The sequence below is a fragment of the Canis lupus genome, chromosome 12 (assembly GCF_011100685.1).
Source record: "Canis lupus familiaris isolate Mischka breed German Shepherd chromosome 12, alternate assembly UU_Cfam_GSD_1.0, whole genome shotgun sequence".
NCBI lineage: Eukaryota > Metazoa > Chordata > Mammalia > Carnivora > Canidae > Canis > Canis lupus.
In genome coordinates, this window is record NC_049233.1 from 15,069,133 (window position 1) to 15,213,311 (window position 144,179).

A 144,179-nucleotide genomic window follows, 5' to 3' on the forward strand; every position below is an offset into this window, starting at 1 on the left:
GCGGCCAATCAGAGAACGGCGCCCAAGAGGCGCGCGGCCCGGCGGACTACATTTCCCAGAAGCCCCTGGGCCTCGCGTTGTTGTTCTGCTCTCGGTCCGGGGGCACCTCTCCATCCCGGGGCTGCTAGGAAGGCTGTAGGTTTCGCGGAGCCGCCTGGCTGAGCCGAGCGAGGGAAATGGTCCCCGCTCCGCCACTCGCGGGTTGAGAACGGGCCGCCCTGGCAGAGTGGCAGGCCGGTCGTAAGGGGGTGTATTGTCGTCCCGTCTTGCTGCTGAATGTCGGTTCCAGAGGAGGAGGAGAGGCTTTTGCCGCTCGCCCAGAGATGGCCCCGAGCGAGCAAGTTCCTTCTGTCGGGCTGCGCGGCTACCGTGGCCGAGCTAGGTACCCGGCCGCCCCTCCCGGACCTCCCCCGCGACTCGCCGTCGAGGTGCCGCGCTGGGGGGGCGGGGGGGGGCGGGGGGGGCGGGCGGCTCCGGCCCCCGGGGAGTGTGGCCCGCTGCGTCGCGCCCTCCTCTCGCAACATGCCCGGCGGAGGTGGCAGGGTGGGGACAGGCCGGCTTTGCGAGGAGGAGGCGCGGGAGGTCACTAAGGTCTTCTCCTTCCAATTTCGTCTCCCTCAGAGGTGTGCTCTTGCGCCCGAAGGTCCGCGCTTGGGGGCTTCAGGAGCTGTCATTCCTCCCTAGGCATCCTTTCCCCTTCCGTGAGGATGACCTTCTAAGAAACACAACCCACCCTTCGTCCTTATTGAGATAATCTCTCTGATTTATATTCCCACGTAGCCGCGCCGTATCATTGTCTTTTGTAGACTTGCGGGACTTGACGTTATTAACCTGTCACTTACGGAGCATCCACTCAACATCTGCCAGTTGTCCTCCTTGAGCGTAACTCATCTATACCGTGTCTACCTTGCAGGATTCTGAGAAGTAGGAAATATATAAATGCGAACTCCAAGGCGGGGCACCCATTAATTGCAACATTATTATAATTACTATGATATTAGGCTGTGATGATAGTGCTTAAGAGACTCGGCCCTGACCTTGCTTACAGCTAGGTGGGCAGACATGCAGAGACAGGCAGGTGCATTGTGCGCTTATGATGAAGGTATTAAGGATCATAAGAACACAGAGGACGGACGGTTACATATGCCGAGCAAATCGGAAAACGGAGGCCACCTAGGGAAGATTATGATGCCCTTGCATGAGCAGCTGGCGTTCCTTCAGTGATTTTGTGAGCAGAGTGCCTGTGTGTTCCCTGTGAAGCCTTCACTGTGCATTTTAAGATTAGCCTTTCATTTTCTTGCCTGTTGGAAAACAAAACAAGCAACAGCTTTGCTGTGTTATCATTAGGAAATGCTAGTTTGTCCTCATCTAAAATGAATTTATTTTCTATTTCCAGCAGAGCCAGCACGCGATCTGTTACTTTGCTCCTTGTGCTCCTCCACTCTTGTGCTTTGGACCCTCTGTCTTCTCTTTCTCTTCTCCACAAGCTGATGGGAAATTTTTGTTTTACTTAAATATAGTTCACCAACTTTTTAAAAAAAATTAAAATCAGATTGCAGAATTAGATATTTCCAATTTCTTTCTTTCTTTCTTCTTTCTTTCTTCTTTCTTTCTTTCTTTCTTTCTTTCTTTCTTTCTTCTTTCCTTCCTTCCTTCCTTCCTTCCTTCCTTCCTTCCTTCCTTCCTTCCTTCCTTCCTTCCTTTTTTTTGGATCCTGATTGTTTCCTCCCGTGACCAATGGCAAAGAAACATTCCTTCTCTTCAAAGTTTGTGGAGAATGGTGTGGGGGCTGGGGATGGGAAGCAAGGAAATAAAAATTTGAGATGATTTTGATTACAAAACAATTTAGGATCAGAACCTGAAGCATTATTTAAGTAACCAGCAAGTAAACCAGACTTATTTTGAAAGGCATAAACCATGTTAATATAGAGGCACCTTTATCTTAAGACTTTTCAGGGCTCATATGTTAATAAAGCATTGTTTAAATTCTCTACGTGCAAACTACTTCCATTTTAGGGGGACTATCAGCAAGATATTTTTTCCCAAAGACCAGTGGTAAGATTTAATATTTTCTTCCCCCTACTCTGTTTTCTCTTGGAAAAAAGCGTAAGTACGATTTTGTATCAGGCGGTGGTCATTGAAAAGACTCATGTAATGTCAGTAGTGTTCATGAATTTCTCTGAATCTGGTTACTTTTCACTTATTTGGGACATACGAGTATAAAGTTATGAGCTTGATCTTCCTAATGTGGCCAGTTAGCTTCACCGTTTCAGAGTAAAATGTCTACTTTGAATTCAAAATATAATCATTAGAAAAGATTTTCAAGTACAATTGGTACTTGTATAAAAAGACATTATAAACTCAATATTGCATCTCCTATATCTCAAACCTCAGGTCAGTGAACATCACCCATGAAATTACAGAATTCATCTTCACCTGCATTTAATATGAACCTGTCAGAAATAATACAGTATTCTAAAAGTCACACTGGGTCTCAATCATGGTTACAGTCAAGGGGGCATCATAGAATATGGATATCTGAAATTATTCCCATTGGAACCCAAAAATTAAGGACTAAAGTAGATTTTAGGCTGAAATTTCTGAGTAAAAAGAACCCAAGTCTTGTGACTTTTTTTTTCCTGATTGCGGGGGTTGGGGAGGGATGGTGCTCTGGAACAGTGATTCTTAAATTTGGGAGTGCATAAGAATCAACCAATTTCTAAACCCCCATCAACCTATTCAGAATCCATAGGCATGGGGCTAGGAAATAAACCATTTTAACAATTTCCCTAGCTGTTTCTGATGTATTCTAAAATTTGAGAAACACTGATCCTGTGGCGACTAAAGTATTGTCCTGTGACTTTAGAATTTTATAATTTTGTTTTGTTTCTCTGAATGTTATGGGTTTTCCCCCTCATTTTGTTTTTTTGTTAGCAACCTTTCCCCTGGATCTCACAAAAACTCGACTCCAAATGCAAGGAGAAGCTGCCCTTGCTCGGTTGGGAGACCAGTGCAAGAGAATCTGCTCCCTATAGGGGCATGGTGCGCACAGCCCTAGGGATTGTTCAAGAAGAAGGCTTTCTAAAGCTTTGGCAAGGAGTGACACCTGCCATTTACAGACACATAGGTATTTATCTTGATTCTAGCTGGAAGTTTGTTATGAGTTCTATGTTTGTGTTCTTCTGCTTTTGTGTTTAGCTGTGCCAAAACCAGTTGTTTTTTCCTACTAATGTGATAAATGAATATGTATTCTCTTAAGAAAATTAATCACCAATCATTATTAAGGAATGATTGCCTTAAATTTTTAGAACTGCATATAGAAGTATTTAGGGATGAACTGTCATGATGTCTGTAATGTACTTCAAAATAATAAGCAAAAAAAAAATCAAATATGGCAAAAATGTTAGCAATTGATAAATCTCAAGGATATAGAGGGAGTTATTTTCTCTGTTTCTCTGCATGTTTGAAGATTTTTAAGATAAAAAGTCATTGATATTTTTCTCTATTTTAGAGACTTTAAAACAAAATTTAAATTTTTCATGTTCTTTGAAAATTAAAACATATTTGACTAACATGCTAAATCTCACTAGTCTCTGTCCCATACACTATAGGCTAGGCAACTCTGAAGGAGAACAGGGACGACTGATCCAATTCTGGCAATTGAGTGATTGTAGTGATTTTTGCCCCCGTTCCTAAGGCTACCTAATTACCTATGTGGGCCTTTAGTCACTGTTGATTTTTGCCTCAGTCCCAAGGCTACCTAAACTACCTTTGTAGGCCTTTAGTCACTGTTAAAGGGAAATAGTTTTGTAACTGTGCCTTAGCCAGTGAGAATACTTTTCTGCTCTGCTTCTAAAATGGCATTCACGAAGATAGTCGTTGGGTTTTCAGTTTGTGGAGAGGAGAAGATAAACTTGGCTTCAATAGGAGGTAGGGCCAGGTGCAGCATTCTTCTCTACATTTCTACATTCATGCTCTTTCCCCAAGTGCGTAGGAACCTTTGACCAGAAAGGCGTTCAGTTCTAATACCAGCTTATTATTTTTAAAGCTTCTGTTCTTTAGATATGTAAGTTAGAGTGTATTCATGAAGAGCAATCCAGAAGTGTGTATAGAGACTGTTGTTGTTTTGGTGCTTTGTGTATTTTTGAATATGTTAACATATTTTATCAAGCTTACTGAAATAGCAAGAAAAGGACCTCTAGGAATACCGTGTACTGATTTTAATGACTTTTATTTTCCAATCTTTTTTAAAATGTGTTCTCCTTTGCTCCCCATTATTGAGTTTCACTTTTCATTTGCATTTTATGACCATCATCTATGGCTTCACAATTAAGATTTATATCATATGTTTGACAACTGATTAAAAGATTACCTGAATATAATAAAGTATCCAGTGAAGTTATGCATGTTTATTAAATAGAAATGCCTGCTGTGTACCAAGCTCTGTAGGGTGATGGTACAAAAGACCCATACAGTAGTGAAAAACACACAAAGCCTGCCCTGAAAGCTCGTAGTTGAAGGAAAGATGAGCAACAAAGTAAAGTTAATCTCCAATTAATGTGATAAATGTCATATTAATGTACACCTGGGTAGTTCTGGGGGAACAGAGAAGCATGGCAGGTTATAGTGCAGTCTAGAACACTGGAGGTCCGAGAGCACTTTTTAGAAAACACATTCTTTGAATTGAGTCTGGGAGGACAAGGAGGAGTCGGTTAAAACAGAAAAAGGTTGAATCCATTCCGAAAGATCAGATAGCATGTGAGAAGGCCTGAGGCTTAAAAAGACCTGGCATATTTAGAGAAACATCAAGCAAAGCCTGCATGTTGGAAGCATAGGCCACATGAGAGAACAGCACAGAGAGCTGACTGGCCCAGGTCAAAATATCCTCTTGTTTTATTAAACATATATAGCTGAATTTACCTTTTAAATGATCCATTCTACACAGTGTACTCTGGATGGTCGCATGGTCACATATGAGCATCTTCGTGAAGTTGTATTTGGCAAAGTGAAGATAAGCATTATCCCCTTTGGTAAGTTTTCTTTTGAAAATAATACATACTTTTGACCCTAATACTCTATTGTTTATCTATTTAGATTTGTATAAAATTGTGTATTTGTGCCAAAATTGCCTCAAGCTAAAGGCTTAAAATAATAAATAATTACAATGTAAATCCAAATAAGGGAGCATTTACTGCACAGTGTACATAAACATACATGTGCATATGTATAAAATTTTGTATATATATTATGTAACATTTTAATATTAAAATAATTCTTACAGAGCACCTTCTTTATGCCAAAGAACTTTGAGTCACACAGAGATAGGCTCAAATTCTTGTTCTACTAGTATGTATATAATCTGGGTAAACTACTTTACCATTTTGATCTTCAGTTTTCTTAGCTGTGGAAGTAATATCTACCATTAGGCTTTTGTTTTTGTAGGATTAGATGAGATAATGAATGTGCATGTATATCACAATATTTATAACAGAAAAAGAAAACTAGGTTATAAATAATATACAAAGAAATCTTACAAATAAATTAAAAATATATTTTAAAAACACAAAGAAAAATAGGGAAAGGATATCAACAGACAAAATTCACAAAAGAAAAAATATAATGTTCATTAAATATATAAAAATGTTCAATTTCACCAATAGTCAGGGAAATTTAATTAAAGCTATCTTTTAGCCAGTAAACTATCAACAGGAATGTAAGTTATTCTATATAGCCTTTTGAAGAATAGAGTATCTGTTAAAATGTTTAAATGTGTACTCTTTTGACCCAGAAATTCTTCCTTTATGAAATAATCATATTCAAAAATACTTGTACCTATGCATAAACACAGAGACACACAGATATTGACTGTAGTGGTGTTAATTGTAATTTTTAAAAAAAAAAAATTAAATAACTGGGATCCCTGGGTGGCTCAGCAGTTTAGCTCCTGCCTTTGGCCCAGGGTGTGATCCTGGAGTCCTGGGATCAAGTCCCACGTTGGGCTCCCTGCATGAGCCTGCTTCTCCCTCTGCCCATGTCTCTGTCTCTCTCTCTCTCTGTCTCTTATGAATAAATAAATAAAATCTTTAAAAAAAATTAAATAACTAACAATTTAGAAATAGATAAGTTTTGATATATTTATACAGGGAAGCATAATACACAGCTTTGAAAGGATGAGGTAGGTTTTATATGACTAACCTATAAGGATGTCTATAATATCTTTTCTGGACTAAAAAAATACCTAAGTCACTACTATAAGAAAATGACAAAAAGCAGAATTTTATCTTTCAGGCAAAATTCCTTGGCTCTGTTTTTTAAAAAAATTATAATGTATGAAGCTATACTAATTGCTTTCCCAGAATTAGTGATGAAATATGTTAATAATCTTTGCATTCTGTAATCCTCCCCAGAAAAGAAAGGTATAGATAGATAAGGGGTTCAAAGGAAATATTTCACTATGAGGTCAACTCTCAGGATAGATCGGCTTGGTGTCTTTTGACCCAGTCAGGTCAATTCAGTCATTCAGTTCAGGTATTTATTGAATTATCATGGTGTACCAGTCCTGTACTTAACACTGAAGCTATAGTAATGGAAGATAGTCCCTGCCGTCACTGAGCAAGAGTAATAGAGACAGATGCCAAACAATTAGAATTATGTCACAATTGCCAAAGAGGCAGTGGTTATAAAATTCTCAAAGAGAAAAAACAGTGCTAATGTTCATCATTGTGAGAACCAGGCACTCTCCTAGGCTGCTGGTGGCAGTGGAGACTGATACAAGTTCTATGAAAAACAATTTGCAGGGCCTATCAAATGTCATGTAAATGTTCAGTTAGTTAAAAGTTAAGCTATCTAAATAAATTGTGATGTGTCCATAAAATGGAATGCTGTGAAACCATTTTTTCAAATGAGGCAGCTGTATATTAATTGATAACATTTGAGATACATTACTAGGAGAAATATAACTTAAAGGATATTATTAGGGAAAAATTAAGGTATACAACCTGGCATTCTACATTTGTGCTTTTTAAAAATATTTATTTATTTGAGAGAGAGAGAGAGTGAGCAAGTGGGTGGAACGGGAAGGCAGGGGGCCAGAGAAAGAAGTCCAAACAGACCCTGAGTTGAGCATGGAGCCGGACATGGGTCTCGATCCCACAACCCTGAGATCATGACTGGAGCAGAAATCAAGAGCCGACAGCTCAGCCAACTGAGCTACCCAGGCACCCCTTACATTTATGCTTTTAAAAAGGAGTATTTATACCTGTATGTTTATTTGTACACAAACTATCAATTGTAACTTAGTGCTTAAGACTGTGTGGTCCCCACTGAGACTTCCTGGTGTTATATCTTGGCTGTACCGCTCACTAGTTATGTGATTTGAGCTGTCATTTAACTGCCTTTATGCCTTGGTTTCCTTATCTGTAAAGAGGATATAACAGTAGTACTAATGTCATAGGGTTGATATAAAAATTAAATGGTGTTTTAAAAATGCTTAAACAGCGCCTGACATAATAAGCATTCAATGGATGCATTATTATTATGTGCAGGAAATCATAAGAAACTAGTAATTATGATTGCTTCAGAGGAAGGGAACTAATAACAAGGACCTTTTTACTCTATACCCACATATACCTCTTCAAATATTGTTTTAGAGTAAAAGGAAAGAAAATACCTCTTTTCTTCTAAGAAAAGGTAAAAGATGATCAGAGCCTGGTTTGAGACAGAAGTAGCTGGAATGGAGAGGAGGGGATGGATTCAAGCATGTTTAAGTATAGTAGTCTAGACTTGATCACTATTGGCTTCGGAAGGTGAGGAGAAGGAAGAGACTAGGGATTGACAGAGTTTCTTCAAAGAGAGAAAAGTTCTCAAACCCCTTTTACTTTGCAAAACTACTAAGATAATAGTTTACAAAATCCGACTTACCAGCTTTCCTCTGTTAGACTGATTACATCTATGCTGTATTTATTCCCCTGTGGTTGGAACTAAACTACAATTAAATGATCAGCTCAGGTATTTATAACTTTGAAGCAACTACCCTTCCTTTGAATTTCAGGCCACAGAAGGCCCGTGAAACCAGATTTGATTTTTAACTCCTCATAGTCCTTTAACCCTCCCTTCAATAAACAGATGAAGCATTTACTTTCCTCTGTGATTTGCTCGGGTCCATCCTTTCCTTTGCTTTGTCTTAAATCCCCTGCGCTGGGGCTGGACCAGCCTGGTACTGTTCACTACAAAATTTGTAAAATTAACAGGAACTATTAAAAAATGTATCTCCTTTTATAATTAGGAAATCAGTAATTGGAGGTATGATGGCTGGTGTTGTTGGCCAATTTTTAGCCAACCCAACTGATCTAGTGAAGGTTCAGATGCAGATGGAAGGAAAAAGGAAACTTGAAGGAAAACCTTTGCGGTAAGTTCTCCAGTTAACTGATATGTTCCTTTTCCCCATCATACTTTGAACACGTACCTAATAAGTTAATGCATTTTTGTGATCCAACATTCAATAAAGACATTAAATCTGACTCTTTCAACTTAAAAGATGTATTCATTAAGAGGAGGGCTAATATGGATCTTTTCTTTGCATGATAAAGTACATGTGTTCTCTACTAGAAAAAAAATATATGTGTGTGTAGCTGTCTGCTGCTAGACTTGTCCTCTTACAGCTTGATATAAAGAGTTTAATCACTAAAATTTGCCCTAGTTTGAATCCCAGTTTTGCCGCTGTAGCTTAGTGTTGTGGAAGTCACTTAGTACTCTTAGTCTCTGTTTATTCATCTTTAAAAGGGACCATTCAAAAGGTTTGCATGATATTAGACTGCCTGGCTCATCTGGCTAAAAGCTAGATTCCTTTCCCTTTATCCCTCAAAGAAGGGAAATGGCAAGATTGACCTTGCAAGTTCTTCCCACTTTCCTGTCTAATCCCACTCTTCCTCTTTTCCCCAAGTTTAAGGAAGGTTTTTATTATGCCTTTGTGACTTAAAATTGTCCTATTGCATTACTCTACATTATTTGAAGTCTACCTTTCTTCAAAGGACTTCATGTTCAATAATTTATTAAAATACCACTTAGCCTGTTTCTCTGGGAAAGGAGCAACATCTTAAGAGATTGATAGACATCTCCCAGAAAAGAGGATGCAGAATGCCTTGGGCTGAGTAGGAAGAGGTCTGCTCCTCTGAACACTGCAGGTTTGTGGCTGGGCCAGAGGTGAAGGAGGGTTTGGGACCTCCTTTGGGAACCCACCACTGACACTGACCACTGCTCTTCATTGTGCTGCTCCTCTAGTTGGCCCAGTAGAAGATGGGGTTGGGCTTAGCAGTGCAGGCCCCTCTTGAGGTCTCCAAACAGAGCACACCCACCACAGAGGAGAAAAGGGTACCACTGACTTACCCAAGTAGTTTACAGAATCTCAGGGCCCATTTTGTCATATTGTAACAACTTCTAATTAACTACTAAGTAGCAGGAAGAAGTGAGGTCATCGTTGCCTATATGGAGGAAAACTATTGGGATCTAGAAAATCTGAGTTTATAACTAATCTTGTCAATTTTTTCCCGTTCCTTTGTCTCCACTGTTGGAAATTTTGGTTTGATATAGGAGTAAAAATATTTCCTGTTGTTTTAAAGAACATCAGCTTTGGGAACAGACAACCTGGGATTTGTATCCACCCTTTAGCACATTTTAGCTATGACCCTAGTCAAGCTCCTTAACCTCTCTAAGATTCAGTCTCCTCAGATGGACATTGGAATGTAAATTTACACTTCTTAGAGTTTTGGGGGATAAAATTTATCTTATGTATATAAAAAGTCTTGAGCTTAATAAGTGCACAACAGATTTTCACTACAATGACCATCATTTGTGAGTATAACTTCCCCTGTAGCTTTACATGCCCAATAAATATGTCGTATTATCTTTTTGTTAAGACTCAGGGAATATAATGGCTAAGTAAAAGCCACTCAGCTAGTAAGTGGTAAAGGCGGCATTGGACTTCAGGTATTTCTGACTACATAAAAAAGACTATTATTTTATAACAGGGTTTCCAGATTTGATCATGGTACAGCAGCATTTTTAACTTGAGTACAGAAAGCTTACAATCAAGATAGGATAGTAAATTTTTATAAAACCAAAAATATTCAATCTTAAGAACTTCTATTATGAGATTGCTCTCCCTATTCTTTGGACTAAGAATGTCATTTCTCTTATGAGAATATGTGAGGATTGATTTTTTAAAAAATTTCTCACAATTCTGGATAATTAAATGTTATTTTATTCCAAATTATAACAGCTATAGGTGAAGTTTATCCAGCCACATTCCATACACAGAAATGCATAAAATTTTCACATTTCTTTATTATTTTTCCTTTAGATTTCGTGGTGTGCATCATGCATTTGCAAAAATCTTATCTGAAGGAGGAATACGTGGGCTTTGGGCAGGCTGGGTACCCAATATACAAAGAGCAGCACTGGTGAATATGGGAGGTAATGGAAACTTTATTGAACTCTGAGAAGTCCTAACTGCCTTCATCATTGTAATGATAAGCACTGACTTTAGGGAAAATGAAAAATTTTATTTTATTATTTTTAGTAATATACTTGGCAACAGTCTTCTTTCATGTTGTAACACCTTAATTGAACATTTTCTCTAGAAAATTTTCGCTTTTCTCCATGGATCTGTGAAAAGGATTGCATAAAACAAGCAAATGTGATAGTAAAGAGTTAGGACTAAACTATTTGTAAGATCTCCTGTCTACCCACACCCTCCTCTAAGATCCAAACTGGCATACGTAACCATGTGACAATCATTATATCCAGAATCTACAAATCCTATTGCTTTATAATCCAGCTTGTATAGCAGGCATCCCAGGCTGGAGATATGAACGTACCCAAACTCATCCTGTCCCTCACGTCCCATAGTCAGTCACTTATTGCTTCTGTCTTATAAATATTTCTTAAAAGTGTACCCCCTCCAATACCTAACACCTTGGTGTCCTTAAAATGGCCATTTTTATAATTCTCACCATCAAAGCCACACAGCAAGGGCACTGCCACAGGCCATCAGGTAGTCTCATCCTCTGTCCTCAAATGTATACCCAGTATCCAGAGGGATTTTTCTTAAACACAGATCTGAGCATGTTAGACCCTTAAAACCTTTTACTGGCTTCTCATCACTTACAGAAGAAAGTGGAAATTTTATAACATAACATATAAGGTCTGCACAATCCAACTAGTGCCCTCAGGGAATTAAGCAATTCATTGATTCAGGAGTAAAGAGTGAAGCATAGTCATAGCTAGAAGGTTCCACTGCCTCCACATACCAGGCTGCTCCTCCCCTCATACTTTCTGTCCTCATTCCTCTTCTGCTATTTAGTTTCCTTCTGCAGGTCTTTTTGTACTCAGCTGAAGTGTCTCTCCACCATGTATTTTTCCTGAACCCTATAACCACCCTTCCCTGGCCATGCTAGTTAGATGCCCTTTTATGTGTTTCTCTAGTTCCTGGTGCTTGTACCTCATTCCATTGCGTTTTTCTGTGTGTCTATCTCCTCCACTAGATTGAGTCCCCTGAGGCAGTTTTTATTTATCATTATTATCCTAGTCCCTTATGTAGTCAGTAAACATTTGATGCACGAGTTAATGAATGAAAGGATGTTTCTAAGACCAAAATTATATGGTTCTAGGAAATGTATAGCCTTTTTGAGGGTTATAGTAACATATCACTTAAATGTCAAAGGAAGTAAATCTATTTTTTTGTTTTGCTATTCAGTCCATCCATAGCTATGTATCATATTAGTGGATATTTTAGTTACCAGGAATCTTTATTGATGATAGTTTCTCAATTTGATGCTTCAAAATCTGTTGTAGTTCAGATTTCTTTTCCAGCTTCCAGCTGTCTACTTGGCACACTCATTTGGGTTATCTTGAATAGAACACTTTGTGTCCAAACCAAACTGATTTATCAAACTACTTCCTTCTCCTCCATTTTCCCAATCTCAAAATATGATATCATCTCACTTGAATAATGCAGAAACCTAGACATGAGTTTTGTCTCTTTCCTTTCACTCAGTCGTTATAGCCAATCAGTTAACAAGTCCAGCCACTTCTGTGTCCTAGCTGTGTCTCATATCCATCCACTTCTTTTCATTCCTGAAGCTACTCCAAGTATTATCCATCTCCTACTGAATCACTACCAAAGCCTCCAAACCAGTCTACCCCAGAGCCATTTTATCCCACCATGCATCAGAAACTGCTCTATTTACCACTCCATCATCTTATTTAAACATCTTAAATGAGTCAATCCTCATTTTCACTATCTCCAAAAGTGGCAGCTCTGCCCTTCAAACTGTTTAAGCTCAAAATCTTATAGTCATCTCTGACTCCTTTCTTTCCCTGTCTATTCAGTTTGTTAATTCTGCCTTCAAAATATATCTAGAATCTGACCAGTGTTCCACAGCTTCTTTATCCAAACCATCGTCTATTATCAGAATAAATGCAATAGTCTCATGTCTAATCTATCTTGTGTCCCTGTAGTCTAGTCACAGCCGAACAGCGAGAGTGTCCGTGTAAATAGTAACCCAGAGTAGTCACTGCTCTGCTCAAAATCCTCCCTTGGCTTCTGTTGTTCTCTATCTTCCGGACTCTGCTACTTCTCTGACCTTTGCTTACTCTGCTCCTGTTAGACCAGCATTTTTGCTGTTCCTCTAACATACTGAGCTAACATTTGCCTCGGGGGATAAAATACGTACTATTGTTTTTCCTGGGATAGGTTCTCATAGATAGCTACAAGGTTTTATTTCTCGTGTTTCCTTTAGGTCTCTATTTAGAGGTTATTAAGAAACCTTTCCTGATCACCCTCTTTAAAATTCATGTACATCATTCTTCTTTACCTTCTGATATTCTTACCCCTCTTTCTTTGCCTTATTATCTGTCTTCAGAGCAATTACAACTATCTGAAATGCTGTAGTTTGCTTGTTTGCTTATTGTCTCATCCTTTAACAAAGAATAAGGATTTTGTTCAATTTGTCCATGGCTCTTTCCTTAGCACCTAGAATAATGCCTACTACCTCATGTTAGATACTCATGTACTTGGTGAATGACCAAATGTATCTATCCATTCTTGCCTTTTTATAATTCACCTCCTGTACTTCACTGTAGGTAGCCTTTATAATAAACTCCAGTTGTAATATATCACTGTTTAAAACTCTTCAACAGCTCTTCATTGTCATTAGGAAAAAATACAGAAAGCTTAATGTAGAATAACAGTCAGGACCTTTTACTTATAAGTGACAAGAGTTTCAACTCAATCTAACAAGAGTGAAAAAGGAATTTATCATCTCAAATAGTAAGAATTCCAGGGGTTGAGCTGACTTTAGGCATAGCTGGATTCTGATGTTCAAATGATATAATTGAGTATCTGTCTCTCTTCCTCTTTTCTTCCCCCTCCTTCTGTAGGTCATTTTCCTGGGCTCGATAATGATAGTGGTATCTTTCATTCTTGTACACATTCCTGTCCCAAGTCTAACATTTTTTTTTTTTTCTGAGAGAGAGAGAGTGGGAGCAAGCACGAGGATGGGAGGGGCAGAGGGAGAGGGAGAGAAAGAATCTTAAGCCAGCTCCATGCTCAGCAAGGAGCCTGACATAGGGCTTGATCTCAGGGCCCTGAGATCATGACCTGAGCCAAAATCAAGAGTCTGAGCCTAAATCGACTGAGCTACCCAGGCATCCTAAGTCTAACATATTTTTAACATAAAAGACATTCATTATCAGATTAATGAATATTTCACCCTTCTTTTTCTTTTTATTGCCAGATTTAACCACTTATGATACAGTAAAACACTATTTGGTACTGAATACACCACTCGAAGACAATATCATGACTCATGGTTTATCAAGGTAAGTGATTGTTTTAGTTTAATTTTTTTCTGTATCACTTTTCTTCCATATTTGGCATAAATTTTAACCTTTTGTTTCTTGATTGAGAATCTAGTGATATCATCCTTAGAGAAATGTAATAGTACATTTACTAAGAAAATTTTCTTAAAATTTTTTGCAGTTAAAATGAGGAAGAGAGAGACAAAGTTGTAGAGTGTTTCATATTAAACCATCCCAAATATTTTCACTTTAATGGGACCCTCCTGGGGTCAAATTCTATTGATCAGTTCTCCAATTCCACAGATATGTTTGAGCATCTTGTATGATAAAGGCACCTGTAAGGTGTTGCAGTGGGTACAAAGGCTAACCCAGGTTCCTTCGCAGGGAGTTGACCAAGGGGAAAATAAGACAAATATAAAAACAATGTACAAGGGCACCTGGATGGCTCAGTCAGTTAAGCATCTGCCTTTGGCTGAGGTCATGATCCCAGGGTCCTGGGATGGAGCCCTGCATTCTCAGGCACCCTGCTCAGTGGGAAGTCTGCTTCTCCCTCTCCCTCTGCCCTTCCTCTACTAGTGCATTTTCTCTCTCTCTCTCTCTCTCTCTCTTTCTCTCACTCTCTCACTGTCTCTCTCTCTCAAATACATAAATAAATAGAATTTTTAAAAAACAAAAACTATGTGTGGTAAATGTAAAAGGTGACTAGCTACTGTAATTTTCAGAAGAGGGAGAAAAAAATGACCACTTGGAGGGGCCTACAAAGGTGTTTTCAAGGGCTGTAGCTGTTAAGCATGATTATTTAGTTCATCCTTAAGAGGCTGGCTTTCTCTGAAACAGTGCTGATGGGATATCTGAAACTGGTCTTACAGATAGCCATGTGGCCTCCTGGGAAGATCAGAAGCTCATCCAGTCACTTTCTGTCCATTATTACTTCAGCTGTGTCCTTGGCTTCATCTGGGGGTGTTGCTAGCAAGGAGTGAGTGATAAAGGCCAATAGCAAAAAGAAGCAATGTCCATTTCAGTGCAAGTAGCTTGGGCGAAATTGATGTTCCTTTTATTGCTCTATCTTTTCCCTTTGACTCCAGATACCATATTACTTGAGGCTCCTTAATACATTATTCTCTGTCATTTAATACTTATTTTTTTAAAGTCTAGCCAGGTCACACTATATCCTTAGGTGTTGGTTAAGATGTTTCTGTGTGAAAATATGAAGGTATATTAAAATCAATAGTATTAAACCTTCAAAGAACCTGACCTAATAGGAAAGAGTATAAAAAGAGCAGTAGTGATGTACATGGTGAAAAAAGAGCTCTTTTCACATAGACAATCCCTGTTATGTGGACAGAGACCTAAGAATGTGATATGCACAGCTGGGTCATTTGCTGTAATATGAAATAGATTGTATGGGATCCTTCCCTTGAATTCAAGTACTGCTAAAGTAATTTTCTGCTTTGAATTCTAAATCCTGGCCTGAAAGAGGTAGACAAGATTCTCAGTACTTTTTGCTACAGCAGTTGAAAATAAGAGAGAGTATAAAGATTCCTAAGGCAGCTTCAACTTTCCTGCCACAGAGCCTTCAGAGACTTCAAAAGCCTTGGCACAGAAGTTGGTGGTCCTTATTTTTGTGAGGTATTTGATGTCCTGGAATGACCTAAAAGTTTTCCACAATTTTCCTTTCCAGCTTTCCATTAGCCAAACATAAGCTGTTATTCAGACTGCCTTGATCCTAGTCTGCAGACTCAGCTTCTGGGATGTGGGACTTCATTCTCTTTGACTTGGGTTGACCACCCCTTGTCTCGTCTCCACTTTCTTGTGGAAAAGTTTAAACCAGTTTGTGGGTTTTCGGTTTATGGAAATTTATGCTCCATATTGCCTCTCATGCCCACATTTATAATGAACTGCTAGTGATTTCTTAACATTTTCGTCACTCATTTACAGAATATCGATTTACTCTCCAGTAGGTTGACCACATCCATTTTTGTCTGTTCTGAGTAACTGATAACCTTTTTCAAGAAAGAGTGCTTAACCTTTTTGGACAAAGGGAGAAGGGATAAATAAAATCATTAGCCCTTAGGCCTGAGCATCAATTGAAGGAAAAACAGGAATTTTCCAATTAGATGGGGGTGCAGGCATGGAGGTGTTGCATAGTATGGTAAGCACAGAGAGCTACCATAGTTATATTGTTAGAGCATAGTGGGCGAAGAGAGAGGTGATCTTGGAGTAATATGTGTGACAGTCAGCATATGAGCTAAATCAGGTAACAGGAAATGAGTCTTAGATAGCTTTAAGTACGGAAAAATGACACAGTTGGACTTGTATCTTAGATCCCTTAGGATAGAAAAAAGAAGGTAAGATTATTTTCAAATGGAATAGCTTAGTGAAGTGATGCGCACACAGTGGTCAGAGTAAATTTTTTGTTTCTTAAATATTAACCAAAGTAGGTGATTCCCCAGCTTAACATCCTTTCGGTGACTTCTATTTGCATCTAAAATACAATCAGACTCCTTCAATAGCCTTCACTGGTCTCTGCCTGCTTCTTCAGTCTCTCATCTGGCTGGACTCAGTCCTTCAGGCATCACGGCCACGTTGGCTGCTTTGTCTCTTCACCACACCAAGGGCATTTCTGACCCAGGGCTTTCACTGGGCTGATTGTCTTGCCTGCAGCATTCTTCCTCCATGTCTTTAGACAGTTGCCCCTCCACCATTCAGGTCTCAGTTCTGCTGCTACTCAAGAGCCTTTCCACAACCATCTGTCACCCAGTTATGCCCCATCACACTATCCCATTCTGTTTTGTTCTTGGTACTTACCAGCATCTGAAATTATTCCTTTCTTCTCTGCCTCTTCCCAAGTAAGTGCCTCAGGGGCAGGATCGTCGGTATCCTCTTCAGTACCTGGAAGAGTGCCTGCCACCAGTAGGTGTTCAATGCATATTTGTTGACTGGACATTCTTTTTAGTTTTTATTTTTTCTACCTCTTTAATGACTTCATTAAGCATTGATTTTAAACTAAAATAAGATTATTATGGAGAATAATATATTTAGTATTCCATTCTTTCTAAATATATAAATTTCCTTTTCTTACAATTTAGAAATTTTATATTTATTATCTTTCAAATTCATTATAGTTTATGTTCTGGACTGGTAGCTTCTATTCTGGGAACACCTGCTGATGTCATCAAAAGCCGAATAATGAATCAACCACGAGATAAACAAGGAAGGTAAGTCTACACTCTCCATGTGTTCAAATGTCTGTAATAATAAGCTTCCTTAAAAATGTTTCCTTGTGTTTATTCTTGATAGAAGTGTATCTGTGTGTCCATGTGTTCAGCCAGCAAACTACTTTTATGTCATTACCTGCTCTTTGTCTGATGGAAAAGTACTGTGCATTTGGGGATATAAGCTAATTTAATGATCATATTATTTAGACACAAGGTATTTATTGTGATTTTATTGTTTTCAAAGAGTTTATGAAAATATACTCTGCTGAGAATTTACAGAGCACTTTCTTCAGAAGCTTATGACTTACAGGTAATATGGAGAATTTGATTTGATATAAAACAGTATGTTCTCTCTGGAAGAGACCAGGTGGAGTGAATTCTAAGTATAAGACTAAGGGTGGGATGAATCCGAAGCGTCAACCTTAGACACCTAAAGAAATTATCTTTAAGCTCAAAAAAAATAATAATTTATTTATACTGAACCACAAATATTATTTGTTCTAAACTAGCAGAAAATGCTTACGTCTCCTTATTATAGTAAGTTTCCTTAGATTATTTTTTAATTTATGTTTTATTTCTACATCTGTTTATACACAAGAAATTTAGCAAAACTGTCTTCTTTCCTCTTTAGGGGACTTTTGTATAAATCATCAACTGACTGCTTGGTTCAGGCTGTTCAAGGAGAAGGATTCATGAGTCTATATAAAGGCTTTTTACCATCTTGGCTGAGAATGGTAACGTTAGGTTTTTCCTTCCTTTGTTTTTGTTTTCTTTGTACTTAAATTGCTTTTAATCTACAGATATTTTCCCCCTTTCTCTTTTGGTTTTTAGCATAGCTCTGCCCCCCAAACCACAATTCTTTATCTCTTTTTTATATCTCTTTTTGTTTTCTTTTTACCTCTCTTCAAAGTCCTATTACCTTTCTTGCTGGATTAAAGTAAAATAATTCAGTTACATCTAGAAATGAATAGGTGGATATCCTGTTGTTGTAAAGCCAGTGGATAGGGTTTTCTGCAATGTAAAACTTTTAGTAGTCCATTTAGCCGAAGTATTACAAGTTTGGTACAGGTATAAAGGTTTTATATTAGATACTATTCCTATGAAAATGTTACTGTTTCAAACAAAATTTGTTACCTTGCTAGAAAATGTTGCATTATCCATTAATACCTATTACCATAAAGCTTGGCTTAGTAAGAAAACATTATGTAATTTTTATTTGATCTATATATTACTTTTTACTGAGGTAAATGAAGATACAGAATTAGATAGATTTATTCAAGTAGCATAACATATATAGTAAAAACAAGGTACTCAATTATTTTGGAAGTTAAAACATATTTGAACTGAATGAATGAGTCATGGATTTAGAGATTCAAACAATCAACACTTTACACAATTTAATAATATTAATTGAGCATCTACTCCATGCAAAGCCCTATACTCAGTGCCTGGCTTTGGGATGAACAGGAGAGTCTCAGCCCCTACTCTAGTGCTGAAGCTTCTAGTTTAGGTAAGACCAAACATTGAATAAAAAAACTAAAAGTGATGAGTGGTTGAGGAAATGTACATGGTGCTATGAAAATATATAGCAAGGACATATAGCTTAGGCTTGGAAATTAGGAGTACCTCCTTGGAGAATGGTCTTTAAAATTGAATTCTGAAGAATGAATAGGACTTAGCTGGGTAAAAAGACCAAAAAAAAAAAAAAAAAAACATTCCAGGTAGAGGGAATAGTTGGAGTGGACAGAGACAGGATGAATTCAGGGAACTGAAAGAAACCCAGCAGGCCAAGGCATGGAGACAGGGAGGAGAGAGGCACGAATTGAGGCCAGAGAGAGGCAGAGATCAGTTTGGCAAGGGCTATAGGACCCATAAGAGTTAGGGACACCAGCTTGATGACCTGTGTAATTTTAAGATCATTCCGGCTGCCATGTGGGTTGGGGAAAGGCCAGGAGTAGTGGTAGATGAGACATAATGATAGCTTACATGAGTAGTGGTAGATGAGACATAATGATAGCTTGCACAAGAGTAGTGGTAGATGAGCCATAATGATAGTTTGCATGAGAGATGGAAATGGGAACAAAAAAATGATTGAAAAATAATTTAGGAGAAAGAAAGGAGCTAGAAGCATGACTGGATAGGGAAGGTAAAAATGGTCAGAGAAGACAAGGAAAGTGGGGCTTTATTCCCAGATTCCCAACCTGAGTAACAGATGATGTAATCTCCTAACATGGGGATCATTTGCAGGGAAGATTCTATGGTAGAATAGCAAGCTTAGGCCTAGATTTGTTAAGTTTGGGATATTCATAGGACATTTAAGAGCAGATGTATAGATGGCTCCTTAATATATCGATCTGGATCTTACAGAGCATATGGGGATGGAGCTTTAGAGGTGAGCACTGTCTACATATAGATGGAAATTGAAGTTCTGGGAATAATTGACATCACCAAGCAATAGTAGATATTTATTAACATGGAGTTAATAGCCAAGCCCTTAGCAGTAGCTGATATAAAAGTGTACCCAAGTGTAAAACATTATTTTGATTGTCTTGATTATACCTTGAAATTATCTCAAATCTGTGGATATTTCTTAATGGAAAGGAAGATTTTGATTTGGCCTGCATGAATCAGGCACTATCCTAAGTGCTGGTGGCACTAAGGAATAAGAGGTTTATTTTTTTCATGAGAGCAGCTTATGATGTGATGGAGAAGACAGACATGTAAGTAGTTAATACTACAGAAATAATAAAGCCAATATTATTAAATCACTTGGTATTAGCACCAACACTATGCTAATCATTTTAATGGCTTAACTCACTGAATTCTCCCCACAATGTCTTCAGGAGGTTATTATCCCATCTCTTTTTATAAGAGGAGGAACAAAAGCTTAAAGAGTCTAAATAACCTGCCAGGTTAAGTAGTTATTACTTAATGGAGTCAGGGCATCAAACCTAGGAATTTTGACTCCTGAGGACATGGTGTTACTAAGCAGGTTGTACTAGTGCTCTACTTGTGGTATGAACAGAATGTGATGGGAACATGGATAGTAAAGTAAAAATGGCTTTAACTGTTTAGGAAGTCACAAAGTCTTTCACAGAGACAGTATTTGATGTGAGCTTTAAAAGATCAGTAGACATATAACAACAAGAAAGACATGAAGGAGCAACATGAGCATAGGCCCCCAAGTTCATGTATGGACCTAGTAGGTTTGGACAACTGCAGAAAATACAGGGGAGCTGGAGAATAGGTCCTCAGAGGGGAAGTGGTAGGGCAGATTCCAGAAAAGTTCTTAAGGACCAGGGGAATATGAACCTTGGGGTCACTGGTTTAGGTGGAACCCTGTAGTAAGAAAGCAGCTATTTAATCATGGGAGCAAAGTACTAAGGTTTGTTTAGAGACAGGATTACTTTGGCAGCAATAGAGAGGATACATGGAAAGCTAGGACCCAAGGAAAGGAGGTTTGGCAGTGGTCTAGCCTGGAGATGACTGTAAAAATGGAGAGAAGGTAGATTCTAGGGACATTTATGGTAACTTCACAATTAAGTCACAGGACTTAATAATTGATTATATGTAGAAGGTGGGGAAAGGAATGAAGGAAATGGGGCTTTTATGTTTCTAGTGTGGGAGACTATAAGGATGGTGAGACCATTGATGAAAACACAAAATCAGGGTCAGGAGGTATGAGGGTAGTGAGAATATCCAAGTACAAAGGAATACTGAAACGATTTAATCTAACCTGTTCTCTATATGCGTGAGACTTGAAGTATAAGTGAGAAAAGGTACTTCACAGCTGACAGACATTGTGCTAAGCTCTTTACACACATTATTTTTTTAAGTCTTATAAGAACCTAATAAAAGAGGTAGTGTTATCCTCATTTTTCAGATGAGAAAAACATGGCTCCAAGTATAAGATACTGGCTCAGGTTCATATACCTAGTATATGGCAGAGCTGGAAACTGACTGTAGTTCTATTTAGTTCTAAACCCATGCTCCTAAGTAATACAATATACTGAGTGTGCCTGCATCCTGCAGCTAGGTAAAGAAGTGAGGGTAAAGAGACAATGTCTGGTGACAGGGAGATGTTACTAGAGAAAGGCCTGGTTCACCAGGGTGCCACTGCCTTGTTGATCTGCCACAGTGCATGACCCTAAGCTTAGAAGACTGACTCATGACCACTTCCAAGTAAACTGGCCTGCAAATAGATTCACCTTCAACTGAACTCACTGAAATGGATGATCAGACCACAGTATTGGCTCATTCACATTGGGAAAAACACTTGGCAAGTGATCCAGATGCTGAAGTCCTCTGAACAGTGTGCTTCCTCCTAAATTCAAGTTATACGTGAAGGCAAGTTATAATCAGAAGGTTGCTTGCTGAACACACAATAATAACAGGAAGAGCTTATTTGTAATCTTAGTATTTCAGAATACCCAAGAGCCCTTATATTTAGCCCCATAATAAAAGGCACGAATAAGGCCTCTGTTTTTCCAGCAGTTATGGCAACAGGCAAACCAGAGTAGACAACAGAGGTTCATATACACTTGAATTATTTACAGATGCTAGTGAAGAAAACACAAGTAACCATGTACTACTCCTGCACAGAGGCTCATTATATGCCATTTGTATACTACCCCTGTTATTGGCTATATGATCTACCGGTTTAACTTCTATTGATAACCCAGGTAAACTCAACACCAGTCCCTTCTGCTAGCTGAAGGTACTATGACCTGGCTTTGCTCAATCCCTGATTAATATTTATTTTATTTGCATAGTCTAATTACTAAAGCAGTTAGGAACGATTACATAGTCCACCCGTAACTAAGACCTCTATCCCCTGATCTGATTGCAGTTCTATCATGGCTCACTTAATTTTTGTTGTCATAAGAATATGATATTGTCATTTCATATTCTTTATTTTGTCCATGTCTCCATGGACATGTAACTAACCAAGATGTGTTCTTCCAAATTCTCTGGTAAAGTCTCAGTCTCCCAGTATTACCTACTCAATATTTCCAAGCACAAGACATTAATATTGCTTTACAAACTCTCTAACCAAATACATTTTATATTCTAATTGCTCAGGCTTCTTTTTTGCCCTAGTATGATAGTTTTTCTCTGACCAATATTACCTATCACCTACGAACCAAACCAGCCAGGAACTGGATCTGAGCCACCCTTTCTCTGATGATTACTTCCAGTGTTTCCTCTGCAGTCTACTTCCATGTCTTTGATATTTTTATCTTCTGTTGTTAAAGAACCCTCATCCCTTTATAATTCCTATTGATGCGGTTACACCTTCATTCAAGTTAGGCAAGTCTTTCTGAGCTGGAAACTCTTTTCTCTCTTTAATGTGAATTTTTATATCCATTTTGTGATATATCAGGTGTTGAGTTTATGATCTAACTCTCAAAGGATAATCTTTCATCTTCACTTTCAAGTTCTTAAATGTCCTTGTCACACTCCACAGACAAACTAAACATAGAGGAGCCCAGCCTAGAATTCAGGCATGCTAAGTCCTAGCTTTTTAGCCAGTAATGGTTCAGTAGAAAGAACCCTAGAGTGGAAGCTAGAAGCCTGTACTCTAGCTCCACATGTTAACAGCTTATTGATTGCTAAGCCTCAGTGTCCTCATCTGTAAAATAGGGGTATCATTACCTTTCTTTTCTATTGTAAATTGTTCAGAGAAATCTATGAGAAATAAGACATGAAAATACTTTAGTTATAAAGTGCTCTATAAAAGTGAAATACCACAATATTTGTTTTCAGCCTAAGTGGATTCAAAATGACTTTGCCATTCAAAGATGTATATGCATAAATGTAGAATATTCATAATCACTTTGAAATATGCACTAACTTCTTTGGTTAATCTTTCAGACCCCTTGGTCAATGGTGTTCTGGCTTACTTATGAAAAAATCAGAGAGATGAGTGGAGTCAGTCCATTTTAAGCCCTTAAAGATGCAGCCCTTAAAGATACAATGTTCAGTATCATTGAAATATGGGCATCTACAACACACACCCCTATTATTTCTACCTCTTTAGGAAGACACCTTACTCCACAGAGACTGTGATTTATAGGGGGCAGCACTTTATTTTTCTCTGGAAACCCAAGTTCTCTTTGACTCCTCTTTTTGTTCAAAAGCAATCTGGTTGGATTACACAAGGCTACCCGATGAGACCCGGCACAGAATTTTCAAGAAGATTTGAATCCTGAGCACTTACCTTGGGCGAGAAGACCTTTGAGATGCTGCTCTGTGCTGAAGAGCCTACTTAGTGCCAAAAGGGAGACAGCATCTCAGACCTGAAGTAGACAATAGGAATGTGGAATAATATATATATATGTATGTATATATATATATATACACACACACATAGTGATTCAGAAATATATTCAAACTGTTGTCAGTATTTTCAATTGAAATTTGATGATTCTTTTTTTGCTGTTGTTAAAGCGCACCTACTGTAAATTAAAGAGAGGTGAATGAAAATTCATGAATAAACATTTTGAATTTCCGTAGTGGTGAAGGAAGTTGATGTACCTTTTCTTACCAAGAGGACAAAAAACATCAAGCTGAGATGATGTTTGGATTTCAAGGAATGCAGTTTATTTCTGTCAGTGTCCTATATTTTTAGTTAGATCTGTATTGTTGGCTGGCATCCACTGTACATGCTAAGGATTTCCTGACAGCCATGGACTGAGTCCTGATGAACACGGAGAAAAATGTCTGCTTTGTTACATATGCCATTTTAACTAGAGTTTGCTGCTAGTTCCCAAGAATCTTGATATATAAACAAATGCAGCTTATTTGATTAAAGCTTAGGTTGGGTAGGTCTTTTTCATAAAGCAACTTCTGTTACTATTAGCCTTTCAGTGGCATTTCAAAAGCAAGGCTGCTTACTTGCTGCTGTAATGAAGCCAGCCAATTCGGACAGGCATCCTTTCTCATCTCTCCTTCCCTAAACTAAGGGCCATAGAGAAAACTCAGAAATCACTAAAGCTATCTCTAGCCTGAATCTTACTCAGTTCTGACAAAGCTTCCTGCGTAAATAGTGATAAGTATAAAATGCCTATGGTATACATTTATGTCTCCAAACATCAAGTCAAATCCCTTTTCTTATTTTAGAAAGGTGAGAGATTTCTTCAGACTGACCTATATACCACCTGCTCTCCCAACCTCAGACAGTGGGCATTTCTGCATGGATGGATACAGTTGTGGGTAGAAGCTGTACCTGTCTCCATAGGAAAACTGAAAAAGCTTAGACCCAAGAAAGACCTTGGAGTTAACCAAACAATTTATTATGGACATAGATGATGTTGAACAACAAAAAGTTTACAAGTGCTCTGTGGTTGCACTAATGTATAATCACTGCCATATAAAAGGGGAAGTATACTTTAAAATATATTTTAATGTGATGTACTAATATGCAGCAGCTTATTGTTTTTATATGAAATTTTAGAATGTGGAGTTTAATCAAAATCTGTTGGTGATCTACTTTTCCATTGCATCTGTCAATCTGTATGAATTGAGTTGTTAAATATATTTAAAATAATATTATGTACTTAAATTCCCAGATGTCTGCATTGGGACCACTTTTGGGAACTCTTTGGGTTTTCATGTTTTATAACTTTTAAAATTATGTAAAGACTGGATAAAATATACAAACTGGACCATGAAAAAAATTATTTAGCTTTATTCTTCCAGGGGTATGGGGTGAAAATACTATGTTAAGCACTGAGATGTTCCTTGATATCTGGATTCAACATGAATAATTGGAATTTTTTTAACTTGAAGTGACTCCTCGGGATCATTTAGTTTAACCCTCTCATTTTACATGTTATGAAACAGAGGCCCAGAGAAGTAGAGCTGCTTATGCTCATGGTTTACTTCATATCAGAGCCTGGATAAAAATACAGATTTCCTAATTATTATTAAAATTGGCAGTTATTATATATTAATTAGGTACATAGTCAATGCCTTATGTTATCTTCACAACCCAGTCCAGTGCTCTTGAATCTTCCAAAACCAGATTTTTCTTTATGGCATTTTTTCTGTCTTATACATTTTAAATAAATTTAAATTGTCTTTAACACAAATTTTAGAATGGAGTCACCATACCTTAGCTTGAATATTTAGACCCTCCATCATCTGACCAAATCCTTTATATCCAACACATATGTCTCTTCACAGTTCATATTTTTTCCAGTGAAGTTATATTTATTAATGTATCTTGTAATTTTGCTTTATTTTTACCAACTTGAAATCATCTTGATCCTCTTGTGGATCCAAATAATCCACAATAGATAAGAAGCATAAAAAAGTGTAAAAATTTCAGTAATTTTGTGTCCATACTAGAAGATTTAGCCATTGCTGATTAGAAGATTACTGTATGTGGTATTTATCCTTAGTATTGAATACCTAACATTTAAGTTTGTTTTGCATAGCTTCCACATTTTTCTCTTCCCAATTTTTTCTCATTGAGAAATAGTTACTTTTAGTTATATACAATTGTTTTATTATAAGTGAATTAACATATCTAAATAGAGATAGCATTTCTTAAATTCGCTTTTAGTAAGAAATAAAGTGTCTTTATCAAGTGCTCCAAATTCTATTTCATTATAAGCCACTAGTGGTAGGACCATGTCTTACTTTTATATAAATATTTACTTGTTAGTAGCATTTCTTTGCTGTTAGGTATGCAACAAAAATTGATTACAATTATATATACATAAATCAATTAATTGTGTGTTCATTATTTTAAGAAGCTATCATAGACTAGTCTGAAATTTCTTTCACTTTGCTAAGAAAAAACACAAGGAAATAATTCATGGAGGTTTTAAATGTTAAAAAAATGCTGTTCTGTCATCTTCACCTTTTTAAGCACAACCATTTATTTAAAAGTGAAATAGTTTATACGTTCTCATTAATGAAAACAGATTCCCTCTGGGAAAAAAATGTGTATTTTACCACATGCTGGTTAAAAAATTGGAGAGGAGGTAATCAATTCTCTTCTCCCCAATTAAACCAGGAATCTTTAAAAATGATTACCAAACAAAATACATATTATTACTAAATGCCAGGTAATGTGGAGGGCAGACTGAGCATGAATCCTAAAGACCTATATCCAATTCAGGTTCTACTTATGACAAAGTAGCATAACTCTGAGCAAGTCCTTTCATTTCTCCTGATTTCCATTTCCTTATAAGATGAAGTGACTGAATTCTAGAATTTTCTAGAATCTTAACTTGCACATACTTGAAGGTGGGCATTATATTGATGCCCTGGGGAAAAAAACAGGATTTTTAAACATTTCTTGGGATTTGCTTTTTCCTGCATTTGATTAACTTCTCATATTTCAAACTAGGTTAAGGTTTATTTGGGATACAATACAAACTTTTCATATGGATTTTCTCATGAGAAAATCCTCCCTCACAGAGTAGCAAAATCCTCTTCTTTCAGGAAACTCCAGACATGTTAGCCCTACATTCTTACCTTCAACTGCTCCTCATATACACACAGTAAAAGTAAAAATCTTCAATACCATGCCCAAGACCCTCTCATTCTGACTCCAAGCCATCTTCCTATAACCTTTGCATTTCACTGCATACTTGCCCGAGACCTCCTGGCAAGTGCATTGCTCCACTTATTTCTCTGGAGATGCTCTTCACTTGGCTGCTTCTTACGCAGTGTTCTTGCTGTGCTCTCCACCTAACTCTCCTCCCATCACTACTACTCATTCACACTCATTTTGGGGTTAAAGCCTACTTGAATATCTAGAATGATCTCGGAAGACTTCCACATTTTCAGCACCTCTGTGCTCCTACTGCTTCCCCTACTGAGGATATGTGTCTGTATATATGGATTTATGCCTGCTTCTCCCATACAAAATGAACTGCTTGCAAGCATGGACCTTGTAATACACCTCTGTTTCCCTTAAAACTTCAAATAGAAGCCACTCAGAAGGTATTTGTTGCTATAGAGATTTTTCGGGGGTGAGGGGGTGGAGAGAGAAAAAACATTTATGCACACATGATAAAGTCATATGCTGTTTTTCTCCTACCTTCAAAATAATTACGTTGGGTCAGTAACACTTGATTTCATGAGATCCTTTACCATACTAACTGGTTAAGTGCATTTTCAAAAGTTTGTGTGTGTTTAAACATATGGGATTACTGTAACGTTTAAGAAGTATTCAACAGTTTAATAGCTGTTCCATAAAAAAATCTAGGATAGGTTAATACAAAATATTTGGTTAGTTAATAATGTGACAAGTTTATCCTTCATTTTACAGTGTGTATGGAAATCACATCACTATTTTGGCCTTCACTGGTAGCATACAAATGCACATTTACCCACTCAAGTGTTTTATTATTTCTGAATTTTGAAGAATACATGATTATTTTTCTCTCCTCATACTTTACCCCCAACAGGCTGCTGTGATTGTCAACAGCAGCAGGAGCCACTTTGAAGGTTTGATAAAAGCAGATGAAGATGCTTAAAGATGTCTGTTTGCTGAAAATATCTGGTAACAAACAGGAATATATGTGAGTAAATATAGTGCATTATTCTGATTTTTAAAATAAATGTTTTAAAATGCCTGATTTTGTTTTGTCCTGGTATGCTTTTGTCCTGATGTATTTTTAGGGTAAAATGGTAATAACAAATTTAGAAATAATTTTTAAACTTTCATCTTTACTTTTCACAATTGAAATAAAACCTATCTTAATTTAAATGTCAGATTTGAAAGACTTACATTAGCAAAAAGAGTGTTCATGCCTTGTCACTATAGTAAGTCCAGATCTGCTATTGATCCAATTCCCCTGTTTATACAGTTCTGCTGTGACTAAAAAGGATTGACAACTAATAATTACAATGATGGACATGCTCACTGATTGAGGACAGAAGAAGAAAAGAACACTGGAATTCCTTGAAACACAAGAGAATCATTTTCTTCTTTTTTAATACCATATTCTACCTTGATTTCCAGAATACTACTCCCTCCTATTGCTTACTGTTTTTCAGTCTCTATTGGCTATTTCTTTGGTGCTTAGCACTTAAATTTTGGTTCTTTGAGGTTCTGTTCTTGGCCTTCATATCGATTTTCACTCTCTTTCTCTCTCTAGGAAGAGTCATGTAGCTCTATGACTTCAGCTACTAATATTAGGCTATTAATTCTCAAACATTCACCACTGCTCAATAAATGGTAGATGTTGCCATTATCTGTGTTTCTGGCCCTTACTCTGTTCTCAGGCTTTAGTCATGTTTTCTCAGTTGCCAACTATATACCTCTACCAAGATGGCCACAGTCCTTGTGAGGTGACATTTCCTTTACATCAGTATTTTTTGTACAGATCCCTCCTCCTTGCCCTTTAAAATCTAGTCCTGCTTCAGGATTCTCTGTTGCACTACAAACTCACTAATGCAGCCAAGAAACTTCAGGGACATGCATGACTTCTAATTGGTGTGTCTTTGTTTGTTTATTTATTGTTCAAAATACTTAAATCTATTTATACAAAAATATGACTACAGATCAATGTTTCTTAGGAGCATAGATGCAAAAATTCATGAATGCTACTTCATACCCATTAGGATGGCTATTAACAACAACAACAATAACAACAGAAAACAAGTGTTGGTGAGAATGTGGAGAAATGGAACCCTTGGGTATTGCTGGTAAGAACGTAAAATTTTGCAGCTACCATACAAAAAAGTATAGGGGTTCCTCAAAAAATTAAACATGGCATCATCACATGACCCAGCAGTCCACTTCAAGGTCCATAGGCAAGGAGCTGAAAGCAGAGAGTTGGACAGATTGTTGTAATACCAACGTCCACAGCAGCATTTTTCACAAAGCCAACAGATAGAAACCCAAATGTCTACAGACAGATGAATGTTAAATGGATAAGCAAAATGTATAGATACACAATGAAATATTATTCTGCCTTAAAAAGCAACAGAATTCTGAGACATGCTACAATGTGGATAAATTTTAAAAACAACAGGCTTAGTGAAATAAGACAAACGCCAATGGACACATAGGGTCCCACTTATATAAGACAACTAGAATAAATTCACAGAAACCAAAAGTAGAATAGTGGTTATTATGGGCTAGAATAGGGAAGAATGAGAAGTCCATGTTTAATGAGTATAGAGTTTGGGATGATGGAAAAGTTCTAGAGATGGGTGGTGTGTGGTAGCAGGAGCTTAATTTCCATGTGCAGTGGTCTGATTTTTTTCAGTTCCCCGTCCAGCAGCAGAGCAATGTAGAGCAAGTAAAGCTACTTACCCCAGACACAGAAAAAGTAGGATATTGAAAGTATCTGGGAGAATGGGAGGAATGGGCTCTCAGCCCATCATGGCCAAGTGATATGCCCCTATTATCCAGGAGTTTAGGCCCTGGGGCATGGAAGGAGGCTGGGGAACAAGTTCAATAGAAAACAAGTCATTTGCTCTATCTACAACCTTCTGGTCTCCATAAGAGTCTGGTTATACCGCTTGAACCGAAATAGAGAACTGAAATCTCCATTATTCCAGGGGATGATCAAACAATTCCAGATGACAATAAGACCATTTTATAATGAACAGAATAGCTTCCTACCACCATAAATGACACAGTGCCAGATAATATAGTTACTCTCTTGTTAAACATTTATTGCATGCTGACCAAAAGTCCAGCACTCTGCTAGGCACTGAGAATATTATAGGAAAGGAGTTCTTGCCTTTGGGAAGTTCATACTCTGGTATAAAAGAGAAATAGTAAACAATTGCATGACATGATAGATAAATGTCACACACACTAAATATAACAGGTATGTAAAAGGGAAGGGATAATCAGCTCCACCTGAGTGCATAGTAGAGTTATGAGGAAGAGATATTTAAGCTAGATCTTGCTAGATGTTTTTAAGTTAAATGTTTATCATTCTTCCATCATGAATATAAAGCATTAATTAAAGAACATTTGGAAAATGAAACTGAATTTTCAAGGATAAGCTTATCAGGTAGAAATCCAACTTTTTAAAGAAATCAAATGATTCTTTTATTCACTCATTCAGCGAGTATTTATTGCTTCAGCCTGTTAGGTTTCAGGAATGCTCAAAGACAACTATCATTAAAAAGTGAGCAAAGGAAGGGCTCCTGGATGTCTCAATCCATAGGGCATGTGCCTCTTGATCTGAGGGTCCTGAGTTCAAGCCCCATGACCTAGAGATTACTTTAATGATAATAATAATAAACCTTAAACAAGGGGGAAAAAGCACAGGAGCGCCTTTGGCAGCATGAAACTGGGATAGATTAAAAATGTCGAGATTTACATTGTTAGGCCAGGATTATATTGAGCACTGTCTTGATGTTATCGACATTGCATTTGATGATATTTCAAAATGTGAAGGAGCGACATGGGAAACTCCCACAAATGCGTCTGACCTTGCAAATGAACAAAGATCTACTCTAGACCTATCTCTGCGAGCTACTCTCACGGTTTGCCTGCACTTTCCCATTCCGCTCCCTCTCACCTGGAGTCTTCTGAGGGTTACCTTAGTAAGATTCAGATGGGGAAACAGAACAAGAGTCCAGCCAAGAAGTCCTCTGCCATAGCAGATACAGCAAGAGTAGCAAGTCCTGTTTCTTCCATTCCTCTAGACCTTTTCTAAGTCCGGCTCTGTGCAAGCTCTGAGAGTAAAAGAATAAATGCCTGCAAGGTTGGGAAGCCAGCATTAGGTAAGCAAGCCAAAAAGCGGAGAAACTCAGACAGGTAATTGCAGAGATTTAACAGTCTCCATGTACACTCATACTTTATTGTAACACAACAGCTCTCCATTCAAGTAAGCTCACGGGGACACGGAAGAGGGTCCGGAACTGCTGGTGGGGGAGGTGGGAGGGGTCACAACCCCTCCCCCCACGCCCCGGGGGGTGCAAAGGGCACCCACAGGGCGCCTCTGAGAGTTTGGGCCCCAACACCCGGGCACGTGCAGCCGGCGCGTCAAGATCTCCTCCGCGGGTCTCCCAAGCCTCGCAGCGCACGGGGCACGCGGGGCTCGGTGGGGACTAGGGGGTTTGGCCCCCGGCGCCCCGCCCTCCAGAGAGGAAGGCCCTCGGAGAAGCAGGCGGGCCCCGCCCCGGCCCCGCCCCAACCACACCCCGGCCCCGCCCCCAACCACACCCGGGCCCCTCCCCCAACCGCACCCGGGCCCCGCCCCCGCCCCGCCCCCAAACACACCCGGGCCCCTCCCCCAACCGCGCCCGGGCCCCGCCCCCGCCCCGCCCCAACCACACGCGGGTCCCCGGCCCCGCCCCGCCCCAACCACGCCCGGGCCCCGCCCCCGCCCCGCCCCCAACCACACCCGGGTTCCCCCGCCCCGCCCCCAACCACGCCCGGGCCCCGCCCCCGCCCCTCCCCCGCGTGGCTCTCCGAACGGCCCTCGGAGGACCTCCCGCCAACCGGCAGGCGTCGCCACCGCCCCGCGGCCCGGATGCCCCCGGATGCCCCCGATGCCCCCCGGAAGCGGCGCCCCGCGCGCTGCAAGTTCCTGCGCGGCGCGGCCGAGGGCGGTTGGTCCTGCCGCGGGTCGGAGGAGTCGGCGCGAGTCCCCGAGGCGAGGCCCGGCGTCGAGCACATCGCCGGGGGGGCCGCCCGGCCCGGCGTGTTTCGCGGCCGCCTGCGCCTGGAGCCCGGGGCCTGCGGGGGCGCCTCGGAGATGTGCTCCACGCCCGGGCTGCCCACGCCGGGGGCCTCGCTGGCCCTGCGGGTGTCGTTCGTGGACGTGCACCCCGAGGTGGTCCCGGTGCAGCTCTGGGGGCTGGTGGGCGAGCGGCGGGAGGAGTACGTGCGGCTGAGCCGGGAGATTCAGGAGGCGGCGGCCACGCGCGGCCCGGGGGCGCTGGGCGGCGCCTCGGCCGCGCCGGGCGAGCTGTGCCTGGTGCAGGTGGGGCTCCTGTGGCACCGCTGCCGCGTGGTGAGCCAGCACTCGCTGGAGAGCCGCGTCTTCCTGCTGGACGAGGGCCGCACCGTGACGGCGGGCGCGGGCTCGCTGGCGCCGGGGCGCAGTGAGTTCTTCCACCTGCCCTCCGAGGTGCTGGGCTGCGTGCTGGCCGGCCTGGTGCCCGCCGGCGGGGGCGGGGGCGGGGGCGGGGGCGAGCCCCAGCACTGGCCGTCCAGGGCCGTGGACTTCCTCCGGAGGCTGCAGGGCAAGCAGGTGCACGGGCGGGTGCTGGACGTGCTGCTGCTCCATCGCCTGGTCCTTGTAGAAGTGCCCGCGCTGTTCCAGCAGATGCAGGAGCTCGGCCTGGCCCGGCAGGTGCCGCACAGCCTCTTCCGCTCGCTGCTCAAGCGCTACCTAACGGCGGCCTCTGCTGGCCTGGGCTGCGGGGCCCCCGTCCTGTCGCGAGCCCCTCCCAAGCAGGAGCAGCCCGGCCTGGATTACTTCTACCCGCAGCTGCAGCTGGGCGTCACGGAGCCCGTGGTGGTAACCCAGGTGTGCCACCCCCACCGCATCCACTGCCAGCTCCGGAGCCTCTCGCAGGAGATCCACCGCGTGTCCGAGAGCATGGCCCAGATATACCGGGGTTCCACGGGGACGGGGGATGACAACTGGACCAGTGCCACCCGGGAGGAGAGCCCAGACAAGCCTGGTTCTCCGTGTGCGTCCTGTGGGTTGGACGGACATTGGTACAGAGCGCTCTTGCTTGAGACTTTTCGGCCCCAGCGCTGTGCCCAGGTGCTCCATGTAGACTACGGAAGGAAGGAGCTGGTGAGTTGTAGCAGCCTCCGCTACTTGCTGCCTGAGTATTTTCGCATGCCCGTGGTGACCTACCCTTGTGCTTTGTATGGACTCTGGGACGGTGGGAGAGGCTGGTCTCGGTCACAGGTCGGTGACCTGAAGGCACTGATCCTGGGCCAGGCAGTGAACGCAAAGATTGAATTTTTCTGTTCCTTCGAGCATGTTTATTATGTCACCCTGTACGGAGAAGATGGGATCAACCTGAATTGTGTATTCGGAGTCCAGTCCTGTTGCTTGGCTGACCGATTTCTTCAGAGCCAGGGAGTGGAGGAGGAGGGGGAGGAGGAAGAACAAGAAACGGCTCTTCAGTCGCCGTCGCCTGCGCAAAAAGCGGGTGAAGAGATTTCCCTCCCAGCCTTGCAATCAGTCAGGTTAAAGATAAACGCCTTCTATGACGCCCAGGTAGAGTTTGTTAAAAACCCTTCCGAGTTTTGGGTTAGGTTGAGGAAACACAAAGGCACCTTCAGCAAGTTGATGAGAAGAATGTGCAGTTTCTATTCCTCAGCCAGTAAGCTGGATGGGGTAGTTTTGAAACCCGAGCCCGACGACCTTTGCTGTGTCAAATGGAAAGAAAACGGCTATTATCGGGCTATGGTCTCCAGGTTAGATGACAGGAGTGTCGATGTGTTCCTAGTTGACCGTGGCAGTTTGGAAAATGTGGGTTGGTATGACGTGAGGATGCTGCTTCCTCAGTTTAGGCGACTACCCGTATTGGCTCTAAAGTGCACACTGGCAGATATTTGGCCTTTGGGGAAAACTTGGAGCCAGGAGGCAGTTTCCTTTTTTAAAAAGACTGTGCTCCACAAAGAAATAGTTATCCATGTCCTTGACAGGCAGGATAATCAATATGTTATTGAGATTCTTGATGAATCAAGAACAGGGGAAGAAAACATTAGTAAGGTAATGGCCCAAGCTGGGTATGCCAAGTATCAGGAATTTGAAACAAAGGAAACCATTTCCGTAAGTGCCCCTTCTCCAGGGCATGTTTCAAACCATTTTATCTCTGCGGATAACAAAATATCTCTGGCCAAGAAGATAGAAGTAAAACAGAAAGCCAAGAGAGACCATAAAACTGCACCTGTTTCAGAAATTGTGACTGATACGGCAGTCATCACAGATACTCCAACGGGACTCGTTGTGCAGGATAAAGAGGAAAGACTATCTGTTCATTCTCCTCCTATACAGAATTTCTTGGACATGAAGCCAGGCTCCTCCTGTAAAGGAGAGCTGAAAGTTGGAAGTACCGTAGAAGTCAAAGTGTCTTATGTCGAAAACCCTGGCTACTTCTGGTGCCAACTGACCAAGAACATTCAAGGCTTTAAAACTCTGATGTGCAACATCCAGGACTACTGCAAGAGTACAGCTACTCCTTACCAGGGGACCACCCCCGCTTGTTTGGCAAAACGAACAGTAAATGGAAAATGGTCGAGAGCCGTGATTAGCGGGTCACAATCTGCTGAGCATGTCAAAGTAATGTTTGTAGATTATGGAGACAAAGATATGGTATCTGTGAAGAGTATTTACTCAATTAGTGAAGAGTTTCTCAAGGTTAAGGCTCAGGCTTTTCGGTGTAGTCTTTATAATTTAATTCAGCCAACTGGTCAGAATCCTTTTGTGTGGGATGAAAAGGCCATACGAGCTTTTAGTGAATTTGTAGACAATGCATGGGAAGACAATCTCGAATTAAAGTGCACGATATTTGCTTTGGCTTCAGTACATGATGAAGAACTGTTTAATGTTGTGGATTTGCTAACACCCTTTCAGAGTGCATGCCATTTTTTGGTAGAAAAGCAACTTGCAAGAGCAGTTAAACTTCAGAAGCCTCTGGAGTCCTCTGTTCAGCTACATTCTTACTACTATTCCACACATGATATGAAAATTGGAACTGAAGAATTGGTGTATGTAACACATATTGATGACCCTTGGACATTTTATTGCCAGCTGGGAAGAAATGCAAGTATTTTAGAACAGTTGTCCTATAATATCACACAATTAAGTAAAGTTTTGCTGAATTTAAAAACATCTCCCTTGATCCCTGGAACCTTGTGCCTTGCCAAGTATACTGATGGAAACTGGTATAGGGGGATAATAACAGAAAAAGAACCAAATAAAGTCTTTTTTGTTGATTTTGGAAACATTTATGTGGTAACAAGCGATGATCTGCTTCCAATACCTGATGATGCATATGATGTCTTACTTTTGCCCATGCAAGCTGTTAAATGTTCATTGTCTGATATTCCTGATAGTATACCAGAAGAAATTACAACATGGTTTCAAGAGACTGTTTTAGATAAGTCATTGAAGGCTCTGGTTGTAGCAAAAGATCCAGATGGAAGACTAATTATAGAACTGTATGATGACAGTATTCAAATTAATGCTAATATTAATGAGAAGTTAGGACTACTTGGCTACAAAGGTGAGACAAGAAAAAAAGAAACTGAAGCACTCCTCACTGTCACTGAAACCCTTGAGGTAAAAAAGGAAAATATGAGATCGTCACCTAAAGAGTATTTAAGTAAATCAGCAGAGAACAAATTGTGCAGTATGGAGATCTTGGGAGAATCCTACAAATCTAAGGTCAGCTCAGCATGTAAGGAAACCAAGCTTTTACGAAGTTCCACCAAGACAAACTTAATCACTCAATATCAGGACTCTAGGGAAAATAAGGGTCATCAAGTGTGTCCACTAACAACAGCAAAGAAAGGAGAAAGCTTTGCTGAGCCACCTTTGAAAGCCACAAAACTAGAAGCCACTCTTTCAGAGAGAAACATAGAAGATTCATTTAACAAGGATTTGCCTCTAAAATTTTCAGAGTTCCCTCAGAAAGTTATAATGCCTGGCTTTAAAACAGCTGTGTATGTTTCTCATATAAATGACCTTTCAGACTTCTATGTTCAACTAACAGAAGATGAGGCTGAAATCACTCATCTTTCAGAGAGATTAAATGATGTTAGAGCAAGGCCAGAATATTATTCAGGTCCACCTTTGCAGAGAGAAGATGTAATATGTGCCATTTTTCCAGAAGACAATTTATGGTATCGTGCTGTGGTCAGAGAACAACAACCCAATGACCTTCTCTCTGTGCAATTTATAGATTATGGCAATGTTTCTGTGGTTCATGCTAGTAACGTAGGTAAACTTGACCTTATTAATGCACTGTTACCAGGATTGTGCATTCACTGCTCCTTGAGGGGACTTCGGGTACCTGAGATTTTAAAATGTAAGGAAATGATGCAGTACTTTTCCCAGAGGACAGATGAGGTTCAGATAAGATGTGAATTTGTGAAATTTCAAGACAAATGGGAAGTTATTCTTGCTGATGAACATGGGATCATAGCAGAAGATATGATTAGCAGATATGCTTTCTGTGAAAAATCTCAAGTGGGACTTTCTGATCAAATAATTAAAAGTACCTGTTCAAAGTCTGTCAAAAAAACCAACATTGATACTTCACTCTTTCTTAACTGGTATAAGCCAAAGATGAAGATGATAAGAGCTTATGCCACTGTGATAGATGGGCCTGAATATTTTTGGTGTCAGTTTGCCGATACTGAGAAACTTCAGTATTTAGAAGTAGAAGTACAAACTGCTGGAGAGCAGGTAACAGATTGGAGAAGTTGTGTCCCATGCCCTCATATTGGAGATCCTTGCATAGTGAGATATAGAGAAGATGGGCATTATTATCGGGCACTTATCACCAGTATTTGTGACGATTATCTCGTATCCGTCAGACTTGTAGACTTTGGAAACGTCGAAGACTGTGTGGACCCCAAAGCACTCTGGAACATCCCTTCTGAACTTTTGGTGGTTCCCATGCAAGCCTTTCCATGTTGCCTCTCAGGATTCAATATTTCAGAAGGTGTGTGCCCTCAAGAGGGAAATGACTACTTTTATGAAATAGTGACAGAAGATGTGTTGGAGATAACAATATTAGAGATCAAAAGGGATGTTTGTAACATCCCTTTAGCAATTGTTGACTTGAAAAGCAAAGGCAAAAGTATTAATGAGAAAATGAAGAAATATTCTAAGATTGGTGTTAGTGATCTGCCCTATGAAAAGAAATGCCCAGAGATAAAGGGAGCCCTTGGCTCCCTCAGTCCTGAGGTTGGACTTAAGAAACCAAGTAGTAAAGCTGGACAAGAGAAAACTCTCTCTGTGGAACCACAGACAGATGATGAAAGAGTTGAAAAAGACTTCAACATTATTGAAACCAAACCAAGTAAATTCTATAACCCTGACATTGATGACATTTTTGAAGCTTTTGAAAACCCATGCAAAGATAATATTGGTCCTGAGGTACTAGAAAGAAAAATAGAGTGCCATTTGGTTGACAAAGCAAAGTTTGATGATAAATACCTCATGGCAGGATTTAATGCGTTATTACCGCAGGCTAGTGAAACAAAGGAGATATTAGAACTAAACTCACTTGAGGTGCCCCTTTATCCTGATGAGGAATCAAAAGAGTTCCTGGAACTGGAATCCATTGAGTTGCAGCATTCTCTTGTCGGGGATGAAGAGAAAGAAGAGCTAGGCCTGGTGCCTCCAATTGTGCCGCTCCCCCAGGGCTGTGACACCGAAGCCACCCTGCAGCCATTCCCAGTGCAGCTTCCCCTCAGCTGTGAATCTGAGAAACAGCCAGAACTAGAATTACCCACAGCCCAGCTGTGTCTAGATGACAAAATAAACCCTTTGTCTCTAAGAGTTGGTCAGAAAGCCCAAGAATCCACGTGTGCTGAAGACACAGGAAAGTCAAGTTGTGTAGAATGTTTCGAGGACCAGCATAGGTTATCATTGCATCTACATGGAAAGAATCATGATCCCAACCTGCAGATTGAGATGAATATATACAAAGAAGAATTTACAGATTATAAAAACAGAGATGCCATTTCATCATTGACTCTGTTCTCTGAAGAAGAATCCAGAGATGGGAAGAACCATGATGCTTTACAACTTCATATCTCAGGTATGTGATTTCTTTTACTTTATTTAACTCAGTGACTGAAAAGTATGTATTTGTCTTAAAGATAATGATTTTTTTGTCCTATTTGTTTTTTTAAATTAATTTTTTTTGGGAAAAGATTAGAAACTGATACGAGAATCAGATTTGGATTTTGTGAAGGGCATCTTAGAAGTGGGGAGATTAAGGTGTGAAGTCAGTGTAGAATCATGGTGGATGAAATGCTGAATTGTTAATATCATGTTAAGAAGTAGAATGCTTAAAATCAGTATCTCCAAAAAGTAATTATGTTTAAAATGTAAACACATAATCCTTAAAATCAAGAGGTTATGTTTTTTGGTAAGTATTAAAAAAAACAGTGTTCCTTTGCAAAGCACTACTTTGGCATGAATTGATGATAGGAATCACTTTTGCTGTTTTCAAATTTAACTTTTTTTATGAAGATACCTTGCTATTGATTTAGAAACCCCTAAACAAACACTAGATTTAGGGAGCTTGTGTTAACCAAACAGGGGAACAGCCGTGAGTAGATACTGGAGAATATTTATTGTCATTTACTTTTTTATAAATTATATTCACTGTTATTTTCTTGGCTTAATAAGATGTAAAAGTTACATGAAATGGCTAACATTTAGGGTTTCTTAACTACTCAGTGTTAGACTTTTTATAAGTCAGTTTTTATGTTGTTCAATTTGAGCCATCATACAAAAGAGAGAAAACAATAGGGAGAATGAAAATCACCATAATCCTACTACTGGTAAAGCTGCAGTGCACTTGCTTCTATTGTCTTTCACCCTGTGTATGTCTATACATACAGTTTTAAAAACTAAATAGAAATCATAGTGTTGAATCTTGCATTTTAATCCCTTAAATATGACTTTCACAATATTTAAATTCTGTGGATATACTGTATTTATTTAAGCATTACCCTAGATTTTTAGTCCTCATTGCCACATTTTTAATAATGAGTAATAGCTTTGTGATACAAATGCTTGCTAGGGTGCCTGGGTGGCTCAGTCAGTTAAGCATCTGCCTTCTGCTCAGGTCATGATCCCAAGACATTAGGATCCCTTCCGTATCAGGCTCCCTGCTCAGTGAGGAGTCTGCCTCTCCTTCTCCCTCTGTTCCCCCCACCCCTGCTTTCTCACTCTCTCTCTCTCAAATAAATAAATAAAATATTTAGAAAAAAGAAAAGAATGTTTGATAACTTGTAATATGTTGCTTTGCTAAAGAAATGGCTGTTGTAACCGTTGACTATACCACCTGTGCAACAATCACCTGCTTTTAAGAGTAAGTTTCAAAGTCAGGAATCAGATTTATATCCTTAAAAAAGAGATCACATCATGGTGGTATTTTTTTGAAGAAAGCAGTAAAAGATTTTATTGGGAAGGGGCACTGGAAGAATTTAAAATAAAATCCAGGAAAAGGGATAGACTCAGACCATACATCATGTTGATTATATAGAAATAGTTAAGTGCAGATTAAGAAAATGCTTTGCTTGAGTGTTTAACATTAAGGGACTAAGAGGTATGCATTGAGTCTTTATTCAATTTGGCAGCTCAACCAGAGAACACCTACACTCTGAAAGGATTTACTGTTGGATCCAAATGTGTTGTGTGGTCAAGTCTAAGAAACACATGGTCCAAATGTGAGATTCTGGAAATTGCTGAAGAAGGCACAAGGGTAAGTGAAGTGGAAGCACTTTATCTCAAAATGTACTTAAAGACTGTTAAGGAAACTTTACCAAACTCTGCCAGACTAGAAAATGCAATTGAATAGACGTTTACTGGATCATTCCCCCTGATAATCTGGTATACTGCAAAAATAATTTCAGAGTTCATGCATCAGCGTCCTAGCAAAAAGCCATCTTAGGCTCTTTCATCTCCCTTGCCTCTGAAATCTGATCAGTCACCAAATTCTACACTTTCCACTTCTTAACTCTTACTTAAACCTTTTTATACTCAATGCCACTGCTTGGTTTTACAAGCAGTTTTACAAGCAGATTTACAAGTAGATTACTCTATTACCCTTCTATTTGATTTACTTCTAGTCTTCCTTCAATCGATTCTCTATACCACCAGTGTGAAGTTTGTCAAATACAAATCTAACTAGGACATGCCTGTATGTAAAACTCCCTGGGGATTTCCAGCTGATTTTGTTTCTCCTGTGATCTGAAAACCACCTGTATCAGACTCACCTGGTGTGTTTCTTAAATTGTAGATCCCTAGACCTTGCCCTCGCTGGCTGATTCAGAGTTTCTTGGGGTAGGACCAGGAATGTGCATTCTTATACCACTAAAATTTGAGAACCACTAGTCTAGGATAGAAGAATGTTAAGCTCATTAACAGGGCATAGTCCTCTAGAGGACCTGAGAGTCCTCTAGGGTTGAGTGTCCATATTCTTCTCCAGCTTTATGTTTTGTACCTTGTATTAGATGGACATCAGACTGCTTGATTTCTCCTGTGTATTCCATTCCACTTGGCTCCTTCGGTATATTTAATAATGCAGTTCTATTCACTTGTATTTTATCCCCCTCCCACACTGGTTAGTTTTCACTTATTTTTGAAAGATTTTCATTGCAACTTCATTTTCATTTTGTGCTGCCTCTTCCCGGAAGCATACACTAGCCTTATTTTCTAAATCTCTGCATCTCTTCACCTTCCCCCTCCCACCAAAACAAACAAACAAACAAACAAACAAAACAAAAGCCAACAAACCTTGGCTTGATCTCTATTTATATTGCTATTTCTCTTGCTGCAGAAGTCTGTACATTGTACTGTAATGATCTGCTCATGGGCCTGTTTCTCCACAAAATTTGGAACTTCTTGAGATACCATTTTTAACTAACTTTGCTCTCTAGGCATAGGCATACAATATGTTGAGTGGAAATTCTGTTGAGTTGAAACATAAAATTGAAGTTTAATAAAATTATTTTCATTGCCTTTGAGGTATTTTATTTGAAAATTGCTATGGTCCATAAATCAGTTACAGGTTTTGGAAACTACCATTTTTTATTAACTTTTTTTTTCTCATGCAGGTTTTAAACTTTTCAAATGGTATGGAGGAGATAGTGAAGCCTGAGAATGTCTGGAATGGTATACCCAAATTGGATAAGAGTCCATCTGAGGTATGGAATTATGTATACTAACTAATGAGAGCACTGTCTTTCACTTTGAAAGGTGACTTAAACCATTTCCAAAGCCCTTGTGTTTCAGAATATTAAAGAAAAAAAATACTAATATTGGGATAACAATAATGAAAAACAGAACAAAATCAGTGATTCTGGACTTTATGCCAAGTATCCGTTTGGGCGAACTAGTTATTAATGTTTTACTCTTCGATTTTTTGGAGAGATTTCAAAAAGAAGAGAAAGAAATTGGTGTCTGAGACCTTTATATAATATGTTTGATGTAGAAAATCTGGAAAAATGGCAAAGAAGGAGAAAGTATCACCTGTAATACATCCATCCAAGACAAAGAGATTGATCAGTTTTGTTTTCTTTCATATTTTTTTCTGTTTATATGGAATATAAGTATACCGTCTATGTATTTTGAGCATAATTGATTTCATTCTGCATATAGTTTTATATTCTGTGTTCTTCACTTAAAATTATAGGATGGGCAATTGCCTATGCCATTAAAATGGGCATTTGAGTTTATTCTGTTTGGAGTTTGTTGAACTTCTTTAAAATCTCTAATAGTTCTAATACCTGGTCATCTCAAGGCTTGCCATTGAATGATTGCCTTGAAAAATAACGAACTTTTCCTGGTTCTTTGTATGTTGAGTAATTTTGGATTCTGTCCTGAATGTTTTGAATATTATGTTTTAAAACTTTTGATCCTGTTAAAATCTAGAAAATGTTGAAGTTTTTGTTTCAGCAGGTTATCAATTGCTAGGTTCAGACCACAAGTTCTGTCTCCTTTTATGTTTGTTAGTTCCGGTGTCAATTTACTTTTTTTTTTTTTTTTTTAAGATTTTTATTTATTTAAGAGAGAGAGAGAGAGACAGCACATGAGCTGGTGGGGAGGGGCAGCGGGAGAAGCAGACCCCATGCTAAGCAAGGAGCCTGACACGGGGCTGGATCCCAGGACCCTAAGGTCAGGACCTGAGCTGAAGGCAGCCGCTTAACCAACTGAGCCACCCAGGCATCCCTCAGTTTACTTTTTGGAGCCATTGCTATGGTGTTTGGTGCCCAGAGCATAAGCCACTCAGGGACTTAGGTAGCAGTTTATACAGCAGTTCAGGTATTAAAGACTTTGCTTTGCTTAGTTGGTTCTCTTCTGCATATGCATAGCTCAGGGCTGACCTTGGGATTTCTGTCAGTTCATATATAGTATTAGGGGTTCACATCATCCAATTCCTTTTCTCTCTGAGATTGCCTCCACACTTTCTAGCCTCAAGAGTCCTCTTTATTTGCTTCTCTAGACTCATCATGTCTCTCCTCCCAAGGTTTCTCTGGGCCTGCCTCTGGAGTGCAGCAGACAAAGAAACAAGAGAGAAAATAATAACCACCCCCCAAACCTGCTCTTTCAGGTATCAGAGGGCCCTTTTCCCAGTTGCACTGGCCAGAGTCATCTCTCAGATTTTCATACGCCTGTCCTACGACGGCTGTCCCCAGGCAGCAAGTGGGGCTGCTCTCGGGACAGAGCCAGAAGGGAAAAACAAAAGACAGTGAAGAGATTTCCCACCGATTCCACTCTCTAAGTATTCAGGGGCTTTTCCCCCCAATCTGTTGGCTAGAAAAAGGTATTTCTCTAAGACTTTTGCTGTTTTCCCCAGCTGGGCAGCTGTGACTTGGTCTAGGCTCAGGACAAAACTAGGAGATGAAGAAAGAAAAAATAAGAAAGAAAAAAAAAAACCAAACCTGTGAATCTCATCACTGTTATATGAGTCATTATTCCGTTTTTGTTATTGTTGTTGTTTTGTTTTGTTTTGTTTTTTACTTCGGCCCTCAATCTGCTTGTACCTATTTACTTTTCAGGGTCCACAGATAGTTGCTTTTTGTATTCTTTCCAGAATTTTTAGTTGTAATCGGTGTCACAAAGAGGCCATAGTTGTCTTACCCTGCCTTGGCTGCAACCAGAAGGCCATAGTTGCATAATATTATATGACAGGAATGGTCAGTCACTTGTTGAACCATTTCTTCTAGTGGTGCACATTGAGGCCATTTGAAATATTCCACTATGAATCATTGGACATCTCTCTCTGCCTTCTTATATTCCATGTTTTTGTTTACTTGTCAAAAATAACAACTTGCTTCATTTATGTTGCAGTAGTATTTACTAAAACTTTCTTTTATATTCTCATCTTTTCCATTCATTGATTTTCAAGAATCCACAGCCAAATGCATAGATACAGATAAGATTCTATTTGGATAAACTACCCTATACCTGCAAAGTAGAAGAGAACCGTTCAAGACAACTTAAAGTGTTCATGAAAGAGTAGACATATCTCTGGCTTTACATCAGTTAGCAAATAGAGACTGCTTATGAGTGAGTAAGGCTTTTCTTTTTAAAATTCAGTCATTGAAGAGACGGAAATTGATGATTGAAATGATGCTTTCCTCAAATTCAAAGAAACTCTTACATATGAGTCTACAAATGAGCTGGTTTTGCTTAAAGAGTGGATATTGTAAGGTATGAGGTTAGACATAACTTCTTTGGTGATATGTCAAGGCATTGTGATCTGGAAGTCTTTCTGATTACATTCTTTTAAGATTTTTTTTTCATTGGAGCGATTTCATTTCACTGTAAGAATGTGTCTCATGAATTCATTTATGTATAGACCTCATGCATCCACACAATGCTATTACTTGCTGAAAGAAATATAGGAGAAATATCCTTCTTCATTAAGTCTTTAATAAAGGGTCTGTGGCTCACCATGGATAATGTTTTCAGATAGTGGCCCTTTGAAAAAGGTACCAGACACCAGAGTTGTGGGGTTTGGGAGCTAAAAATTAGAAGAGGGTACTTTATTCTGTGTGGGATACTCCAGTAGAGATATTCTGGAGAAATGAGTATTAGAAGGATTAGAAAATATACTCGAGTGATTCTTCATGATAAAATCAGATTGTCATACTTTTTAAAAGGAGACGTTTTTCATTTTTACCATCTTTCTGGTTTATCTCTGGTTCGCTTTCTGATTTTTATCATTTTGTGTCTATAACAAAGAATTGGTAGTAATCCAAAGGTTCCTTTTGTTAGAATATATTTCAAACAGTGGGAAAAGATCTTTACTTCATGTCATTAGATGATACTACAACTGAAGGTAACTTGTGTTTTTAAAAGAAAATAACTTTATCACCAGTTTGCTAAGTCTTAAAAACACCATTATCCTGAATCCGCAAAAAAAATTGTTTATCAGTTTCCTTGGATGTTAGAAGTAGGAAAAAAATAAACAAAACATCTCTTTGTTAAAAGTGTTAAATATGCTTCTAGAGATATAACTAAGAAGAGGATTTCTTGAAATATCATAAGAAAGCTTATTTGTTGACTGAAATCATCTTGAAAATTACATTGTGAATTCGATAAATTTATATTTTCAAAGGACTTTAAAGAATTTTCTCAGTGTTGATTAGCTCATATATTCAAATGATCTTTGTATATATTAAAAATGATCTCTTGGACTTTCTGGATTTTTAGTTTTATCTCATGATAGGATTCAATTTATTTGAAGTTAACTGGTTATTGTGTGATCTTGTTCATAAGTAGAACACTGGTTCTTAGCACTGAGGTACATTGAGAATGAAATCAGCTCAGGGTAGCTATCATATTTGAAAAATACATGCTAATGAAAGAGAACAAAGGATTTACTTGGTTATCAGCTTGGCTAACATCATTCTAACAAAATATAAAATATGCCAATTTTATACTGTGCCAAATTTATACTATTTTAGATTTGATATTTGATAATAGGTAGAGTGTGAGAACCAAAATACTAAATGAAAGAAAAAACAATCTCTGAAGGACTATTTCTCCAAAGAATAATTCTCACCATTTTGAGAGGACCTTAGATTTGTTGTGGTAGTACTTATCAAGTGAATAACTTTCTCATTTTTCTTTCTTTCTCAACTCGAGGTTTCTCTCTCTCTCTCTCTCTGTTTGTTTTCCAGAAAAAGGGTCTGGAAGTGATATAGATTTAACGCTGGATCCATAGATGTGGCCATTCAGAAGCTGCTCTTAAACTAGTGGCATTTCACCCAGGCCGACAGAGCATTTGAGCAAATTGAGAGCATGTGATCAGAAGAAGCTGTCATTTTTGAAAACTTTGATATGTGTTCAAAACAAAATAGATCTCAGGGTGACCAGGCAGTGTATTTAGTGGTGTTGCTGTATATATGGACCTAGGATCCTTTTTCTCCCTTTAAATATGTTATATTCCTAATCAGTTAGGAGGATTTTGCTAGACAGTTTGCTAACACATTACTCAAATTTCAAAAAAAACAAAAACAAAAACAAACAAAACCTTGTTTTTGTTTCTTTTGAATATAGTGTTTAAATTAAAATTATAGGTTTATTATATTTAATATAAATATATTAATATATATATTAATATATATGATCCTACTTTATTAAGCAGAAACTCCTTCAGATTTTTGTTTTGTTTTGGAAGCTTTGCCTTGTCTGTCTAGTTAAACATTTGATTAATATTCTGTTTGATTTGGGAAGTATTTCATATGACACAAGATTATAATAAAGTTTCTCCTGAAAGGTGTGGTGGTTTCATTTTATTAAAAAGGAAATGTGATTCTGGAACATCTGTGGTTCTGGGTTATCTGTAGTAATGGAATCACAGTTTTAGAAATGGGGGAAACAGTAATCGTCAGTATTAGCCCTTATATATCAGTTCCTCAACTGATGCTTTAAATGCATTTCTCATTTAATTCTCAACCCCAAGGGGGCGTATCAATATTAGCCATATTGTATAGGTGAGAAAAGTGAAGCTGTTTAGAGAAGTTACCTAACTTCTTTAGGTCAAAGAGCTGGAGAGGCTGAGAAACCTGATCAAACCCAGACCTGTCTAACTTCAAAGTGCATGCTGTTAAAACATGGTTTTGCATAAGTGGCGGTACAGATCCTAGCTGCGGGACACCTCCTAGCTGTACGTTGCTAACAGGACATGTGACCTGGACAGGTTAATCAGGGTCTCTGAGACTTGATCTTCCTCATCTGTCAAATGGGGATAATAAAACCTTTCTCAAAGTGCTTTGAAGATTGGAAGTAGTATTCCCCTCCCCGAAAGACACTCAATGTGTGCACTGGGCCCACATTTTAAAATCTTTAACTCATTGGGTCTTTTCAGTGGATATTTTCTCCTTTAGCATCTGCATGTACCACCGACAAAGGATTTTAAAAAGATATACTGAATGGGACATCAAGTACAATTGGAAAGGTTATCCTTTTTTTTTTTTTTTTTTTTTCATGAGAGAGAGGCAGAGACACAGGCAGAGGGAGAAGCAGGCTCCATGCAGGGAGCCTGACATGGGACTCGATCCCGGATCTCCAGGATCAGGCCCTGGGCTGAAGGCGGCACTAAACTGCTGAGCCACCCAGGGATCCCCAGGGTTACCATTTCTAAAACAAGTGAGGAGGTTTGCTACGTGAAGGCAGGGGAAAGATGTATGTCTATGAAACATCAGCCCCCAAAGCCTGATGGGGCAAAAGAACTAAAGACATTGAAAGGTGGGTCTAATTTCAATAAGTAGAAAGGAGAGGGTTTTGCAGTAAACAGAGTTGAGGTGGAAAGCACATTGCTTGTTCCTGGAATAAGAATAAAAAAAGAATAGATAAGTTTGGTTCATCCCTGTAGGTGATACAGTTGTGGATTAGTGGCAGAAAAGGTCAGAGAAGATGCAGTAGGGCCAGATTATAGAAAGCCTTCAGTTCATGCTAAGAAACATAACTCCTTAAAAACTTAAACAATCAGAATACTATAGGATAGAAGCCACATTTTTCAAAATGAGCCATTTTGCACCATAAAACATTGATAGCCTGATGTGCCAAATCAAAATACACAGTTACTTATTAACTGAGCAAAGAGGTTAGGGATATATTTAACCAGGCTTACTTACAATGTCCTGATTACCCCTGTTCACACAGGCTTAGAACAATTATGAAGAATTCATAGGACCCAGACCATAATTAAGCCAAAATATACTTAACTGATGAGTGGCATACATTTTTATATTCCTCGGGAAACAAGAACCCTTTTCTGTGACTCCCAGACATTTAAGTGCATAAAGTTTTAAGCTTTTCACCTCCAACTACAGACATCCCTCAGAGATATGTGGGTTCAGTTTCTGACCACTACAAATACCACAAATGAAGTGAGTCAAATGGATTTTTTTGGTTTCCCAGTGCATATAAAAGTTATGTTTACCCCATAGTGTAGCGTATTAAATGTGCAATAGCATTTTCTAAACAAAGCAATATACATACCTTAATAAAAACTCTTGCTTAAAAATGCTAACCATCATCTGAGCTTTCAATGAGTTGTGATCTTTTTTGCTGGCAGAGGGTCCTGCTTCCATGTTGATGGTCACTGACTGATCAGGGTGGCAGCTGCTGAGGGTTGGGGTGGCTGTGGTAATTTTTATTTTTTTTTTTATTTATTTTTTTTGTGGTAATTTTTAAAAATAAGGCAACAATGAAGCTTGCCACATAGATGGACTCTTCCTTTTGTGAACGATGTCTCTTGCAAGACGTTTGACAGTGTTTTACAGAAACTTTCCAATTGGAAAGTCTTTCCAATTGGAGTGGGTCCTCTCACACTCTGCTGCTGCTTTATCAACTAAATGTGTTCCAAATCCTTTGTGGTCATTTCAACAATCTTCACAGCATCTTCCACCAGGAGTAGATCCCAGCTCAAGAAACCACGTTCTTTGTTCATCCATAAAAAGCGACTCCTCAGCCATTCATGTTTGATCATGAGACTGCAGCAATGAGGTCCCATCTTCAGGATCCCATTTCAAATTCTAATTCTCTTGCAATTTCTACCCCACCTGCTGTTACTTCCTCCACTGACGTCTTGAACCTCCCAATTGTAAGAAACTCAATAAACTGCAATACTCAGTAAAGCAACATATGCCTCTATTGTGCTAATCCACTCCCAATACTCATACAGAATTAAAGAACATGAAATTGGAAAGATAAAACAGTTAAAAGTCTGAATGTTTCCTTGGTTATTTCTCACAGCCTTTGGGTGAATAATGTGTTATAACTGGAATCCCTGGCCTGTCCTACGCACCTTTCTTGACTCATGAATCCATGAGATAAACCATCAAGTAAATGCAAACAAATTATAAACTCTCTTTAATCCATTCTAATCTGCTGCCTTTGCCTTGGCTTTAATATTTTTACCCTTGGTCACTCCCCATTCAGTTACCATAGTGAAATTGTTCAGTATCCCTAATCCTTGGTAAAACACTGCTTTTATCATTTGCTTGATCTAATTTTTCTTATCATGACCAAAAGTCAAAGGGAAGTGCTTCCAAATTCTACCTAGCATAACATGTTGCTAAAACTCAATTATAATAGAAAAAAGAGGCAAGAACATCTGTATTTTTAGGGATTGTTATGTCATTGCAACACGTTTTCATTAGCCTTGTGCCTGTTATACTTGTCCATTAAAGAATGTAAAAGTAGTTATTAATTTTGACACAGCATCATTTTAGTAAAATTAAAATTTAGGCTGGCATGATTTCGATAGACACCAATCTTTCTTTAAAGAAAAAAACCTCCTAGTCCAAGCTTCAATCACTTTTATGGGATAGCCTACATTTTCCAATATGAGTTATTTGAGAAAATATATTAAAAGTCATACACACATTTTTTGACAGTTTTTAAACAAGATCTTTAAAAAAGTGCTTTTAATCTAAATTCGATTTCTCTGCTTCTGGAGAGTTCTGTAGAGTGTCATGTTCGTTGGTGATGTTAATGTTGGTCCCTGGCATAAGATTTTCGTCTTTTCCTTCAATCAAAGAATCCCACTGATCAAAATCTTTCCGCAGTCCTGAAAAATAGAAATGTCCATAAGCTTAGTAAAACTTTTTGAGAGCATTTTCATGCTTTCAGTTCAGTACCGCCAGGTGGCAGCACAGCCCCACAAATTACGGATGATGGGGGGGGAGTGGGGGGGGCGGGGGGAGGCAGGTTGGCTCCCTGGGAGCTGCTCCTGGCTGCTGCATCTCAATGAGAGATGGGCACTTGATGGGATGAGCACTGGCTGTTACACTATATGTTGGCAAATTGAATTTAAATAAATTTTAAAGAGAGAGAGAGAGAGAGAGAGAGAGAGAGAGAGAGAAAGAGAGAGAAAGATGGGATTAGGCGCTGCCGGGACCTCTCAGCACAGGAGTTTGCAAGTCTACACAGAAAGACTATTACTTTTAACAGGTAGACTAGCTGTCTCCGATATACATAGCATACAAAGCAGCAAAAGTACATCTCTCAAGTTTTTGTTTTCAAATTGATTTGCGGCTACGTTACATTGTAAACCAACCGCAGATAGTTAAAATAGGACTGTATTAAGACAGTTCTATCCTAAGCATCACCTGGTTTATGTCATGAAATACTCTTAGTTTCTTACCTAAATGCTTTTGTAAAAATGCCAATGAAGCTTTGTTGCAAAGATCAATTGCTACATTTGAATCTATATCTCCTTTTAATGTGAATATGTATCCAACTATTTTGCCAGTTGTAAAAGTGAAATCAGCAAAGTTCTGATGGACTGAACCCCTGAAAGAGAAATGAGACATTTAATAAATCACATTGTTTGACAAAATTAATTACGTTTGTAGTTAGGGTGCAGTTAGGATACTGGCCTGGCTGGCTTCTACTGAAAACTAAGAAAATAAAACTTGTACATTTGATCTCTTTAGATGTATTTGTGGATCACAGGTTGTGCATACAGGGGTCTTAGAGTATTTATTCACTTTCTCCCTTACATAAAGATTCTACTCTTCCTTGGTATCTTGGCTTTAGAAGAAATGATTCCAGCTTTTTTGTTGTTGTTGTTGAGTTCATACAATGTGCTACATATTGCAGGGACTGTGTACTCAGAGCCAGAAGCCTATTATATTTGCTTACCAACAGGACTAACTTCATACCTATTTGATGCTGGTCAAAACTCACTGTCCGTAAGCCTTGGATTAAGTTGATTTAAGGAAAAAGCCCCTTTCCATGTACCATCAAAACTCTAAGTACCTTGTAGGTATCATTTATGCTGCTCTTTAAAGTCACCAATGGGGACACTTGGGTGGCTCAGTGGCTGAGCGTCTGCCTTCAGCTCAGGTTGTGATCCCAGGGTCCTGGAATCGAGTCCCTTATCAGGCTCCTTACAGGGAACCTGCTTCTCCCTCTGCCTGTGTCTCTGCCTCTCTCTCTGTGTCTCTCATGAATAAATAAAGTCTTTTAAAAAATAAAAAAAAAAATTAATCCACCAACAGCCTAACATCAAGTATAGTAGCTTTTTTTTTTTTTTTAGTGCTTATTTTCTACTGCCTCTAAGACATTTGGTACTTTCTTGGAATTTTATTCCCCTTTGTTTCTTTGATCTTCTCTTCCCTTGTGTATGTGTACCTTCCCTTTTCCCCCTAACTACTCTGTTCTCCACTGGCTCTTCATATACATATAGATATTCCTCAAGGTTCTGTCTTCAGACCAGTTCTCATCCCACTTGATAGTCTTCTCTACTCTAAGGATTCCATGTATAAGACACAAATTCTATACTCTCCCAGTGTGTGGCCAGACATCTCTACCCAGATTTCTCTGGCTCAAGCTAGGAGATTCCAAGGTTAAAATACATCTTTCCAGCCCTGCCTAGTATACCTCTTCCTCTTCACTTCGCTGCTGCTTATAAGCTGCCCACCACTCTTTAAGTTATCTCTACTCAAACCAGAGCCACCTGCCTCGCCTCCTGCTCCATCTTGCCTGCTTCCAATCACAACATGAGTGTCAGAGGCACAAAGAAGGTGGAAACAGAGTTGTAACCAGACACCCAGATGCTACCAGCAGTGGAGGAATGGCCTCAGGAGGAGATGGTAGGGGAGAAAAAGGGGGGGCAGTCTAAATGGGAGGAGCAGGAAAGAGTAGGGTTGTGGGATCCTGGAGAGGAAGAAATAGGGAAAGTCCACAAAGTTGAATGGATGCAGGGAGCAAGGTCCAGGCAGCAGACAGGCTGCTTGACCTTTTATGTCCTTGGTAGGGCCAGTTTCAGTACACTGGTGGGGGTCTGGGAAGCTAGCCCACAGGAGTCAAAGTGTAAAGGGAAGGAAGGATGAACTGTGGAATATGAGCTGTTCTTTCCAGGTTCCTCACAGAGAAAGGAAAAAAAAAAAAGGTAAAGTAAGAGCCTAGTAAGGAAGCGGGGTTGAGGGAGGCTATGTGTTCTGCATTGTTTCTGTTTTAGAATTAAATAGACTTGCATGTATGAGTATTGAAGTCCTTAACTCGAAACTAAACTGAGGTCCTTAACTAAACTACCCAGACCCTCCTCACTATCTTTCTTGATCTTTCAAGACTGATTCTACTCCCATGTCTTCCAAGCAGCCTCTCCTGAACTCCTCAGGTAGAAAACACTCTAGTCTCTGGCCCTGTAGTGTTGACTGCCTTCACAATTCATATTTCCTTCCTACCACCTCTTCTTTACTTCTTTGAAATAAATCAGGTTTCTAACAGAAGAGGGATGAGCCCTGCCTTGTAACACCACATTGCTGAGTTCAAAGCTTCTACTGGGGTTTCTTTTTCACATCCATGATATCAGCGTATCGCTAATGCTCAAGGGTACCCCATGATAGCTTTGGGGAATTTATAAATCCATATTCTTTTAAAAAGGTACACACTGCAGATCTCAACAGATGCTCCGACTTTTTTCCAGAGTTCCTACTCTAGCCTGATGATGGAATACTTCTCCTTACCCCAGCCCCCAAATGCATAAGCCTGCTCTTGTGTTTACATAAAAATAGCATGCATCCTAATGCAAATTTTAATTATCAGTATATGAAGGACATATGTTAACACTACTCAAAACAACAGTATTTTTAAAAAGAACAAGTATAAATGCATTTAGGGCCCTGAAATTATCCAATATTCTCCCTTGTTCAAAGTCTAGACAATGAATTTAACAATGCTATCATGCCTACCAAATGGTATTTTTTGACGTTTATCCAAGTTTCAAGTTTCTGCTTCAGATGATGAAATAAATCACTAATACTTACCTGATTGTAATCATTTTTCTTTCTTTGTCAGGTGAGTAGCATTTTTTCATTTTTTTGATATTCTCAGGAAATTGGAACCGTTCCGAGTTAATAAAAAAGAGGGGCTGAGGGATTCTGGAATATATTGCATCATCCAGTGGAAGCATCCATGCATCCAAGGCAATCCCGCACCTAGTTTGGTGACAATGACAAAAGAAGGCTGGTTACATGCTGGCTGATGTACAGAATTTCTAATGATGTTAGGATTGATGAGCATACACTATCCTAGTTTATTACAGGTATTTCACTGGTATTATACTTCAGTGTGAGAAGAGGATATGATTAGCTTTATAAGGTAGCAGACTTAGAATTATATAATTATTTTCTATAAGAGACACTTAGGAATTGTGACCTTTAAAAAGATACAGTATCTTTGAAATGTTTTATTCATTTTTGTTACATTGCTTTCAAAATAGATTCTTTTTTTGCTAAAGATTTTATTTATTCAGGAGAGACACAGAGAGATGCAGAGGCATAGGCCCAGGGAGAAGCAGGCTTCCTGTGGGGAGCCCAATGCGGGACTCGATCCTAGGACCCCAGGATCATGACCTGAGCCAAAGGCAGATGCTCAACCACTGAGCCACCCAGGCACCCCAAAATAGATTCTTAAACAAGTAATAATTTCTCCAACACTGTGGAGTGTCTGAAAAGATACAATATATGTACTATTGCTCCTATGTATCCAGACTTTCAGGACACTCTACAGTGGATTTATGATGCCTTTTTCAGAGTAACTGTTGGACCTGTTACTTAATATTTAGAGGTACTTTACCTGGAAAAGTGTCTGGAGGTTGAAGAGAAACATATGGGGTATATTCATTTGGAAATGTAACTTGCTTTTTAAAGGTAAGTTTATCCTGTTCCTGGACCTTTTGGACACTCCATTTTATATGATAAATAGGCAAAAGAAAAGAATTCCCTTGTGGAAACTGATTTTAAAAATCTATAAGCTGAAGTTTTACAAAGGGTCCTATTTTCTATACGGTTGGCTCTTCGTGACCTCATCAAGTCTGTGACTGCCGTGGTTCAAGAAAGAAAATATTTTTTCAAATTACAAGACTGGGTTCTGGTCCTGACTCTCACTCAACTGTAATTTAAGACCTCCATCCATCTTTGTATATTATTATTAAGATTTTATTTATTTATTTGAGAGAGAGAGAGAGAGAGAGCCAGTGGAGGGAGAAGCAGGGCAGGGGGAAGAATCTCAAGCAGCCTCCATGCTGAGTGTGGAGCCCAACCTGAGAGTTGATCTCATGACTCTGGGATCATGACCTGAGCTGAAACCAAGAGTCAGACACTTAACTGACTGAGCCACCCAGGCGCCCCAAGATCTCTATCCATCTTAAAGATGGAAAAAAATAATTTAAAAATGCCTTGCATATTGGGGAAATCTAGAAATACTCTAAGATATACTATTGATATCACAACCATCATGTCATAGATAAAGTATATATGTAAAGATAAATTTCCAAGTGAAACTATTAAGCCCTTAAGCAGATAAGAATGCTGAGGGTGGGCAGCCTGGGTGGCTCAGAGGTTTAGTGCCGCCTTCAGCCTGGGGTGTGATCCTGGAGATCCAGGATTGAGTCCCACATCGGGCTCCCCGCATGGAGCCTGCTTCTCCCTCTGCCTGTGTCTCTGCCTCTCTCTCTCTCTCCCTCTCTATCTCTCTGTGTGTCTCTCATGAATAAATAAATCTTAAAAAAAAAAAAAAAGAACGTTGAGGGAAAATAAATAGGAATGGGGAGAACTTTTAACAGCAAGAGAAGTAGATGGCTTCTGTCTGGGAAAATTCATATAGAGTACTTTAAGGAGGCAGAAGAACAGACTTCTAAACCCTGAAGGATCCCTTCCTCATTAGGAATTTGATAAGTATTCTATCTCATATGGATTATCAGTTGCCCTCTTCCAATAACTCACTGTTTTCTCTCTTTGCCTCCTTCTCTTACCTAAATCTCTGGTCTTCACTAAGAGCCTGAAGAACTGTGGCTCCACCAAAAGAATGTCCAATTACTGCTATTTTATCCCTGTCAATAGAGTCCTATAGGAAAAAGCACGATATATATTCATCACTATCTCATAGGTTGTTAGAACAGAATGGTTTTTTAAAATTATAAAATTATTATTCATTTCACAGGCATGTCCGGGAAGTACCTTGATTTCTTGTAAACAAAATACATACACACATACACTCACATGAACTCACACACACATACATATGCACACATATAATTACACACATACACACCACATATGTATGTATATATATATATATATATGCACACAAATACACATGTTGAGCATTTGTAGTTAAGAAGTGAACTTAATGATCTTTGTAGACACTCACACTTGAAACACCAACATCATTGCGGACCTCAGCCTCTCCTCACTCCATGTTTAATTAGTGTGTTCATTCCGTGAGTATCTATTGAGCACCTGCTCTGTGCCAGGCACCGTCGTTCATTTTCAATAAGCTCCCAGCCCACCAGTGATGAAAGAGATACAGATGCATGATGCAAATACAACAGGATGGTGCCAAGGAGCACATGTGATAGACAGCTCACCAGTCCAGGGGTGGCAGTGGGGTCCGAGAAAGCTTCTTGGAAGAGGTGAAGCCTGATTCGAGTTGAAGATTAAGCAAGACTCAGGGAGAAGAATGTGTCAGGCCAAGGGGACAAGGTGTACGAAAGCATGGAGACCGGAGAGGGAGTGGCTGGCCAAGGGACAACAAACTTTTCACTGTGTTAGGAGAACAGACCATCATCTTCTGCCCAAACTAAAATATGTCTTGTCCCATCTGTCCTCTGTACTCCATCCTCCACACACAACTTTGGGTCTTTGTTCATGCTGTCTGCTTTGCTAGTCTTCCACCCCATCTGAATATTCTGTTTAAAACCTCTGACCACCATTTCAGAATCAAGCTCAAAAATATGCAAGGGCCGTCCAAGAAATTACAATACTTCCACTGGAGGTATTGTGTTGAACCAGAGAAATTGCTATTTGTGTAGCTCAAAGCTGGCTGTTGGCAATTCCATATCTGGTGCAATCTAATGCACTCCTCATTGCTGGAACACTTCACACAGACTTTTTTTTTTTTTTTTTTTTAATTTGCAGCCCTTTGTCATGTCATACCTCACATTACAGCAGAAAAGCAGATGATATGGAGATGATAAAGAACTGCAGGACAAGGGAAATGGCTTTTTCTTTTCTTTTCTTTTTTTTAAAGATTTTATTTATTTATTTGAGAAAACACGAGTAGCAGGTAGAGAGAGAAGTAGGCTCCCTGCTGAGCAAAGAGCCCAATGTGGGGCTCGATCCTAAGACCCTAGGATCATGACCTGAGCCAAAGGCAGACACTCAACCACTCAGCCACTCAAATGACTGAGCCACCCAGGTGCCCGGGAAATGGCTTTTTCTTAAGCTCACCTTCAGTTGTTCCACATCAAACTCTAAGTCTAGTACATTCTTAATTGGCCTTCCATGATCAATGTCCAGAATCAAGTTGAGAGCTTGGGAGCACTCCTTTGCCCTTTTCTGTACCTAAAATGATGATCAGAAAAAAGAAATGGCAACATAAAAAGCAGTGACACTTATTTTGGAGTTTGTGTAGGAGTTGCATGTGGGAAAAATGGTTGAGTGCTTCTAAACTGGAAATGTCTAAGTGATTAGTGACTGGAAACAACTCAATGTAACGACACAGGCTCCAGCTTTGCAGGTAGTTATAGCTTAGTTCAAATCCTAAGCTCATTGCTTATCTGCTGTGTGACCTCAGATGATGTACTTAACCTCTCTGAGCTTCCATTTATTGTGTAACAAAGCCTACCTCAGTGAAATGTGGGTGGGATTAAATGCAAGGACATATAAAATACCCACTGTAAAACATGGCACAGAGGTGAAAGCCAGTGTGCTTTATCTCAATCTTCCAGACACCCCTGTGAGAAATATACTTTTATTATTCATTATTTTGTAACAGATAAAACATAGAGGCACAACAGAGTAATTTGTCCAAGATCACCCCACCATGAAATGATGACACCAGGATTCAAACATAGGAAAGGAGGGTATTTGTGAATTTCCTTTCTAGCACTTCTGAGATTCTAAAGTGGGAGGTTCTAATGCAAAAGATTTCTGAAGATGTACTGTCTTCTCACAGGATTTTTATGTTTGTCCTTGTTTTTACTATGGTCCAGACTTTTCATTAAGGGAAGTGTGTCACTCCAAGGGTCTTCTGACAGGTCTTTGGGCTATGGGAAGTAGAAGAGCTAGGAGGACACCTTACAGCATGTAAATTAAATTGGCAAGTGTCATCATTTTGCACATGCTTTTTAGTCACCCCATCTCCTCTCCTCCTGCTGCAACATACCTGCTCATTTCGAACATGTATCTCCTCATCCCCTGGTTTTAGTTCTTGAAGATAAGACCAAGATTTGTTCCCTATTTCTGCAGCAGACTGGTCCTTGAAATAGTAAGTCGCAGAGGCGGATCCATCTCTACAATACAGAGTCAATGACTTCCACTCACTCTTCCTCTTCTTCATCTCCTCCCCTCATCCCCACCCCCAAGTTCACACTGGTCTGACTTCCCTGTCTTCTTCCATTCTACATTTGTTTTAAAATCAAAGAGGCCCCCAAGGGAGTTCTAAGAAGAAGTCATTGCTGTGGGTCAAGTCCACCCACTCTATCTTCACAATTCTAGGAGGCCCCATTGGAAACTCATGCCTGGAACCACATCCCAGCGGTGCCACTTCCTCACCGTGGGGTTTGGGGCAAATTACTTGCCCTTTTCCAGCTCTATTTCTCTTCTCCTTAAGACAGTGATAATAGTAACCATTTCAAAGTGTTCTTCCGAAGATTAAATGATGATGTATGAACATGGCACACAATAAACACCAGAAACGTTAGCTGGTTTTTAACTCTTGGCCATTTAACTCAGTCTCCTTTATTCCCCCTCATCATTTAACCACGGATGACAATTTCATCGATGTTTTTTATAAATCTTTTGAAAGTTAGAGCCCAGATGACATACCTGTGTTCTATAGCAGCAACGATGAACCCATGTGATGCTAGATCAATGCCAATAGCAGAATAAATTGTCCTTCAAAACAAAACAGGAAAGCATTGAGTACCATGCTTAGGGAGCGGGGGCGTTCACTAATGAACCTGGAAAGAGGAAGGCCATTATACCCCTGTTGTAGTGCCTGGGGGAAAACTGGATAGCTGTGTTTCTTGAAGGGGCAGCTCTGCCTCTCAGGGGAATATGTGACAATGTCTAGAGATATCTTCATTATCATGACTGGGCAGAGGGTGCTACTGGCATCTAATTGGTAGACAGAGGGATGCTGCTAAACATCCTACAGCACACAGGACCACCATCCATGATAAGGAATGATTTCCTGCAAAATGTCGGTGGTCCCAAGGTTGAGACACCCTGATGCAGTGATTCTAAATATCACCTTTGAGAGTTCTGAGCTTTAATCTTGGCCCTACTACATATCAGCTATATGACTTTAGATTATTACATTGCTGAATCTTTGTCTGCACCTCTAAAGTGAGACTAATGATGCCTTTGCTTTAGAACAGTTGTAAGGTTTGAATAAGACAGCATATGTAGGAAGGCAGTGCAGTGTGGTGCTTAGGAGAATGGGACCTGCAGTCTGACCACTACATTTGAATCCACCACTGATTAGTTGTCTGCCTTGGAGAAGTCACTGATCTTTCCTCTGTAACAGTACGGTACCTGGTGGGACTACTGGAAGGAGCAAGTAAGTTCATAATTTTCAGTGCTTATAACTATGTCTAAAAACAGAGCAAAGACTGAACACATGCCAACTGTTACTTAAATGATTGGACACATGAATCACGTGCTAAGCAACTACATTCATACCCCCTTTCCATTCATTCTGCACAATGTATTCAATCATATCATGTATTCAATAGAATAGAAATTTCAATAGAAAATGGCAATAGAGAACCAAAGGGTAGTAGGAACTCTGCCTTCTACTGTTGAAGATGCACAACCTACTCAGACAAGGATCAGCACATCTCTGTAGAAGGACAGAATGTAAATACTTCCAGCTTAGCAGGCAATACAGCAGCTGTCACAGCTGCGCAACTCTGCTGTCCTAGCACAAAAGTACCCATAGACAATGGGAAAGGTGGAGTGAATGTGGCTGTGTTTCAGTAAAGCTTTACTTATAGAAACAGGCAGCTGGCAGGATTTGGTCCTCAGATTCTAACTTGCCAACCACTGGTCAAGTAGAAATCAAATACCTAGCTAAACCACAATTAAGGTACTGAAGATCTTATTGGTTGACTGATTGATTGAGAGAGAAAGAGAGAGGGAAGGAGGGAGAGCATGAGCAGGGGGAGGGGGCAGAGGGTGAGGGAGAGAAAGAGAATTTTAAGCAGACTCCCCGCTGAGTGCAGAGCTTCCTACAGGACTCAATCTCACAACCCTGAGATCATGACCTGAGCCGAAATCAAGAGTTGGACACTTAACCCACTGAGCTACCCAGGTACTGCCTGAAGATAATTTCTTATTGCAGATGATACCAAATTTCTTGCCAACTAAAAGCCACCTATTTCCAAAAGTCTTTTAATCCTCTGAGGTAGGAAGGTAGAAAGAAGGGTAGGCAGCTGAGAGGATGGGAGAGGAGAGGGTGTGGAGGTCATGAAAATGTGTCACTCCAAGATCATGCCACAGAGAGCATAATTGACTAAAGATCCCATCCAGCCCCTGCCCCTGTAGATCCACCACCACCAGCTAAGCATCCCGTGGACTACACCCAGTAACTGGGCCACAGCATAGGTACTAATGTAGGCCCATTCTAGTGAGATGTAGGACTCCTTTGATAAGAAACTTCTGGTCAAACACCACCTCTTTTGGCCTGGTCACATCTCTCCCTGAAGTGTCCTTTAATCTGAGACTCTTCGTACCCAATCTCTCCAGTTCCCGTCTCGTTCCCACATGTCTAGCCTGTTTCACTCAAAAATGTCTTTTATGACTAATCCAGTCTTGGTGTCAATTTCTCAGAAGACCTAAACTAACCCAGGGGATGGTTTTGAGAATGTATTATAATATAGAAGGGTGACAGTCAAAAATGCAAACCCTTCTCTTCTTATCGTGAGGCTAGTCCCTATGAACTGGAAGAAAGGCATAGACTACTTGACCAGATAGGGCTCGACCGATCAATAGATCACAGCCAACACTCGAGGAACCGCAATTCCTCCAACACAGTGGCCATAATGATAGTCCAAAATCTGCTCTTCTTTTTTAGGGGGGTATATAGGCATTTGGTCATTGGTCCTTAGGAGTTAAAAGTGTTTAGCCTCTTAAACATTACCGGAATGCTCCAAGACCATGAGAAAAAACAATCAGTGGATATTTTTCACCAGTCCTCAGAGGGGAATTCCAGTTCGCAGGAGTTGTCACTGAACCTAGACAATGAGAGACGATAATTAGTGTTTTCTATGTCTCCAATGTTGCTGGTTAATTTAACTTACATCTTCTTAGTGTAAATCCTGACCATGGAATTGATATCTATGTTTTTATGCGCTAATAGGAAATTCATTAAAAAGTCTGCTACTGGCTACCTACAAACCAAGGACCTGAAGCATGCAGTTTCCCCCAAGACCATAAAATCATTAATTATCAGTTCTCACTGCCAGCTCTGAGATTAAGGTGAAACACTTTCCTACTTACAGGTGTATTCAGGAAGGCTATTCCTTAGTACCAATCCCAGGTGTTGGCAAAACTTCCAAGGGAATATTCTGAAACTGAATTAAACCTCAGGAACATCACACTGAGAACCAGGATCTTCAAATCAGGGACTCCTTTCATTCCCATTTAGTTATGATCAAGAGAAACAGACCACTGATTCATCAACACTCAGATGGTGTTTTGGATGCTGCTCTGCCACTTACTACTGACCCTGAACAAGTTACAAGAACTCTCTGAGTTTCAGTTTCCTCTTTTTATAAAACAAAGCAGATGATATTTTAGAGGGCTGTTGTGAGAATGTTATCTAAGTAGGGAGTATATGCATAACACTCATCTCGTGACATGGTAAGGGTCCCAGAACATGGAAGATATTGTCTTCTCTTCCTTCACCTCTCCATTGCTAATGTCATTACTATTCTCAGTTACTTGGGTTCCTTTTTCTTATTTATAAAACAGAGATGCAGTCATGAAGATTGGATGTGATGACTGCCATGGAAGTGTTTTATAATTTAATCAGCACCATAAAGAAGTGTAGTTATATTTCCATCATTTCTGTTATAGAGTGGTTTTTAAAGAAAACTACAGGGAGACCTTTAAAATGAATGCCCAAAGTTGTAGGCAGGTTTGAGAAGGAAATTTGAAGACCGAGTTAACACTGGCCCAACAGAGGTGTCTGATCAAACAGAGAAGGAAGGAACTGTCTATGTTAGTGTGATGTAGACAAATTAAGTGATGAATGCATAGCAGATTGTCTTGGTGAGAGAAGCTAGTTCCTTGGGGGTGGACAATGGAAATGAGAGTAAGTCTCCCCGTTTATTATGGGTGAGAAATTAGCTTTCACTTTCCTACAGAGCACACAGAGCAGTGAGCACCTCAGCCAGCCTGCTACTTACTCACCAGATTACTGCTCCCCCACAGTATGTAAAGCAGAAAAATTAAGGACCAGTCATAGACAGATTAATTGTAAATTCCGACACTTTCACTCTCTCCATCTACCCCAATGTATGCAGAACAAACAAAATGAGAACCCTTGATTCTCTGATAGTTACCTGGGCTTTTAAGAAATAATTTGTCATTTTAAGAAAAGTTTGGTCTCAAGAAATCTACTTTGATCTTTGCCTGAAACTTTTGCTGTTTTCAAGGTTTTCTTATATTCTAGCACCTAAGAGGCAGGATCAATGGAAATCTTACCAAAAAAGAAGCTCAATATTTTGCCCATAAGCCAGGGTGTTCCAAGATATTTACTAAGACCAAAAAAATATTCTTTGTTTGGGATCCAAAGCGTGTCAGAGTGGTCATCCTCTTGCGATGGATAATACAAACGCAAAAAGGTGCCCTGTAGAGGAAAGAAATTAATGTACTCTTAATAACGTTGCTTCTCCACTATGTTCCAATAGCCACTTTGCATATTTGATTAGTTGAGACCCAAATACCTCTGTTGTTCACAGAGAGGTCCAGAGAAAACTTTTTAAGCTGCTGCGGTGACTGAATACAGAAGAAAGAGAAGCAAAATAAAGCAATATACTTTCTGAGTGGAAAGAAAGGATGAGCAAGCTGGTTTCAACCATTAAGGAAGGGGAAAATAGAGTTTATAGATAAATTAATCAGATGACAACAACACATTGAAGAATGATTTAACTAGCAAAATGCTTCCCATGGAACAAGGCAAATGGCAAAATGAGTCATTGTCGGGGGAGAGCAAGAGCAAGTTTCAAAACCTACCAGTGGGCAACAGTAAGAGTCACTATTAGAATATAAAGATAAGTGGTATTAATCAAAGCCTTACCTTATTAGTATAATCAAACATCAAATCTGTACAACCGACAGAATAAGATCCATTTCCTTTGGGAATTCTACTTTGCCTAATACTTGCAGCAGCCATCAGAGCTTGTATTTTATTGGCCCATGCTGAAAAAAAAGGTAAATATTGTCTCACTGTCATTCATTACACCTCAGACTTTATTCTGCAAAAGGAAATTCCAAGGGAATCAAGTTATACCCCTTAGTTTCTGGCCTCCTTCATTTCTTTAACTAGTCAAACACACACATGATTACAGAGTGTCTGATGTAGTCAAACTATTATGTGGGAATAAACACAGAGGTGGACACAGCCCTTCTCCTGAGATACGACTATCACCTCCTAATACCTGCAGCCTTGCCTTTAGCTTCTACTCTGATCCAGATCATGTTGAAGACTACTTGCCCGGGGATCCCTGGGTGGCTCAGTGGTTTAGCGCCTGCCTTCGGCCCAGGGCATGATCCTGGAGTCCCGGGATCAAGCCCCACGTCGGGCTCCCTGCATGGAGCCTGCTTCTCCCTCTGCCTGTGTGTCTCCCATGAATAAATAAATAAAATCTTAAAAAAAAAAAAAAAAAAAAAGACTACTTGCCCAATCTGTTGTTCTCAAACACAGACCTTATCTCACATTTCAGATTTGGTCTTAAAACTTCCTGTTAGGTGCCTCCACCTGCTGTCCTTCCCACTAGGAACAACAGGCCAATGGTCCAAAATAAGACTGAATGGCCATCTCCCAACTCTCCCTCCTTATCCTCCCACCACACAGCCCTGCAACTCCAGCATTCCCTATCTTGTGTATCCAGAAATCCAGAATCATCTTCCTACCTCCTTCTCATTAACCCCCTACATCCAACTAGGTCTCAATTTCTAACATTTGTCTTTAGCTTAGAATTCTCTCTTCAGGATAGCCCTGATCCCCTAGCTCAGCTATTATACATTCACAGTCTCTTGACCAGACAGGTGTCATCTCTCCTAGCTGCAATATTCATCTTCTGTCCTAGATTTATCAAGATCTATTTGATCTTGACCCCTTCAGATGCATTTTTCACACAACTCTTAGAGTGATTTGAATCACAAATTTTACCAGGTACTTCTTAAATTTTTTTCAGTGCTACCTATCACCAAGAGGGTATTTCCAAAGGGGGAATGAATATATTGGAATCTTTTTGGAAGGCAGTTTGTAGGTGGTATTAAATCTACACATGCCTTCCTGCACTACTTCCATTGCTACTTGAGGCACAAAGGTGACCTATCCTTCAGTGTTCCAGGGTTAAAATGTATAGACTCCATAAGTGCACAAGTTAAATACCAACTTCCTGGGCACTGCAAGAAAGACTCTTTGTGATCTGAAGGTCCATTGCCTTGTACTCTTCTATTTTTTTCCTTTAAGTCATCTGCTTCCCATGTGCTCCAGCACACCTGAGCTGCACACTGAGTTGTTTGACGCCTTTGCACCTTTATCAATTCTATTTCCTGTGTTTGAAATCCCAATGGCCAAATTCTATTCACCCTTTAACATCCTAATCAGATGCCGGGTCTTCTCTGAAGACTTCCCTCACTCCCCAGACTTAATCATTTCATCCTCAGTATTAAATCAACTCCCTGTATATATTTTTATTATTCTTATCATATATATTTAAATTATATATTTGCATACTCTGTCCCCCACACTAGGCTATTTCGTAAGAGCTATACACATGTCTTTGTATCCTCGGATCTTAATGTTGGCACATAGTTGGTGCTCCATAAACATTTGTGAAAGTGAGCTGAGCTAAGCTTTTTATCCCACTGGGGTCTCATTTGCATCAAACACTTTCTGGTATATATCCTTTTACCCACCCAGTCTTGAAATTGTTTCTCCCTTTTTGGTGCTAAAATTCTTCAACATACTTGCAGTTTTACCTGTTCTCCTCCTTTCTAAACCCCAATCAAGTCCATATTTACTTGTGAGATGGTGAGTCCAAATATCACTGTATTCCAGATTTTCACTTCTCTTGATTCAGCTCACCTACTTGTCCTACTTGTTTTCTTCTATTGGACTCCAAGAGTCGATTTCTCTGCTAGACAGACTCCTTCAAGCTTTCTATCACATTCTGCCTCTGCCACTAAGACACTTGGAGCTATGTTAGGTATGGAACTTACATCAATATTATAGGGCATCATCCAGAAAGATTTTGAGTTACAAGAAGTTCACCTTTCACGTTGGTGACTAATGTGTTAAGCACCTGCCAGTGATGACCCTTTCAATACATAAGGCTTGCCACTCAAAGTTGGCCCATGGATCAGCATCACTGGCATCACCTGAGAGCTTGGACATGCAGGGTCTTTAGTCTTATCCCAATTCTACTGACTCAGAAAAGCTGTGTCTATTAAAGTTTAAAAAGCCCTGGGCTAAGGTACCAGACCACTTGGTTTGACGTACGGGCCAGCAATTCATAGTCCAAAGGTGGGAGGCAGTTCCAAGGAAGGCAGGATATAAATGGATCTGGGGTATTAGAGCCAGGTGATCCCACTTTGGAATCCAGCTGTGCCTCTGATGCTATGATGCTCTGGTCTAGGCAGTTTATTCTCCTCTCTTATCCTCATTTGGGAGGTGGGGCAAAAAGCACTTGACCAGCCTTCAAGACAGATGTCTAAGAATGAAGTGATAATGTAAGTCAAGTGCCTAGCACAGAACACAACACATAATCAGCAGACAACTGATATCATGTGTCCCTTACCTAGAGTTAGTTAACTCTGGCTACCCGAATTTAAGCCCTTAGAGTAGTTTTAGCAGATCTAAAATAGACTCAGATTCAAAATCCAAGGTGTTTCCTCAGGCATTTAAAAACAAAAACAAGGGCAGCCCGGTTGGCTCAACGGTTTAGCGCCACCTTTAGCCCAGGGCCTGATCCAGGAGACCAGGGATCGAGTCCCATATCGGGCTCCCTGCATGGAGCCTGCTTCTCCTTCTGCCTGTGTTGCTGCCTCTCTCTCTCACTCTCTGTGGCTCTCATGAATAAGTAAATAAAGTCTTATAAAAACAAAAACAATGGGACGCCCGGGTGGCTCAGCGGTTGAACCCCTGCCTTCAGCCCAGGTGTGATCCTGGAGACCCAGGATTGAGTCCCACATCGGGCTCCCTGCATGGAGCCTGCTTCTCCCTCTGCCTGTGTCTCTGCCTCTTTCTCTCTGTGTCTCTCATGAATAAATAAAATCTTAAAAAAAAAATAAAAATAAAAACAAAAAAACCCCAACTTCACTGTAAAGCTAACACTTTCAGTCCTATTTAGAATTACAAAAGGCATTTCCTTCTCCATTTAAGAGATTGCCTACCAAGCCATGCTCCACGGTGTAATAGGGAGAGGTCAAGCCTAGAGGATGATGGGTTATGCCTCTGTGAGGACAGCCAATGCTCTGTTGCACTACCACCCACTTCTGCCATGATGTGACAATTCAAGGGTTGAGGGGGAGGACTCTGGCCCATAGAGTTTGATGAGGAGCCCCAAGGAGCTCACAACTGCCTAGGAGGTACTACCTCTGGAATTAGGAGTTCAGTTCTAGAGCCATGGGAGGATTCCGAGAAGGTTTCTCTTGGGAGATCTCCATTCCACATGGGCTCTAGGAACCTTTTTCAATGACCTGGGCATACCCTGGTTCTCTACAACCTGCCTTACCACAAAGCCTTCTCGCTCAGCTTCAGGAACCATAGGTCAAGGTGAGGCTACAGAGCTGGTCTATTCCAAAACACTTGACCCCCTGGGAAGCCTGGAGTTGACCCAGGTTGGGGGTGTAGGTCTACAGAGCCCTGTGGCTGTTCAGTGCCACGGTGGCTACAGGAAAGTTTCATCAGCCTACAGCTATTCCAGTCATGGTCCTGGATTTCCTGTTCTCTAACCATCTGTCAGGCTCCTCGTGAAGGATGAGGCAGGAGAAGGCTTGTCAAGTTGTATGGCCATCCTCTGGATGACACAGTTTGTGGTTCAGAACTTATACATGTCATGTCTAATTTTTCTTCAACTTTAGTTTAATAGGAGCATTAAAACCTGTTGAGTGCTATGAATCTTGTTATGCATTTCCAGTGGTGTGCATTTGTCAAGTATTCCTGATATTCATTCCCAGGTTTTGAGATGGATTATATACCTGTCAGGAACATGTCATTTTCTTATACAGCTTTACATCATCCCTTAACAGAAAGGATATCTCTAGCCCATACTTTACCTGCATAACCATGTTATCTATATATCCATTTGGTTAGAAGAATATAAACAACCATCTCTTTAATCCTTTAGTTAATAAATGATTTTGAATACTTTACAAATTATTTTTGCATTCATTTTTGAGCATTGAGAATGGAGCACTGGGCTCAAGGTTGCAATTACCAAGATGAATAAAGCAGTGTCTCTTTCCTCAAGTTTCTGCCAGTCCAATGCCAGCTTTCCAATGATTTTCAAATATGAAGGGGATATAAAACATATTTTGAAATTCTCACCCTGGACCAATAAAAAGCGCATGATGTAAATGTCTCCTAGCTGATAATCTGCTCATGCGGTAAGATGTTACTTGTTCTAATTCCTAGTTAAAATTAATTTAAATAGGCTGGACACTCCTGAAGCTTGTCCACAAGCTTACTGTCATGGTCACCTGTGTGTCTCCAGTGACTCAGTTTCCTGATAAATGTTGAATGAATGCACCTGTGAGACAGTATGCCATTTCCTATACAAATGTAGATATAACACCTACTCTTTCCTACTGATGTCTTTACTTCCATAACTATGAAGAAGGACAATACAAAAGCACAGTGTTATGAAAGTTCTTTTGTAAATGTTACAATAAGGAGTCACCCATCAAACCTGAACAGCTAGATCCAGGGTGACCAAGTGTGTTGCTATAGGCAGTATGGCACCATTCAGAAGCCACCTCCATGGCTCACCTCAGGGGAGGCTGGATAGAGAAGAGCATGCATCACAATGCTCTGGGATTGGCCAGCATTCACAAATCTCCAGAAGCAATCTCTTTGCAGTAAAGGTCCTTCTTAGTGATGGCAGATGTACTTGTCTAAAGATGGCTGCCTCACTCTGGCCACCTCTTCGGGCTTGACTAAACCTCCTCTCCTCTCCTTCCCTCCCACCACAGGCTAAGAAAGAGCAAGAGATGCATGTCCAGTCTCAACTGGAGCTCTTAGCTTGTCCCTACCTCTCCCTGTGATAACACAGAAAACATGGTTTCCCTCTGGCCCTCAAGACTCTAAATGCCTTTTTCTCACATCACCTCCCAGTACTAACCAGGACTACACCTGTTGAGCAAGACAACTGCCTCTCCTTCCCCTTCGTGGGAGCAGGCTTTGTGGTTGCCTCTCAGGGGACTCCAAGGGAGTTGTGTCGCTGCACCTGAGTGGGAGCAGGTCAGGGCAGTGAGAGAGAGAAGAGGAGGTGCTGAGGAAGTTCTCCACAGTGGTTGCAGAGCTGAGCTTCCAGTTGATCTGAACATGCCTCATCTTGGTTCTGTCCTGCAGTCGTGATATTGAAGAAGACAGGAGCTTCTTCAGTTTCATTTGGAATGAGGAGAAAGTGAGGCCCTCTCCCCTACCCCAGGAGAACAGAAGGTCTCCATGAGCCTCTTTATAGTAAAACTTGTTTAGAAGTCCACACATGCAACTGCTCTGAGGCCACATTGAGTCCGGCAACAGGTCAGTTGCTCAAGCCCTGGAACAAATAGACCTCTTACCTGATGATCTAATATGGGCAACAGGATTTAGGTCTTGCCAGTCAATAGGATGAACCAGTGTGAGGCAGCTGCAGAGGCAGAAAAGCGCATGCAGTTTGGGTGGCAACATCTTGGAAGCTGAGCAGTGGTTTCAGCTTAAACTTCTTCAAGGCAGGTTATTAAAAGAAAAAAAAAACATGCAATAAAGAGGACTTAAATAGGCTGACAAATCAGTGTGATTAAGGTACTAGTAACATGAGTTTATATATTATTAAGGAAGAAGACACCTGGAAACAATGGAACATGCATTTCCTGAGCTGGATTTTTGAAAGGCATCTGATGGAAAATCCCTGGTAGGCTGGATTGTAGAGCATAGAAATAACACTTCTAGCATTCACGACAGGTTTGTGGTCACTCATTCTCTAATTCTGCAGCAGTCTAGTTTGGCGATAAAGAATAGCACCAAGGGCCATCTGGATGGCGGCATTTGCTTAACTGTCCAACTCTTAGTTTCAGCTCAGGTTGGGATCTCAGGGTGGTGAGATCCCGCCCTTTGTGGAGCTCCATGCTCAACAGAATCTGCTTAAGATTCTCTCTCCCTTTGCACCCCCTCCAAATAAATAGGAAAACATAAAAATATAATAATGGTAACAATCATAGATCACAATCACAACAATATCCAGGCATGTCTGGACATCAGTGAACATTCCGTAAGTTTAGGCTAATGTTTCAGCTACAGCAATATGATCATCTTAGATCTAAGATGATCATATTGCTGTAGCTGTGACAGTTTTGGTGCTGCTGACATTTTATTTTTGGTGATCTCTATAATCCTACTACACTGAAAGCTTCCCAAAGCGGAGGTCAGGTCTCAGATATTGTTCCCACCACCTAGGAGGGCCTGGTGTGCAGTGGTGTTGCATAAATGTTTATAGAATTCATGAATGAATGTTTGTAATCCAACAAACAGCGTATTAGACTCACGATAATACGAAATGATATTACAGCTGGGAGCTATCCTAACATCTTATTAGCAAAAACTATCTTGTATTTGTGCATCACCTTTACCCTTTAGAATTTCTCCCTTCAAAAAGCCAAGCTGTCTCTTCACTGATACTAACTTGCTAGTGAAATTTTTTCAGATGTATTTCTATGCTTGAACACACACACACACATACATGCATACACATAACTATATGTACATAAACTATATAGTTTAAAAATTTGCAGAACTTCAAGTTGCATTTTTAATTTGGTTGTATATTTAGAGTCTTCTCATGTGAGTACATGTACTATAATTTGTCTTTTTATTTTAAAATGGCACTTTGGGGACACCTGGGGGACTCAGTGGTTGAGCGTCTGCCTTTGGCTCAGGTCGTGATCCTGGGATCCTGGGATCGAGTCCTGCATCCAGCTCCCTGCGTGGAGCCTGCTTCTCCCTCTGCCTGTGTCTCTGCCCCTCTCTCTGTGTATCTCGTGAATAAATAAATAACATCTTTATAAAAAAATAAAATCACACTTCAGAGTTGCGAAAACAAAAGTTTGTTCACTGGGGCGGCTAGGTGGCTCAGTCGGTTAAGCATCCACCTCTTGATTTCAGCTCAGGTAGTGATCTCAGGGTTGTGAGATTGGGCCCCACGTTGGGCTCCATGCTCAGTGTGGAGTCTGCTTGAGGTTCTCTCTCTTCCTCTTCCTCCGCCCCTCTGTCTACTCTCACTAAAAAAAAAAATAAACTCTTAAGAAAAAATTGGCTCACTAAGTAAATAACAATACTGCCAACATTTGAAGGCTTCCTACACGCCCAGCATTTTTCTGTTTCTGGCACCTGTTATCTTATTCAGTCATCACTAAACAATTTGCGAGGGAGGTTTCATTATCACCTTTGTATGGATCAGAGGAAATAGAGGCAAGGAGAATTTAACTGATTTGTCCTAATCACACAGCTAGCAAGGGCTGGAGGCTGGGCTTGATCCCAGAATATCTGAGTCCTTCCTTTTAACCACAGCACATCAACGTGGTGTATCTATCACCAATTCCTCTCCAGCCTAAACCGATAATCTTCTAAAGTTAATGAACACAGCAACTCTTTCAAGATGCTAATGTGTTCAGGAACTTCCTGGATTGGAAAGAAGACTTAAAAAAGAGTTAGAAATTGTTCTCATAAGAGATGAGCATCTGCCTCATTGTTCTTGCCTTAATTTATATTTGGAGCAAGCTTCCAGAGCCCTTGGTAACTGCAGAGTACTGGGTGTGAATCCAGAGAAACTAAACCTTTATCCGCACTGCACTCTGTAAAGAACCTAGTAAAGCATTCATCACAATTGTTTCCCAAATAAGCTACTGGGTTTCCCAAATAAGCAACAGAAGAAACTGAGTGGAAGTCAGGCAATCTGCTCACCAGCCTCCCCTTCTGTTGTACTGTCACAACTGGGCTTTTCATCCACAGAAAAGTTTTCACAGGGATGTGAGCAGAGGGCTTTAAGAAATTCCACCCCTGGTGCTTATAGCCCATGACTGAATAAGAGGAGTGTTCTTCGGCCATTTGGAAAACCAAGGAAGACAAAGAAGAGGAAGAAGGCAAAGTGAAATACACACGGAGGTCAACAGAGATTTTTTTTTAGGAATATTGCACTGTCCCAAAGAAAGTTAGCTTGCCCACAGCTCCTTGGTATTCGTGACAACCTCCCTGTAACAACCTAAGGAAGAGTTTGAGACAGCCAATTGTTGGAAGGGCTTCCCCAAGCCCTCCAAGCAGGACTGGAGAGCTCTGCCCTCCCCATGCTTCCCACCAGACCTGTGCCAATGCCATCACCTTTGGTTCTCAGAGTGATTTAAGGCCAGGTGAAATGGCACACCGGAGTTCCCACCCTGACCCCATGCAAGCTACAATGGTTCTTGGAGAATCTTTGTTCACACTGACTGGGGCGCCTTAGTGGCTCTGTTGGTTAAGCATCCCACTCATGATTTGGGCTCAGGTTGTGATCTCAGGGTCATGAGATCGAGGCCTGGTCAGGCTCCGTTCTGGGTGTGGAACCTGCTTAAGATTCTCTCTCTCTCTCTCTCTCTGTCCCTCTCCCGCCCCGCCTTACACTCACACACTCTCTCTAAAAAACAAAAACAAAAACAAAAACAAAATCCATACTGACTGACTCCTGAGTCCCACCCCAGACCTACTGACTCACAATCTTTAGAAGGCATGTCCAGGCATCTGCACTTTAGCTTTTGAGGGCTCCCAACACAGCCACACCCAGAATGTAGTATTTGGAAACTGCTGCAACGGAACAAAAAGAGTACTATTTATTTATTTATTTACTTACTTACTTATTATGTTTTTATTTGAGTAAACTCTGCTCCAACATGGGGCTCGAACTCACGACCCTGAGATCAAGAGGCACATGCTCCACCGATGGAGCCTCCCAGGTACCCAGAGAATACAATTGGTTTAGAGGTTCTCACCACTCTATCACATGTGCTGTCTCATCTCATCCTCAAAGTAGGAATCCTCTAATTTAATGATTGGCTGCCTCATTCATTCATTCATTTGTTCATGTATTCATTCAATTTTAAGAATGCCAATATGTCAATCTATGTTTGGGATAAAAATATTTCTAAATTAAAAAAAAAACCCAGGTTTTTAAAATAGACATGATTTTTATCTCCAAAATTCCAGTGGGTTGAGAGACTTTCAAACAATTGTGATGAATGCTTTACTAGGTTCTTTACAAAGTGCAGTGTGGATAATGGTTTAGTAGACATAAGAGAGAAGCAAATCGTAGCATCCTGCATTTTTCATTTTGGGAAGAAGATCAATGAAAGACAGACTATGGTTCCAGGCTGAAGTCACACTGCCACTATTTGTGGGCAGGACTGGAGGGAAGGTTTTCTTCCTTCGACCCCAGTGTACTGAGTGATAGAACAACCCAGATGGGATCCCTCTCTTTTCTCCACTTCCCCAGCCACAGAATGCACTGCCTTCCACTGCTACTTCTGGCTGGTGTGCTTTGTGGGATGGAAAGTTATGCCAAGACTGTCCTTCTGGCAAAACAGCTCAGTCCAAAGCAGTGGATAACAGGCACCAAAGTTTCCCTACAGTCAGGAAAGGGGGCCTTCTCTGGGCCTGGACCCTCAAGGGCACTGGAGAAGTAGGCACTTCCTGCCTCAGCAAGTAGAGGCTCCCATATCTGGGAATAGTCAGGCCCTGGAGCCACTATCCACACAGAAGGCCACCCTCTCTGCTCAAAACAGCATCCTGTACATGTCTCCATTCGGGCACTTTTCGCAGCCTTTACTACAAGGCTCTGTTTATAGGATTGCTTCACCTGTGAGCTCCTCCAGGGCAGGGACTGGTTTCATTTGTCATTTATTGTTATAACTTAACAAAGGACCCAGTATCTAGCAAGTATTAGTAAATACTTCTTGACTAAGGATGAAAGATCTTATCTTCTTTTTTGTGTGAGCTACAGGTAGCCCAGAAACATATTCCCAGATGATTTCACATCAGGTGTGCCTTCTTGAGGCACCGAAGTGAGTAGGGATCAATTACTTGGGTCTCAGTGCCTAGAACCCAAATGCCTGGGTCTGAAACCTAGCCTGGACATTAGAGTGTGACCCTCTGCAAACTGTAGAATCCTTCTGTGCCTTATTTCCTCATCTGCAAAATGGGGCTGAGGATGATAATAATATTCCCCAACGTTAGATGATTAATACATGTAAAACAGTGTTCTTGCATGTGGCTAGTGCGAATGTTAGCATACTCATTTTGCATTGCTACCACCATGCTTTGCCCCTAGGTAAGTAGTTGCTTAATAAATGTTAAAGAAATAAAAGCTAGTGTGTCAATCAAGACCTTATTGAGATAGATGCAAGAAGCCATCCTTGGTCAACATCCCCTTTGTCCATAGGTGGTTCTGCTGAAGAGATCTTAAGGTTTCATTACGGGTTCTAACATGCCCTAAAGACTATAATTATCATTTCTCCTACTTTTCTTGGGGGAACTTTGTATTCACTCACCCTCTTCCCCTTTGCAGCCTGCTAGAGCCTCATAAGGCCAGGGGAACCTCTTCTCTTGGCCTCTACCATCTCTACCATCTGCTTCTCAAGACTTACGTAATATTCCTCCTTTCAGCTCCTTATTTGGCATCTCAAGGTAACAGCTCCCTAGTCTAACAAGCTGCCAAGAGGTACTGATGTGCTCACGAGGCTCTCCTCATCAACTTCCAAATAACAACACTTTCTTTTAGCCACGGTCTCCAGGTGGTATCCTATCAAAGCCCCTGAAAGTTTACTCTAAAGGAGAGAATCATATGCTTTGGGGAAGAAATGCTTTGGAGAAAAAAAAAAAAAAAGGGTCTTTCAAAGTCCTTCAAATCAGATCCCGTGCGGAGTAATCCACCCTGGCTACTCCAGCACCCTCTGGCTGCCAAGTTTCAGACTAGAGTGAGTGTGGCTGCACTCTATCATTCAGCACTGCAGTGAAGAGCTAGTCCATAAACTAGGAGTCTGAATTATTCAGAGTATAGTTTGCGATATAACTTCTGTGTTTGAGAGAGATAGGCAATAGACAATACTTAAAGGGTGCAAACAGCTCTGTTCTGGAGATGCAATTTCCCATCATTAAAAACAAAATGGGAAAATTGTTCCTTTTTGAAACCATTTTTTTCTCTATATTTGGGACATATAAGCCAGTCTTCTTTCAGGAGGTTTAATAGTGAAACAGGCAATTCTGGACAAGAAGCCCTTTTAAAATTAAACTAGTGATGTCAGGCAAAAAGCTGTAGAAGTAATAAGAAAGAGGATCTTGATGTTCATTTTTAATCAGTTTTACATTTTCTAAAAACCTGAGTGAGAACTCTTTGGATCTGGAGGAGGACTTGATGAAGCATGCTTCTGGAAGCGTTGACAAATGTTCCTAATTAGCATATCATAGGCATCTGAGGAGAGACTCAGGGATTGTTTTTCAGTGTCTCAACTTGTTGGCTTGGGTTTTGTCTGCTTGAATATTAGCAGAAACTCCTAAAGATAAACAAGGAAGTATTTCGACTGCAATTCAGACCTTCTGAATCCAAAACTTGAGGACTGGTTCTTGACTTGAGTCAAGAAATTTAAAAAAAGGTGATATGAGGTATAAATGACTATCTTTTATTGAGCACCTACTATGTGCCAACTATGTCTGTATACTCAATGTAATTGCTAGTCCTCACAAGGAGTAGAGTTAGGCAGGTACTATTACCTCCATTTTACAGTTAGGAACACTGAGGCTTGGGGCGATTTGCTCACTCAAATGCCTGGTAGGTTTTGGAGGCTTGACCAACAAGCCCAGCACTCTGAGGTATATGAGCAAAAACTATCAGTATATTTTGCTCTCATTTTCATTTAAAGATGTATGTTTATACACAAGTGGAAAAAAGTCTAGATGAATATAAAGCTAGAATGTTCTCACCACTTATATTTAAGTGGAGGATTACAAATGGTTCTTTTTTTTTAAATGTACTTTGCTAATTTGTCAACAACAACAACAAACACACACTGCTTGAGCAGGAAAATTAAAATAAAAGAGAAAACAAAACCCTAGCTCTTTACTTGAGCAACAGAATCTAAACAAATGGCTTCCTGTCAGAAAGAAGCTGGACACAGAGATTTTTGGCCCAATTTGGAGATAATATTGGATTTGAGGCTTTGTTTTGGAGCAATAATTTTAGGGGAAAGGTGTGCTTCATTTCAGTTTGAAAGTCTGGAGTAGGTATTTTTCCTGAAAAAAAAAAATCAGTGATTTGTGGTTATTACAATTTCAAATTAGTATACCCATGAGCCAGGCATTGTGCTAGGCTTTTAAGGGAGTTTCAGAGTGTTAGGGGATGGGGATGAAGGAGGTTTGAGGTGTAGGATGACAAAAGAGAATAATATTCTTCAAAGAGTGCCTGGTTTTGAGCTCCAGATAAAGATAAACACAGGGGGCCTGGGTGCACAGTCTGTTAAGTGTCTAACTCTTGCTTTTTACACTTGGGTCATGATCTCAGGGTCCTGAGATCGAGCCCCACATAGAACTCTGTGCCCAGCATGGAGCCTGCTTCAGATTCTCTCCTTCTCCCTCTGCCCCTTCTGCTCATGCTCTCTCTCTAAAACAAATAAATAAATATATATATATTAAAAAAAGATGAACATAACCTACTCCAGCCCTGGTGAAACAATGAGATACTAATCGAATGCCCTTGTTCCACATACAAAGAAATTGAGACTTAAAAGAAGGGAAAAAATTTCCTGGAGCCACACAGCAAATCAGTGGTCAAGCTGGGATGAGAATACCTTGTCCCCTGGTCACTAGGTCATCAGGTCTGCAACTGCAGTGAGCCCAACATTGTAGGGAAGGTTCATGTGGGCTCTTGGGGAGACCAGGGTGTCCCATCAAGCTCTGGACAAGGGCAATAGGAAAGGCCTGGCTTTAATCAGAAGCATCAACTCAGCCAGTCATTGAACATCTGAAACCTAAATCTCCCAGCTGATGAAGTGGAATTAACAATACCTGTGTGGTGGAGTTGATGAGGTGAGGGAACATGCTAGCACAGCACCGAAGACACCAACTCTCAGGACATAATCCTTTCCCTTATTCACTAGGAACCAGCTTAAGTTCCATTGGGAGAAAAATACATTAGACTCTAGAGATCACATTCTGAGAAAGGAGAGAGTCTGTGACCTGAAAGTTGGCAGGTTTATCCTGCTGAGTGGCCCAGACAGCTCGGGTAGGGCAGGCTCTGGCTCTGCCGGTTTCTCATCCTCTGCACCACTAACATTTGGGACCAGGTAATTCTTTCTTGTGGGAACTGGCGTATGCATTGGAGGATACTTAGCAGCATCCCTGGACTCTATGCATCAGATGCCAGTGGTAACATTCTCCCCACAGCCCCGAGTTGTGACAAAGACAAAACCATTGCCAAATGTCCCTGGGTGGGGGGGGTGAGGCTGCCCCTGGTGGGGAACCACTAGACTACTGGGAACAAGTGGGTACAGGTAGGGAGAGGCCTACCTTATCTAGGAGATGGAACAAAACCACATATACAAAACAGAACAGACTTGAAAACCATTTATTTTAAGAGAAAAACTATACCTATGAGCCCCTTGCTAACCAGGTAGGTTTATTGAACAGCATATGTAGGATATAACCTATGTATAAGTTTAAGTTTACTAAGATATGTAAATTCTTCCCTAATGTATTCAACTTGTGGTATGTATGCGCCACCACACTTGTCTTTCACCTTATTCCCCCCATAATCCAGCTGAGTGTCTTATGTCTTGATGCCTTGGATGGTTTCCTCAGCCAGCAGCACTTGCCCCATTGGTTGACCCATATCCATTCAAACATTTACTAAGTACCAACCATGTGCTAGGCAGTGAGTGCTAAGGTCTGGCTGGCTCCTACCATGAGCACCCGAAAACCTCTGAAGGGCAACAGTGCAGCCAGGACTTCAATGCTATGAGGAAATTTCAGTCTTGAAATTCAAAACTCTGTAAATGAATTATTCTAAATACATACACGGGTCATATGTTCTTTTGCCTTGGTAGTTTTTGTCTTGAATGCCATGTAGATGATGGGATATTTGCAGCATTGCCTTCTTTCTGCTTTGGCTAAGTGCTGAGGAGGCATGGAGAGAGCCAGTGATTTCTTTTTTTTTTTTTTTTTTTCCCTAGTGATTTCTTAAAGTGCAATTTGGAGTTTGAGACATTTTGATAAGAGTGGGTTTGGTGTGGACACAAAGGAGGATGGTCTATTCCAGGGGGTGTGCGGTGCCAGAAAGCACGGAAAGCCCTCCTAGGAGAGGTCCTGCAGGAGCTGACAGTCTCAAGAGGAGGATCCTTAGCAGACTGAGCTGGGTTGATGGGTCTCTCCCCCAGATCTTTAGCCCGATGATCCGTGTGTCTGGGGCTCACAGGGGATGTACGGCACAGGGGTTTAGAGCCTCAGTGCATTCACTAAACACAGTTGTGCCCCCAGGCCACAGTCCAGTCTACTTGTGTCCCAGTGATTCCAGGGCAGCCCTTTCTTTACTCCTTAGCTCACCTCTCCCCATTTGGTTCAAGGCTCGCTCCATAAACGGATGCACTCTCCTTTGCGCTGCTCTCCTATTCCTTACAACCGAAGAGGAGAAACCTCCTTCTCCAAGGAAAACAGAAACACCAGGATGACCCTCCTTCTGAGGCCTTTCTCTCTGCCTTAGATCCAATTCCAGACCACATTCACCCTCTCCTCTTTACGACTAGCTCTCAGTCCTAGGCTCTGCCCTCATTCCTCCCCAGTTAAGGGCACCTGATCTCCTGGATGGTAACCCCCACTCGCCCCAGTGCCCCCAAACCACCCTCACTTTACACCATGACTTTAGGGTTAATTTATGTGTCACTTCTTAACACCAAAAAATCTTGTCCATTTTCTTTACCCAAACTGATTGAAGCTGCTCCAGAAAATGTCCACTATCTTTCACCTTTTCAAATGTCACACAGGTTCTATGTATCTTTACAACACAGTCGTTTGGCTTTGAATCCATTTCTCTAGCTTTCTTTCTTAGGTAAAACTGTTTTTGCTGTTTCACATGATTCTATTGTAAGTGACTACCAATCCTCTATGGAAGTATTACACATTCTAGATCAATGTGGCCAAATATTTGCCATGTTACTAAAATAAAAATAGCGCTTCTTGCTTTTCTGAACAAAGGACCACTATCAACGGCAGCAAGTCCCAGCTTTTTCAGGCACTGGCTTTCTTTTACCTTCTGATGGCCACTGAGATATCTGAGAGGATGACTAAGGGAAGCCTCTGAATCCAAACAAAGAGGGATAATTCATAAGAAGTCTGTTAACTATCGTGGTTCTCTTTCTACAGAAAAGGACCTTCTTCTCAACCATGGGATGTGAGTTAGCTAAATCTGTATTTACGTTTGCAAACTTTTCAGGATGCTGAAAAGGATAATATTTTTTTTAAGATTTTATTTATTCATTCATGAGAGACAGAGAGAGAGAGAGAGAGAGAGAGAGAGAGAGAGAGAGAGAGAGAGAGAGAGGCAGAGACACAGGCAGAGGGAGAATCAGGCTCCATGCAGGGAGCCTGATGGGACTCGATCCCAGGTCTCCAGGATCAGACCCCGGGCTGCAGGTGGCGCTAAACTGCTGCACCACTGGGGCTGCCCCTGAAAAGGATACTATTGACTTTGGATATTTACAGCTGGAGAATCCAAGGTGATTTTGTTTCCACTGAAACATTTGATGCTGCAATGTTACTAAATATAATCTTTGAAGGATCATGACTGACACCATCAGCCAATACAAAATTTTCAAGGAGAAAGATGGACCTGGCCAGACAGAGCAGTAATTGGTAAACAAAAAGCTGGGAAACATGGGACTTACCTATTATTTAACTCCTGAAACTTATCAAAGCACAGTCAGCAGTTCTGGTGGGGATATAAATAGGTACCGTGACTTTTGGAAGGCAATATGGCAAGCCTTAAATTGTCCATACCCTTTGACCTGTTCATTTCTGAGATCAGCACACACAAAAATTGTATTCACAGGGAAGAAAGGCTCTCAGAATACAATGCACTATGGCGTTCATTCCAATTCTATTTAGGAGAGCCAACATACACAAAGGGAAGCCCTACAGAACCTCAAACCATAATGTCATCAATGGGATTTTATTCAGTTAGTAACATAATATTTACAAAACGATTTGTGATGACTTAAGAAACCATTTACAATGCAATTCTAATTGAAAAAAGATCCTAAGATTTTGCTGTGTAAAAATTCACCCTAAAAGACTATTAATATAATAAGGGTTATAGAATTATGGTGGTTTTCCCATAATGTTTCACATTTTCTTTTGCAACCAAACATACTGCTTTACTATGCTTTACTACTAGTAAATAATCTTGAAAGAATATTTAGTACAGTTCATATAACCATGAAAAGTATTTCCATTTAATATTAAGTAAAATGTTATGGAGAGAATAAAGAGGATTAGCCATGATCTCAGATACATAAGATAGGAAGAAGAAGAAATGTGTATGTGGGGGACAAAAATAAGGACAAGACCCAAAATATATAAAAGAGATAACAAACATTTACAAAGTTGATCTTTCTTAAAGAGTTTGTATTTAGAAATGAAAGGTAATTTTTAAAAAGATTTTATTTATTTATTCATGAGAGACACAGAGAGAGAGACAGACATAGGCATAGGAAGAAGCAGGCTCCTCAGAGGGATCCTGATGCAGGACTCAATCCCTAAACTGGGATCACACCCTGAGCCAAAGGCAGATGCTTCCTGTTTTTCTCTTTTATCCATGAGAAGATTCACTTTAAAAAAAAAACACTAATTTTAAAATTATAAAACCTGAGAAGCATTTTCTTCTATTTTGATTCCTTGACCACTAGATAAAATATTATCCCAGCAGATAGAAAAGAGCTTTAGAGTGCTCAGAGAACACATTCTACTTAAATCTATTTAAATGCTGGTACCTTCTGGGGGCTCCTGGCTGGCTCAGTCAATTGACTCAGGGTTGTGAGTTCCAGCCCCAGGTTGGGTGTAGAGGTGACTTTTTTTTTTTTTAAAGTCTTTTCTTCTGTGTACTTAATGTCTATCTCTCAAGCCACAGTTTCCTACTTGCTCTTTAAATCCCAGCTGAGGGCAGCCTGGGTGGCTCACAGTTTAGCGCCACCTTCAGCCCTGGGCATGATCCTGGAGACCGGGGATGGAGTCCCACGTCGGGCTCCCTGCATGGAGCCTGCTTCTCCCTCTGCCTCTGTCTCTCTCTGTCTCTCTCTCTGTGTCTCTGGTGAATAAATAAATAAAATCTTTAAATCCCAGCTGAGATTTCTATATCACACCCGAGCTCTGCTAACTCTCTGTTCCAGTCCATCACTAGTAAATTCTCATCAGGCATTATTTCCCTTTTTGAAATGAAAGACAAACCAAAAATGCAAAATGTCCACTCTTGAGTCCAGAATTTCTGTTAAGAGCTGATGAGTAGACCTGTGTAAATCCTAATCCTGACAAGGGATTAGGGCCTGTGAGTTATGTCTCCTGTTCCTGGTAAAGAGAAGAGAAATGGCTCCTTCACAAGTACCAGGACTCTCTTCCTCAAATTCTTTCTGATGAACTTTTGGAATGGGAGTATATGGCTGCTGGAATAATGATACTCCTCTACTCTCCAAATCTCCACATCTTAATCCCCAGAACATGACACACCAAAGGGGAATCAAGGTTATAGATGGAATTACGGTAGCTAATCAGTTGACTTGAACACAGATTAGCCTGGATTATCCAGAAGGGCACAATATAATCATTAGGGTCTTTAAAAGTGGAAGAGGGAGAGTGGCCACAGAAGGTCCTATGACATGAGACCAGGTGTGTCTTGTGCGGTCCTCGGGTGCAGGGCCAAGGTATGGCCAGGAGCCTGGGGTTGGGTGTGGTGGACACTCCAGTCCCCTGCAATCCCCTCCCCCCATGTTCTCTGAGTGCTTCTGTGAAGCCCTGCGATGCACAGGCAGGGTGGCCAGTGCAGTAGGTGTGGATGTGCCTGACAAGATAAAGAGCTGAATCTTAGGGGTGTTCCTGGCCCGTGGCTCCTTCAGCTCCATCACCAGCATGCACCTGTGCTTGCTGAGGTGGCCAGAGACCACCTACCCCAAACAGGTCAGTTGGGGTTGGGGAAGTGGAATGGGGTGGCAGATCTGATGGAGGAACTAGTGGATTGGGCCTTCTGCACCTTTGCTGGCCATTATCATCACCACCATTGTTAAAACTGCTCAGCTTATGAATTCACAGCAAAACTGGTGGCATACATTTCCTCCATCATATTCAAAGAGCTAAGCCCCTTACCCCTGTGACATGTGGACCTGCCCCTGACTGCCGTAGCATTGAACGTTTTTCTGGGTCCAGCACCCCTGCCATCTCATGTTGCCAATATATGCTAAGAAGACACTGGGCACTTTATGGGGATCTGGCTACCTCCTCAGTTACTAAAACATGTGACTCTTGATCTCAGGGTTGTGAGTCTAAGCCCCATATCAGGCGTCAAGATTACTAAAAAATAAAAATAAAAAAATAAAAAGATGCTGGGCCCTTTATAGAAACTGGAGCATTCTTTCTGGTGTTCCCTGGAGGATTTACCTGCATAGCCAGATGGACAGGTAGCATGTGCCTCTGAGAGCTCTTGCTGCCCTTCAGTGAGTAAGCAAACATGCTATAATGGGAACTTTGACATTTTCTCCTTTGAAAGAATAGATCTTAGACAATTACAAATTAACAATCTTGTATGTAGGGCATTTCCAATATAGATGGCATGGCTTTGCCAGAAATATTTAATCAGCTGGGAATACTTAATCTAGAAATGTTTCATCTCTTCAACTTTCTATTTCATAGTTAAGAGAATGAAATGGCATTTTGGAATTACAAAAAATAAAGAAGCAGGGGCAGCCCCGGTGGCTCAGCAGTTTGGCGCCTGCCTTTGGCCCAGGGTGTGATCCTGGAATCTCAGAATCGAGTCCCACGTCGGGCTCCCTGAATGAGGCCTGCTTCTCCCTCTGCCTGTGTCTCTGCCTCTCTCTCTCTCTCTCTCTCTCTCTCTCTCTCTCTCTCCCCGTGTGTGTGTGTGTGTGTGTGTGTCTCATGAATAAATGAATAAATACAATCTTAAAAAAAATAAAGAAGCAGAATAGGGTGGCAGAAGAGGAAGTCAGAGTAATGAGACGTGAGAACTCAACCCATAATTGGTGGCTTTGAAGATTGAGGAAGGGGGCCATGAGCCAAAGAATACGGGTGTCCTCTAGAGTCTAGAAAAGGTAAGGAGACAGATTCTCCCCTAAAGCCTCCAGAAAAGAATGTAACTCTAAAGACACCTTGATTTTATCCTAGTGAGGTCATGTTAGACTTCTGACCTATGGAACTATAAGATAATAAAGCCATGTTGCTTTACACCAATAAATTTGCAGGGTGCCTGAATTAGGTGGCATTTAGGCATCTCACTCTTGATTTTGACTATCATCCCAACTTCATGTTGGGTTCCAGGCTCAGCAAGGAGTTGGCTTGAGGATTCTTTCTCTTCGTCTCCCTCAGCCTCTCCCACTGTTCTCTCTATATATACAATAAACAAATCTTAAAAAAAATAAAATAAACCAATAGGGACACATGGGTGGTTCAGTCGCTTAAGTGGCTGCCTTCAGCTCTGGTCATGATTCCTGAGTCCTGCGATCAAGTCCTACCTGAGGCTCTCTGCTCAGTGGGGAGTCTGCTTCTCCCTCTGGCTCTCTCTCTCATGCTCACTTATGTTCTCTCTCTCTCTCTGAAATAAATAAATAAAATCTTTAAAAAAAAATAAAAAATAAACCAATAAATTTGTGATAAATCATTACAGCAGAAATAGAAAACTAAGAGCATAAAAAGTTACAGAATGAAGGCAGAAAACAAATAATGGTTGATTCACTTTCAACTACAGTAAAAAGAAAATGAGTTGAATATCTCAAAATTGACTCAATACCAAAGTGAATGATTGAGGAAGAAGATAAAATCTTCTGTTCTGAATATTTTACAACAGGATGAAGGCAAGAGACTGTCAATTTTCCAGCCATGATTTCTAAACTATGTGTTACTTTTTTTTTAAGTTGTAATATATTTTGTTGTTCTTTTATATTAGTGTTACATATTCATGTTTAAAACATTAAAAAATTATCAAAAGATAGAGTTTTGAAAGTCCAAATCTTTGTAACTTTACGTACCCATTCCTTCTCCTGCTCTGGATCTAGTGAAACTTATTAATAACTAGAGGTAAAAGACCTCATGCATTTTTCTACAAGCAGTATCATTAAGCAACTATATCTTATTTGATAAGGAAACAGTGTTTACTTCATTCTGAAAGTAGCTGAACTTCATCCCAGAGCAGTGAATCTCAGTTGGGACACCCCAAAGACATTTGGCAGTGTCTGGAGACATTTTTGGTTGTCACACCAGGGAGGGACTGCTACTGGCCTGGCATCTGGCGGGCTGTGGCCAGGGATGCTGCAAAACATCCTACAGTGTACAAGACAGACACTACAACATAAATGTCTGGCCTAGAAGCTCAGCAGTGCTAAGGCTGAGGAATTTTGGTCTAAAGGGAGACTGGAGAAACTATATCCTTGTTTAATATGGAAGAAATATTTATTTCATCCTGAAACCAGCTGTATGGAGGTGGATGCCCCCAACACAGAGGAACTTTCTAATTATCACATTGTTTGTGATGTATACCTTACAGTGTGGAGAGGGTTCTCTGTCATGAGAAGGGTTCAAGGACTACTAAGTGGTCCCCTGCCAGGGGTGCTAGGAAAAAGGATGGGTGCATGGGTGTAGGCCAACTCCAAGGTTCCATCTTCTTCTAAGATCTAGGACTCCTTTTCTTTTTTTTTTTTTTTTTTTTTTTTTTTTTAGGACTCCTTTTCAAAAGCATCAGCAAGGGTTGCCTGGGTGGCTCAGTCAGCTAAGCATCTGCTTTCGGCTCAGTTCGTGATCCTTGGGATCCAGGATCGAGCCCTGCGTTGGGCTCCCTGCTCAGCTGGGAGTCTGCTTCTCCCCCTCCCCCTTCTTCTCCCCCTCTTTCTCCTCTTCCTCCTTCTCCTCCTCTGCTTGTGCTCTGTCTCTTGCTTTCTCTTCCTCAGTTAAGTAAATAAAATCTTTAAAAATAAATAAATAAAAAGCATCAGCAAAAAGTTCTTGCCTCATACTTGCTGATACTGAAACGTGGAAAGAGAAGAGCTAGTACCTGCTCTATTAATATTATTTTCTCCCTACCAGATTAGCTAAGAGAATCAAAACTTCATCTGAACATTTTCTCAAATGTAGGACTCTCAAGTGACTTCTGCAAAAGTGTGTAAAGACTCTTATCTCATGCACAGTAGATACAACTCTTGTGTAATCATTTCACAATCCAAGAAAAGAGATATGGTCAAAAAAGTAAACTAAGAAGCAGTTCCTTATTGTGGGAGTAACTGAATAAAACAGGCTTGGTAAGTACTTAACAGCTGCAAATAAAATAAAACTAATTGATTCTACTCCCCTTTTGGAAATGGAAACTCATCTGCATCCAGCTTCCAAATGTTTGGTGTCCTATTGAGTTTTAAGGCCATAAATGTTAAAAGTCATTTAAGGTCCCTGGACAGTTTGCTGCCATCCTGGAAGCATCCCGGTAATATTCCATACCAGTTGAACCACAGCTCACTGAACTGGTCAGGTTTTAAGGGTTTGAACAATGGAAAGCTTATTCAAAAGGACACCCACTGAACAGTAACTAGACTGATGAGGGAACAAGGCAACAAGTCATATGAGGAGCTGTTCAAGGAACCAGGGATGTTTACTCTGGGGAAGACCCACATGGCATATGACCAATATGGTGCTACAGGAAAAGGGCACATATGTGAACGTCGACTACAGAACTCCACAGCAGGAGCTTTTCAACAATTACTATATTCTATCAGAGGAGCAGTTTTAAGTGCAGGCCTGCGGACTCCCAGCAAGGATACTGATAAAGAGATTGCTCCATTAGATAAGGGTAGAAGGGGAATGGACAGGCAGGACTAGAAGCTCTAAACCTGAGGTTTAAGGTCAGAAGCCTATAAGGGCCAGCCAGCTAACTCAAGTGAGCTAAACAAGACACACAAGATAGAAAAACCAGTGGTGGAGACCGTGGCAAAGGAGACCATCTGAAAAGGAACGCTACCACCCTGTTCCAGTTGATGCTGCCATCTATGGTTGAGAGCTCCATGTTACTAGATCTATTTTGTTTTGTTTTGTTCGTAAGAAAAGCTGGAAAACCATATTTCTATGTAAAACCCACTGATTTTTAAAGGATGGCACTAATTCAACGTTACAAAGTATTAGCTAAGTTAAACAGAATAATTAGTTGCTGCTACAAGAAACCTCTGCCTTTAAAGATGCCCCAATCACTCCCAACCCTAAGGGACTACACAGATCCCTCAACCCTGTCATTATTTTGTCTGCAATTTGAATCACCAGACTGGCCACTTCGAGCTGAAATCAGATGCTCTGGCCCATCAGTCATTAATGGGGTCTGGCGAGTGAGGATAACCAGGAGCCCATTAAGTCACCAAGAGCAGAATCCTCCACTGCACACAACATAAATGAGGAAGGACCTCTATTTTCTTCCAAACAGACACATCTCCTCCTAGTAAGTTGCATGTCAAAATGGGGCAGGAAAGAGAAATAGGGTTGCCTCATTGTGGTAGATAGTGTCCTGTCCCCGAGAAGGTCATCCCTACCGTAGTTGGTAAACAGCTTCAAAACTCTTGCCTGACCCTCTAAAATTTCGTCAGTGATCAACCGGGGAAGGTTCAAGAGTCCCCTGTGAGGGAGAATGCTTCACTAAGGGAAACAATCCTATTCAACTCTGGTTCACAGCCCTCCCAGAAATTCTGCTGCCATGTATAGATTTTCAATTATCAACAGATCTTTTGCACTCAGATATCTGCACACAGACATACCCAGGACAAAGGCAAATTTGCTACCTTTCTTTTGAACTTTCTTTTACCATTCCCAGATTCAGATAATTTATTTTGAATTCTACCCTAATGACATTCAATTCCCAAAAGTAAGCCAGCTATAAGTTTAGCATTATTTCCTCTTCATTCTATGATGGTATGTTTCACTGGTAACTCTGGGTTAAGATTCCCAATCTTCTGAACAGATCAAAATATTTTTTATGTATGATAAAAATAATTTATTGTAAAGATAGAATAAGTAAAAAGAATTAAGTTTAGGGGCACCTGGGTGGCTCAGTGGTTGAGCATCTGCCTTTGGCTCAGGTCATGATCCCGGGGTCCTGGGATCGAGTCCTGAATTAGGCTCCCCACTGGGGGCCTGCTGCTCCCTCTGCCTGTGTTTCTCCCTCTCTCTCTCTCTCTCTCTCTGTCTCTCATGAATAAATAAATAAAAATCTTTTTTAAAAAAGAATTAAGTTCACTATAAAATTTTTGAAAATAAAACACAGGAAATTCAAAATAACACGCTACTAGCAAGTAATAGTTATAAGGTCTCACTTTACCCTCAAGAGCATAATCACTAGCTTATTTATTTTTATAAGATAAGTGGATGATGTCATTCTCACTAGGTAGATGGGACATCTGAGAAAGAAACATAAAGAGGGACTTCCCACTCTACCTCCCCAAACAGCTCCTGCCCACCTACTGCTACCACGGTTTGCTAGGTCACCATAATCAACTTGGAGCAAGTCTCCTTATCGCTCTTCTCCTATGATCCATTCTTCACACTGCACCCAGAGTAACCTCTGAAAAAATATAAATCTATCACATTACGTCTGTGCCTTTGGCTTCCCACTCCACTTGAAATTCAGATGGCATACCTCAGCCTACGAGGCTCTGCATGACCTGGCCACTGGCCTTCAACCTCACTCCCCCAGCCACACTGCCCTCCAACTATGCCTGGAACACATTGAGCTTGTTGACAGGACCATCTGATTGTGGTTCCCTGTACCAGAACAATCTGTCGATATTCTGGGGGCTCATCTCAAGGTCATCTTAGAAAAATCTCTCCTTAGGGGGTACCGGGGTGGCTTAGTCAGTTAAGCATTTGCCTTTGACTCAGGTCTTGATCTCAGGGTCCTGGAATCAAGCCCAGCATCAGGGTCTCTCTCTGCTCAGTAGGATCCTGCTTCTCCCTCTCCCTCTGCCCCTGCTGCTCCCCACCCCCACTCTTGTTCTCTCTCTCTCTCTCTCTCTCTCTCTCTAATAAATAAATAAAATCTTTAAGAAAAAAAAAATCTCTCTTTAAAATCCAGTCTAAGGGGGGGTACCTGGGTGGCTCAGTTGGTTAAAGAGTCTGACTCCTGGTTTCTGTTCAGGTCCTGATCTTGGGGTCATGGGATTGAGTCCTCATTGGGCTACAGGGCTCAGTTCAGAGTCTCTTGTCCCTCTCCCTCTGCTCCTTCACCCCACTTGCTCTTGCTCTCTTGCATGCTCGCTCTCTCTCTCTCAAATAAAATCTTAAAAAAGAATAATCTAAGAAGCTGGGGCCCTTCCCACCTGTCCATCTCTCTTTCCCTCTCTCTCTTACACACACACACACACACACACACACACTACAGTACTCTACCACACACAGCACTCTGATTCCTTTTCTTCAAAACATCTAATACTATCTGAATTTGCCTTGCTCATCCCTTGGTTCTGAAATGTGAACTCCATAAAAACAGAGACCAGATCTGTTTTACCCACTGCTCTGTCAGGCACATAGTAGGTGCTTAATAAGTCAATGAAGGCATGAACAAAACTTGTATTAAGGATCAACTAGCCCATTTAATCCAATCAGTATTGATTCTTAAACAGGCTTTTTCTTGCTCAATTGCTGAGTTTTTTTTTTTTAACTACAAGCCTATATATATTAGACTGTTTCTATTAGAGTGTTATGAGTCATACCTGTAAAATGAGCAAAGTGACAGTGAAGGCACATAACACGTGCCTGACTTATAGAAAGAGGCAGTAAGGACCTGTTGCCTATTCCTTCAAACTACAAAGATTCCTCAAAATTCTGGGAAAACGTGATTTTACAATTAGATGTTTCCTTTCAGGTGCTCTTCGCTGAATACTTTCTCTTCAATTCTTCACTTTCATGATAATTTCTCAATGTCTCAAGAGGTCAGTCTAGCCAATTATCATGGGTCTTGAAAAAACAAAATCAGCCTTAAGATGAATCAAAGTGTCAATAGCCTGATGATCACCTTCCTTTCCAGGAAATATCCATTTCCTGGGGTGTCACTGGAATGAATAGGCAGATACCTAAACTCCAGCTGACATTCCTAAGGGGTCCCACTTCTGCTGCTAGGGTACCTAGTTGGAGTTCTCCTTAATGCTCTGTGGTGAGAGTCTCAAACAGGATGGTAAACTGTCTGAGGCCGAAAACCTCACTTGGTAGGGAATGCATATTCCTCACTACTTAAGTTCAAAGACACAGACACACAAGGGTTAGGAAATGAGGAGCCAACTGCCCAGGGGTCTGTTTCCCCGGAAAGCCTTGGGGCACTGGCCAAGCCCTTCCACACCTCAGAAGGGGTTTCTCAACTGTTAAATGAGTGGCCGAACCAGATTTATATCCTTCACAACTCATGGTGTCAGCCCTGACTACAAAGGGCCTAAGGAGAGAGCATCACTAGTGGCATCCACAGCAACAAGTCCTGGGAGAATGTCTGGGGAAGGGACATGCACAGTGAGTGCTAGCTGGAAAATGCCTAGGAGGTAGGTTCTCTCACCCGCTTCTAGGGGATCACCAGAATTCCCTCTGTGAGGAAGTCCGCTGGGGTGCTTGGGGCTCCCCGGTGCCTTGTGGTGGCCAATACTTAATGCCTTGGTCCCTGAGTTGAATGGTAGCCCAAGATGTGGTCCGGAGCCTTTTGGGATCTTCAACACTTCAAGGGATACATTTTCCAGCTCCTACGCAGCAGCAAACCAGTCTCCCAGCTGAGGATCCTCACTTGGGTCAAAGGTAATTTGCGCAAGACTGATTTGTTACTGCAAATGTCTCCTAAACCTGAGCTCATGTGTCCTTCAAAAATCGGCGAGCCCCACACACCTGTCCCTCCTTCCTCATCACCTCTGCAGCAACCGCAAGAACCACAGACCTGATTGCCAGCCTGACCTTTCTGCAAGCTAGAAAGTTCTACGAGGAGCTCCCGAGTGTGATGGGGAAGGCAAAGATCTCTGCAGCCAGTTTTTCTCTGACTTTTTTTGTAAGCAAGCTTCCCCTGTACTTGGGGTTGTGATCCCATCGGACCGGCGGCGGGAGAGCTCTGGGAGGTGCGGGTGAGCGAGCAGGGCCGGGGCAAGCTTGGTTTCGCTCCATCCCGGGGACGACCGACCGCGGCTCGGGCTCGGGACTGGGCTCGGGCTACTCCGCAAGGAGAGGTGTTCCTCTGCCTGGTGCCCGCGGAGGCTTGGGATAAGAAGTCTCCCCGCGTTCCCCGTGCCCCCGGCCTGATTCCCTCTCTGCGCTGAATTCGTAGGTAAGGGTTGCCGCCTGCGGGGCAAACGCCCGAGAGAACTGGGTTCGAATCCTGTCACCCTCCCCGCCGAGGTCCCAGCGCTGTCGCGAGTGGGCAGGGACAGCGAGCCGGCCCCCCCCCCCCGGCCCCGGCAGGCGCTGCTCTGGGTCGGACCCCGCAGGGTCCCCCAGGCTCCCCCGCAGGCTCCCCGCAGCTCCAGGTCGGGCCCCTCAGGCTCCACCTCAGGCTCCCTCCGGGCTCCCCCGCAGGCTCCCCGCAGCTCCTGGTCGGGCCCCGCACCGCAGACTCCCCCCAGGCTCTCCCCAGGCTCCCCCAGGCTCCCCGCAGCTCCTGGTCGGGCCCCGCACCGCAGACTCCCCCCAGGCTCTCCCCAGGCTCCCCCAGGCTCCCCGCAGCTCCTGGTCGGGCCCCGCACCGCAGACTCCCCCCAGGCTCTCCCCAGGCTCCCCCAGGCTCCCCGCAGCTCCTGGTCGGGCCCCGCACCGCAGACTCCCCCCAGGCTCTCCCCAGGCTCCCCCAGGCTCCCCGCAGGCTCCCCCAGGCTCCCCCAGGCTCCCCGCAGCTCCTGGTCGGGCCCCGCACCGCAGACTCCCCCCAGGCTCCCCCGCAGCCCCCCCAGGCTCCCCCCAGGCTCCCCCGCAGGCTCCCCCAGGCTTCCCGCAGCCCCCCAGGCTCCCCCCAGGCCCCCCCAGGCTCCCCCGCAGGCTCCCCCCAGGCTCCCCGCAGCCCCCCCAGGCTCCCCGAGCCGGTGGCCGCGGCCGCTCGGGGATCGCCCTCCCCCGCGCCCAGCGCGCCCGCACCCATCGGCCTCCCGCCGCGTCCCGCGCTCGCTCCTCACCCGGGCGCCGCGCTGAGCCGCTCGCCGGAACCAGGGTCCCCCGGCCGGAGCGCGCGGAGCCCGAGGAGCCCGACTGCTGGTCGCCGCCGGCGCCGCGGACCTCTGCCGGCCGCAGTCCCCGGGGCGCGGGGTGGGTGGGCTGCGCGCCCGCTGGGCCCTCCCCGGCGCTGCGGGAGGAGGGACCCGGGGGAGGGACGGGGAGGAGCGTGCGGCCACCCGCCTCCCCCTTGGGAGGCCGGCGCGCCCAGGCGCACCCAGCGCCCTCGGCTGCCCAAGGCCCGGGGTCCCGCCACCCGCGGCCCCCGGTGGACTGAGCACGCCCCGGGTGGGGGGCGGACCCGCGCGTGCCCGGGGGGTGCCGTGCTCAGGCTGGGTCTGGCCAGGTCCGCTCCCTGCCGCTGCCCCTGCCCCTGCCCCGCTGCGCAGCAGGCCGACCTCGTTCATCCTGCCCGCTGCCAGTTTCTCGCTTTCATCCGCCCTGCGAATCGCCGGGTCCGTCCACGCCTCAACGGCGTAGCCCGGGCGCTGGTCAGACGCGCTCGGCTCCGAGGCCCGCCGGCCGCCCCCAGTTTCGGTTCTGCGCGGAGAGGACGGGAAATGCTGTGAGAAGGGGCCACCTCACAACTCAGTTATTTGGGGTTTAACTGAAATTCCCTGTTCGTTTTCCCAAAGGCTTTCTCCTCCATCTACTTCCTATTGGAAACGTATCCGTTTAAAGCTTCGTTTACAGACTCTGGGGAAACAGTTTGAAATAGAGTTGAAATTCATAGGCAGCCTTATTAAAGTTTTGTATTTTTTAAAGATTTTATTTATTCATGAGAGAGAGAGAGACACAGGCAGAGCGAGAACCAGGCTCCGTGCAGGGAGCCCGACGTGGGACTCGATCCAGGGTTCCCAGGATCATGCCCTGGGCCAAAGGCGGCGCTAAACCGCTGAGCCACCCGGGCTGCCCAAGTTTTGTAGTTTTTAAATAGTGATTTATTTGTAAGTTTTGGTGAGTTGATGGAACCGTAGATGAAATTTATTTTATTTTTATTCTGAGGACTCTGTGGGAAGAAGGCATGGTTTGTAGCTCACTTCGCATACTTAGTGGTATGACTTTGAGCCAGTTCTTTTTTTTTTTTTTTAAATCCGTTCTGCTTCAGTTTCCTCATCAGTAAAATGGAGCTAATCAAAATACATCAGTCAGAGAGGCCCCTTGGAAGAATGAGATGCTTGTGAAATGCTGGGACAGAGTTGGCACCTGGGAAACGTTGATGCCATGCCATACTAACATAGGTGTCTTTAAAGAAGCAGTGACTAATTTAAACCTAACAATAGATGAACATTTATATAAAACTGTATCCGCTTAATGACATTTTCCTGTAGGTCCTGGGCTAAGCTCCTGTGAAACAAATTGCACCAGGTTATTAATGTAAAAGGGTACATTTTGCCCTACTTAAGAGATCTCTGACAACCTCCTCCTTTTGATCTTAAGACCAGACAAAGAAGCTGGAGATTCAGCATCACACCTATAAAGGTGGTAAGCTTTGTTTGAAAGCAGGTCTGGAAGGCAGGTATGATCTATTTTATTTGTTTTTTTCAATGCCAGCTCTGTGCTTTCCCCACCATAATCAGACCAGATTCCCTTATGGGATGATAGTGACTGGCATCAGCAGGTTAGTGTCCTAAGAAAATACCCACTGTAGGGTTGCCAGATTTAGCAAATAAAAATACAGGATGCCCAGTTATAATAGAATTTCAGATTAACAACAGAAAGCTAAAAAGCTTTATATGTATAAGTATGTGTAAGTATGTTCCATGCAACATTTGGAACATACTCATCCTAAAAGTTCTTCATATACTGAAATTCAAATTTGACTGTGCATCCTTTATTTTATCTGGCAACCCTAGTGCAGTGAAATTAGTAAAGGATGGGACTCACATTCCAAAAGAATGGCAAGTTTTAACAGACGTACAGGTTAAAAGGTAGGTCTGATATGGATTTTATTTTAATTTTATGTAGTAAAGGAAAACAAACTGTCTACTTGGTTTTTTTTTTTTAAATATTTTATTTATTCATGAGAGACACAGAGAGGGGGGTGGGGCAGGGACACAGGCAGAGGGAGAAGCAGGCTCCATGCAAGGAGCCTGATGTGGGACTCGATCCAGGAACTCCAGGATCACATCCTGGGCCGAAGGCAGGTGCTCAACCACTGAGCCACCCAGGGATCCCCTGGCTACTTGTTTTTATAAGTTGATTGAGCTATTTGAGTTATTGAGCTTTGTTGAGCTATTTCTTATTTCTTCCTATTTCCCATCAACGTAGCATTGCTTATATATATCTTTAATATAAGCAAAACTGATGATTCTTCCCTCAATCAAGATATTGGACTAAATAGTAATAATGTGCTTAATAGTATTGTTAAATAGTATTTATTAAGGGCCAACTATATGTTAGTTACAATTTCAGACTATGCTCTGCAAGCTTAGGAAACCACAACACAGGGACGCCTGGGTGGCTCAGTGGTTGAGCATCTGCCTTGGGCTCAGGGCATGATCCTGGAGTCCTGGGATCAGGATAGAGTCCCACATCGGGCTCCCTGAATGGAGCCTGCTTCTCCTCCCTCTGCCTATGTCTCTGCCTCTCTCTCTCTTTGTGTCTCTTGTGAATAAATAAATAAAACCTTTAAAAAAAGAGAAGAAATCACAACACAGAGTGCTGTCCTGTTAAGTAGGTATTGGATGGTGAAAATTCGGAGAACTGAGTGATTAATTATTCTTGGAAAGGGTAGAAGACAAAACTGTCCTTACTGTACAGGATTCAAGGAAAAGAGGCTCCAACACAAATGAGCAGAGTAAGGGAACCCCGGATGACAGGTAGGCCTAGCCTGGAAACCAACCATCTCGATGAAAATAATGGGATTCAATAGAACTGAAAGTATGACTGGGAACTTGAAAACCCTTGGGGCTCTCAGGTGGTGATGAATGCAAAGGAAAAAAATTAATTCAATTTAAAATTTAAAAAAATTAAAAGCAGGAGCTTGCAGGGGAGAAATGTCCAGGAAAGGCATACTGCTGGTGTGACACAGCTTACAATAGATTGAGTCTGAACTACTGGGTGGCACCTAAACACAGAGACTACATTTATTTTTATTTTTTTTTTCCCAGCTGTTCTCTCTTTATTATTTTATAAATTTATTTTTTATTGGTGTTCAATTTGCCAACATACAGAATAACACCCAGTGCTCATCCCATCAAGTGCCCCCACCCATTCTCAGTGCCCGTCACCCATTCACCCCCACCCCCCGCCCTCCTCCCCTTCCACCACCCCTAGTTCGTTTCCCAGAGTTAGGAGTCTCTCATGTTCTGCCTCCCTTTCTGATATTTCCCACTTATCTTTTCTCCTTTCCCCTTTATTCCCTTTCACTATCCTTTATATTCCCCAAATGAATGAGACCGTACAATGTTTGTCCTTCTCTGATTGACTTACTTCACTCAGCATAATACCCTTCAGTTCCATCCACGTCGAAGCAAATGGTGGGTATTTGTCATTTCTAATGGCTGAGGAATATTCCATTGTATACATAAACCACATCTTCTTTATCCACTCATCTTTTGATGGACACCGAGGCTCCTTCCACAGTTTGGCTATCGTGGCCATTGCTGCTATAAACATCGGGGTGCAGGTGTCCTGGCGTTTCATTGCATCTGTATCTTTGGGGTAAATCCCAGCAGTGCAATTGCCTGGTCGTAGGGCAGATCTATTTTTAACTCTTTGAGGAACCTCCACACAGTTTTCCAGAGTGGCTGCACCAGTTCACATTCCCACCAACAGTGCAAGAGGGTTCCCCTTTCTCCACATCCTCTCCAACATTTGTGGTTTCCTGCCTTGATAATTTTCCCCATCAGAGACTACATTTAAACCAGAAATCCAAAAATATATTTCTCTGAATGGCCCAGAGACGTATAATCAGAATGCTCTACTAGACTATAAGGAATAATATTCACATGATCTATTAGAGGAGACATTACATTGCTTATTGATTTTCATCTTTTAGAATCATATACAAGCCAAAGTAGAGTTAACTATGATTATACAAGAGAATGGAAACATGATTAATTTTTTAAATGTAAAAGTAAAGGTAGGTAGATAGAAGGAGGTAGAAGTAGGGAGCAGGGTAGAGAGAAAGTTGGGTTACTAAGGGTCTCATTTTAGAAAGTTTAGAGTTGAGAGATACTGTCTATAGTTGATAGGATGGAAGTAAATGTCTGGATGCATAGTAATTCTGCAGAGGAGAGAGAGCAGCTGAAGGCCTGAGTATACAGATGTAATTCTATCGGTGGTTCAGGGAAGAGGAAAGATAGGGCCAGTGCATTTTGTGAGCTAAGTGCTCATTCTCCTGGTAGAAATTAGATAGACAGTGCCTAAGATGATATACCAAGAAATCATAGTAGCATATTATTTTGGAAACACATAGAGATCACCAGAAATCCAACAAGAAACACTAAGAGTGATTATCTTTGGATACTGATGTAGTGAAATGCCAGGACACCTGCACCCCAATGTTCATAGCAGCAATGTCCATAATAGCCAAACTGTGGAAGGAGCCACGATGTCCTTCAACAGATGAATGGATAAAGAAGATGTGGTCTATTATATACAATGGAATATTACTTAGCCATCAGAAGAGATGAATACCTAGGATTTTATTCAATGTGGTTGGAACTGGAGGGTATTATGCTGAGTGAAATAGGTCAATTGGAAAAGGACAATCATCATAAGGTTTCACTCATATGTGGAATATAAGAAATAGTGAAAGGGATCTTAAGGGAAAGGAGGGAAACTGAGTGGGGAAAAATTAGAGAGAGGACAAACCGTGAGAGACTCCTAACTCTGAGAAACAAACAAAGGGTTGCAGAAGGGAGGTGGGTGGGGGGATGGTGTAATTGGGTGATGGACACTAAGAAGGGCACTTGATGGGATGAGCACTGGATGTTATACTGTATGTTGGCAAATTGAAAGTAAATAAAAAATTTTTTTAAAAAGAATGATTATGTTTGGGGAATTGGACTGGATTTGGGATGGGATGGGTGTGAGGGTCTCGTCTTTCTGTTTTAGTACTTCAGAACAATTTAACTATTTGAAGTATGTGCATGATTATACTGATTATTTAAAACTTTTTCAGAATAGAAATTTGTGAAAAGGAAGGCTTCACCAAGACAGTGGCTTCTGTGGATGAGTAGGAGGTTATCTGGAAGAAAGAGAGCAAGAGTATATAGAATGCTGGAACAGAACATGGAACTACATAAGAAAAGGCACAAGGCCCTAAAAGTGAATGATATTCCTTGGGAACGTCAAGTTCCCCACTGCAGTAAGCCTCAGGGGTATAGATTGGATGGCACAGGGGCCTCTGGGTAGCTCAATCGGTTAAGCGGTTAAGTGTCTGCCTTCAGTTCAGGTCATGATCCCAGGATCCTGGAATCGAACCTGGAGTCAGGCTCCCTGCTCAGCAGGGAGTCTGCTTCTCCCTCTACCTCTGCTGCTCCCCCTGTTTATGTTCTCTCTCTCTCTCATAAATAAATAAATAAATAAATAAATAAGTAAATAAACAAACAAATCTTTTAAAAAAATAGGATGGCACAGAAAGTAAGGATGACAAGGTAAGTTGGCACTACTAAAAGAGTCTTCCAAGAAACACAATAGGGGATTAGACTATGAGCCCTTTAAGAACAGGGACTGTGTCATTTTTATTCCCTTGCATCCAATATGGAACCTAGCATATAGTAGTCTCCCCTGAAAATGTTTTCTAAATGAATGAAAAATATCTTGGGGCAATGGGGAACCATCACTATTTGAATGTAAGCAGAGCGGTAGCATTACTGATTTTTGGAAGACAATTTTGTACTAAGAAAAAAAAAACATGTTGAGATGATGAATTAGGAGGCTGTGGGGTGAAAGGTGATGATATAAGTTTGATATAAATTAGGATAATGACAGTGGGAACTGACATTAGGAAGATCTACTTAAGAGATATTAGCAAGGGGTGAAGACTAAAGCAGGGGGGTGAATTCAAAATGGCCCTGAGACCTCTAGCTGGGGAAACCAGGTAGGTAATGGAGCCATTAACTGAGAAAGGAAAACCAGGAAAAGGAATAGGTTGTAAAAGTGAGATAAGAAGCACAATTCTGTATACACTAAGTTTGAAAGATCTAAGGCCGATGTTTTCAAATTGGGAGTTATGAACCGTCAATGGCCTGTTAAATGTACTTGGTGAGTTGAGACAAATTTTTTTATTGATAAGTAGACCCTATGGGCTTGAACTCACAACGCTGAGATCAAGACCTGAGCTGAGCTCAGAGTTGGATGATTAAACTCCTGAGCCACCCAGGCACCCCAAGACAACTATTTTAAAAAATAGTTCCATGAAATGGAACATGGCAGATTTTAAAATATATCACATGTGATAAGGTTAAGTGTTGTTTCACAGAAACCGTATTTCCATTGTATACATATGTAGGTAACTGACATAGAATGTATTTTCTACCCTAAGTCAAAAAAATGTTTGAGAGCCTTTGCCCTTGGACACCAGGCAAAACAAGTGGTGGGTGGAGTTGACTTATTCCTGCCCACAGCTGTCTATGCACATTTCTTTCCAGCTCTGTATTCAGTGACATCACTCTGATAGCTTGAAATCAACCAAAGGGAGGGTCTCATGCCACAGAAATCAGCAAATGCTACAAAATGAGCCTCTTTTCCCTTAAGGTGAGCTTTCGCATCTGGGTAGAACCATCCCAAGCTCAGTCTCAGACCTGGGCAGAAGTTGTTTATTCGGAAGTGAAAATGCTGAGAACGCGTGGGATTAGCCATTGAGGGTTTGCAGGTAGGAGGCAGGATTCTAAAGAACATCACAACCACGGACAGCAGGAGGAAGAGAAGCTGGTGAATGACAGTGAGAGAGGCTAGTCAAAGTAAGGACAGAGAAGAGGAGAGAGAAGCTCTGAGGAAGTCAAGAGAGGAAAGGGGTTTTAAAAGGTCAGTATGACCAACATGGTTGCTTAAATAGAATAAATGAAGAATGAAGGAGGAGTCCTGAGCCTTAGCGATTAGGAAGGCCTGGTGACCCCTACAACTAATTGCATCATAATAGAGGGCTGAGAGTGGAGAGTCAGTAAGGAGTAGAAATGCAGATACGATGACAGGGAGCTTAGACCACTTTTAAGATATTTGATGAAGAAAAGGAAAAAGATATGGCTGTAGCTTGGGTGAGAGAGAGCATGAGCAGAGTGACAATCTGGGGGCTGGTAATAGGCTCTGCCTAAGGATGTTTGAAGCTTTCGGAGCCCCATGGCCGCCAGGAATTCACTCCTTGCTTGAAGAGTTAGTGTGTCTGGTCATGTGCTTCCCCTGGTGATGTTGCTATTCCAGGAACAAAGCCAGAGAGGAGGCTTATCTGCTCTTGGAAAATTGGAGAGCAGATTGCCAAAGACAGAGAAAATAAGGGAACTGATGGTAATTTGAAAGATTTTTGTTTTCTAGTTATGATGTAATACATTCCTGTTGTTAGAAATCTAAACAAAACAAAATAACAATATGCCTATAATAACATAGAAAGTGGGGGGGGGTCCCCCAACCACAACCTGATGAAGTAATTATTGAACATTTGGTACATACCTCCCTGACAATTTTCCAGACATTGTGCCATAATTAAAAGGGCTGAGTCAGACAGACCTGGGCTTGAATCCAGTTCTATCTTTACTAGCTCAAAAGGCCTTTGGCAAGTTACATAGGCTTTTAATTCCTCAGTTTCCTAATCTGTACAATAGAAATCATAATAGTATTTATATCACAGGGATGCAGCAAGAACTGAAAGGGATTATGCATGTAAGTTGCTTAGAACAATATTTGGTATAATTTGATATATATATATATAGAGAGAGAACACTTGATATATATATATCTATATATACACATGTATATGTTTATGGGAAAAATCATATATAGTCATATAAATAAATATATAAAAATACACATACACATTCATATATATAAATACACACATACATACATAGCATGAAGAACCAGGAAGAACTGAAAATCACTAGTGACCTGAGTGGGTTGGAAGAACTTACACTGAGGCAGAATGATGGAAGTGGAAGGGTGGAATGTCATGGTCGGAGGATGGAATTTGAAGCACAAGACTTCAGAGGTGAAGAACTTCCAGAGGACGACAGATCCCAGATGGTCACATCTCTAAATTTCTAAAATGTAAGAAGATAAAGAATCTCTTATTCCATATTTTAGCCAGTTCCAAAATTAATTATCCAATGCCAGGCTAAGCCTTCCTTCTTCTTTGGCAGTGTCTTAAATACCCTTTGTAGATTCAATCTATGTAAAGTCTACTGCATTTCTACTCCTTACTGACTCTCCGCTACTCTGAAACTGTGGATGTCCCAAGTGACTTTTTTGTATGGGTTCAGTCACTGGACTCTATGATCTGGCTTGCCGAACTAGTCTCCAGGACATTTTTTTCTTTCCCAAGTCATTGATAACATCCTTACTAACCTTGGTCAAGATGTAGGAAGCATTGTACCAGGTCTGAGACTCCCAGTTATCTCTTAGTGGCCCTGTGATTCAGAGACCCCTTCCTTTCTCATCCAGTTGCAAAGTTATTTGAGCCTATGGACAGAGCGTTAGCAATGCCCTCTTTCCCATTCCCTACGCTAATCAAAGTCCTCAAAAGCTCTACCCTTGACAATTACAAAATGTCTCTTTTGTTTACACAAGTCATATGTGTTTATTTTAGGAAAAAACGGTTTTTATGTCAATTTGGTGTATATCCTTTTCACCTTTTCTCTGCATAAACAAGTACACACATATGCCAAATTATTGGTCATTTTGTGAGATTCTATTTTAATTTAGCAATGCAATACTAATATTTCAGCAAACCAAAAGATACATATTGATAGTATCAGTTTAAGAGACTACATAATATTTCCCCTTATTAGTGGAAATTTGAGTTATTTACTAGAAACTTGGGTTATTTACAATTTTTAATTTTTGAAATAGCACTTCAGTGACTATCCTTGCATTTAAATCCTTGTACCTGTCTTTATCACAGTGTATGCTTTTTTTATTGCCTTCTAAGTCTTTCTCAGAATACATTACACCTTCTTGTGGCAAAATTACTTCTCTAAAAATGATGGACTTTTAATTATTTTACTTCCCCACTCAGAAACTCTCAATATTACCCATTGTACGCAGGGAGAAATAAAATCCAGATATCCTGCCATGGCAATTGTGGCTCTCCAGGATCTGGCCTCCTTTTCCTGTAGGTCTTCCTATGTTCAACTCACTTTACACACAGCCATTCTGGACTCCATGCTGGGGCACCCCCTTTGCTTGTAGAATTTCTACTGTATTGGTCCAGATGCTGGCAGTAAGCATGTGGTATCCTCAAACTGGATGACTTGATGAGTGTTTGATAAAGGGACTGTTTATCAAGGGGAGAGTAGGATTCCGGAAACCACACAAGGCATAGTGCAGTGCCTCTGGGCAAACAACACTAGGGAGCCCTTGCCATCCATGGGCCTGTAGGAGCAAGAGGAGGAGCCAATGACTAGGACCTGGTAAGGGTAATGATATGAAGAGGGCCACCTGACAGGAGCAGAGACCTTCGCAGCAAACCATGGCAACCAGGCAGGAAGGAAGCCAATGGATTACCTATTCCAACCCCACTTTCCCATCCATGCTTTAATCTCCTCCTGGAAATTGGCCAGGCCCAACTGGAAGCCAAAGGACACAAGAGACCGTGGATACCATCCATACAGGTCAACCTCTCAGGATGGCAAATAGTGGATAGTATCTGATGGGACAATAGAAGATTTCCAGCATCCTTTAAGGGTTTTCAAATGCTAAGTTTTGAAGTGCTCCAGTGCTTCTCTTAGAGGATCTAATATAGTTTCAATTACATTTTATTTGTATAATATCTTATTTCTTCAACTAGATTAATACCTCCTTAAAGAGAAATATGGTCATTTTCACGTCTGATCAGATGCTCAGGGAAAATTGGTTGTGAATTTATCGCCCAAAGGACTTCCTTAAGGCAATGAGTCCATAGGAAATGGTAGGAAAGATGAAATGAAATGTCTAGACTAGAGATGCTAGGCTGAAGGGCCGACAGGTACCAAAGTCCCCCTCCTTGACTAGGAGGCTCCATGAAAGCTCCTACAGGATAGGATGGACATACACAGAAGGGAACAAATGATTTGGAAGCCACAAACAGAACCTGACGCTCATTTTCACAGTCTCAGATAAAGGAACCAGGGAACCTCCCTGACATCTGGGCTCCAACAGTAACACCATCAGGTGCTGAGTCTGACCAGCTCTCACATCAATGTTCAACCGGAAGTAGACAGATCTGGCCTGAGTATGCTTAAGTCCTCTGAGCCTCAGTGCTGTTGTGTGCAAACTATATTTTGAACTTGATACTAAGATTGATAAGTAATATCCATAAAACACGTAGAACAATGTCTGATGCACAAAGGCATTTAACAAATATCTCATTCCCTCCTGTCACTCCCAGGCGCCAGATCACCATTCTGTTCACCTCACTGCATTGACTCCTCCACAAATATTGGTTTGTGCACAAAGTCTATATGGGTTTGTTATTATCATCTTCTTTAGAGTTGCAGGGAAGTGGAAGAAAATCAAATCATGGCATCCTGAGCAAGTGTCAACATAAACAGTAAATATGCAAGGGCATGGCAAAGTGGTCCAGCCCACCCTTGAACTTGTGGTCACTGTCCATTATATATTCTGAACTTAGGGTGGGAGAGATGGTAAAAGATGCATTAAAACACAGTAGCAGTATGACTTAAATAACATGATGTCAACGGGTTTCAACATTCTCCTCTCTAAAATAAATTTTTGAATCACGATTTCTAGAGTCTCTTCCTGACTTAAAAATGGTTTCTACGGACAAAATACTCCACCAAAGTCACCTTAGTCAGAAGTGTTCATCCCAGTATTTGAGCCAGTGTGAGCAAAGATCAATGGCTGGCCCACAGATATTGCCCAGGGGCCGCTGTGACCTATCGCAATATGGGCAAGAGTAGGTTTTTGACATTAACCCCAGAAAGAAGTTATTCAATCAGTCACATTCTAAAAAAAATTAAAATTTTGACACAAATAGCACACAGAGACTTTTAAAAATAAGACCAAGATAAACCCTGGTCTCACAAAAATACTAATTCATTGTTCACCACAAGAAGTAGAATCTGCTAATAGGAAACTGAATTTGCATGGTAAATGCTTTTCAATATTGTCATCTTTTACTTTGGACTCTCCTCAAAAAAGAAAGGAGCACGAGTGTCTTGTTCTCCACAGGGCCCAGCACAATGTCTGGGAGATATAAGTCATTCAATAAATACATGCGGGAAGAAAGGTCCCAGAGAAATGGCAGGAGAAAGAAAAAAGAACAAGAGAGAGAGGAGAGAAGGAGAAGAGGAAAGAGAGAGAGAGAGAGAAGAAGGAGAAGGAGGAAGAGAAGAAGGAAGGGAAGGAGAGAGGGAGGGAGAGAGGCAAGAGGGAGGTAGGAAGTAGGCCTTTTAGACCAACACTTCATAAAGATAGCAGATGGTAGAGTAAGGAATCACAAGGAGGAGGCAAGGAGAAATGACCTGACGATTTTCTCCATCCCTCCCTCTCTGCCTCTATCCTGTTCCAAGTGCTTTATAAATTATTTCAGCCACTCATCTTTTATTGCCTTGTGAGAAAAATGTTAAAACTTCATCTTATTGGTGAGAAATAAGAGTTTTAGCCAACTGAAGGGCCTTGCCCAAGATCTCACAGCTGGTTCTGAAAGTGAGGGGCATCCATTGTTTCCACCACTAAGTCACTCATCTTCATTGCGCCCCTGCGGGCTGGCCTTTTTTTTTTTTTTTTCAATTTTCATGCATTTTGATCAAATGTTATTTGATGAAAAGCTGTCAAGGATCCCAGAAGCCGACTGGAAAGCTGGCTGGCTTGGGTGGAGGCAGAGATGCGGTCCCCACTCCGCCAGCGAGGACCACCCACGAAGCTGACGTTGATTGGCAGGTTTTAATAAGGAAGGAGGGGCCAGTTTCCATGGTGGAAACACAACAAAGCTCTGGCCCCTAACACACCAGCCAGCGCTGAGCGCCTCAGATTTCAAACAAGATAGTAAGTATTTTTATATTACTCCTGCCTTCAGATGTTTACTGCAACTCTTATAAATCATTCATATTTATTAGAACTTATCTATCTACTGACTACTTTTTTACATTTAGACACCTCTATCAGAAAGATAGAAATTCAGGTGTACTTAATCAAATTTACAAAGATTTGTGCGAAGGAAAATTTGCTAAATTTCAGTAGTCAGTCGGAGGCTAGTGAATTGGATGTATTCTACAAATAATTTTTTAAAGAAAGCCTCTAATTAATAGTATCGTTTATTTTGTAAACAGCTTTATTGAAATATAATCTACATACCATAAAATTCATTAACTTATAGTACATAGTTCAGTGTCTTTTAATATATTTAAAGATGTTGTGAAAACATCCTTCTCCACTGTTTAATTTTAGAACATTTCATCACCCCCAAAAGAGATCCTATACTCACTAGTAGTCACTTCCTACCCTCACCCCATCCCAGTTTTAGGCAACCAGTAATCTGTCTCTGTAGTTGCCTATTCTGGACATTTCACAAAAATGAAATCATACAATATGTGGTCTCTTGTGCCTGGCTTCTTTCATTTAGTGTGTTTTCAAGGTTCATCTAAGTTGCAGCATGTGTCAGTATTTTATTCCTTTCTTAGTGTCAAATAATATTATATTGTATGATCTCCTACATTTTATTCCTGAGTGTGTCTGCTAAAGGACATTTAGGTTGTTTCCACTTTTTTGGCTCTTAGAATCATGCTGCTTGTAAACACTTGTGTACAAGTTTTGTGTGGACATATATTTTCATTTTTTTTTTTGTATATACCTAAGTGTGGAGTTACAAGTCATTTAACTCCATGTTTAACTTTTTGAAGAACTACCAAAGTGGCTGCACCATTTTATATTCCTACCACATGCATGAGGGTTTCAATTTGTCTACATCCTCATCAACATTCATTTTGTCTATTTGATTACAGTCATCTTAAAGGGTGTGAGTGGTGTCTCCGTGTGGTTGTGGTTTTGATTTGCATTTCCTTCATGACTAATGATGTTGAGTATCTTTTCATGTGTTTATTATTTTAAGCATGCTTTCATGTGCATATTATTTTGGAGAAACTTCTGTTTATATTCCTTGACCATTTTTATTTGAGCAAGTTAATGTTTTATTGTTGTATTTGAAGAGTTCTGTATATATTCTGGATATAAGTCTCTTTATCAGATATATAATTTGAAAATATTTTCTCCCATTCTGCAGTTGCTTTTATACTTTTTCAAAGGTATTGCTTATAGGAAAAAAAAGTTTTTAATCTTAGTGAAGTCCAGTTTATTTTTTTTTTCTTTTGTTGCTTGTGCTTTTGTTGTCTTACTATGGGTCATTGCCTAACTCAATGTGATGAAGATTTACTCCCATGTTTTCTTCTAAGAATTTGAGTTTGAGGTCTTATATTTAGGTCTGTAATCCATTTTTTAAAGATTCTATCTATCTATTTATCATCTATCTATTATCTATCTATCTATGAGAGAGAGAGAAAGAGGAAGAACACACACGAGCACAGGGAAGGGAAGGAGCAGAGGGAGAGGGACAACAGACTCTGCTCTGAGTGAAGAGTCCAACACAGGGCTCGACCTTGAGATCACCACCTGAGTTGAAGCCAAGAGTCAGATCCTCAACCACCTGAGCCACCCAGGCACCTCTAGGTCTGTAATCTATTTTAAGTTTTGTATATGGTATGAGGGAAACATTCTTGACTATGTGAGTAGCTAATTGTGTCAGTACCATTTGGAAAGATTGTTTATTCCTCATGAATTTTCCTGGCACCTTTGTTGAAAACCAGTTGACCATAAATGTAAACATTTATTTCTGGATTTATTTCTCTCAATTCTATCCTATTTCTCTCTATGTGTCTATCTTTATACCACATTTTAGACCACACAGTGAATTTCATTCCTATCACACTTTCTGATTATTGTAGCTTTGAAGTAAGTTTAGAAATCAGGATATATGAGTTCCTCCTACTTTGTTCTTTTGCAAAATTCTTTTGCCTGTTCTGAGTCCCTGGCATTTCCATATGGGTTTTTAGGATCAGTTCACCAATTTCTTTGCGAACAAATTTAGCTGCTCATTGGAAACTTCTACTTGAATTACCACTTATCTGCAGAAAATTGTGGAATTTTCTTGGTGTGAACCCAAATGTGAAACAAATAGGGCTGATTTAAGCATAAACCTACCTAAAGACTGTGTGAAAGACATTTTTAGACACTGATTCTAAAAATGGTTTGGCTTTTTGTGACACCTGGAGATGAGAAATCTGCTAGTACTTCTGTTTACTACTTTATTTTATCATTGATCCAATGCTCCAGTGTAAGAGTTTTCTACTAAAACAAACAAGCCAAAAAGATGAATCACATCCTATGCCATCTTCCATTACCGAGCACATACTGAGTGCTCGCTTCACGCAAAAAGGCATGTTCTTGTTGGACACATCTACTGATTCTGAAGCAATTCAAGCTGAGGCCCAGGCCTCTATTTTTTAAAACCCACCAGTAATTCTCCCATAGTCCTTCAGTGAAGAACAATAGCTACATCCTTATTGCTTCTCCCTTACTTCAGGTCTCCCCCTCTGCCTTATCTCCAGAGAGGCATCACTATTCCATGTTGTCTATGAACTAGTAGTTGTTGTGGGGACATGTTACAAATGCAGGATCTCAGGCTTCGACATAGACTAGAATCTGCATTTTAACAACATCCCAGATACTTTATATGCACCAGAGATTAGTAAATTGCCATTGGCAATTTGCGGGTACTGAGGAAGTAGAATTAGTTCAGTCAAGTAACCTTGCCTCCCACCAGCTTTCAACTTGGCATGATTGGGCTCTTGGAAAGAAGAGGCAGGGGGTGCTGGAATCTGGGCATCACTGGGGTAGAAGGAAGGTGACTGTCCTACCATCCAGACCCCTCTCCCCTCGAGCTGACTGCTCTTCACCCTGAGAACGTCTCCAGCTGAGGGCCAGTGGGCACAAAGCACACTGCCACCCCTTTTTTCCCCTTGAGATGGCCTGCCCTTGGCAGGAGTTGTTCTCTTGTTACATAATAGTTATATCATGTTGCATAATAGTCTTGATTTTTGCCTCTTGACATACAGAAGCTAAAAATTTTGTATCCTGACCTTTACAGGAAACATTTGTAGATCATTGGTCTATACATGAAAGTTGGAACCACTTGCACTTTGCAGAATGTGCCTCCCCCCATAGATGTTCTGTGCCTGAGCTGGATCTCATATCCATACTGCCAGTGCCCAAGATGACTCTTATTCTTCCCTTTGGGACGACTTGCTTAGGTCACTTTCAGAAAAAAGTGCATTTCACTTCCTAGTCCTAGGAATGGTCCTTTCCTTCTATCCCTAGAAAATCACTGCCATCATAACAATTAGGGCATTGCATATTTATTGTGTTATGAACTTCTCTCCCACTCTAAGACTGTCCTCATATTTCAGTGTACATCAGTGGGTCTGATATGAGGCTCAGTAATACACATTTCTAATAAGTTCCTAGGTGATGCTGCTGCTGGGCCACAATATATATGTCTGACTTCAAACTTTTCTTGAGGTCTCAACTTAAATGCTGGGATCAAAGAGACATTCCCACTGGCCTCACTTTAAGTGACTCTCTCCTCATTCTGTTCTTCTGTCCCAGCTCCTTATCTGTTTATACCAGTAATTCTCAAAGTTGTTGGTCTCAGGACTCCTTGACATTCTTAGAAATTACTGAGAACCCAAGAGAGCTTTTCTTTTTTTTTTAATTTTTTTATTTTTTTTTTATTTCTTATTTATGATAGGCACACAGTGAGAGAGAGAGAGAGAGAGAGAGGCAGAGACACAGGCAGAGGGAGAAGCAGGCTCCATGCACCGGGAGCCCGACGTGGGACTCGATCCCAGGTCTCCAGGATCACGCCCTGGGCCGAAGGCAGGCGCCAAATCGCTGCGCCACCCAGGGATCCCGAGAGCTTTTCTTTATATGGATTATAGCCATCAATATTTACCTTATTAGAAATTAAAACTGAGGAAAAAAATAGATGTTTATTAAGTCATTTACAAAAATCAAATAAGCCTAATATATAATAACATGAATGATATTTTAATGAAAAATAATTATATTTTGTAAAGCAAAAAAGTGAGAACAGCATATTTATTTATTTATTCAGTCGAATCTCTTTAATATGTGGATTAATTGAAGACAGCTGGATTATTAGACCTTCTGCATTCAATTTATTGTTTTGGTTGAAATATAGAAAGAAAATCTGATTCCATACATATATAAAACTGGAAAAGGGAAGAGTATTTTATAGCCATTTCAGATGACTATCGTATTCTTTTTGATACTACATCAAAATTGGACCGGTGGTAGTGCTTTACAAATGAGTTGGAATCTGAAACCATCTTAGTATACTTTTCATACTCTGTCTCACTAAAATCTATTGGCCTATCTTGAATGGGTCTTTTTACCCATGCATGATTTTGTAACATCATACACTTGTCATTTTTTTTTAAAGATTTTATTTATTTATTTATTTTTAATTTTTATTTATTTGTGATAGTCACACAGAGAGAGAGAGAGAGGCAGAGACACAGGCAGAGGGAGAAGCAGGCTCCATGCACCGGGAGCCCGACGTGGGATTCGATCCCGGGTCTCCAGGATCGTGCCCTGGGCCAAAGGCAGGCGCCAAACCGCTGCGCCACCCAGGGACCCCGATTTTATTTATTTATTTATTCATGAAAGACTGAGAGACAGAGAGAGCCAGAAACAAAGGCAGAGGGAGAAGCAGGCTCCATGCACCGGGAGCCTGATGTGGGATTCGATCCCGGGTCTCCAGGATCGCGCCCTGGGCCAAAGGCAGGCGCTAAACCGCTGCGCCACCCAGGGATCCCACACTTGTCATTTTGTTCACAGAGTTATGAAGACTTTCCAAGTGTTAATACATTTTGTTATACAATATTTTATTTTATTTTTTAAAGATTTTATTTATTTATTCATGAGCCACACACACACACACACACACACACACACACACACACACACATAGAGGCAGAGACACAGGCAGAGGGAGAAGTAGGCTCCATGCAGGGAGCCTGATGTGGGACTCAATCTGGGGACTCCAGGATCACGCCCGGGCCAAAGGCAGGCGCTAAACCATTGAGCCACCCAAAGATCCCCATGTTATACAATATTTTAAAATCACATTTATTAAGTCATGTAATCACGGGTCAACATTTGTAAAAATAACTCTTACTGCGTTAGTTTCCTCATTGAAACTAGCTCGCTCTCTCTCTCTCTCTCTCTCTCTCTCTCGACTCTATGTGTGTGCTGGTGAAGAATAGCATGCCTGCTAGTCTAGTTTGATGTCACTGGCACTGCCTTGCTTTGTGCTAAGGTACCAGCTGCTGTCTGTATCATTACTTTTGAACTATCAGGGAAAATGTCAGCACAGTGAACAAAGCCAATGACATTTAAATATTATAATTAAAATCGTTTTGACCTCATAGATCCCCTAAAAGAGTCAGGATTCCTAAGCATCTGTAGACTATGGTTTGAGAATTATTGGTGTATGTCTTAATGTTATAAAAAAAAAAACTTTTAAGCATTTTATTTGCATGTTTACATCCTGTCCATCTGAATTGGTGTGTCAATAGTATTAGATTTCTATGGAGTACCGCTCTATATCCAGTCTATAAATTTTTAAAAAGATTTTGTTTATTTATTTATTTATTTATTTATTTATTTATTTATTTATTTGAGAGAAAGAGAGAGAGAGCATGAGTAGGAGAGGGGGTAGAGGGAGAAGAAGACTCCCTGCCAGGTAGAGCCTGATGTAAGCTTCCATCACAGGACCCTAATATCATGATCTGAGTCGAAGGCAGATGCTTAACTGGGCCACCCAAGTGCCCCCAGTCAGTAAATTTTTCACATGGATCATCCTTGTATCCTCACAACAACCCTGGCAAATTATACCTGTGCTATAGATAGAAAAAAGTTAAGGCACAGAATTATGCAACTAATTCAGAAGCACACTACTAGCACTTTGTGAAAGGAGTAGGGACTAGTACTATAAAGTGTTTTGAGGCCAAATAGGAAATGCTAACCCATGAGTTCAGCCTATATAGCCTATATTCTTGTAGGCAGAGGGGACCCATCAATAGGCCTTAGGTAGAGGACTGGCATGTGCTAACCACAGTGGCTGAAATCCAAATACACTCTTAGCAGAACACACATATGCCATTTTTTTTTTTTTTTTTTTTTACATATGCCAATTTTTGAAGTAAGAAAGCAAGTAAATGATAAAGAATCCTGTGGAATCATTTACTGGGAATAAAGAATTGTAGAGAATTTCTCAAGTTGTTTGTTTTTCCCACAGTTGTTTTTGTCATGGAATTGACCAAAATGTCAGACATGACAAAGCTCCACCAAGCCGTGGCTACAGGGGACTACAATTTAGTGAGAAAGATTTTGAAAAAAGGCCTCTGTGACCCAAACTACAAGGATGTGGACTGGAATGACCGAACCCCACTTCACTGGGCTGCAATCAAAGGTGAGTGGGCAATACCTGAATAGAATCCATCCCATTTGTGGGGTAATGGATGCCCCACAATATTTTTAACTTACAAATGAGGAAGTTGAGCCTCAGATCTTTGTTTCTTGTCTGGGGTTCCACAGTTAACAAGTGTTACTTATTGGCAGGTACGAGCCCACATTTATCTGATCTGATATCTGAAAGCCTTTTAATCTGTACTAGCTATAAAGTAAGTGGGATTTAAAATATTTTTTATCGAGGTATGATTGATATACAACATTATATCAGTTTCAGGTATACAATATCATGATTAAATTTTTGTAGATATTATGGAATGACTACTACAGTAAGTGAAGTTAAAATCTGTCACCACATAGAGTAACAAAAAAGTTTTTTTATGATAACTTTTAAGATCTATTCTCTTAATGACTATCAAATATGCAAAACAGTATTACTAAATAGTTACCATGCTGTACATTACATTCTCAGAACTTATTTATTTTATAACTGATGTTTGTACCTTTTGATCACCTTTACCCATTTATCCAACCCCTCACCTCTTGCCTCAGGTAACCACCAATTTATTCACTATACCTATGATCTTGGTGTCTTTTTGTTTTTTTAGATTCCATATATAAGTGAGATCCTATGATATTTCTCTTTCTCTATTTGATTTACTTCACTTAGTGTAATGCCCTCAAGGTGTTGTGCCCAAGATTGCGAATCCAAGAAACCACCAAGGAGCCGACACCAATGCAAGAATACGAGGGTTTATTTACAAGCTCTAGCTTGGGTCCAAGTATACTCCATACAGCAGAGCAGGGACTTGGACCCCGAAGTGGGTTACAGCTGGGTTTTTTATGGCTGGTCTAGGGGATCTTCAGAAGGGGTGGAGGAATTTTTTCCATTCCAATATGGGGGAAAGGGTGGGGGAGTTTCTTAAGATCTGATACGGGATTCTCTGCCGAGGGCATTCTGAGCTTTATTGTCTTTCCGGTATGGGATTCCCTGCCTAGGACAATCTGCAGTTTTTCCTGTAAAGTTCAGGTCTTATTCCCAGGGACCTAAGATGGCTGTACTTGTGCTAATGCTAAACTTGTGGTGGAATGGCCTTAATTTTTCTCGGCCTCCACAAAGGTCCATCCAGGTTGTTGCAAAATATTTGTTTTTGAATCACCACTGAGACTGCCAAAAGCTGAGTGAGTCTTACCAGTGCCCACATAGGCATATGTAGGGTCACTTGGGAGGGAAAGTAAGATTCCGAGGCAGGGCCTGCGGGTATGGGCAGGGAAAGGGAGTGCCCTCGAGGGAGTACTTGCAAATCTCAGGCCTCTAGTGGGAGCAAAGTTCACGAGGTAAGGGTGGGGCACTGAGTCCCCCTTAAGAGAGGGAAAAGGGGGGGTGGTGATACTAGCAAACTGGAAGGGCCTCAAAGCAAATGTCATCCTTTCTTTTATACTATCTAGGCTAGCTCCAGCCTCAGTGGGACAGAGACATTTTGATCTTAACCTCCTCCTGTTTCTTCCCTTTATCTTAGGGCACATGGAGGTGATGCAGCTCCTTTTAGAATACGGAGCCAGGCCCTGCCTGGTAACGGATGTGGGCTGGACGCCAGCTCATTTTGCGGCTGAGTCAGGCCATGTGAATGTGCTCAGAATTCTCCATGCATTGCATGCCGCCATCGACGCCCCTGACTTCTTTGGAGACACGCCAAAGAGGATCGCACAGATCTATGGGCAGACTGCCTGTGTGGCATTCTTGGAGAAGTAAGCTTCATTTCCAGTTAGAGAAGTGGCAGAGAAACAGGAGCCTGTGGTCAAGGTCTTTGCCAACTCAGTGATCTCAGATCCCTGAAAATGAAACAAGCAAATTCAGCCAACGGTTTTTTGGGTTGTTTTCATTCACTTGTCCCTGAAATGACTAGTTTAGGTGGAAACTATATTGCTTTAGGTTATGTGAAATCTACTGTTTTTATATTATACCAAAATTATGATTATTGTAATGATATATATTTATAACAATTAATAATATATAATTATTATAATTATTGTTTTAGATTATACAAAAATTATGTCAGAGAAGAGAGGTGGGACACCAAGTTTGAAAATGGGTCATGGCACTAGATTCGTGGAGCCCCTTCAGATTCCTGAAAGGTATTCAAACTAGCTATGTGATCTTGGGCCAGCTAGGTCACCTTGCTGATTCTCAGATTCTCATATTAAAAATGGAACTGGTGAATTAGGCTGTCAGCTATAAGGACCCTCTACCTTTTAAAACTTTTATTCCTCTGTGAATCTTCTACTCACATACTGAAGATCAGGACTTCTCTAGCACCTATTAATTTTTTCTTTCACCTACTGCATTCAAATAGAATTAAATATCAATTGTATACTTAACAGAACTTTGGAGGATGGAAATAAAATTTAGGAATTTATAATCTGGTTGAGCTAATAAGCAAATTCATATAAGAGGCAGTAAAGTAATTGAATGAGGGCAGCATTGCTGGAAAACCAAAATGAGATCCATAGCAAATCTATCTATAGAGCAGTACTTGGTGGGAAGAGGCAATGACAATTAAATATACTTCTAAGAACTTGCAAATGAAGTTATCTTCCAGATGTTAAACTAGTAAAAAGAGTTGCTTATGATGAGATTAGATATCTGTAGAAGAAACCAAGAGACCTTCTCTTCACAATGGTGTTCCATATTAAAAACATTCAGAATCATAATAAAGTTTATTTGGGGGGTAAAAGAAGCAAAACCTTTAGTCCTGATTCAACAACTCTTCTCTCCAATCCTGTGTCATCCCCTACATTCAGTGATCTCCATCCATTGTGAATCTCAGCATCTGCAACATTTGTTCTCTGAAATCTTAAAAACTTTAATGTATCACTATGCGACCATAGATTATTTTTCTTCATTTTGCAGTTCCTGGATCACCACACAGGTATTTGAGTGCATCAAGACTTCTCATTCAATTTCTTCTTTCCCTCCCAATCTATCACCTGCTCTGAAGATTCCATGATCTTCCATCTGCCTGCCATCTGGACACCATGATACACCACTTCTTCTGCTCTGTTCCCATGACTCTTAAATTTCCAGCCCTTTGTCCTTCTGTACCATGTAACCTAGAATTACCACCCTTGTATTAGTTTCTGTCTTCACTCCTGTGCTTGATCTGGTAGAGAAAAGCCCATGGATAAGTTCATGAGTACCACCCAAAGTTCTGGGATTTCTATCTTCAGCTGAGCTCTTAGAACGGTTTGGCTATCTCCCTGACCCACTCTTTCATTGACAACTCATGTCCCCATCATATCTTAGCCTGTCCCTCAGAAAGTACTGCATAGAGCATTTTGAAGCCAAGAGCATGCCTATATACATCTATTCCTTCTTACCTTCCTGTCTATCCTTCTGTGAGGGACTTATTGTCCTTCCATATAGACACTGACCCAAACCTTTATATCTCCTACATGGTCATCAGTCCTGTATTCTTTGTTGCATCTTTTATTCTCTCGTCTGTATTTTTAGCTTTTTTTCTATTCCTTCCTGTCATTCCTCTCTGACCTTTGAACAGAGTTCAAATAGATCTTATTGAACAAACACATAAGCAGTTAGAGGTCCTTCTCCTGTCTGCTGTTTCTTTCTTCTTCCTGCATTTCTTTCTTTCTTTCTTTCCCAAAGATTTATTTCTTTGTTTAGGAGTGGAGGGAGAGGTATAGAGGGAGAGGGAAAGAGAGTCTTAATCAGACTCCTCTCTGAGCATGCTGTATGTGGGGCTCACGACCCTGAGATCACAACCTGAGCCAGAATTAAGTTGGAAGCACAATGGACTATGCTGCCCAGGCACTCCTCTACCTGCATTTCTATGCTACTTAAATGTTAATCTATGTAAATAAGTGTTGATCTATGTGGGTGTCTTCCTCACCTACCTTTGTACTTCTCCACTTTGTACTACTGAATCAGTGCTCATGCAGGGAGATCTTTGTTGCTAAATCAATGGTCTCTTCTCAATTCTTATCTTACCTCCACTTAATTTGATATCTGATTTCTCCTCTGGAGTGTCTCTTTGGATAACTTTTTCTCTTCTCTAGTGCTATTCTCTCTGATTTCTCCTTTTATCTCTCTGATCATTTCTTTTCATGATTTTCTTGAACTCCTCTTCTTGTGTGCCTTTTAGATGCTGAAATTCTTCAGGATCCTGTCCTCCGCTGACTCTTTCTGCATAATCTCAGCCCCTCCCCAGTGACTAATGAGTGGATAAGCGCCTTTCATGACCCCAGCATAACTGAAGTGGAGGAGGAGTGGTTGTCCAAAGAGTGGGAGGGTGCTATTACCAGGAAAAGTGACCAGGCAGGGCTGAGCAGGCAAAAACAACAAAGGTCAGCCACATCACGTGTAAGTCATTTCTGGTTATCATCATCTTCCACAGGAACTTCCCTTTTGACAGTTAAGAGGGTTTAGAGAGAAAGAATCCTGATTAAGGAGAAATTAATCTGGACCTTGAAAGACAGCTTAGATCTGACTCATGAAGGAGGGAGGAAGATTCTCGATTTGGAGTGAAGGCATCAAGTTGGAAACGTGCACAGGTTGTGTGTAGTGTGAGGATGGGCAAGGATAGTGGAGGGATGAGTGGCCTGGCTACAAAGAGCATGCCAGCTAAAGAGAAGTGGAGAATAAGGCTGGGTGGGTGGGTAACCATTGTGAGCTGGGCAAGCAGATGAGTGTGGACCCATCCTGGGATTGACAAAATGAAACAGATGCTTTAGTAAAGTCTCCCCAGTAGTGGAAGAAGGGGCAGTGGGTATATGCAGTTAGGATATTGGAGGCACTTAGACTGTAAATAAAGAGGTCACTGAGAAATTTCTTAAGCCTCATGTTCAAGCAGTTGGGCTCTGGGGCTAGAATGATGAAGAGAGGATACAAAAGAATTTCAGTAGAAGCCTCAACAGTATTTGACAATTATCTGAATATCCTAGGATCCTAGTGAAACAACTCAACTTTTGGTCCAGCTGCTCTAAGTAGTAAATCTCTCATTCAACAAATATTTTTGAACCCTTCCATGCCCATGGCTTTGAACTAGGTACTAAAAAGGATTTAAAGATGTATCCGATAGGGTGCTGGACATTAAGTTCCCTGAGAGAGGAGATACTTGTTTACATAAATAGCACTAATATGGTATAGAAAGTGGCAAAGGTCAAAAGAGCAGGGCAGAGGAGGGAATACTATGTGGTCTAAATATGGAGCAATTGCTTCTAGCTAGTGGCGGGGGATGGGGATTTAGGAACAAACAGATTTGCTGTCTTCTGATTGAACTGTGCTTTCTGTAACGCTTTGCACTTAAGCTCCTTCAGATGGCACTTTCATATGCTTCCCTTTGTCCATGTGTATATGATGATTCATTCACCTATTTCTCTATTATCTATTCTATTGTTCTCTATCATCTGGCTATATAACACCTAGCTATTCTTTTCATAAATCCATATATACATACCATACATATTGTTATGGGTACTTTTTATTTCTTTTGTGTATGTTTCCATACCTTAAAATCTTACACGACAAACAGATGTGGTGTTAAAATTAGGAAAAAAATACAACTGGAAAGGAAATGAAAGAAAGCCGCCCCCTACTAAGGGGAGCACTGTAGAATCAGCAGCACCTTCTCTAGTTTAAGTGCCCGTCCTTGATTCTATGAACTTCCCACTCTGGGCATGCCATTCTTCTCCATCTCACAGCCATTTCTTCAGTGTCTGAGGCATCCCTAAAGGTATAGTTGGAGTTGCTTGGATTGGGCGTCTTTCCTTCTTTCCTGGGCTGCTGACGTGGCCAGACTGTGCAGAGGGCAGGAAGAGGGGTCATTGCTGTAGCCAGGACAGGCCCTCCTGGCTGGGGTGTTGAACATGGCCTTCTTTCCCCTTCTCCAGGGCTGAGCCTGAGTGCCAGGAGCACCGGCGCACTGCCAGGCAGAAGGGACTCCCTCTAGACCAGCAGGATGAAGACTGGGATGCCAAGAAAAGGGAACTGGAGCTGTCTCTTCCTTCCTTGAATCGAAACACTAATAAGAAAAAGAATAAGAAGATGCAAGGCCCCGCCAGGCTCAGCCATACCAAGGAGAGAAGAGTGTGAGAAGGACAGCATCGGTGCTCTGGCATGCATGTTTCCTGCGGGGGACTGTCCCTGGACCAGAGTAGGAGTTGTGAGGCCTTGTGCTGTCATTTCATGATTTGACTTATAGACCATTACCCAGATGCCTTCTACAGGTACCTCAGGACCTGCCATTTAGTCTGAAGCCTTGGTGATCCATGCTGTCCACAAGAATTGCCAGAAAGGGCCAAGCGTTAGGTGCTTGCATGTGATCACCAGTCATTCACCCTGTCAGCATCCTCTGACCCCCTATGTGCAATCATGGAATTTCAGGGGGCAAAGAAAATGCTCTCCCTAAGGAAACTTGATTGTTTCCATGAAAAAAAAGTAACAATGAAATTTCAACATACTCAGCACAGTTGATCTGTAAAAAAAATGGTTTGTTGTCACATAAACCAAGCAAAGAGGTGAACAGATGTAGCTCCCAGGTTCCAGCTAGGGTTTTTCTTTGTGGGGAGGAGGCTCACAATCTCAGCATGAGGTCAGTTTCACCAATGATCATTTCTCCATAGGAAGAACAATCCAGGACAGAGACCAACTCAGTGAGCAGTAACTGGGAACCTGTTGAGAATTAGTTTCATCCCACATGACAAATGAGAGGTAGCAGAATAAGTGAAACATGTGGTTATGGCTCTACTTATTCAGTCGGTATTTTAGATTTTCTATTTTAGATTTTCTAAAATACCGACTGAATAGATTTAGTAAACCTAAAATACAGGTCAGGTATTTCCAGTGAAAACATTGCACCCAACTTGAGAGGTGCTCTACATGTAAAATACGTATCAGATTTTGAATACTTAGAACAAAGAATGCAAAACAGCTCATTAACAATGTTATTGATTACATGTTGAAACAATAATATTTTGGATAATGGGTTAAATAAAATATATCACTAGCATGAATTTTACGTCTTTGTCTCTGCTTTTTAAACTATGTGGCCGTTAGAATGTTTAAAATTACATGAGTGGCAATAGCCAAACTGTGGAAGGAGCCACGATGTCCTTTGACAGATGAATGGATAAAGCAGATGTGGTCTTATATACACAACGGAGTATTACTCAGCCATCAGAAAGGATGAATTCCCACCATTTGCTTTGACATAGATGGAACTGGAGAGTATTATGCTGAGTGAAATAGGTCAATAGGAGAAGGACAATCATCATATGGTTTCACTCATATGTGGAATATAAGAAATAGTGAAAAGGATCATAAGGGAAAGGAGAGGAACTGAATGGAGAAAAATCCGAGAGGAAGACAAACACTGAGAGACTCCTAACTCTGGGAAACAAAAGGTTGCAGAAGGGGAAAAGGGTGGGAGGATGGGGTAACTGGATGATGGGCACTAAGGAGGGCAATTAATTGGATGAGCACTGGGTGTTATACTATATGTTGGAAAATTGAAATTAAATAAAATATTTAAAATATTACATGAGTGGCTGACTCCTCCTCCTCCTCCTCCTCCTCCTCCTCCTCCTTCTTCTTCCTTCTTCTTCTTCTTCTTCTTCTTCTTCTTCTTCTTCTTCTTCTTCTTCTTCTTCTTCTTCTTCTTCTTCTTCTTCTTCTTCTTCTTCTTCTTCTTCTTCTCTCCTCCTCTTCCTCTTCTTCTTCTTTTCCTGCCTATCAGACAGTATTGCAGTAGAGACCAGAAAGTATTTAGAGCTTCCACCAGGCAGCTGGCCTGATGCGCTCCAATTCGCTACTCCTCATTCTAGGTTTACTAGTTTTTCTACCTAAACCAATGTCTTTGGGCACTTAACATCTTCATTACACATTCTTCAATTGACGCTTATGTTAATATAGACCATGCTTGATTTGAATTATCTGAAATAAATAAATGCTTAAACATCTGATAGGAAAGTAGTACAGCTGTGGAAAACACTTTTTCTAGTGTTTATATCCATCCTGAGCACTAATCTCCTTTCTCTATGCTCAATAATTCCCACGGGTGGTTCCTGCTTGCCATGCTCCTATTGGTCCTCAACCAGGGTATGAACTTTGGAAGATACCTGATGCAAGCTAGACCACTAAGATTCTTCTCCTGGGGGCCAGCTGGCTCTGACATTTGAGACCAAGCTCTGGGTACAGTGGGCTCTCCAACTCTGTCCTGACCTATCTCACGCTACCTTCAACATCTGTGCAGAGTCCATCCTCTCTCAGAGTTCACACTTCCCCCTACCACTAGCCACAGCCCACACAGAGGATTGCAGGTGGAGAGGGGGATGGGGGTTGAGTGGACGAGGCCGAGGTTACACAAAGAAGGGCCAGTAGCCACCCCCATTCTGATACTCGATCTTCTCATGGCGCCCTTACCCCCCATGGATGGATCCTTCACAAATGAGCCACCTCCCTCACTGGGCCCTCATTCCCTCACTAAGCCCCCTTCATCTCCGAGCACTCAGCCTCCTCAAAAAGTACTCTCTCCACAATTCCCCCTCCACCCTGAGTGCTGGCCACTCCCTCAGGAAGACTGGCCTGTGACTGAACTGGACCCGGGGTGGAGAGGTAGGGGCAGGCTGGATTCGATACTTCCCCTCTTGACCGGGCCCTCCTGGGGTCCCTACCTCCCTGTGCAAAGGAGTCTCCATTCCCACCTCTGCCCTCATCATTGCCTCTGGCTCCTGAGCTACCCACAGCGGGTCTTCTTGTGGAGCAATATGTTCCCTTGGCAGCACTAGCTGCCATTTGCTGGGCTGAAGAAAAAACAAACAAACAAACAAAAAAACCAGCAGGGAAATCTTGCCCAGAGACTGGACACAGAGGGTTGCCTGGTGTGGTTAGGTACCCATTTCAGGATGGGTGAACATTGATGATCAGAGCTTGTGGGCCAGGAGCTGGGGTGGGGAGGAACTGAGAACCCTTGAGGCTGAGAGGATAGACCAGTAGCACATAACATCAGAAGCATGGAGTGGCTACTTCTACATAGGACTGAGGAAGTGTTGGGAGGTGCTCCACAGAAAGAGAGACTGAGGTAACAGCAGGTGCAGTGGGGTAGGAGGTGGGGTAGGGTGAGGTGGACACAAGCACGCACACCCACAGCCTTCTAGTTTCCAGTTCTGGTTCCGTACTCAGGAAATCTGTGAAATACTACTTTCATAATAATATTTCCTCTTTTGCTTACAGCATATCGAATTGATTCCCCTCCCTTTTTCCCCCTGAATAGTCTTTTTTAATAAGTACAGTATTTTAAGATCATGGGCTTATGAGTCAAGCAGGCTTAGGTTTATATTCTCCTCTATGAAATAGGCAGAATAATCCCTACTTCCGGGGGTTTCGGTGGGGATGAGATGAGATGTGTGGACTAATGCTGGCACTGGCCCTCTGTAACAGGTCCATGTGATGGATCACATGGTCCATGTGATCATAGCGATGTTACTATAGGAGTAGGCTTGATTTTCTCCCAAGAATCCCAAAGGGGGTCAGGAATAACGCCCTGTAGGGGACAAATGAGTCTCTCTATTGTCCAGTCCATTAATATACCCTATCTAGTTTCATGGTATGAATCATAGTCTGTTTTCTGTTGGCAGGACAAACCTGGACCAAACTGGTAAGTGTTCTCAGGGTCTTTTACTGGGACTATACCCCCATGGCCTCTGGTTGTCTTTGCTGAGTCCTGTTTTCATTGTTCATCTTATCAAAGCATTGGGAAAAGATCTTTCTTTTGTGCATAGTAAATGAGAACAATAGGAAAAGGATGCTATGAAGCAATTGTTGCAATGTGGATTCTGTACTAAGCATGTATTGTATCTTATCTGCATGACTCACCTACAGGGCAGGTCTTACTGTACCCCCAGTGATATCACAAACTGCAATTCTGAGAGGTTGCGTGACTTGCACTAGGCCACCTGGCTAATGCTCATGGAGCCTTGAAAACCTGCCTGGGTTGGAAGGAGTCTTAACCCTTCAGGCTATGGGATCAAGGTCAGGTTGCTTAACTTCTCTAGATTCCTCACCTTTAAACCAAATTTTGGAGGAGTTGTCAACAATTCCGAGAATTTGAGACAGAAAACATACACATCCTCAACATCCTCTATTTTATTATTTTTTAAAAGATTTATTTAATTATTCCAGTGGTGGGAAGGGAAAGGCAGAGGGAGAGAGAGAGCCTCAAGCAGACTCCTCACTGAGAGCAGAGACCCACATGAGGCTTGATTCCACGACTCTGAGATCATGACCTGAGCAGAAACCAAGAGCTAGACACTCAACTGACTGAGCCACCCAGGCGCTTATTTTAAATAACCCTTTCAGTATTGCTTACTCGTTTATTCTTCGTGTTATCAGAACCATGACCAGCTGAGGTCAAAGGAAATACATAAATGATGATCCTGGAGACCTGGGATTGAGTTCCACGTTGGGCTCCCTGCATGGAGCCTGCTTCGCCCTCTGCCTGTGTCTCTGCTTTTCTCTCTGTGTCTCTCATGAATGAATAAATAAAATCTTAAAAAAAAAAAAAAGAAATACATAATGGGTAGTATTAAGTAAGTAGTAACAAATATCAGCTATGAGCATGTGATTAGTTACTGAGACAGGAACCATGATTTTCATGAGTATTCCTCCTAATTTTGTTATGAACATGTTTGTTGTGTGTGTGTGAATGCAAAATGGTACAGCCACCTTGGAAAATGTTTTGACAGTTCCTTATATAGTTAAATATACACTTAGCAGCTCCACTCCTGGATATGTACCCAAGTGGAATGTAACTTACATTCATATAAAATCTGTGTGCCAGGAATTATGGGAACAATCTAAATGTCCTTAACTGGCATGTGGATAAATAAACTTGGTCCATCAGTACCATCAAATAAGTATTATTTGGTAAAAACTGGGAATACAGGGATATGCACAACAATATGCACGAATCCCAAATGCATTATGCTAAGTATAAGACCAGACTCAAAGGCCTGTTTGAATAATTTATGTGACATTCTGGAAAAGACAAAACTAGGACAAAAAACACCAGTCATTGCCAGGACACTCAAGACAGAGAGAAAGACTGTCTACAAAGAGGCACAAGTAAGTTTTTTTTTCTTAGATTTTATTTATTTATTCATGAGAGACACAGAGAGAGAAAGGCAGAGTCATAGGCAGAGAGAGAAGCAGGCTCCATGCAGGGAGCCCGATGTGGTACTCGATCCCGGGACTCCAGGATCACGCCCTGGGCAGAAGGCAGACACCCAACCACTGAACCATCCAAGGATCCCCCACAAGTAAGTTTTTAAGGTGATGTAACTGTTTCATACCTTGAGAGTTGTTGTGGTTGTGTGATTATATGATATACTAATAAGTATAAGTGTTCCTGTACGTAAATCATACCTTACTTTTTTTTTTTTTTTTTTTTTTTTTACAGGAAGAAGAAATTAATGTTTACGTATGTTGAGATAAAGCCTTTCAAAGTACCAGGTCCATAAGAGTTAAGGGGGGGAAAGGGCAATAGGCATTAGAAATTCTTGGAGAAAATCTTTGGAAATGCTAAGCACTTGATGAATTCCCTAATTGGCTGTGCATCAGAATCACCTTTGGAATTTATTTAAAAAACACATGGATTTTACTTCAGAGATTAATTCAGTAAGTCAAGGTTAGGTCCCAGGAATTTCTATTTCTTCAATATTCACTAAATTATTGTGAAACCCATCTAGGTTTAGAATTCCTGAGACAGAATTGCTAACAACCTTTCCAAACTAAGCATTCCCATGACTGTGTAGAATTTAGGATGTATGTAAACTTCTTGGTGGGGGGAGAAAAAAAAATCTTTACTTTTACTAATATTAACTGATATTCAGCATTTCCTTCAACTGTGAGTTTGGGTAACCAAACTCAAACATTAGCAGTGTCTATGACTTTGCTGCACACAGACATCTCATATATTTTCATTCTGTATTAACATCATATTATAAATCATGGCATTTCAGATTATGAAACACCCCGATGATATTTCAGATATCTTGAAATAACATTAATACTCATCATTACTTGGAAATTATGGTAACTTTTGGAAGTATCGCTAAGTCTAATTATATAATACATTAATAAAAATATATATTATATCATAAACTACTATTCTAACATTTTTATAATTGCATTTTAATAAAATTAGTTTCATTTACTATCTTCTGTATTTTCTTTTCTTTTTTAATTCTCTTTTTAAAAAGGTTTTATTTGTTCATAAGAGACACAGAGAGTGGCAGAGACATAGGCAGAGGGAGAAATAGGCTCCCCCCACAAGGAGTCCGATGTGGGACTCGATCCCCAATCCCAGGATCATGCCCTGAGCCGAAGGCAGATGCTCAACCGCTGAGCCACGCAGGCATCCCTATTTTCTTAATTTAAAAGCACTTTTTCTAGAAGGGGCTCATAGTATAAAACACTTAAGCACTTTCATGGTAAGTCTTCCTGATTTGAAGTGTGATAGTTCCCATAACTGCAGACACACCTATATTTAAATGAAAGCAGAGAGGAAGACTAGCCTAAAATACAAATAGTGACTGGTCTTGGGTCATCTAAGGTATTCCTGGTGAACAACGTCCTTCTGCTCAATCAGATTGGCAAGGGAATTTGTTTAGTTGTTTGAACCAAGCTGACAGGTTCAAGGTAATAAGCTTGAGTCTTGAGATGTGCAATGAGCAAGCTGAGCAATCCCATATCACACAAGTGCTGATTGTTACACATATCAGCACCTGATGGAACTCCTTCCTCTACTATTTCAAGAACAGGAAAATGAAACAAACAAAAATAAATAAAACACAGCCAAGGTGGTGAACTGAGTTGAGGCACAGGTTTGTAAAAGTAGCAAATATTATGGAATACACACAAGTACATCTCCCACGTGGAAATACACGTTCAACATTAAACTGTAAATGTGAAGTGCTATGGAAGAATGGCCACATAATTTATATATTCTCTTTTATGCTACTGTATTTAAAGTTCTGGTCATAACAGAGGCACCTGGGTGGCTCAGTTGGTTAATTGGCTGCCTTTGGCTCAGGTCCCATGGTCCTGGGTTCATTCCAGCATCATCAGGGCTCCCTGCTCAGTGGGGAGTCTGCTTGCCCCCACGAACCCTCCGCTGGTATAAGAAGGTTTAATGTAAAATTCCCTCTGTCTCTCCTTCCCTCCCCCACTTGTTCTCTCTCTCTTTCTCTCTCAAATAAATAAATAAAATCTTAAAAAAAAGTATTGGTCATAGTAGAATGAAGAAGCCCTGAGGTTTTGTTTTGTTTTGTTTTGTTTTGTTTTTTTTTTTTTTTTTTGCTGTTTCTGCTGTTTTATTTGGCTATGAAAGATGTGTTAATTGCCTTTGGAAAAAATCCCCATTGGAAATTAACAAAGATTGGTCAAAGTGAAGGCATAATGCCTATGTTTTAGAAAAGTGCCATGTAAGAGGACATAAGAATTTAAGGCTAAAAGTCTAGGCTTTAGCTTGAGAGAGATGTAGACTCCAGTACTTCCCAGCGAAGTGACCCTGAGCCAGCTGCTTACCTTCATGAGAATGATTGTTCATCCATAAGGCAAGATCCTGCCCACTGCATTGGCTCTTGTAATGACTAAATGGTATGTGGCCAGGGAGAACAGACTGAGAAAATTTGATGGGAGAAGGGTTTCTCAAAATTAATCAAAATCAAAGGATTCCATACAAGAGAAGATAGATCGATGGAGGAAGAGAGGGATAGATGGCCACGTAGCTCTATGCGTGGCAAAGCAAGCAGTGAGAGATTGTAGAAAATAGGTATAAGAAGGTTTAATGTAAAATTCTTCCAATCTTCCTGTATAATGAAAAGCTTTCTAAATACAATGTTGGCGGAAAAAATCTAGAGGCTTTTCTATAGTATTGAGTGACCTTTGGAAATGTCAGTAGTGCCCTGGAACCCAGGAAATGAGGAACAATTGCCTCACATTTTGCTGTGTAGTTGGGTTTTAGGACCTGGTATAGAGGAGACACATTTGGGCAAGTCCAAGTAACTCTGTCTCCACACACTTTGAACTGGAAAAATTCAGTTAGCCTGCCTTATCGTCATTTTCATTATTCCCAAACAGTGAAAACTATGCCTATCTCTTAGGACTGAAATCAAAGTATCTGGCATCTATGATTAGGAAATCACAATGAGTACTATTCTTATTATCAGTGTCAAAAAAAACCCCTTAAAATTCATCTAACAGTTCATTCTACAGACGGACAAGCAGATGCTCAGAGAGGACACATGATTTTCCCAAGTCACAAGCTGATTAGTCATAGAAGCAGAATTTGATTTCAGATCTTTTGTGTTCCAGCCCAGGAATCTGTCTTTTGAATCACTCTTTCTCCTGAGACTTCTTCCATCTTATAAATACATGAACTAACTCCATGGCAATCAAGTATTATCAATCATTCCTATGCAAAAGAACAAATGCCCAGTAAGCAATAATCCAAGGCTGGAATGGTGGAGTTCTCTCCACCACTGGCTTGGCTGACCTGTGTTCAATCCTTGGGCAGTCCCAGATTCCACAGGATCAAAAGACTTTGGGACAGCCAGCTTTGAGTCCTCCAGAGATCTTGGGCCTAAGAGGTAGCATGGTTTATCAGTTTGGGCACTGTGGCATGCTGGCATGGCGTGTGGCAACTTCATGGGTATAGCAGCAGTCCTTTAGCAAATCCCTCCTTGTCCTGTCTCATCTGAGCAGACCAGGGCAAAGAAGCAGCTCCTCCTGGAATATGACTGGGGTCCTTAGGCCTGCCTGTTCCTACGTATGTCTCCCCATGTTGGGAATTCCAAATTCTTGCTAAATTTGCAGAAGGGAAATCAGAGAACTTGAATCCCTTTGCAACCACATGACTGTTTAGCAACTTTACACCAAGGGCTCAGAGATTGGAGAAAACAGCTTCTAATGTCTGAGTCATTTTCCTATCTCTGGCCTGCTCACACTGGGACATTTCTCTGGCCTTATCTAACATATGTACAGATTGTGCTGGTCTTTGAGAAAATTAATCTATTAAGATTTCTTTTTTAATGTTCAGTAAGGAATTCTCCTAGCTATATGATTCCGGGCTTCCTTATCAGCTGCCATGAAACTTGATGATTGCAGACCCTAAAGAATCTAAAGTAGTAAAATATTTTCCATGGAGAAGTTAGAGTGGTGTATAAAACTGTGAAATGTGAAGTCTGGATATTATTGCGCTTATGGAAATGTTAAGCTACGTAAGATTTTCGGGTGTCTTTTCTGCTATCAGAAAAATCTCGAACTGGCTGGCAATGAGCCCATAGACACTTTGCATTCTTTTTTTTTTTTTTTTAAGATTTTATTTATTTATTCATGAGAGACAAAGAGAGAGGCAAAGATACAGGCAGAGGGAGAAGCAGGCTCCTCGAGGGGAGCCTGATGAGGGACTTGATCCCAGGACTCCAGGATCATGCCCTGAGCTGAAGGCAGACGTTCAACCACACTGAGTCACCCAGGTGTCCTTAGAAGCATTCTTTAAAAAAAAAAAAAATTATTGAGATATAACCTATATGCCATTGCTATGGCTCTCATTTCAATGGTACCATTTAGCAATTTCTGGTTGACTTACAGAGTTGTGCAACTACCACCCCAGTCCAATTTTAGAACATTTCCATCACACCAAAGAGATTCCTCCTATCCATTAGGCAGACACTCCCCATTCCCACTCCTAGTCCCCGGCAACCACTAATCTACTTTCTTTCTCTATAAATGTCCCTTTTCTAGAAATTGCATACAAATGGTAAATGGGTTCTTAAGAACAGATAATCATATCTCTGTTATTCATAAATTCATTCAACTACTTAACAATATGTATTATGCATGCTAGTTGCTTGTCCTAAAGCAAGTGAAAGAGTCTAGTTCCTGTCCAGATAGAAAGGCAGGAAGTTGAACAACTAAAACCAAGAAAAGTTTATGGTCTGTGAAAGGGAAGGCCCAAGGCTCTCTGAGAAAACTTATCTGGAGTTCATCAAGTAGTCTGGAGAAGTCAAAGGAGGCTTCTTGGAGGGAGTGGCATGTGAATGAAAACCCGAAGGGTAGGCTGGAGGTAAGCAGGAGAGTCAGGAGAGAATTCTGCAGGCCAGCCATAGGGGATGTGTGTTAAATTTGAGGGACCAAAGCAGGTTTGGCAAGGCTGAAATATAATGTATGTGAAGGAGCAAGGAAGGCCCGGAGACATGGTGACCATGGGGAGTGGCCTTGGAGGGTGCGTAAAGCCAGGTCACAATTGGCCATGGTGTTCTGAAGGCAATGAGAAGCCTCTGAGGAGCTTTAGGTAGGGCTGGATGTGACATGGCAAACAGACTGAAGCTTGGCAAGAATTGAGACGGGAAGATCAGTGAGCAAAGTGCTGGAGTCACCCAAGCAAGAGATGCCACTGGGAGGCAGCATAGCCACGTTAAAAGCTTCTGATTTTTCCAAAGAAGACTTACAAATGGGCAACAGTTTTTCGGGGTGCAGGGAGAGAATTAATAAGGAGTCGGGGTACACAATTATGAAGGCTGGCAAATCCAAAATCTTTATAGCCAGTGTCCAGTTCAAGTCCACAAGGTAGCAAACTGTTAGAGTACCAGGAAGAGTGGATGTCTCAGTTAAAAGGCCATCAGGCGGGATCCCTGGGTGGTGCAGCGGTTTGGCGCCTGCCTTTGGCCCAGGGCGCGATCCTGGAGACCCGGGATCGAGTCCCATGTCGGGCTCCCGGTGCATGGAGCCTGCTTCTCCCTCTGCCTGTGTCTCAGCCTCTCTCCTCTCTCTGTGTGACTATCATAAATAAATAAAAATTTTAAAAAAAATTATATATATAAAAAAAAAGGCCATCAGGCAGGAGAATTCTTTCTTACTTGATGGAAAGCCACCCTTTTCTTCTATTCAGACCTTCAACTGATTGAATGAGGCCCGCCCACATTATAGAAGGCAATTGGCTTACTCAGTTTATAAATTTAAATGTTAATTTCATTCAATAATACCTTCACAGAAAGACCTAAAATAATGTTTAGAAATAATAAAATTCCTGGGCACCCCATGGCCCAGTCAAATTGACACATAAAATTAATCATCACCTGGTTTAATAGGAAAGTGGTAGGTAAGGGTGCCATTTTATAAAGGAGAGTCAGGGAAGATATCTCCAAGGAGAGGCCATTTGAATAGTGACCTAAATGAAGTATAAGCTAGATGCTGTGGTTGTGGTGACCCACTTGGTGGGTCATTTGAGGTGGAGGGAATAATGAGTATCTAGGACCAGTCCAGAACCTCTGAGCTGAGGTGAGAAGCCACTATGGCTGGAGCAGGAAGCCAGTTGGTGGGTGGGGGAAGGGTGCATCAGGGAAGACACTGAGGTTGGAGAGGTGGTCAGCACCAGGTTCATGTGAACTTTGTAGGTCACAGCGAAAATTGGGCATTTCATTTTAAGAGTCATGGAGAACTATTGCGGAGTTTTAAGCACATCTCTCTGGCTACTGCACTGAGAATAGGTTGTAGAGGGGCAAGCGTGGAAGCAGGGACCCCAGTATCTGAGGTTATTGCTATAATTAGACTAGAGATGATAGTATCTGGGGCTGTATTGAAGGCTATGAGAAGCAGTCAGATTATGGACATACTTTGGAGGGAGAGTAGAGGACCTGGTAGTAGAATGAATGGATATATTAATAGACACATTAATAGAAAATAGACAAATGCTCAGGATGCGCCCCATCAACCCTTTTTACAGACCTCCATTATGCCTGATGACAATTCAGCTTTCACAGAGGGAATCCTTTTGCTGGCTGGGGTGGACTCTGTCAGGTGATTATTTTTCTGAATGGCTGTGGATGTGCTCACTCTTCTAGAAAAGTTGCTCTTGCTTTATTCACCACTATATGCTTCTGTCTGTTTGCCAGGAAAGCTATCTCTGCACGTGCTGCCTTCACTATATCTTCGTAGCTCAGCTTTGCTGTGCAAGAGCTTCTTGGCTAACTATCATAGACTTGTTTGTTTGGTTTTGTCTTATTTTTCTGAAGCCCTACAATGTTATTGAGGTATAATTCACATATATCAAATGCACAGAGCTTAGGTGAACAGTTTAATGCATATACCTGTGAAATCTAAACCATAAACAGGATTAGAACATTCCCATTGCCCAAGAAATTCTCCCCATGCCCACTTCCATTCCATCTGTAGCACTCTGGTCCCCACCAACCAGTTCTGATACCTGTCACCATAAAGTAGTTTGGCGTAGTCAACTTGATATAAGGAAACCATTAGTATGTCTTCTTTTGTGTCTGGCTTCTTTCATTCAACACGATGTATTTGAGATTCATCTATGTTATTGATTGTGTCAGTAGTTTGTTCCCTGAATGAATATAGCATAATTTGTTTATTAATTCACCACTTGGTGGACATTTGAGTGGTTTAAAGTTTGAGGTCATTATATTATAATTAAACTGTAGTGAAGCATTATTCACAACAGCCAAGATGTGGAAATAACCTGAATGTCCACTGACAGATGAATGGATAAAGAAGATGTGGTGTATCCACACAATGGAGTACTATTAAGCCTTACAAAGGAAGGAGATCCTTTGATATGGGACAACATGGTTGAATCTGGAGGATGCTATGCTAAATAAAATAGGCCATCACAAAAGGAAAAATACTGCATGATTCCACTTATATGAGGTATCTAAACTAGCCAAACTCATAGAAGCAGAGCATAGAATGGTGACTGCCAGGAAGTGGGGAGACAGGGAAATTGAGAGTTACTATTCAATGGGAAAAAAGTTGGAGTATGCATGGTGAATAAGTTCCAGAGACCTTCTGTACAACATTGTTCCTCTGCTCACCCGTACTTTGTTTTACACTTAAAATTTTCCTAAAATCATAGATCTGATGTTAAATGTTTTTACTATAATAAAAAAATTGCGGTGAACATAGGGTACAGGACTTATTATTTACACATATTTTCATTTCTCTTTGGTAAATATCTAGGAATAGAATTGCTTGGTCACTGGGAAGTTGTATGTTAAATTTATTAGAGTTTTGTTTCAATTTAGCTTTCACGTGTGGGAAGGCACACAGGACATCCACTTAGGACCTTCCTCATTAGACCTCAGAAGGAAAACAGTCCACGAGGATAATGATAAAGACACAAATCATGATGAAGGGGAAGAGCAGAGGATCATGATAATGGTGATGTTTTTATAGTACTTGCCATGGATGGTTTTCTATGTATTAATTTATTAAATCCTTACCACAACACTGAGAGGTGGGTATTGTTTATCTTCATCTTATAGTTGAAGAAACTGAGACTGGGAGATCTTAATCGATGTTCTCAAAGTGACTCAAACTCAAATTGAAAAAGCCCATGTTTTTCAACTAATTGTACCACCTCATAAAAGGGGTGCTGTGGACATCATCTTTCACATTCACATTCTGACCATCCTTTCTTGAGTCTTCTTTGTGTCCAGTTTGCTTGGCACCTGCTCTCTGATGTCAGAAGTGTTGATTTCATGTCTGCCTGCCTTCAAGGTTTCTTAGATTAGTTGTTTGCCCTCTCCAACCCCCTTCTGCCCCTGTTTCTTCCCCTGCCTTATCCCTACCCACTGTGCCCCACCCCTTCATCATCACCACACCTCCACCACCACAGCCCATTATAATTTACCTAAAGCCCATAAGCATGCACTCTTGAATCAACTTTTCTCAGTGGTTAAAAGGATATTTCCTAAAAACTGCTTAATTGCTCTCCCAAATATTTTGTTGTTTTTGTGAAGAATTGTGCTCAGAATCATTATTGTAATGAAAGTGCTTGACTCAATGTCCTGCTGAGTACAGACATGCCATTTTTGTGGGTACCTTTCTTCCATTTGATGGAGATTTCAAATAAATTCATTAAAAGTAGATTGTTATGACTTCATTTTACATTTTTCTTCTAGAAATATCTAATTAAATTAAGATAATTAACCCACATCTTGAGTTCTGATTTTTCAGCAATAAACTCCTACCTTGTAACAATACATTTAGGTAGTCATTTTCATTTACTTTAAATTAATCTCCATTAATTTAAGTTAGATTGGGCAGAAGGAACTAGGAAATATAGCCATTAAGTAGGAACTAGGCTAAGGAATGGGAATTCTCTCTATATATATTTTTTGAATTCTCTGTATTTTTGAACAGAACCTCAAATCCAACTTCATATAAATTTCATATATTTCATAACTCCAATATCATGGGTAAAATAACAAATTCAGGCCATTTGTGGAGATACTTTTTCTTTAAAAATTGAAATTAATTTGTACAAACAATTATCTTTTGAGATATCTCCATAAGGTATAGGCACAGTTTAAATTATTTATAATTCATGCTCACTGAAATTTCCCTGAAATTTAAGAGATGATTTCTGTGAAGGCAAGGCTCTAGTGTTCAACTTGCTAGAAAGTGGGTGCCCTCTTGTGGACTATAGAACACCAAGGAAAGATTTCAGTCCTGAAGTCCTAAGTAGTCTAAACCTGTTAGATAGCCTTCATACACCAAAGTACACACTGAATCCTTAGCACTGAATTATAAAACTAAATAAAACTTGGAAAGCAGATGGTTAAGCCTATTCAAGACATTATAGAACCTTATAATTTGAGGGATAACATCATTTTACAGATAAGGAAACCAAAGCTCAAAGAAGTTGAGTGACTTGTCCTCAAACCATAAAACATCACACCCTGAGGTCCTGACAAGAATTGAAGACCCTTCATGAAAACAGTGTTAACATGCTGAGTAACCACATGGAAATATGCGTCAAGAGAAACACATATACATAGTATGGAAAACATAAAAACTTTTATTAATACTCTGCTGTTCTGCATTCCTTAAACATGCTTGAAGTTTCCCACTCCACATAGAGTGGATTGGGGGGGAAGCAGGTTAGGAGGGGATAACAGTCGTGGAAGGGAATGGTGATACTCACCTGAGGTGGGATGGACGGTCTTGGGGTGGGTGTGAAGTGGATGGTTTTGAGAGTTGATTATGAGGATGAATCCACAGACTTACTGAGATTAATTGTTGGAAGAGAGAAAAGGCAGGGAGGGATGGTTCCTAAGTTTCTGGTTTGGGGCTATTGTGTGAATGATAATCAAGAAGTCGGCTCGGCTCGAATGAACATTAGCTTGAAATGAAGGCCAAAAAAGTTAATGGTTGGGTTGTCTACGTGTTTCTGTAGGATTAAACCACACAATATGAAACCTTTTGTGAAAGTGTGTGTCCACAAGGATATTTAATTGATAACAAGAGGATTAGAGATGGAGATAGAGAAAGTCTATACCTGGCTTGCAAGTGTTGATGAGACTAAAAAAATAAAAAAATACATAAAAATAAAAAAATCAAGGTTATAACAGAAGGCTTGTTCTTTTTTATTTTTCTTGGTAACTTTCATTATACTCCCATTTCAAGATGAAATTAGAATTTAATAGCTCTAAACTACATAATAATTATGCTTAGTTTTTATTATGATTATTGATTCAAACCTTCTTTTTTGATGTTTATAACATCACAGCATTGGGAAGCAACTGGTTTCACCCCATTGGTCTTCTTTTCCATAATCTTGATACTTAGACAAAGGCAGTATTCTGAACATTTCAGGTGGATTATACCTTTGAAGAGGGGCTACATGTCAGATTCCTTGCTTAAAATATTATGCTTTCTAGGGATTTCAGAATTTTATAGGAGTTCCAAAAAGAGGGAGAAGACTTTGGTATATTGGACAAAGATTGTTAAATGGTGGATTTTCAAGCATTGAGACACCTGATAAAGGACATGTCTTAGGGCTTAGAAGGGCCGAATACACTGTCTCAGATCACACTTGAAATCATCACCATTTTCCTCTCCTGGAGCAAAAGGGAAAAAGCAGATAGAACATGGACTGTGCCATCAGACAGAGGTGAATCTGAGAACTGGTTATGGCTTACTGTATGACCTTGTACAAATTATTAACTTTCCTTGGTCAAAATTTTCTCATCGATAATGTAGATGATAGTGATGATACCCATGTGGTATTAGCCTTTTTGGGTGACTATAACAAAATGCTAAGATGGGGGCTTCAATAAGAGAAATCTGTTTTCTCACAGTTCTGGAGGCTGGAAAGATCAAGATGAAGGTGCCAGCAAATTTGATTTCTGGTGAGAGCATCCTTCCTAGATTGTGGATGGCTAATTTCTTGCTCTCTCTTCCCGTGACCTTTCCTCTATGCATGTATTCAGAAAGAGTGCTTCCCTGATATCTTTTCTAAGGATCAGGGCCTTGCCCTTATGATTTCACCTAGCCTTAATTATTTCTTTGGAGGCTCCATCTCCAAGAAACAGCCACACTGGGGCTAGAGCTTCAACATTTGAATTTAAGGGTGATGGTGGTTGACACACACATTCCATCCATAACATACATCCGAGGGCTTGAGTGAAGATTAAGTGAAATGATGCTGCAATCTGACTGTTCTCATTGCAGCACACAGATAATACAAGCTGACTTATTTTGTTCCTTAAGAGACCTGTCACATCTATTGTGTTCTTCCTACCTGTTAGCTCATTTGAAGAACTTATTACCGGAAACACATTTTGCCACTCTTGCTAAATGTATTATTACTCATATGATAGCACCTAACAGGGACAGGAAGAATGGGCCTTGCTTTTCCCATATTATTTGTCCTAACATTCCTCACTTTTTAATTTCTTTTGTAAGCCACAAAAGCATAGTGTAATTATTTTGTTTTCCTCTTTTTCTTTTGCTTTTTTTTTTTTTTTTAAAGAAAAAAGTACTAACTTTGGGCTTTGTTCTTCTTTTTCTTTAGGTGTAAATTTAGATTATTTATTTAAGATGTATGTTGGTTCTCTAGGTAGGCCTTTATCATTCCAAACTTCCCTTTTAAAACTTCTTTTCCTTGGGATGCTGGGTATTTCAGCTGTTTGAGCGTCTGCCTTTGGCTCGGGGCGTAATCCCGGGGTGCTGGCATCCAGTCCCACAGGCTCCCTGCATGGAGACTGCTTCACCCTCTGCCTATATCTCTGTGTTTCTCATGAATAAATAAATAAAATCTTTTAAAAAAACCAACTGCTTTTGCTTTATCCTATGAATTTTGTTAAGTTGTATTTCCATTTTCTTTCCTTTTTTTTTTTTTTTTTAATTCCTTTCTAGTCATTTTGGCCCAAAGGGATCTGTAAGAGTAGTTCAAAACAATGCTTCCTTATTTAAAGACCAAAATTCTGAATAGTCCTTTGTGCCTGCTTTATAACCCTAAGGCTGAGATAATAATTGCTGGGCATTTTCAGAGTTTTTTGTTTTTTGTTTTTTTGTGTTTTTTTTTTTTTTTTTGGTTTTGTTTTTTTTTTTAGCCTAGGTAGTTTCATTAGTGTCCTCTGCAACCAGATAGACTCTAGCAACCCTTTATGTGCTAATAGTGGAATTTCTGGCAGTTTAACAAATGAAAACTTGTAACTCCACAGGATTTTCTTTTTTTTTTTTAGAGAGAGAGAGTGTGTGAGAAATCAGGAGAGGAAGAAAAAGAATCTGAAGCAGGACAATGTAGGGCTTGATCTCACAACCTTGAAATCATGGCCTGAGCTGAAACCAAGAGTCAGTCACTTACCTGACTTAGTATCTCAAGTGCCCCAGAATTCCATAGGATTTTCATAACACATGCAATTGAGAATCTTTTTTCAATTGTTAACATCCCATGATAGTCAACATTGTGTGGCATTAAATATTTTTCTTGAATAGTTTTTAACGGAATTTCAACTGTAAGTCTCCTACTTAGTTCACCATTTCTTTTTTTAAAAAGATTTTATTTATTTATTCACGAGAGACACACACACACACAGAGAGGCAGAGACACAGGCAGAGGGAGAAGCAGGCTCCATGCAGGGAGCCCGACGTGGGACTTGATCCTGGGTCTCCAGGATCACACCCTGGGCTGTAGGCGGCGCTAAACCACTGCACCACCAGGGCTGCCCTAGTTCGCCATTTAAAGCATGATATACAACTCTGGGAAACGAATAGGGGTGGTGGAAAGGGAGGTGGGCGGGGGGTTGGGGTGACTGGGTGATGGGCACTGAGGGGGGCACTTGATGAGATGATCACTGGGTGTTATGCTATATGTTGGCAAATTGAACTCCAATAAAAAGAAATTAAAAAAATAATAGTTTGGTATAGGAAAGAATGGCTCCAACAGTATTTGTTGTGATTTGATAACATTAAATATATTGACTGTATTGAACCATATTTGGGTGTTGTAAACTATTTTTTAAGTTTAGTTAAACATATAGTGTTACATTAGTTTCAGGTGTACAATACAGTGATATATGTATTTCTGTTTTTGCTTGTCTTAAGGTATTTTTTATTTCTCCTTTGAGTTTTTTATTAACCTATTGATAACTTGGTAGCATGTTATTTCATCACATATTTGTGATTTTTTTTCCGTTTTCTCTAGAAATTGATTTCTAGTTTCATATCACTGTGGTTGGAAAAGGGACTTGATATGATTCCAGACTTTTTAAATTTATCGAGACTTGTGATCTATACTGGAGAACCTTCCATGTGCACTTGAGAAGAATGTGTATTCTGCTGACTTTGGATGGAATAATGTGTATTTTATCTATTAAGTTCATCTATTCTAATGTATCATTTTAAAAAAAGTATTTATTCAGAGAGAGGGGCAGAGACACAGGCAGAGGAAGAAGCAGGCTCCATGCAGGAAGCCTGATGTGGGACTCGATCCCAGGTCTCCAGGATCACACCCCAGGCTGCAGATGGCACTAAACAGCTGCGCCACCAGGGCTGCCATCTAATGTGTCATTTAAGGCCAGTGTTCACTTACTAATTTTCTAGATGATCTCATCCATTGATGTACATGGAGTATTAAAGTCCCCTATGATTATTGTATTGCTGTCACTTTCTCTCCCTTTATGTCTGTTGATATTTCCTTTATATGTTTAAGTGCTTCTATGATAGGTGCATACCTATTTACAAATATTATATCCCCTTGTTACACTGACCACATTATCATTATATAGTGCCCTTCTATAACTTTTTTACAGTCTTCATTTTAAACTCTATTTTGCCTGGGATGCCTGGGTGACTCAAAGGTTGAGTGCCTGCCTTTGGCTCAGAGCATGATCCCAGGTCCCAGGTATTGAATCCCACAACCGGCTCCCTGAGAGGAGCCTGTTTCTGCCTCCGCCTGTGTCTCTTCCTCTCTCTGTGTGTCTCTCATGAATAAATAAACAAAATCTTTAAAAAAAATAATAAAATAATAAAGTCTATTTTGTCTGATATGTGTAGTTTCCCTAGCTTTCTTTTCTTTTCCATTTGAATGGAACATCTGTCTCCATACCTTCAATTTTAGCCTGTGGGTGTCTTTACAGCTGAAGTACATCACTTGTAGGAAGGACGTAGACAGATTTTGGATTTTTGTTTGTTTGTTTATCCATTCAGGTGTTCTCTGTCTTTGGAACAGAGAATTTAGTGCATTTACACTGAAAGTAAATATGGATAAGTATGTACTTATTGCCATTTTGTTCATTGTTTTTTTTTGCCTGTTTTTTTTTTTTTGTATATTTTTTTATTGGAGTTTGATTTGCCAACATATAGTATAACACCCAGTGCTTATCCCATCATGTATCCCACTCAGTGCCTGTCACCAACAGGCACCCCACCCCAAACCCCTGCCCACCTCCCTTTCCACCACCCCTTTTTTGCGTCCCAGAGTTAGAAGTCTCTCATATTCTCTCACCCTCTCTGATTTTCCCACTCATTTTCTCTCCTTTCCCCTATAATCCCTTTCACTATTTTCTATATTCCCTGTATGAGTGAAACCAGACAATGTTTGTCCCTCTCTGATTGACTTACTTCACTCAGTATAATACCCTCCAGTTCCATCCACGTCAAAGCAAATGGTAGGTATTTATTGTTTCTAATGAAAGATCTAAATGTGAGGCAAGAATCCATAAGAATACTAGAGAAGAACGCAGGCAACAACCTTTTTGAACTCAGCCACAGCAACTTCTTCAAGATGCATCTATGAAGGGAAGAGAAACAAAAGCAAAAATGAACTATTGGGAATTAATCAAGATAAAAAGCTTCTGCACAGCAAAAGAAACAGTCAACAAAACTAAAAGACACCCTACAGAATGTTTGCAAGTGACATATCAGATAAAGAGCTAGTATCCAAGATCTATAAAGAACTTATTAAACTCAACAGCAAAGAAACAAATAATCTAATCATGAAATGGGCAGAAGACATGAACAGACATTTCACCAAAGAAGACCTACGCATGGCCAATAAGCACATGAGAAAATGCTCCGCATCACTTGCCATCAAGGAAATACAAATCAAACCACAATGAGATACCACCTCACACCAGTGAGAATGGGGAAAATTAACAAGATAGGAAACAACATATGTTGGAGAGGATATGGAGAAAGGGGAACCCTCTTGCACTGTTGGTGGGAATGTGAACTGGTACAGCCACTCTGGAAAACTGTGTGGGGGTTCCTCAAAGATTTAAAAATAGAGCAAACCTATGACCCAGCAATTGCACTACTGGGTATTTACCCCAAAGATACTGATGTAGTGAAAAACCGAGACACCTGCACCCCAATGTTTATAGCAGCAGTGTCCACAATAGCCAAGCTGTGGAAGGAGCCTTGGTGTCCATCAAAAGATCAATCGATTTTTTGCCTGTTTTGTAGTTTCTCTGTTCTTTCCTTCTTCTCTTGTTCTCTTCCCTTGTGACTTCATGATTTCTTTACTGTTAGGCTTAGATTCCTTTCTTCTTATCTTTTGTATATCTACTATAGGTTTTTGTTAGTCGTTATTATGAGGCTCTCATTCTATGCATATGGCAATCTATTTTAAGTTGATAGCAGTTTAAATTAATGCATTCTAAAAGTCTACGTTATTTCTCCCATTGTATGTTTTTAATGTCACATTTTACATCTTTATATTTTTTGTATCCCTTAGCATTTATAGTTATTTTTACTACTTTCACTTTTTAACCTTTATTTTAGCTTTATAAGTAATTAATCCACTACTTTTACTGTATATTTACCTTTGCCAGTGAGATTTATACTTTCATATGTTTTCTTATTACTAATTAATGTCCTTTCTTTTCAACTTAAGGAAGTCCCTTTAACTTTTCTTGTAAGGTTAGTTTAATGCTAATAAACTCCTTTAGCTTTTGCTTATCTGGAAAGCTCTATCTCTTCTTCAAATCTGAGTGTTAATCTTTCTAAGTAGAATATTCTCAGTTAGAAGTTTTTCCCTTTCAGCATTTTGAGTGCATTCTGCTATCTCCTCTGCCCTGCAAAATCTCTGCTGAAAACTGCTGTTAGTCTTATGGGGCTTCTTTGTTTGTAACAAGCTTTTTCTCTTGCTGATTTTAAGATTTTCTCTTTAATTTTTAGCATTTTAATTATAATGTGTCCTGGTGTGAATTGTTTTGGATTCATCTTATTTGGAGCTTTCTGACATTCCTGGATCTGGCTGTCTGTTTCCTTCCCAAATGATGGAAGTTTTCAGGCATTATTTCTTCAAATAAGCTTTCTATCCCTTTCTCTGTCGCTTCTCCTTCTGGGAACCCTATAATGCAAATGTTATTCTGTTCGATGTTTTCCTGTAGGTCTCTTAAGCTATCTCCACTATTTTAAATTCTTTTTTTCTTTCTGCTGCTCTATTTGGGTGAGTTCCACTGCCTTATGTTCTAGGTAACTTATCCTTCTGATTCATCCATCTGCTATTAAATATTTCAGTTTAATGGCAGTTATTGTATTCTTCAGCTCTGCATCTCTGCTTGCTACTTTCTTGTATTTTCTATCTCAGTTGAAGTTCTTACTGTATTTATCCATTTTTCTCTCAAGTTCAGTAAACATTTTTACTACCATTACTTTAAACTGTTTATCAGGTAAATTGTTAATTTCTGTTGCCTTATGGTTTTTTCCTGAGGTTTCATCTAATTCTTTCATTTGGAACATATTCCTCTGCCTCATTTTTCTACTCTCCCTGTGTTTATTTCTATGTATTGGACAAAACATCTATTTCTCTTATTCTTCAAGGAGTGGCCTTATATAGGAGATGAGGCTTAATCTTTCAACTTTGCCCTAGCTCTTTGTTGTGTCTTAAACCTTTGGATTGTCCAAGCAGCTTGATTTATTCTTGATAGATCCCAGTTGTTAAAGGTGTGCCAAGACCTATCAATTTTTCAAAGGGGAGGGCAAGGTGTAACTCAGTCAGCATTTAGTTTCAGGTTGATTGGAAGCCAGACTTTAGCAGAAGCTTTTAAAGTATGCAAATGTATATAGTCCTGTGGGACTGCAGTGGTAACCCCTGCTGGCCTCAAGACCAAAGATCTGGGGATATCCCCTGGGTGAAAAGCTCCTTTCTGGGAGATATCAGGAGCTATAGCAATACCAAGGGAGAGCACAGACATGGTATTTTCCAGCCATTTCCCTGAGAGCTCCTCCTATAAACTCTAGATATCTGGAAAACTTGAATTCTACCTCTTAGGCCAAAGCTCAAAGACAAGTAAATAGGCATTTTTCATAGAAAATGGGGTGTATTTTTTGTCTGCTGCTTATGTAGTTCCCTGGCAAAAACTCTCTCTCTAATTACAGTGACAGACCCTTGGGACCCAGGAATATAAGGCTCTTAACCACCAAAGCCAGGCAATCAAGGATCATCTCCTGTGTGGGCTGCATGTGCCCACCATCTTTAGCAGGGCTAGGGCCCACCCACTGGCACTGTCAAGGTAGAGGAACAGCACAAAAATGATTCCTGCCAGTGCCCGCATCCCTGAAGAGAGTATCAACAGGCCTCTGCTCTTCTGGAAGATGCTTTAAGATCAGCAAGTCAGGACACCTGTCCCGGTTGGACATCTGCCTTTGGCTTAGGTCGTCATCTTGGGATCCTAGGATCGAGTTCCATATCAGGCTCTCTGCATAAAGGCTGCTTCTCTCTCTGCCTGTGTCTCTGTCTCTCTCTCTATGTCTCTCATGAATAAATAAATAAAATCTAAAAAAAAAAAAAAAGATCAGCAAGTTAATCTTCTTCACACAGAGTCTGGGTACTTGTCAAAATGCTGTTTTTGCACTAGTCTCTGGAATGAGTGAGTCTGTATGCAAATGCTTTAAGAAATTTATCTCCTGAACATGAGCTCCCCATTTGTTTTCAAAGCTATACATTTTGGGGGGTTCATCCCTCCAGTGCAGGTCCTAAGGGTTGGGGTGCCTGATGTGGGGCATGAACCCTTCAGTTCTCAAGGAGAAGCTCTGAATTTATGAGACCCCTCCTGATTGTGGGTTGCTATACTGTGGGTGGGGTTTGGGGTGAGACTATGTCTCTGCCACTCCTACCCATCTGGATGTAGCCCTTTTACTAATTGTTGTGAGCAGCTGTTCCACTAGTTTTTAGGTCCTTTCAGAAGGAATTGATCCATACGTAGTTGTAGATTCAGTGTATCTACAGGAGGAGGTAAGTTCAGAATCTTCTTATGATTCCTTGAAGAGTCCTATCCTGTTTCCCTCTTAAAGAGTTAATACTGCAATTTTAGGATCTTTGGCTAAAGGACTTCAAACCATCTTCACCTTGGGGACATGCTTTCAGAGAGTGGGGGAATAAGAGATAATTTTAAAATTACATTCCTTAAAAAAAAAATAAGACAACTCAATACATTTAATTCACAAGTCTACTTGTTGGAATTTGTTCTAAGGCAATAACCCAAAGTACATAAAATTGTAAATGCAAAGATAATTACTGTAGCATTGACTGTGATAAGCAAAATCAACCAAAAATAACCTCTATATCCACTACTTGGTAAGTTAAATCAAGTATATCCATTCAGTGGAATTTTATGTAGCCTTGAAAAAGCATGTTGTTAAAAAATTTCTACTGACGTGGGGAAGCATTTATTATGGAGAAAATTCTAGGACATATACCAAGATGCTAACAGTGATTATTTGGGGGTACTGAGATTTCCTACATTGTTTTTGAGTGTTTTGTATTGAATAACTAGTAAGTTTATAAAATAAGCAATTAAGTTTATAACTATAAATTAAATTTATAAGAAAACCAAATAAACATTATTTTTAAAAAGCCAAGGCATCTGAGAACCCACAATTTTCTTGGCAGGGTTGTGCATTGGTGGGAGCCTATTGAAGGAAGATTGAGCACTTATCAACATTCTAAAGAAGGGTAATTTAGGAAAAATAGATGACATTCTAACTCATGGTTTCCTTGAAAGACCTATAGCCAAAATTTAAGTGAATAAAATGTTATATTATTATAAAATATACATATAGAAATAAATGTTTTTTAAAAATGATAGGTAACTGACTTCATGTCAAAAGTGTTATTTGTGGTTATTTTTCTCCTCTTTTTAATGTATTTTTAAATTTTAAATATTAAATACTCCATAATGGGTGTATTTTACACTCTATTTTTTTCCTGACCCAGTAAATGAAGAGCCTGAACTCTTCAGGAAAAGCTAAGGACCTTGGGGACAAAAATATATATTCTTCTTGGTCTCCTCAGCATCCATCCTTGGACCCAAGTACATGTTGGTAACTGTATCAAATACCATCTGAAATGGTTACTATATCAAGCTGGATTCCTGTGCTACTCATATTCCTTCTTAGTGTGCAGAATTGCAAAGTCACATATTAAACTGTCAAATAAATAAAATTAAAAAATGAGTAGCATTAACTATGCCTTTCAGAATTGAGAAGAGAACATTTCTGTTTCTTCAGGAAAAGAGTTGGCAGTAAAGAAATAAATCCCTGGATGAGAATCAAGAGCTTTTCTAAATATACAGCCAACCATCAATTGCTTATTTGGTTTTGTGACCAGGATCCATGGATCCACCCTCAGCATTTGTCTCTCATCCAGCCAAACAAGGGATGTGGACTTGTTAATCATGTAGGATGGGTGGTGATTGGGAAAAAGCTTCAGAGCATATTGTTTCCATTGGCTCAGCCACTTGATGGTCCAAATCCAAAGCAGATGGTTGGGTCTTCTCTAAAACATGTGGTTCCAGGGCCATGAAGCCCTTTCTGAGCCTCAGAGGCTGCCCTTCTTACAAGAAGATCAAAACCCAAGCTGTTATGAAACCTATGAAATTGTTACACTATATGTTGGCAAATCAAACTCCAATAAAAAATATACAAAAAAAATTCATTCAAGGTCTCTGACATGGAGATAGCATAGTCCTCGGTACAGAAGCAATAACAGTTAAAGTACATCTTTACAAAGCATTTGATACAGAGTAAAGCATTTCTCCATATTTAAAATTCTCTTGACTTAGTATAAAAGAGGCAAAACAAGTCTCACTAGCCTCATATTATAAAAGAATAAACCAAAACATAGATGGAGTATTTTGCCCAACATTATCTGGTACATTCATGGAAGAGGTGGAATGTGAACCCTAGGTTTCCTGATTTCTTTTTAAGTCGCTTTTATTGAGATATAATTTACATGCAACAAAATCTACCAATTTTAAGGGTACAGTCTCTTGATTTTTGACAATTTATACAGTTATATAATCACCAACATGGGATACAAAATATTTTCATTTTTCCATGTTTCTTTTTGTCCTTGGTCGCCAGTCTCCTTCTACTTCCACACTTTGGTCCCTGGCAACTGACAAATTAGTTCTATTACTATAGTTGTGCCTTTTCTGGCATTTGATATAAATGGAATCATACAGCATATGGTTGGTCTTGTATCTGACTTTGAAACTTCGCATAACACTTCTGAGATTGATCACTGTTATTGTGTGTGCCTGTAGTCCAACTGTTTTTTATTGCTTGGTAGTATTCCATGGTGATAGTATTTTTATTGTGCGGTCTATTTTATTCTAGTAGAATTCTGATGTCAGATATGAATACATCACAATTTGTTCATCTATTTACCTTTGATCCATCTTTACTTTGGGATCTACTAAAATGCTGAGAGATGCTTGCCCCCTACCCATGATGTTCACTTCCATCTAAGCTCCACGAGAACAAGAAGAATGTCTGATTTATGGCTGTTTTCCCAATTACTAACACAATGCCTGGCACCAAGGATGTGCTCAATAAAAAATTTGTGGTTGAATGCATGGATGGACAAATGAATGAATAAATGAACACAATATGGCAGTCTGGCTAATCAACTGAGGAGGGAGACTGCCCTGGAAAGAGAACCATATTATTAAACTCATTTTGATAGTTTTCAGATTCTGGGTACTATCTACAACCTTTCTGAGTTCACTTCTCCTAAAATGGGGACAATAATTCTTATCTTATGAGATTGTTATGAGACTTTAATGCAATGGTTTATGTAAAGCATCTTACACAGGGCCTTCCAGGTCTTAAGTGCCTAATAGTTTATCTGGGTTAAGAGTTTATCATAATAATTGCTATTTGGATAAGATGAAATGTGTTCAAGGTAGGAAACTTTGTAGGCAGTTAGCAAACTACTCTTCCCAGAAATTCAACTGAAAAACCCAAGATGTGGCTAATGTTTCTCCTTTCCTGTTATGTAGACACTTAGCCCATCCATTCACAGACTTCAGTGGCTAGCATCCTTGCTTGCATGTTTGTGTAGAGCTGTCTTCATGTGTATTTTGCAAAGTGGCTGTCATAATAGTCTTCCCATTCTTACCATTGATAATTAGAAGATGAATTTCTGTTTACAAATTTAATTCAGCACATGAATGCGAGCAAACTTGCTGCTCATTCAGGAAGACTTCTTAGCTAATCTACTTACTTTGACTAATTACCTTTAGAATTTCCAATAATGCCCCAAACAAATGCCCTCCCATTACCTTCCCCCTGTGCTAACTCAGATTCCTATTAAGGTGTCAGATAATGCAACTGGCCCTGAATAAAGCTGTTGGCCACTTGTATGAAAGAATCTGCTGTCCCCAAAACAATTTTGTGGTTTTCAAGGGGGAAATGAGATTAGAATTCCCATTTGTTTTCTAAGAGGGTTAGCTTTTTTGTTCTCTGAATCAAGTTACACGTGTGACTTACCATCATCTTGCTTCCATTAAATGACCTCAAAACTGAACGCATTCTCCCAGGACAAAGAAAAATCCCCAAACCAAGCTACACCCATTCGTTCTCCAATATCATCTATTTCTGAAGAATTTCATCTGTCTATGCTTGCTTCACCCCAGCCTGTAGCTTTGGCATTATTCTCTATGACTAACATTGTCTTCCTCCTTCAAACACTTTGGAGTCCAAGAATCCTCAGATGACCAGGAAGGTCTTTGTAGCTAATAATTAAGTGTCCCTTTTGCAATTTAAGCTTGCTTCTTTGTACCCTAACTTCAGGGACAATAGTGTTGAAATAAATTTCCAAGTCTAATGGAGACACTCTTGTCCAGGGTGCCATATCAGTAAATTGAACTTCTGTGATCCTGTAAGCACTCCACTTGACCAGAAATGCAGTATATGCAGTCAGCCAATCCCCAAACGCCAAGCCAGCTTGGGGCTCTATACTTATTTATTTGCTCCTTGATCTCTCTAAATAAGGTCAGATATGCCACACTAGTAGATCATGCCATTTCTGTGTTGCTGCTTCTAATGCTTTGCAAAATTGGCTCTTGCCCCAAATCTCTTGGGAAGAGCACTCCACTGCTTATGAGGTGCAGTGTCCTCCCAATCTGTGGACTGTTTTCCCTTGGATAGATGACATCAAACTTATTGCCCAGTTGTTATAGTTTTGTCATTTGACAGTAGAAAACAGACCTCTTTCTCTTTTGAATCACATTTCCTTTCAAAGGAAAGCCCATTCCCAACTGTGTCTTCCCTTTACTCAACAATTGCCAAGTGTTTGGTCTTCCTCCCAGATGCCATGGTCTACTTGGCTTCTTGGGCAGTAATGACCCTTGTAATTAGCAGAGGTTATAGACCTTTCCTAAAATCAGGGAGTAATCCTGTAGCTCTCCACTGAGTCTGTTTCAACTGCAAGTACTGTATGACGGTTCAATAAATCGGAAAAGAATTGGCAAACAGTGAAGTAAGCCTTTTGCCTGATTCTTCTTCACAGCATGAAATATGGACGACCATGTGCTCTTTAGGTCCTGTAGAGGTGGAAAAGCTGAAAGCATGCCCATTTAATGCCCACCTAGACATGGAGGGTAGCTTATCAAGGATCTTAGTACCCGGGAGAGTAGGAAGTCTCTGCTTGGCTCTTCAGTGGAGGTCACTGGAATTGGTCTTGGTGCAAAATGGAGTTGCCAGTAAAGGTCAGTGGGTCGCACATTTTCCATGTAGGATTCGCCCTCATGCTTATTAAAAATGTGAATATTCAAGCTGCAACCCAGAGAGGCTGTTCCTGGAGGTGTTCTGAAGTAGGTTTCTGCCTAATTCTTAATGTCTTATATGTACCCAGTAGGAAACTAAAGGCTGCTATGATCTCTTGATTTTCTTATAAAAAGGGAATTGAGGGTAAGCTAGTCTACTAAGCATTATCAGAGTGGAAGCATCTGGTTAACATCAACTCCCTAGAGCCCTGTTTATCATGGTGTATTCCATAGACTACCTGCATTGGAATCATGAAACTGCTTATTGAAAACGTAGATTCCTGGCTCTTATCCCTGACATGAATTAGAATGTCCAAATTCCAGGCCCAAGAATCTGTACTTTAACACACTTCCCCAGGGATTTCAAAAGACATTATTGCTTGAGAAATGTTTTCCTATGGGCTAAGTCTTCTTAGTAAATGATAGGAGATGGACGCTATGAAATATGGGTCCTGCATGTTGCCGCTTGGTGTGGTGGAGGCCTCATCCCTGGGCTGCTGAGGCTAGTCGTAGGTAGAGAAAACTGCCTCTCACATGGTATTTTAGGAGCATTGCCAGAAGCTGTGTGGCTTTGGGCAGCTTTCTTAATCTTTCTGTGTCAGTTTCTCAATCTTTAAAATGGGCATAATAATAAAGCCTGCTTCATAGAATTGTTGTGAGGATTAAATGAATAATTATGCTTTAAATCCTCAGAACAGTGTCTGGCCCACAGCAAAAACTATGAATGTGTCTGTTGCTGCTGCTGCTATTTCTGTTATAATTGTTACCCCAGTCTCCACCGTCTGGGGTGTCCATTCTCTAAAACCCAGGAGTCACCAAACTATGGCCCTTTACCTACCTGTTTTTGTAAACAAAGTTTTATTGGAATGCAGCCATGCTAATTCCTTTATGTTAATATATTTGGCTGCTCTCCTGCTAGTAACAGAGTGAAACGGTTGCTACAAGGACCATATGACCCATAAAGCCTAAAATATTTACTCCTTGACCCTCTTTAGAAAAAGGTGGCTAAATCTTGCTCTAAATGTTTCTGGGCCTCTGTTAAATGTTGATCACCTGGAGGAACAGCAAAGGGAGTAGTGTCAGAGGTTAGCTGATAGTCTGATAGTCTGTTCAGGGCAAGTCCTGTGAGTGAAGCAAAAAAGTGGCAAGTGGACAAAGCAGAGGGCAGAGAACATCCCTGAGAAGAGCTTGGAGGGATAGGCTTTTCCCAGTCCGGAGGAGGTCCTGGCCTCAGCTTTTATGAAGCTGGAGCCTGTCTGACCACAGGAGAGGGCTTTCCTTTTCCCGCCCACCAATGGCTTTTCTCTTCCAATCTTCATACCACTTTCTCAATTGGTCAGTTTGTAAAATGTCATCACTGAAACCAAAGCAAACCACTCCTCCGATAGCTTCAGAGAAAATTTTATTTCACTGTATTTCGTCCAACAGGACGACTAAGTGCCTACCAGGTGCCAGACACTGCGACAGGTACAGAAAATAAAACATGGCCCTTGCCCTGTGGAGTGCCTAATGTATCTTTGATCTGCAAAGCCATAAACTCTCCAAACCCAGGACTTAAGACTCCAGCCTTGCTCACTGGACACCCTGGGACATAAAGTGCCTAGGATTGCAAATAACTGGTAACTAATTAACACCCAGAGTCAAGATCATAAAAAGAAAAATCACCCGAGGCAGGTTTTGTCTGTTGAAGACCTATGATCCTATCAAAGGATGTTTGGCTGAGCAAGGAGTGTGCTGAGAGCACTGTGTTCTTCTAACCTGTCTTTGGCCAGAAGGCAATGTGCGTGAATATAAAGAGTCATAGTTGCCCCGACTTCTTCCTACGTCTCTGGTACCTGTGGTTTACGTAGGTTATCTCATCGAATCCTTGAAGTAGGCACCACCAGCCATTTTATGTAAGGAAAGCAGGCGCTCAGAA

General features: G+C 40.8%; 4 protein-coding genes across 12 annotated transcripts; 3 read left to right on the forward strand and 1 right to left on the reverse strand.

Annotated features, from left to right (window-relative positions):
- Positions 1–5,009: 5,009 nt before the first annotated feature.
- On the forward strand, positions 5,010–28,420 carry LOC119876874 (mitochondrial uncoupling protein 4-like). Its single transcript, XM_038554250.1, has 8 exons — positions 5,010–5,030; positions 8,285–8,407; positions 10,358–10,470; positions 13,794–13,878; positions 16,983–17,075; positions 17,707–17,809; positions 27,503–27,616; positions 27,905–28,420. The coding sequence occupies exons 2-7, from the start codon at positions 8,304–8,306 to the stop codon at positions 27,569–27,571; spliced, it is 567 nt and encodes a 188-aa protein (XP_038410178.1). The 5' UTR covers positions 5,010–5,030; positions 8,285–8,303; the 3' UTR covers positions 27,572–27,616; positions 27,905–28,420.
- Positions 28,421–31,765: 3,345 nt separating this feature from the next.
- TDRD6 (tudor domain containing 6) lies at positions 31,766–45,263 on the forward strand. 7 transcript variants are annotated; one of them, XR_005367798.1, is made up of 6 exons: positions 31,766–37,811; positions 39,364–39,488; positions 40,843–40,932; positions 42,231–42,338; positions 43,137–43,297; positions 44,917–45,263. XR_005367798.1 is itself a non-coding variant. In XM_038554251.1 (5 exons), exons 1-5 carry the CDS (start codon positions 31,766–31,768, stop codon positions 44,938–44,940), a joined length of 6,393 nt encoding a protein of 2,130 aa, XP_038410179.1. In that variant the 3' UTR covers positions 44,941–45,263. The 7 variants fall into 7 exon arrangements, 5 of the variants coding, with proteins under 5 accessions (XP_038410179.1, XP_038410180.1, XP_038410181.1 ...); XR_005367799.1 differs by having other exon boundaries at positions 42,255–42,338; XM_038554251.1 differs by lacking the exon at positions 43,137–43,297.
- Positions 45,264–47,876: 2,613 nt separating this feature from the next.
- Positions 47,877–89,190, reverse strand: PLA2G7 (phospholipase A2 group VII). Its single transcript, NM_001003198.1, has 12 exons — positions 89,134–89,190; positions 67,282–67,424; positions 61,565–61,686; positions 60,970–61,114; positions 59,402–59,495; positions 57,085–57,153; positions 56,423–56,549; positions 55,486–55,599; positions 54,009–54,100; positions 52,021–52,191; positions 49,392–49,540; positions 47,877–48,815 (listed from the first exon to the last, which is right to left on the reverse strand). The coding sequence occupies exons 2-12, from the start codon at positions 67,388–67,390 to the stop codon at positions 48,673–48,675; spliced, it is 1,335 nt and encodes a 444-aa protein (NP_001003198.1). The 5' UTR covers positions 67,391–67,424; positions 89,134–89,190; the 3' UTR covers positions 47,877–48,672.
- On the forward strand, positions 87,866–115,083 carry ANKRD66 (ankyrin repeat domain 66). 3 transcript variants are annotated; one of them, XM_038554257.1, is made up of 4 exons: positions 87,866–88,295; positions 107,706–107,879; positions 109,399–109,627; positions 113,786–115,083. In XM_038554257.1, the coding sequence occupies exons 2-4, from the start codon at positions 107,717–107,719 to the stop codon at positions 113,985–113,987; spliced, it is 594 nt and encodes a 197-aa protein (XP_038410185.1). In that variant the 5' UTR covers positions 87,866–88,295; positions 107,706–107,716; the 3' UTR covers positions 113,988–115,083. The 3 variants fall into 3 exon arrangements, with proteins under 3 accessions (XP_038410185.1, XP_038410187.1, XP_038410184.1); XM_038554259.1 differs by having other exon boundaries at positions 87,866–88,022; XM_038554256.1 differs by lacking the exon at positions 87,866–88,295 and adding an exon at positions 100,656–101,317.
- The last annotated feature ends 29,096 nt before the right edge of the window (positions 115,084–144,179 follow it).

Excerpts from the sequence above, each read along its gene's own strand:
- LOC119876874 (XM_038554250.1), top strand. The coding sequence starts at position 8,304 with ATGATGGCTGGTGTTGTTGGCCAATTTTTAGCCAACCCAACTGATCTA. Across the intron at positions 10,471-13,793 it reads AGCACTGGTGAATATGGGAG|ATTTAACCACTTATGATACA; the intron begins GTAATGGAAACT and ends TTTTATTGCCAG. Across the intron at positions 17,810-27,502 it reads TACCATCTTGGCTGAGAATG|GCTGCTGTGATTGTCAACAG; the intron begins GTAACGTTAGGT and ends TACCCCCAACAG.
- PLA2G7 (NM_001003198.1), bottom strand. The coding sequence starts at position 67,390 with ATGTTGCCACCCAAACTGCATGCGCTTTTCTGCCTCTGCAGCTGCCTC. Across the intron at positions 61,115-61,564 it reads TGTTTGATTATACTAATAAG|GGCACCTTTTTGCGTTTGTA; the intron begins GTAAGGCTTTGA and ends TTTCCTCTACAG. Across the intron at positions 52,192-54,008 it reads AGTGAAGACCAGAGATTTAG|GTGCGGGATTGCCTTGGATG; the intron begins GTAAGAGAAGGA and ends TCACCAAACTAG.
- TDRD6 (XM_038554251.1), top strand. The coding sequence starts at position 31,766 with ATGTGCTCCACGCCCGGGCTGCCCACGCCGGGGGCCTCGCTGGCCCTG. Across the intron at positions 39,489-40,842 it reads TTGCTGAAGAAGGCACAAGG|GTTTTAAACTTTTCAAATGG; the intron begins GTAAGTGAAGTG and ends TTTCTCATGCAG. Across the intron at positions 42,339-44,916 it reads CCCCAAACCTGCTCTTTCAG|AAAAAGGGTCTGGAAGTGAT; the intron begins GTATCAGAGGGC and ends TTTGTTTTCCAG.
- ANKRD66 (XM_038554257.1), top strand. The coding sequence starts at position 107,717 with ATGGAATTGACCAAAATGTCAGACATGACAAAGCTCCACCAAGCCGTG. Across the intron at positions 107,880-109,398 it reads TCACTGGGCTGCAATCAAAG|GGCACATGGAGGTGATGCAG; the intron begins GTGAGTGGGCAA and ends CCTTTATCTTAG. Across the intron at positions 109,628-113,785 it reads TGTGTGGCATTCTTGGAGAA|GGCTGAGCCTGAGTGCCAGG; the intron begins GTAAGCTTCATT and ends CCCCTTCTCCAG.